General features: G+C 56.4%; 1 protein-coding gene across 1 annotated transcript; it reads right to left on the minus strand.

Moving 5' to 3' along the window:
• Positions 1 to 12,522: 12,522 nt before the first annotated feature.
• MINDY4 (MINDY lysine 48 deubiquitinase 4) lies at positions 12,523 to 117,089 on the minus strand. Its single transcript, XM_036247212.1, has 18 exons — positions 117,027 to 117,089; positions 112,737 to 112,856; positions 108,999 to 109,234; positions 105,400 to 105,646; positions 98,608 to 99,041; positions 69,000 to 69,058; positions 64,278 to 64,384; positions 61,784 to 61,900; positions 60,461 to 60,549; positions 50,906 to 51,007; positions 49,570 to 49,633; positions 48,567 to 48,632; positions 43,435 to 43,502; positions 32,308 to 32,371; positions 29,497 to 29,658; positions 23,107 to 23,287; positions 22,505 to 22,577; positions 12,523 to 12,693 (listed from the first exon to the last, which is right to left on the minus strand). The coding sequence occupies exons 1-18, from the start codon at positions 117,087 to 117,089 to the stop codon at positions 12,645 to 12,647; spliced, it is 2,301 nt and encodes a 766-aa protein (XP_036103105.1). The 3' UTR covers positions 12,523 to 12,644.
• Positions 117,090 to 138,422: the final 21,333 nt, after the last annotated feature.

The following is a 138,422-nucleotide window of genomic DNA, read 5'->3' on the forward strand; positions in this document are numbered from 1 at the left end:
TTTTACATCATCAGACCCAGGAATCTCCTCGACTCCGTTCCTTCCAGGGGGCTATGAGCCCCTGTGTGGGCCCCTCCCCCACTGGGGACCTCGTACCTTCGCACCAGGGGGCAGCTCAGATGGGCAGAAAGCTGCTCCCTACCTGCCACTTCCCTGTGATGCTGGACCTTTCCCAGCGCTGTCCTTGGGGCCGCAGAACAAGTGTATCCCCCCAACCCCAAGCGACAGCTTTTTAGAGCAGAGGCATGGACACAAGGACGCTTTTCCAGGACTGCCACCTCCTAGGTGGGCCACCTCCCAGGCCCCTGCGCCCCAGCCTCATCCTGCCGGCGGTGGGGGCCCGGGCTGGCCCCACCACCCAGGACAATCTCATCACTACAGGAGTGGCCAGCAGCAGCCAGCACCATGGGCCTGGGTCCTGAGAGAACGCACAGGGGCTCACGGAGGGCCCCCGTCCTGGGGCACATGCCTACCACCTGCCTCACCCCCACAGACAAGAACGCAAGAGCGCTCTCACGCCACATCCTCAGTGACTAGACCCTGCCAGAGATCCACGGGCCGAAAGCAAAGCCAGGGCTGGTTGGAAGGGGTGGGGTCAGGCTCGGGCAGGGCGGAAGCCGGTGGGAGGGGGAGAATTGTCGCAGGTCTTATTTCAGGTACCTTTCGATATGGAGGATTCCATCCGTGGACCCCCACCCGGGTCTTGTTAAAACGCAGAGAGTGATTACACAGGTCTGGGGTGGGACCTGAGATGCCTCATTTCTAACAGGCTCCCGGGTGATGCCGATGGTGCTGGTCTCAGGACTTTTAGCAGCAAGGGGCTGAATTACAAACAAAACAGAACAAACAAACAAAAAACCAATCACAACGTAATTAAAATGGAAACAGAGAAGGAGGAGTGTCTCATGACACCGGAGAAGACTGCGGCTGAGCCTCACTTTCCGGCTGAGCTTCCTGGAAGCCACGGTGAGAAGGAAAACTAGTGTTGACCATCACTTGCTCTATGATCGCAGAGACAGCTGCGTGTTACCGGGAGAGGTCTCTTGATTCTGGCCAGGGAATTGAGCAAGCAGATGCTACTTGCAGGAGATGTGAGAAGCAGGGTGTTTTAGGGGTACTGCAGGACTTTCTATGAAAATGACTGAGCCTCGGTGCCTCCGTGAGGTGTATCCCTAACGGAAAGTCACGGTTTATATAACACAGTGCCCTGTGGTCTAGCTTGGGCCAGCCCCGTGGTCAGTGCCCATCAGAGACCATTCTTCCACCACTTACTCGCTGACTAAAGTGCTCCTGGCGACAGAGGAAAGTCTGGAGCTCTGATGGCCACCACGTAGACCTGGGTGTCCAGGGGAGGGCAGCTGGGGCCCAGGCTTGAGCCTCAGGAAGGGGTGAGGTGGATCTGTGGGCAGCGGAAAAGCCCCACCTCTTCCTAGCAATCAGGAAAGGCCTCCTGGAGGAGGGTACGTGGCAGACAGATTTGTTTATGTAAAGGAAGGGAGGCAGTTTGGGGAGAGAACAGTCCAAGCAGGAGAGATGGGGTGGGGTGGACTTATGGCCATGGCAAGTGGGAGGGTTCCCTCAGAGAGGGGCTGGCGGAGAAGGGGTGCACAGTGCCCGCTGGCCAACCCCATGCCCAGCATGTCCTGTGTGACTATCTTCACAGCCTGAATCTCTGCATTCCCTCCAGGGCCCCGCCTGCCTCGGGGAGCACCCAGGCTGGGGGTGCAGAGGCTCTGCCCGCAGGGAGTTCGATGCCCGGACCAGTCCGGGTGGGCGCTGGGGCTGAAAGGGGAGTTCGGACAGTCAGGCCTCTGAATGTGACTGTGGGCACAGCCGTGGACAGGACACGGGAGTGGACCGACTTGGTCAGCCTCAGGCACAAGATCTGGGGACTCACAGCCGCAGCAGGAGGGTCTCCGCTCGCACGTACCTACGTCCCTGTCAAGGCCAACCCGTGTGGTCCTCTCAGCCTGGAGGGGTGCGGGTCAGGGGGCACGGCACGGGCTCACACAGATGCTGGGCTCCCAGCCTTCCTCACCTGCTCCTTCCCGGGGTCACCCAGGACATCCCCACTCTTCCCAGCCTCCTTTGTGACGAAAGGGGCATGCAGGACCCTGATGACTTTCGAGAAAAGGAAATGGAAAAATCATTAGACAAATAAAGCTGAGGTGTGTCTGCTTTTGTGGGGAAGAAGGAAAAAAGTGGTTGGCACCTTCTGCAATTGCAAAGCCACTGGGGCTGGGGGGCAACAGGAAGCGGGGTGTGCTGGAGCCCCAGGGATGGATGGACGGCTGCTCCCACCCTGGCCTATCGGGCTTCCTCCAGGGCCGGCCAGACAGGGGCTCCAACCATCCTTCTCTCTGGGCGCGGGGAGAAGTCTGAATTGAAGGAAACGCTGGCTCTCACACAATGGCTCGGGGTAGAACCCAGGACACTCACAGATATTCCCAGAGTCTCGAAGTCTCAGGCCTGGGCTGCTGACAGGGGAGGAAATATGGGGAGATAGGAGAGGAGGGGTTCCAGGAAGCCCCACCCTCTTGTAGCCCTGCCTGGGGCTTCCAGGAGGCAGGGGAGCAAGTAGGAAGCACTCGGCATCTGCCATCTCTTAGCCTGCAGGCCCTGGGCCAGCGCCTGGCTGTCTGAGACTCAGTTTCCCCATCTAGAAGTGGGAGGTTCGGTGACTGGCCTGTCCGGCGCGGCACATGGTACCAGCCACTGTGCCATGGTTCTCTGTCCCAGGGGTGGTCATCAGTGAGGATGTGGGCCCAGCTGATCCAATCACTTCATTTTACAAACGGGGACCAGAGCCCCAGTGGAGGGGGGAGCCTGAGGGGGACAACTGGGAGGAAGGCATTTCTCCAGCTAGCTCAGGGCGGCTCCGGGGCCCGGTGAGAGCTGAGGAAAGGAGAGGAGGCACGGCCACTGGGGGTGGGCTGCTCACAGGGGTCCGGCGACAGGGCTGAGGTCCAGCTGGCCGCACTGTGTCACTGCACTGCAGGTGGTCACACTTCTTGATTCTCGGGGAGTTAGGTCCACCCAATCCTGTCCGCTCCCATCCAGCTCCCAGCAGAACATCTGTCGCCCGGGCGCAGACTGGGTGCTAGCTCCTGCCCCGGCCCCGCACCCTCCTCTTCTGCCAAGCGCAGAGGTGCAGACAGGACCACTCTCATGTGCAGGCGGCACCCTGACGCTCACAGGTGTTTATTTGGTCCTAATTTAGGTTACACAGCTGAGAGGTTGGGGCTAAGACCTAAACCCAGGTAGCAAACACCTCATAATCCTTCCCAAGCTGCCCAGGCCCTTCAGAGTGCACAGCCATGCAGCAAGGATCCCCCAAACCAGAAAGAGCAGCCGACAGACAGACGGGTCTTCCACCCACAGGTCCAGGAGAGACTGGGAGGCCTCTGTCTGCTTTCCTGCCTGAGAGGGTCCTGGTCCTCAGGAAAGGAGCAGTTTCCATAATGCCCACTGACACCCCAAACGACCAGAGCTGGGGGTCCTAGACTCTGAGAACACAGCTGGGGCACAGGTCTTCCCCAAGGTCACCGAGGGACTGAGAACCATCCCGCCAGCCTGGCTGTCTTCCATGTGCACTTGGAGGTGGCCAGGCCAAAGGGAATCCATCAGTCTGTCCAGCTGGCCCAAGGTCACCAGCAGCTTCTAAAACAATGGGCAGTGGGTCCAGCCGTGGCCAGAGGCAGAACAAAGGCCTGGGCACTTCCTCGCATTGAGGCCCTCCTTCATGGCTTGCCAAGGCAGGGGCAGCGGAAGCCTTCAGAGGGAGGTAGGGGTGTTTTGCAAAGACCGTCCCGGGAGAGCTGTGGCTGCCAGCAGGGGAGCAGACTGGGGGCCACGCTCAAGGCTGAGCTCTGCCTGCCAGGAAGCAGAAGGGAGAGGGGCTCGCCCCAGCCCGTGGCCCCCACCTGCCTCCCCAGGAGGAATCCCTGCGACACAAGGTCTCTCCCACCTGCTCCCTCTCCATGGCCCCAGCTCAGACGCTGGTGCTCCCTCAGATCCCCCTCCACACTGTTGCTGGGTCTGAAGCCCCCTCCCCGGCTCCCCAGTGCTCACAGGAGGCAGAGCTCACGCCCTCCGCCTGGCATGCAAAGCCCTTCAGGATCCAGCTTTGATCCTCCTCCTCCAAGAAGCCTCCCTGACTGCCCTAGCTTATGTAGGTTCCCCTCCTCCAAGCCCTATGCTCCAACCCCAGGAAATTCTAAGAGGGATCTGAGCCCAGGAGTTTAGAGAATGCTGTCAGGAGTTCAATCAATACGAGAACAATCCTTCCTTAGACGAAGGTTCCCATGCACAGCATAGACTGTTTACACACTGTCCTGACATAATTATTAATAGCACCCCCTCAGTCCCTGTGCTGGGACAGGGGAGGGGCAAGGCAGAGGGGCAGGGCCCAGAGAGGATGCCCCCAGAATGCCTACCCTTGGCCACCAGCAGGGCATAGGGAGGTGGGTGCTTATCACCCAGGGCTCCACTCCTAAAACAGGCGGGACTTTGCCAACCTCTCAGATGTCAACAGGCTTTAAAACAGAAAATGCCAGATAAGAACCTAGGATTGCCTTTATCAGGGGCCACAGGAAACGCACCAGGTTTAATCTTAAAACCACACCTGGAATCAACGGTTTAGAGACCTCAGACAGCTGCTGCCTCCCCGCCCTACACCCAGTGCCCGGGCTTTATGCCTGGAGGGGGCAGGGAGGGCACAGGTGTGGGCTAGGGAGGGGCTTCTTCACAGAGGAGGCATGAGCCTCGGGCTTCGTCCCCCAGGCCCAGAGATAAGGAAACAGCATGAAGGGGCGTGTGTGTGCGTGTGTGTTGTGTGTGTGCGCACACGTGCACATGCATGCAGGTGTGTGCAGTAATGTGGAAACCTGTTGCTGGGTGACCAACACCCACAAATGGGATCTGGGGACTTGTGAGAGAGGAGCTCACAGAGGACACTCAGAGAGTAAGGCCCACACTTTTTTTTTCTTTTCTTTTTTTTTTTTATCTTCACCTGAGGACATTTTTCCATTTTTTGTTCAGATAGAGTGGGAGGGAGAGAGAGAGAGAGAAACATTGACATGAAAGGGACACATTGAGTGGCTGCCACCCCCACAACCCAACCAGGGCCGGGGACAAACTGCAACCGAGGTATGTGCCCTTAGCGGAAACCGAACCCAGGTCTCTCTGGACCGCAGGCCGACGCTCTAACCACTGAGCCAAACCAGCCAGGGCGAGGCCCACACTTTCCAGTGGATAATGCAGGAGGGCTTCCATCTAGCATTTGGCAGATGGACAGGGTGAGCCAAGGGGCAGGACCCAAGCGCAACAAGGCAAAGGCTCCGGGCAGCAAGGGCTCCTTGGGGAAGCAGCTGCTGCGGTATGGGGGGCAGAGCTGCAGGAGAGGTGGGTGATGAGCGGGAGGCTGGCATCACCCCACCCCATCAGTTGTCAGATGTATTCCCTCTCCCCTCAAGACTGTCTGTGGTCTGGTCTCCAAGAGACCCTTACGAAGGAGAAATTTCCCAGGGGTGTTCCTAACTAAGGGTTGCTATCAGGGCCCCCGGCCCCCCACCTATAAAGAGAAGGCCTTCAGTGGCTTCCCGAGGACACAGGGTGGGTACTTCATGGGAACCTGGGCACGACCGGGGATGAAGTACCCTGACCACACATGGCATGAAAGGCGGGAGGGAATGGCCAACCTCGGGCCTCCAGTCGCCCAGCGCCCAGCGCCCAGCGCCCAGCCGGGGGGCTCCGACCCCTCGCGCAGAGAGTCTGCTGGAGCGCATGTGGGCCCTGGCAGGGCGCCGCCCCGACCCGGCAGCCGCAGCCCACTCACCACCCGCCTGCCTGCCCACCCCTTGTCCAGCATTAAGCAATCCCCATATCGCAAATGCCTGGCATTTTTGCCTGGTAATTACAGCTCCCACGGCCCAGGAGGATTAGGACACGGTTAGGGAGTAGGGAGGACTTCGTGGGCGGGGAGAAATACCTGCAAATAGACCTGGTGGGGTGGCCTCCTGCAAGTTTCAGGATCCCAGAGGGGCTTGGTGGCGGGCGGCTTGTCCAGGGGGCCTCTGGGAGTGAAGGCCAGCCCTGTCTGTCACCCTCACCCCCACTTCTCACACTGCCTTCGCTGGGAGCACCACAGGAGCCCCCCAAGGTGCCCCTGCCTCCGCCCCACCCCCACCCCCACGGCGGGGGGCTCTGCAGAGCTCTGAGCCGTCCTCGTGTCCAAGGGACACGTCCCAGGCCCCGCCCACTGGCCAAGGTCATCACCTGTGGTCTGCCGTCTCTCCTGACCCTCCGGCGCCCACTCTCTGGTCACCCCCATGACACCAGCAGACAAGGACGTCCACAGTCTCTTGAGCCTCAGCATTCCTTCTGCCTGGAAAGACCTTCCATCCAGTTCTCCACTTGTCAAAACCCAGCCCATCCATCCAGGCCCAGGTGAGAGGCTGCCCCTCTGGGGAGCCTCCCAGAGCCCCCCTGGAAATATTACGAGCACTCACCCAGCCCCGTGAAGGGCCAGGCTCTACATGTTCACAACTTCCTGGCACACTGAATACCCATTCCGGCCCTGTGAGGCGGTGCTTCACAGATGAGGAGACTGAGCCCAGAGAGCTTACGTCAAGTGCTCAGGGCACAGGGAGGAAGCAGTGGGTCAGCCCTCTGGTCCTGAGGCAGCTCCTCCAGGGCGACACCACTCCTGCACGTCCCGGCTGTATTCTTCTTGATGGGGACCACGTCGCATGTACACACTTCACCCCACAGCATCACCCACGACATCACCCATGGCATCTCCCACAGCATCACCCATGGCATCGCCCACAGCATCACCCACGGCATCACCCATGGCATCACCCACAGCATCACCCCACAGCATCTCCCACGACATCACCCACGGCATCACCCCACGACATCACCCACAGCATCACCCACAGCATCACCCACGGCATCGCCCACGACATCACCCACGACATCGCCCACAGCATCGCCCACAGCATCACCCACAGCATCACCCACGACATCACCCCACAGCATCTCCCACGGCATCACCCACGGCATCGCCCACGGCATCACCCACGACATCGCCCACAGCATCGCCCACAGCATCACCCCACGGCATCTCCCACGACATCACCCACAGCATTGCCCACGGCATCTCCCACGGCATCACCCACGGCATCTCCCACGACATCACCCACGGCATCTCCCACGACATCACCCACGGCATCACCCACGGCATCACCCCCACAGCATCTCCCACGACATCACCCACAGCATCTCCCACGGCATCACCCACGGCATCTCCCACGATATCACCCACGGCATCACCCACGGCATCACCCCCACAGCATCTCCCACGACATCACCCACGGCATCACCCCCACAGCATCTCCCACGACATCACCCACAGCATCTCCCACGGCATCTCCCACGGCATCACCCACGGCATCTCCCACGACATCACCCACGGCATCACCCACGGCATCACCCCCACAGCATCTCCCACGACATCACCCACGGCATCACCCCCACAGCATCTCCCACGGCATCTCCCACGACATCACCCACGGCATCACCCACGGCATCTCCCACGACATCACCCACGGCATCACCCACGGCATCACCACCACAGCATCTCCCACGACATCACCCACAGCATCTCCCACGGCATCTCCCACGGCATCACCCACGGCATCTCCCACGACACCACCCACGGCATCTCCCACGGCATCACCCCCACAGCATCTCCCACGACATCACCCACGGCATCACCCCCACAGCATCTCCCACGGCATCTCCCACGACATCACCCACGGCATCACCCACGGCATCTCCCACGACATCACCCACGGCATCACCCACGGCATCACCACCACAGCATCTCCCACGACATCACCCACGGCATCTCCCACGGCATCACCCACGGCATCTCCCACGACATCACCCACGGCATCACCCACGGCATCACCTACGGCATCTCCCACGACATCACCCCACAGCATCTCCCACAGCATCTCCCACGACATCACCCACAGCATCTCCCACGGCATCTCCCACGGCATCACCCACGGCATCTCCCACGACATCACCCACTGCATCACCCACGGCATCACCCCCACAGCATCTCCCACGACATCACCCACGGCATCACCCACGGCATCACCCACGGCATCTCCCACGACATCACCCCACAGCATCACCCCACAGCATCTCCCACGACATCACTCCACAGCATCACCCCACAGCATCTCCCACGACATCACCCCACAGCATCACCCCACAGCATCTCCCACGACATCACCCCACAGCATCACCCCACAGCATCTCCCACAACATCACCCCACAGCATCACCCCACGACATCACCCCACAGCATCACCCCACAACATCACCCACAGCATCACCCACGGCATCACCCACGGCATCACCCACGGCATCGCCCACGGCATCACCCACGGCATCACCCACAGCATCACAAGCGCTGGAGCAGGGCTTCTCAAACTTGCATCTGATTCACCGAGGGTTTTGTCCAAATGCAGCTGCTGACTCAGTGGGTCTGGCTGGGCTGGAGCCCGAGCTTTCGCATGGCTAAGCTCCCAGGTGTGCGGGTGCTGCTGGTCTGAGGACCACACGTGGAGCTGGGAGGCTCGGTGTGAACGGGCGGGAAAGCCTTGTGCTCCGGCTGCTCGCTTAGCCCAGCCCAGGCCGCGGGAGCCTGGCAAGTCCCGCCTGTTCCTCGCTGCTCCTCCAGGAGGCTGGGCCACCGCGGCCCCTCTTCTCCAGCCCAACTTCCCTTCTGGCCCAGACACAGAGACTGTGGGACAGTCGGGTGGGGTCTGGACACACCCCTGCCTGAGCATATCCCCACAGCCCTCGGAGCCCAGGCCCAGCTCTGACTCCCCGGGAAGTCTTGCAGTTCTGGAAACTGCTCTTCTTACCTGTGCTGTCACCATGGAGACCCTACAGAGAGTGGGACAAATGGTTCTGCCGACCTTGGTCTGTCACATCCTCCGGCCGTGCAACCAGACGGGGAGAGCACTGGCTGGTCGAGGAAGAGGCCAATAGCTCGCAAGGACTTGGAGACAGGCGTCCCGCTGCTGCGGCCTCTCTCCTGCCCCCCCCCCATAAGAGCTTTCCACGGTGAGAACACGGAGGTGACTGTCACCAGCAGGCTGGTCTTACTGCTCACACTGCCCCAGGAGCAGTGGAATCGACCTGCTCCTTCCTCCAGACACCAAGAGACAACTAGCGGAGAGAGAGAGAGTCCAGTGGGAAGTTACAGTAAGAAGGAATCGAGCTGGTTCCTGCCCACACTCTGAGCTCTGCTTGTTCAGTGGACCAGACCCCAGAGATAAAGGCCACTCACCTCAGGACAGGGCCACTCACCCCTGGGACGGGGCCACTCACCCCTGGGACGGGGCCACTCACCCCTGGGACAGGGCCACTCACCCCGGGACAGGGCCACTCACCCCTGGGACAGGGCCACTCCACTCTGGGACAGGGCCACTCACCCCTGGGACAGGGCCACTCACACCCCGGGACAGGCCACTCACCTGGACAGGGCCACTCACCCCGGGACAGGGCCACTCACCCCGGGACAGGCCACTCACCCCGGGACAGGCCACTCACCCCTGGGACAGGCACTCACCTGGGACAGGGCCACTCACCCCTGGGACAGGGCCACTCACACCGGGTCTGGGACAGGGCCACTCACCCCTGGGACAGGGCCACTCACCCCGGGACAGGGCCACTCACCCCGGGACAGGGCCACTCACCCCGGGGACAGGGCCACTCCACTCTGGGACAGGGCCACTCACTCCCGGGACAGGGCCACTCACCCCGGGACAGGGCCACTCCACTCTGGGACAGGGCCACTCACCCCTGGGACAGGGCCACTCACCCCGGGACAGGGCCACTCACCCCTGGGACAGGGCCACTCCACTCTGGGACAGGGCCACTCACCCCGGGACAGGGCCACTCACCCCTGGGACAGGGCCACTCCACTCTAGGACAGGGCCACTCACTCTTGGGACAGGGCCACTCACTCCGGGACAGGGCCACTCACCCCTGGGACAGGGCCACTCCACTCTGGGACAGGGCCACTCACTCCCGGGACAGGGCCACTCACCCCGGGACAGGGCCACTCACCCCGGGGACAGGGCCACTCACCCCGGGACAGGGCCACTCCACTCTGGGACAGGGCCACTCACCCCGGGACAGGGCCACTGACCCCGGGGACAGGGCCACTCACCCCGAGACAGGGCCACTCCACTCTGGGACAGGGCCACTGACCCCTGGGACAGGACCACTCACCTCAGGACATGACCAATTCTTAACATTTTGAGAGAAAAGGGGAGTATATTATTCGAAGTGCAAGACCATAAGGAAGGCTAAGGATCCTTTCCCCAGAAAATTACACATATGTACATGTCCACAGAGATGTTAACACAAGTGGGGGGGGGGCTCTGAAGCTTACCTACAGACTCCCCAGAAACTGTGACCCCCAAGGAGAGCACCCACGAGCAAGGACAGCTAGGCCTGCACTGCGCTCCCGCAGGCCTGGCCCAGACCGGGGCTCATTCCCGCTTCTGGCCTGGGCGAGGGAGCTGCTAGGCCTCGCTCACCTTCCCCCCCGAGAACTCGGGCCAAGGCCATGGAACCGCAGGTTCCTGCACGTGGCTTCTGGTCTGGGGAGGGAGCTGCTAGGCCTCAGAGAACTTGGCCAAGGCCACGGAACCGCACGTCCCTGCGCGTGGCTTCCAGAAGAGAGCTTTCGTGCTTTGTTGGCACCGGTCTCCTCAAGCAACATTGGGAATATTTTCATGACTGCAGCCCTGCAGTGGGACCCTGGTCAGGAGGTTAAGTGAGTCTCACTGAAACAGTTTTCCTTCCAGGCTGATAAACAAGGCTTCCTCCGCAGGTCGCTCAGCAGGAGCAGCCTGTCCCGGCCAAGGAAAACAAATGCATAAACATTTCGGGGACATATAGGAAGCAGTTCTGTGGGACGCCTGCTGTGAACGGCCACTGGAGTTTACATAGCGATCCCCGCGGGCGGGCGGCACAGCCTGGACAAAGCCCTCCCTGCCCCCTCACTTCCCTCCGGGCTCCTCCCTGCCTGTCCCCACAGACTGACTGCGGCCACCACACACAGCCCAGGACAGCCAGGACAGCCTTGCTCGTTGGCACTGCCGAAGGCCGTGTTGCCCCCTGCATGCCTCCCACTTACAGAGAAGGGGGTCTCCTTCCAGCCAGCACGAGAGTGAACACAGCCCCTGAGCTGCTTGTCCTGAGCCCCAGAGGGCACTGTCCAGGGTCTAGAGCCCTCGGGGGCCCTCCCTGGGCCAGGGAGGATGGCGTGCCCCGGCCCCCTTGTGTCAACACCCACCTCTGCGGCCACCGCGCAGAGTCCCAGCCCAAGCGGTTGCTGGGCACAGCAGGGACGGCAGGGACGGCAGGGATGGCAGGGACGGCAGGGACGGCAGTGCCCGAGGGCTCCACATTAGGTGGCCCACCACCTTGCACATGGACAGCCACCGGACAGGGCGCCTTCCCTCAGTCCTGGGCTGGGAATCATGGCAAAGGGTTCCCAACTCCAGCCTCTGGCACCGCTGTCTCTGGTCCTTCCTACCAGCTCCTCATTGCATCTCTATACTTCCTCGTATTCTGTTCTGAAATCAGTGTATATACGTTAACGGAATGACGACTTCGGGAGCGACTGTCTGTCCCGAGCCCGCCTGCCCCAGCCTGGCTCTGGAACGCGAGGGTCTCCACAGGCTGCCCCCCACATTCTCAGCAGTTTCTGCGCACGCCCCACTGCAGACACTGGGCAGCCACACCAGGCCCTCTGCTCATCCCCATCGTATTGCCCTCTGTGGCCAGGAGGCCCCTCCCGAGAAGGTCCTTCCCCCATGTCCACTTGGCCACTGTCCAGGCCCACAGGACTATCCTCTTGGGGCCCCAGGACTCCAGGCCCGCCCTGAGATGGGCCCCCAGGGGCCTGAATTGCTCCTGGTCAGCATGGCTTATGGAACCTGGAGCCGGAGACCTGGGTCTGATCAGAAGTCAGGCTAGGCCCGGAGTCCAGCCAGGAGCCACTGGAGCAGAGGACAGCAGTTGCCTGCAGAGACACTGGTTAGGTGACATCTGGCCCACAGTCGCCAGGGCTCTGGGGCCGCTCCCCGCGGGACTGCTCCCACCCAGCCGTGAGCCGTGCAGACCAGGCGCTTCCTCCGGGGCAACGGAACAAACGAGTCTTGGCTCTTGCCATGGGTTTCACTCCGGTTTTATAGAAAGTCAACGACCAGAAACCACCAGTGCCCAGGGTCCCGGCTGACCCTCTCAGGGGCTGGGCCAGGGGGCGGGCCTGCAGGGTTCGAGGGAGAGGCAGGCAAAGGCCGCAGAGGCCCAGCAGCTGGCCTCCATCTGGTCCTCGGCAGTCACAGCTCAGCTGGAGGGGCCACAGGCAGCAGCCCGGGGGCCCTTGTCACAGGCCAGGGCGGGCCCTTCCGGAAGGGGCAGGGGGGCTCCAGATGGTTCTGCAGCAGTGCCGGCCCAGATGGGGGTGACACTCTTCTGAGAGACCCGTCCCTGCTGTCACCCAGCGATGAGTGGAGCCACAGGACTCACCCGCACTGAGGCTCACAGGATGGGGTCTGAGCCGTTCCAGTTCACGGATGCCCCCTTCCACCTAAGGGCAGGGGGACAGAAAAAGAGAGTCTGAGCCGCGGGGCCCACAAAGGAGCCCTCTGTGCCCTCACTCACCTGGAATTCTTGTCTTGGGGTTCTGGAGAAGGAGTCAGGTTCCACCCTCCCCACCTGGCCCCACCACTCACCCACAAGCCTGCACCCCGGCCCTTACAAAGCAGGAATGCACCCAGGACGCTGGAGAGTGAGGGAAGGCGGGTCCTTCCTTCCTTCCTTCCTTCCTTCCTCCCTCCCTCCCTCCCTCCCTCCCTCCCTCCCTTCTTCCTTCCTTCCTCCTCCTTCCTTCCTTCCTTCCTTCCTTCCTTCCTTCCTCCCTCCCTCCCTTCCTTCCTCCTTCCTTCCTCCTTCTTCCTTCCTTCCTTCTTCCTTCCTTCCTCCTTCCTTCCTCCCTTCCTCCTCCTTCCTTCCTTCCTTCTCCTTCCTTCCTTCCTTCCTTCCTTCCTTCCTCCTCCTTCCTTCCTTCCTTCCTCCTCCTTCCTTCCTTCCTTCCTCCTCTTTCCTTCCTTCCTTCCTCCTCCTTCCTTCCTTCCTTCCTTCCTTCCTTCCTTCCTTCCTTCCTTCCTTCCTTCCTTCCTTCCTTCCTTCCTCCTCTTTCCTTCCTTCCTTCCTCCTCCTTCCTTCCTTCCTTCCTTCCTTCCTTCCTCCTCCTTCCTTCCTTCCTTCCTTCCTTCCTCCTTCCTTCCTTCCTTCCTTCCTTCCTTCCTCCTCCTTCCTTCCTTCCTTCCTTCCTCCTCCTTCCTTCCTTCCTTCCTCCTCTTTCCTTCCTTCCTTCCTCCTCCTTCCTTCCTTCCTTCCTTCCTTCCTTCCTCCTTCCTTCCTTCCTTCCTTCCTTCCTCCTCTTTCCTTCCTTCCTTCCTCCTCCTTCCTTCCTTCCTTCCTTCCTTCCTTCCTCCTCCTCCTCCTCCTTCCTTCCTTCCTTCCTTCCTTCCTTCCTTCCTCCTCCTTCCTTCCTTCCTTCCTTCCTTCCTTCCTTCCTTCCTTCCTTCCTTCCTTCCTTCTTTCCTCCCTCCCCCACCACGGGTGCTCCCTGAGAACCTCCTCAATGCCTGGCAGTGCAGGGCCCTCACCCATGTGAGTGACCCATACATCTGAATTCAGCCACTTTCCAGGGGTGCCTGAGGGTGACCCTTCAAAGGCATGTGGGAAGACCTAGATACGGGACAATTCTGGCTCGTTCAAGATGCAGGAGGTCCAGCGGCTGGGCCCAGAAAGGCGTGGGGAGCGGTGGCGCAGGGGTGGGGAGCGGGCAGGGGCGGCGCGGGCAGCTTACGCAGGGCCGTGGGCCGTTCACTGGAACACAGACGTGCACTTTTCAAAATACTATACGACACCCTAAGAAGAGTTGAGCATCATCAAACTGCAGGCCAGGCATAGATGCAATTTAATCATAGCTCAGTTCCAAATAAAAGTTATTGTATGTGCGACCACATTTCCCAACATGGGACTTTACTACGTGGCACTATTTTTCTAAGAGACTTGGAGGATCAGTGGGGCCGATGGCATGTTCCTGCAGATCTGGCCCTGGTGTGTCACACGTGCACCCTGAGAGGACAGGGACTGGAAACAGGTGGTACATAGGAGGTGGGGGCTTAGAAATGCTCACACAGCACGGGGTCTGGGAGGGAGGGAGCAGACGCCTTCAAACCCTGAAGCTTTTCTTCAGGACACAAATCAAAATGGTAACGGCCACAGAGGAGGAAAAAAGAGACACTTTCTCACTAATTGCACATCTGCATCAGAACGTCCGCCAGCCCTGAAACTGGAGGCCGAGAGGGACAGCCTCGCCCCAAAAGGAGGCGGCTGCCTTCCCTAACCAAACGTGTGGCAGCACCGAGGGTTTCAACACAAACCAGCACCTCCATCTGCACGCCCGACCTGCATACGAGGCGCCCCACTGGGGGCCCCTCCCCCTTCCTCGGGCCCCTGCTCTGTGTCCGTCTTCAAGGCTGTGCTGGCTCCGGGTACACATCCTGTCCCCTCCAGAGGCCGCGGGGCTCGTGCACATTCTGTTCTCCCAACGCATGTCCTCTCGTTTACACACAACTTCGCCTCTGTCACGCCCGTCTGTTCCCCTGCTGGGTATTTTGCCTACTTTGCACCATTCCATTCCCCTTCAAATGAGCAAAGGTTTCTCGTCACGTGGAGGAAAACAATCTCGGCGCTACCTCTGTGCTCCCTGCCACCACGGAAAGGCTTGGTGCTGCAGATATTTGCACATGGCTCCTTCTGGAACAATTAGGAGTGCATTCCCCTAGCCCACCCAGGGCACTGCGAGTCTAGACGGCCCACAGCCACAGGGGAATGTGAGAATGTGATGTTCAACATGGTCTAGACACGAGCCACAGCCCTGTTCTGCGCTGTGCGCGCCAAGCAACATCTCGAGTCTGTCTGGCCCGTACATGATGCAGAGTTGCTTCTCCTGGTTAAGTCGCTCGGCATGAAAGGCTGAGATGATGGGTGGCTGATGGACGGGCTGCTCGGCCATGGACGTTTTAGGGGAAGGTCCTTGCCAATCTAGCTCTGTGTTCTCCGCTGTGTCCTTTGGCATGCCCCATGATGCTGAGAAATCCCACCCAAAGTGAGGCTGCATGGCTTTTTGACAACCGAGTCTTTCCTTCCTGCGAGATGGGCTGAGCGGTACCGGTCCACCTCCTGGGCCATCTGCTGCCTGGGATCCTTCTGGCCAGTGCTCAGAAGCAGGTCTGGATGAGCAAAATTGTTTGCATATATTTCCAGAAGAGGTCTTTTCTCAAGAGCACTTGTTGGAAGAACTACCTTGGTAAGATACATTCCAAATCTCACCCGGGGCAAGAGATGCGTACCCTGATTGTGCCCGTCCACGGCCCTGCCGCCCCTTCATCATCAGCCATGCGCGTAAGTTAAGGGTCAGCCTGGATGTGGAGGAATGGAGGGATTCTGCGGCATCTGGGCGCCTTGGACTCTGTCTGTCCTGAGCTGCTGTGTCAGCATGAGGTAGGTCCAGAGGAACCCATGAGGTGTCCACTTCAGTGGAACCCACTAGCACCATCACACTCGTCACTGCTCGAAGAAGAGAGAGTGGGACTGTACCTGGGGACAACCCGGCACGGCAGGGAGAAGTCGGACTGCCCCGGAGGGTCAGCGCCCCCTGCCTGCACCCTTTGGTGCCGGAGCCTGAGGACATCCCCGAGCAGCTAACACAGGCCCAGCCAGCTGGGAAGACGGGCGCGGTGCTGACCACGGGCGCCCAGGGGCGAGGCCGCCTAGCGCGTCTGCCGGGTGAACAGCGCCTTGGCAATCTGCAGTCACACGGCGCAGGGCGTGGTTAGTTCTACCATGCGACTTGAGATTTTTAATTTTTTTTCTGTTCATCATCTTTGCCGTTTTGTGGCATGTCATTAAAAAGCTTTTATTGTTCTATTAAGATTGGTAGGTAAGCATCAGCCTCTGTCAGCTACTTACCGCAATTTTGGACTCTAGGGACACAACCTAAATCCAGACCCAGAAAGGCAGCAGAAGGGAGGCAGGGAGGAGTGACATTCTGTCCACAGCCTGGCCCCAGAGACCAGATGTGCAAGGGGGAAATGACCGCCCGTGCCGGGGGGGGGGGGGGGTCCTTGCCCCAGGCATGGCAAGAACGGGGGAAGAGTCATAAAGAGACCAGACTTCCTGTCTTCCTTCATGATCCATCCTCAGCCTGGCCCTCAAGGCCCGCCCCATTCCTCCCCACCCTTCCCAGCCTTCATCCTCCCTGCTCCCGCTCTGAACAGGCAGGTGGGGTTCCCCCTCCAAGCTCTCAGATCCCGGCCAGACGGCGCCTGCTTTCGGTGCAGGGCGAGCCAGACTTGTCTGCCGCCTGATGTACATCACAACAGTCACCGAGTCTTACGACCAGGCTGCGGAGTTTTTACACTCAGTATCGAGGCTTTGCACAGAGGGAACTAACCTAGCCCGCGCCAGCCCACAGGTGCCAAAGCAGGGAGAGAGGTAAAAGCACTGGAGAGAAGCCGCTTGGCACTTCTAACAGAAAATCAGGGCGGAGGCATTTTAAAAGCCGAGAGGACTGACCGCGGACTCGCACGCTTGCACAACCACTTCTACGGGGCGTCAGTTCTGTGAGTGGATCACAGGACATAGGGGAGCCCTGCCCGTGCAGGTGGGCACAGGTGAGCGCAGGGATGGGGGAGCGCCCTGGGGTGGGGCCCGGCTGAGACAGGAGGCGAGAGTAAGCGTGGAGCGGGGCTTCTCCCACGACGCCCTGACGTTGCGGGTGACGTAGCTGCCGTGGGGCTGGCTTGTGCATTGCAGGGTGTCTAGTACCCTCTGCACCACCCAACCTGCGACAACAAAAAATGTCCCCAGACGTTGCCAAATAGCCCCTGGGGTGCAAGATCGCCCCAGCTGAGGACTGCTGGCCTCAGGCTGAGTGCAGGGAGGAAGCACGGCCCTGGAGCCGGGGCTCAGCAGCCCAGAGGCCCACCTCACAGCCACAAGTGAGCCCCCCCCCCCAGGCAGCAGAATGGCCATGGGCAACCGAACAGCAGTTACTGCCGATTCCACACTGACAGCACTGGTTCCGGGAAGGGTGCCCGCCGAGCCGGTGCGGGCAGCACAGCAGGGCAGGCCTGGCCTCAGCGCCCAGAGCTGAGTGCTGGCATGCTCCCCGGTGCTCCTCCTGCTCCCGGGCTGTCCAGGTCTCCGGTGCCAGTTCCCTCTCGGGCCCCCGGCTCTGGAATGGCCCCCGGGGGGTCTCACCTGTGGGCCCCGGCCTGCCTGGGCTGAGCTCTCCATCCCCATCCTTCAGGGGTCTCCCTCCCCATGATGGACTGTGAGCCCCTGGAAGGCAGAGCTAGTCCACTCTCCTCCATCCCCTCCTCGACCTCTAGCCTGGTACCTGAGCCAGGAGCCCAGGGTGCTGCTGAGTGAGCAGCCCACACACACCAGCTGTTCCTCCTGGAAGCCCAGGACCCAGGGGGAACCTTCATCCTTGTCCATGCTGCCCCGTCCTCCCTCTGCCCAGGCTGTCACAGAGCCCCGCCACGGCCCGGGCCATCCTCCCCTCCTCCTCTGCCTCCTCCCCTCACAGGTGTGAGCCTCGTACAGTCGGTCAGGGAGGACGTGGTTACACCCAACCAACAGGTAGGAAAACTCCGCGCAGAGCAGAACCAGACCTGGAGGTCACGCGACATGACAGCACAGAGCCCGCATGGCGGAGCTCAGGGTTCTGGGAGCCCCCCGGGCGAGGACTGCAGGGCAGGGGTCAGAGGGCGGCTGGAGCAGCGGGAGCAGCCAGGGAGCCCTCCCACACAGTGACCCTCGGGGTAGGGGCCGCCCGGGGAGGGGGCACTGGGCTCCAGCCTCTGGAAGCAGATTCCAGCTGGAACTACATTTGCAAGTTCTCGTCTGAGCCTCCAAACAGAAACATCTGTGGCCTAGCCCCGGGCCCGGCTGAGCTCTTTCCTCTTTTCTCTGGACTGTTGACAGCGGTTTCATTTCTCCCCCTCGAGCTAGGCTGCAAGGTTGAGAGCGGTCACTGCGTGTGTCTTGTTGGGAAATGACCATAAATGAGGCTGTTTTTGCTAAATGGTCAGAGAACAGTGGGAGGAGGGGGCGGGGGCCAGGCCCCACATTCCTGACACAAGCGAGTGAAGGTAACAGGAGCCTCTCGTGCGTCACCAGACAGTAGGGATGGCACAGGACCCAGGGACCGTTCAACTTCGGATGCTCTTCTCCGAAGGCAAAACCCGGAGTCTAGGCTTGTGCAATGTCGCCATGGTAACACAGCCAGGTGGCAGGAAGTCAAACTGCCCGCTCAGTGACCTTCCACAGCTCGAGCCGAAGCTCCAGGCCCCGTACTGCTTGGGACTCGGGGCGCGGCCTGCGGCACAGACCTCCACTCTGGAAAGCCCGCCTGTGAAAGGGCATCGTGTGGTGGTGAGCAAGGCCTTTCTGTGGATCCCAGCAAGATGCCAGATGGCCAGGTGTGTGGTGTGCTCCACGCTGAGTCAGGGCGAGCGTCAGAGGTCCTTCCGGAGCAATAGCTGGCTTGAGGGAGGATGGCCGCTCCTCCTGGACCAGAGCAGAGTTGATTCTGAACTTGATGCTATTTGACTGTGGACGCTGGGAGCAAGAACCAAGTCTTGTCCAGCTTTTTCTTCCATGGAGTCCAGCCCAGGGTTCCATGGGGCTGAGTGACGGGAGGGGAACCCGCCGGCCCATGGGTCCATCCTCAGCAGGTGCTTAGGATCTGAACGACCTTAGAAATGACCTGAGCTCGGGCCATGCGCCACACGTGCCCCCTTCCCGTCAAGGCAGGGACTTCTACAGGAGCAGGACTTATCCCTCACAAGGCAGGCCCGCCCAGCCGGTGTGGCTCAGTGGCTGAGCGTCGACCCAGGCACCAGGAGGTCGCCGGTTCGATTCCCGGTCAGGGCACATGCCCAGGTTGTGGGCCCGATCCCCAGTGGGGGGCGTGCAGGAGGCGGCCAATTGATGTTCTCTCTCATCGATGTTTCTCTCTCTCCCTCTCCCCTCCTCTCTCCCTAAAATCAATAAAGAAAAAACATTTTTCTTAAAGGCCGGCCCACGTCCAGTGGGTCCTTATTGACCTTAAAGGCCATTTCCCATGTTTATCCCTGTGAGCTGTTTGAGAATCTGGGAATCTGGGATGAAAACAGATGCAAAGCCTTTGAAATCCAACCCCTTGGAACAGGACGGCAGGAGGCCGGGCCCCGTTCCCGTCACAGCGGCCTGTTAACTGATGGGGACCGAGCGGGGAAACCCAGCGGCCCCGCTCCACCCCCTCCGCTTTTCCGGGAATATGCTGGGCTGTCTCACCGGGAATAACATGGCAAAGTCACCCGTGTTAACTGCCCAGGTGGACCCCCGTGTGGGTGAGTGATGGGGGAAGGGAGGAGGCCGACAGCTGGTTTCAGGGAAGTCCTGGCAGAGGGTGGAGCACTCACACCTGGTGGGCGGGGTGGGCAGCCAGTGGGGCCGGGTGGCAGTACCCCCGGCCCTGTGTGTTGCAGCGGGCCAGAGGCAGGTGGTCGGCACCTCGCCCTGGAAGTGTGGACCTCGAGGTGTGGGCCAGGACAGCAGCGCACCTGCCTAGGACACGCAAGTCCTCAGAGCCCTGGGGTGAGAGACCCACTGGTCTGCCTGCCACACCCTCCAGGCGATGCCGCTGAAGCCTAAAACCACACTCTGCAGCCCATCTTCCCAACGGGTGGGCACAGCTGGACACAGGCGTCCTGGGACATCGACCCTCGGCCCCTAGGGAGCTGGGAGGGGTCTGCGCCAACCAGGTGCCCCGAACCCTGGGTGCTGCACAAGCGTAATTTCCTGTCTGTGACAAGGACTGGGAAGCACGTTGGAGGGGATGCCAGGTCTCGGCCTTGCCCACGCCCCTCCCACGACAGTGAGCAGGCACAGTGAGGGCGCAGCGGACCCCCTGCCCCAGGCCGAGGACTCACTCCCTGAGGCCTGCGGCCTCCCCATCATCTCGCTGCTTCATTTCGTGGCACGTGGCCGTGGGTGGGGCGGGGGAGGGTCCTAGGAGACGAGGAAGAGGTGCTCCAGGCCCGTGTTCACCTTCAGACGTCTCTGAACTGAGACCCCTGACAGCAGAGACCCAAGTCATTTTCTTTCTTTCTTTTAATCCTCACCCGAGGACATTTTTGCATTTATCTTCAGATAGAACAGGAGGGAGAGAGGGAGGAAGAGAGAGAGAACTGTCAATGTGAGAGAGACACATCGACTGGTTGCCACCCACACAACCAAAACCGAGGTACGTGCCCTTAGCGGGAACCAAACCCGGGACCATCTGGTCCGCGGGCCGATGCTCTAACCACTGAGCCAAACTGGCCCGGGCGACCCAAGTCGTCTTCAAGCACTTGCTGGTTAGGACCGAGGCAGGACGCCCAGTCCCAGGCCGTGGCAGACACGCAGTGAGCCTGGCGCCAGAGGCTCTCTTAGGGAAAGGGGCATAGAAGCGCACTCCAGATGGGGGGCTGAAGGGGTGCAAAGTGGGGCCCCCCTGGCTGGGCTGCAGACACAAATGCCCTTTCAGTGAGGGCCCCAAGGGTGTAGGGTTAGGCAGAGCCCGAGCCCAGGTGTGGTCCAGAGCCCTGCTTGGCAAGCGCACCTGCAGGAAGCGGCCATGGCCTCCCGCTCTGCTCTGCAGAGGGGCTCCGGCCGGTGTCCCCTCCTTCTCCGGCAGCCTGCCCTTCTCTCATCACTCTGAGCGAGTGGCCCTTTGCACATGAAAGGAAGGCGACCCCCGCGTGCCGTTGGCCCTCCCAATGAAAGACACACCAGCATATGGCCCCACAGGGCTGCCGCGTCCCTGGCCCAGTGGGCGGGCAGTGGGCGGGTGAGCAGGTGGACAATGGATGGGGCCTAACGAGGCTGTCTCGACACGCCCGGGTCCCCTCCGGTGTACGTGACGTCTTCTTTCTCTGGGCAGCTCCATTCAAGGGCTTGCCGGCCCGAGCAGGCAGTGCCCTGGGCTCTGGGCCAGCCCCGTGGGTCTCCTCCCTGCCAGTCCTGATCCCTCCTCAAACAGAGAACCACCTGAGGTCACACAGCAGCTGAGACAACAATAGTGAGAGCCGCTCACAGAGCTCCTGTAACGTCCGGGCGCCCTGAGGAACCCTGTGACCAGGCACTGCCATTACCCCCGTTTTACAGATGACAAAGTGAGGTGCAGAGAGGTGCAGTCCAGTGACTTGTGGCCAGAAAGGGGCAAGGCCAGGATTCCCACCAGGCAGCCTGGCTCCAGAACCCACACTCAGCAGCCTGCAAGGTGCCGGCTTCCCCGAGGGGCACTGGAACCTGTCCCCTCCCTCCCGTCCTGCTCCTCCACTGCACAGGCCTCCAAGTCCCTGCCCAGTGGCTTGGCCCAGGGCCTGCCTGAGCCTGGGAGCCCCACCGCTCCAAGCCCACCACGCTCTGGGTAGCCGCCAGCCCTGCTTGAGAACTCCTGAGTGAGGGGAGCCCCAGCTCCCCCCGAGTCTGGGCAATCGCCTCCCCTGGCCTGAACCTCAGCTGCCCCTTAAATACTGAGGGGCTGACCCTGGCCTGTGTGGCTCAGCGGTTAGACTGTCAGCCCTTGGACCAAAGGGTCGAGAGTTCCATTCCCAGTCAAGGACACGTACCTGGGTTGCAGGTTCGATCCCTGGCCCTGGCCAGGGACATGAGGGAGGCAACCAATCAGTGTCCTTCTCCCTCCCTACCTCCCTTCCACTCTATCTGAAAAAACAATGGAAAAATATCCTCAGGTGAGGATTAACAAACAAACAAACAAAAATACTGAGGGGCTGGATTAGAGGATCCGAGGACCCCCATCCTCCGAGGCTGGAGGATCCGCGGCACCAGCAGAATGACCAAGGCTGCTTCTCCCATTCAGGGGCTGCTCCAGGAAGCCACCTCCCAGCGACACTCTGGGTGGCCAGCCCTGACCCCTTCCTGCCCTGCGCAAGACCTCCACCCTACCCCAGGTAGCCCTACCTGTCCTTCCTCCTCTGGACTGAGCAACACTCACCCATCGGGCGGCTGCTGTCGAGAGAGGAGAGGGCTCAGGAGGCACCCCCTGACCCCGGCCCTGCCACGGGGACATCTCCAGAAGTTCTCTGAAGACACGGCACCTCACACACCACGCACTTCTCCACTTGGGCCATGAGATCACAAAATGCTGCAGACAGACAAGCCCAGGCGCCGTCTTCCCAGTCTGTGGGGTCCCTCAGGCCGAGCACCCCCAACCACCACACCCCTGGCCTCGGGCCTGGCTCCCAGCAGAGGCGGGCCTGACTCACTTGGTCCTGATGCAGAGCTCGAGGGGCGGGACCAGGTCCTTGTCTGGGTCCTCAGGAGCAGTCTGGGTGGTGTCTGGGAGGTGAGAGACAGGCAGGGGCTCAGCCCAGGGCCCGAGCTCACCCTGAGGTCAGCGCTGACAACCCAACCCCTGGGACCCGGCTCTCCTGGCACCTGCCTCTCTCTCCCTACTGGACCACCCGCGTTCCTGCCATCAGTTCTCACCTGGACACCACAGCACCCTCCTCCCTGCCTCTCCCTCCAGTCTCCACCCCACCTCCTGCCCCCACTTCAGCTACCAGAATTCTTTTTAAAAATAGGTCTGATCCCATCACTCCCCTGCTCCAGAACCTCCCAGGGCTCCCTGCTGCCTGGAGGCATGGTAGTCCAGGCTCTCCCTGCAAGCGCTCCGCCCCACCTCAGGCCCTCAGCGCACCAGTGTCTCGGGCCCAGCCCTGGCTCCCTGCTGCGGGAGGGCCCCCGACACCCGCCCCCTGGTCCCCGGCCCTCACTGCTCTCTGGCTGCCCTGCGAGGCCGGGCTGAGGCGCGTTTCCCTGCCGGGCGGGGGCTCCCCAGGACGCCCGGGCAGGGTGGGGCCCGCACCGACGGTCAGCCGGATCTGCTCCTGCTGGTTGGCCAGCCCGTCGTAGTAGTACAGGTCGAACAGCCTCTCCGCCTTCCAGTCTCGCAGGAGCTCCGGCTGCAGGCTGAAGAGGACGCTGAAGTGGCTCTCACTGCACACTACCCAGACGGGGAACCGCGGGGTCTTCAGGAAGCAGCCGACCTGGGTGAGGGGAGGACAGGGCTGTCTGATGCCACTTGCCGTCCCAGGGAAAGGGGCCAGAGCACCTTCCGTCCACCCCCAGGGCCGGCTGACCTCAGAGAGGCCCAGGTGGGGATCACAATCTGTGTGTGATGCTGGGGTCCCCTCATGCCGCTCACAGACACAGCCTGTCTTCCAGAGCCGTCCCTGCTGGCCCAGCCCACTGCGTGCGGGGCCTGGCCTCAGAGACGGTCACGCAGATACCCAGTCTGAAACCTGGGCACACCTGCCCTTCCCTGCCACATCCAGCCAGTGCACAGTGCTGCCCGTCTGGCTTCCCAAAGCTCCTTCCCGCCCAGCCTGTCCTGCCCAATGCCCTCCCGAACAGGCCTCCCGCACCCTCCCGCCACTCCACAGACCCAAGGACCTCTCACCAGCCCTCTCGCGACTCCACTCCAGCGTGGCAAGCCCTGCACCTGTGCACCCACAGTCCACGGTCCAGGGGGCTGGTATACCTCTCCTTCCCTCGGGGCCCTGCATCACCCCAGTTACCCAACCCAGGAGCACGAATCACCGCTCCTGCTCCTGCTTGGGGTGCCGGGTTCTGGGTACAGTACCCGCCCTCCTCTCGCCCTGCATCACTCTGGGCTGTGCCCTTCGCGCCAGGAGCAGGAGGCACATTCAACATAAGCAACTGTTTGATGAACAAAGGATCAGGAACTAGACAGGACTTCACCTTAAAGACAGGTGGGTGGGACTTGGAGCCACGGGGCGAAGGGACGGAGGGCCCCTGGGTGAGCAGTTGGTGGTGATGCCAGGAACCAATGCCTGAGACGTTCGGGGAACAGCGAGGTGTTCGGGAAACAGAGCAGGGGGGGGGAGGCTGGGAGCTGGGACTTCCTCCTGGTGCGGGACCCCTCAGAGAGCCCCAGCAGAGGGGCTCATGGTAGAGGGGTGTTCGGGAAGCAGATCCATGGCACCAGGCCCTCGGCCTGCCCTCTCCGCCCTCTCGCCCTGTCACCTGTGACCCCGTGGGCAGCGCCTCTCCCCACCTGCATGCACCCTGGTTTATTCAGCCCTGTACGTGCCACGGGCTGGACAGGCTGACTCTGGCCTAAATCCCTAGCAGCCCCGGGAGACGTTTGCTTGCTCAGGTATTTACAGCCACAGCCTGTGGATTAAGGAAAGAATGGGAATTATTTTTCCAGTGGGGAGAAAGGCATACTTTCTCTGGGGCCCGTCACAGAAGAGTGGCCGGGCCGTCCTCCTCGGGCCCTTGGCGCCTGGGAGCTGCCTCTGGGCTGTGCTCAGGGGGCTTGAACCAGTCCCGAGTGAAAGACGTGCCTGTGAGCAGCCGTTTCCTCCCGAGGGAGGGAGGGTGACCCTTACAGCGTGTTCATTTTCTCTCTGTCCCAGCGCCCTGCCCCAACCTAGCCGGTCAGGCCCTCGCCCCAGCTCCAGGTGGCATCACAACGGACTCCAGAGCCTGCCCTCGGTGGGATGTGGGGGAATTCAGTGTCTTAAAGGACGTGGCTGGACGTGCCTAACCCCGCTGCGAACTTGGCTTGTGTTCCAGGCTCAGAAGAGGCTTTACTGGTGAGGGCGTCACCTCGAACCGGGAGCCTGGAAGCCTGGGGCCCCAGGGCTCATTCACGGGGAACAGGAGCCATCAGCCTCCAGGGAGCCGCCTCTGCATGACCAACTGCCCTGACTTTTCCAGCAGAAGGACAAAAGGGCAGCTGGCCATTTAGGCAGCAGTCAAAAGATTATGGCAAAGAAAAAAAAAAAGCTGCTCAGAGAGTTTAGAAATGGGTTTTCTCATTCAGGAGCCTTTTCCAAGTGGGTGACATTTTCCAAAAATGAAATTCACCTCCTTGGGATTGTGGGGCAGCTGACCCAAGGCCTGGGGCGAGGAGGGGATAGAGGGGTGTTTTCTCCAGCACAGGCTGTGCTTTCTCTTGGTGGGAGACCAAACAGTGTAACCAAGGACTGCTCTTTCATAAGGGTTCTTGCATCTTTGAGGGGCGGTGTCTGAGTGTCCCAAGCCCATCTGTGGACCGCCAGCCCAGAAGCCCTCGTGAAAAAGGACCAACGTCTGATTGGTGGCGGGTTACAGCCTGCCATCTCCGAGGGTGGCGTCCACTCGGCATGACCTGTACTCTGGCCCCAGGCGCCGTGCCAGACCGTGGACGTGGCAGCGAAGGGAATAGCAGCCTTTTCCTTATGGCGCTTACGGGAGTATCGGGGAGGACAGGTAGTGATCAAACGGCCCTGCAGATGCACTTCCTCCGCATGTCACTGAACCCAGATGCCGTCAGATTCACCGTTACGTCTCGTATCACCAAGACGGAGCGCAAGCTGCCGTCCACGCCTGACGCACGGACTCCAGCGAGGCATCGGAATCGCAGGACGTTCAGATATGGGGGAAATTTCATCCCCAAAGCAGTGAGCTGTGACACTTCAAACCAAGAATAGGCCTATAACAGACAGAGTTAAGATTCTACAGTAGGAGATGGTGGGCAGGCAGATACCGTTTAGAGTGACGAGGTCAGAAAAGGCCTCCCGTCGGCGGTGACATCTAAGCCAAAGTGTGAAGGGAGGGGAAGATGGACAGGTCTCCTGGGGCCTCGCAGGTCCTGAGAAGTTCTGCACCGACAGAACCAGGGCCGTTTGCTAGAGCTGCCGCAGCCAAGTTCCACAGACTGGGCAGCTTCAACGACATTCATTTTCTCACAATGCTGGAGGCTAGAAGTTCCAGATCAAGGCGTGTGCAGTGTTGGTTTCTCCTGAGGCCCCTCTCCTTGGCTTGCGGGTGGCGGCCACCCCCCGTGGTCACCTCTCTGTGTGTCTCTGAATCCCAGGCTCCTCTTCTGAGACAAGGACACCAGTCCGATGGGATGAGAGCTCACTCTAAGGCCTCATCATAACTGAATCACCTCTTCCATGGCCTTATCTCCAAATACAAGCACGTTCCGAGGTCCTGGGAGCTGGGACTTCAACATATGAATTTGGGGGACACATTTCATCCCACAACAGTCTCAGAGGACTGGACAGCCCTGAAGGGTGCAAGCAGAGGAATGGTGTGATCTGGTCCACTCTTTAAAGATCATACTGAAGAGAGGGTGAGCAGAGGCTGGGGACAGGTGCCCAAGCCCCACTGGGCTGTCACAGGTGTGCAGACCAGGGTGAAAGTGGACAGCCTTGGGAAACCATTTAGGGGAGGAGCCCCGGGACCTCTGATGGCCTGGACGTGCTCCCGGGCTGAGTGACTTGGGGAAGGTGTCCGTGGCAGAGCTGGGGAAGTGGAGGAGGGTGGAGCTCACAGGACCACCTGCCCAGCACGGCCTTTGCTCGGGCTCTTCCGTGAAGGCAGCAGACACTGTCCCATGCTGGCCTTCCCTGGCCAGTGGGTCCCCATCGCCGTGGCCACACGAGGGGCTGGCCTCCCCATGAACTCCAGGACGGTGGGAGTGAGGTGGAAGCCCACTGGGCAAGACCAGGCCGGTGAGATCACAGGCAGGCGAGGCGGCGCCCGCACCCACGGCCGCGGAGCAAGCACACCTTGCAGGGGTGCAGCTCCCGGGTTTCAGCCAAGCGCACGGCAGACAGGGGTCTTTGCAGATTCACGGACTCGCTCTTTAAAGGCCCTGAATTTTTTCTCTCCCTTTTTCATTGAATTTATTGGGGTGGTATTAGTTATTAATAACTTATATAAGTTTCAGGTATACAATTCTGTAACACATCATCTACATAGTGTACTGAGTGTTCACCATCCAAAGTCAAGTCTCCTTCCATCACCGTTTATCCCCCCTTCCCCCTCTCCTGCCTCCCCCACCCCCTTTCCCTTTGGTAATCACCACACTATCTGTCTCTATGGGTTTTGGTTTTGTTTTGTTTTGTTTTTGCTTAATCCCTTCACCTTTTTCACCCAGTCCCCCAACCCCCTCCCCTCTAATCGCTGTCAGTCTATTTTCTATCTATGAGTCTGTTTCTGTTTGTTTGTTAGTTTTTTTCTTTTTCATTAGATTCCATATATGAGTGAAATCACATGGTACTTGTCTTTCTCTGGCTGGCTTATTTCACTAAACATAATAGTCTCCAGGTCCATCCATGCTGTCACAAAGGGTAAGATTTCCTTCTTTTTTACAGCCAAGTAATATTCCATTGTGTAAATATACCACAGCTTTTTTAACTACTCATCTACTCATGGATACTTGGGGTGCTTTCAAATAATGCTGCGGTGAACATATATTCTTTCAAATCAGTCTTTCGGGTTTCTTTGAATATATTCCCAGAAGTGTAATCTCTGAGTCATAAGGCAGTTCCAAGAGCTTGAATTTCTTCAATCAGCATTTTATTCCAAGGGAAGGATGACCCCCCACCGATGTTCTTATCTATTGCCCTCAGCAGACCAAAGGAAAATAGCTTACTTTCGACCAACGCCCGCAACACAAGAGTGAGGCCAGGGCTCGGGTAAGCCTGGGGATTCTGCGAGTGCGCCAGGGCTGCCCTCTCCGCCCGTGGAATTCCGAGCTGCATGTTTGCAGAGCCCACCCAGGGTGTGATGCTCAGGGGCCCTGGTGTTTCTCACAGGCCACGTGGCCACATTCCTGGGCTCGTCCAAACACTAGCACATCCAGGTGACAGCCTCTATCATTCTTTTCTATGGAAGTCATTGGAACCCACAAGTCTGCTTCCTGTCCTTGGGGCAGGGGTCATCCAGAGAGGAGAGCTGGGGATGGGGCCAGGTCACGTGCTGGTGAGCAATGGGTAGCACACCTGCACGTGCAGTCACATGGGAGGGACACAGTGAATCTGAGCCCTACCCTAAAATGCTGGTCTATATCCACTCTGCAAATCCAACTGCCTAGCTGTCTGAGTGTCCCCTTGGCTCACTGTGGCCCTGGTTCTGGGAACACACAGTGAATTAGGCCTCGTCCAAACCCTCCAAGAACTCTGCAGGGCAGCCACACGGAAGGAGCTCCTCTGCCCTCTCGGGACAACTCTGTGTCCTCCACCAGAGGACAATGTCTTCTCTGAAAACATGGAGATGGAGGCTCAGCGAAGGACCAACAGCAGCCTGGGACAAGGAGGCAGGGCCCAGGGCCCCCCTGCCCATGCTGCCCAGACATGCAGTCACACCATACGCCACCTCCCCCCGGTCCACCTTCCCCAGAGACCGGCTAGTGAGAGAGGCGGTGGAGGGACCCTTATGCCAGCGAACAGACTGAGGTCCGGTATGGGGAGAATTATGTCTCCCAAAAAATATGTTAAAGTCCTAGCCCCCAGCATGTCAGAATGTGACCTGACTTGGAAACAGGGTTGTTGCAGACATCACAGTCAAGGTGAGGTTAGTGGAGGAGGGTGGGCTCTCAATCCACCATGACTGACATCCTTACAAGACAAAGCGAGAGGCACAGGGAGAAGACTGGCCACCTGACTGCAGAGGAAGACGATGACCAGTGACTGTGGAGGGGGAAGCCGGCCACATGGAGAAGCCAGCCATGTGGAGAAGCCAGCCACGTGGAGAAGCCAGCCACGTGGAGAAGACAGCCGGTGACTGTGGAGGGAGAAGGTGGCCACGTGGAGAAGGCTGCCACGTGGAGAAGGCGGCCACGTGGAGAAGACGGCCACGTGGAGAAGCCAGCCACGTGGAGAAGACAGCCGGTGACTGTGGAGGGAGAAGGCTGCCACGTGGAGAAGACGGCCACGTGGAGAAGGCGGCCACGTGGAGAAGACGGCCAGAGACTGTGGAGGGAGAAGGCAGCCAGGGACTGTGGAAGCAAAAACTGGGGACACGGCAGTACGCGGAGGAACCCAGGGCGGCTGGAAGACAGGAAAGCTAGGAGAGACAGGTGGGGTTCCCCCGTGGGTTTCAGAGGGAGCACAGCTTTGGCATCACCTTGACTCTGGACTTCAGCTCCGAGAGCCTGTGCTCCAGAATCACGAGGATGCATTTCTGTTGTTCAAGCACTGCTCACAGTGCTGTGTTCAGTGCTCTGGGACACTGACGCCAGACCCCGTCCCTGGGGAAGACGCCCCACCACACACACATGACAGTGGCAGCCACTCTGACCCACAATCACACTATGAAGCCCTCAAAGTCCCTCTCTAACCACCTTTCCCAGAACGTGGAGCAGCTGGGTACCCGATGGTGCCCGCCACTGCCCCCCCCATCCCCCGGCTGGCTGCAGAGGGCGGGCTGCGTCCCCAGAGGCCTGTCCTGGTACCTGGCACACGCCGTAGTGCTCAAAGAGAGACAGGAAGCCCACGTCGCTGCGGGTAGCAATGCCTTTGAGGAGCGTGATGTTCCCGTCCCCGGAGTCCAGCTCCATCACGTCGTTGAAAACATTGGACACAGCTTTCCCGGTCAGGAGCAGATTGACAAGTTCCTGTTGATGAGAGAAAGGGGAAAGGCTGGTCAAGGGGAGATTGGGGACCAGGCAGAAAGGGCAGAGAAGGAAGAAGTGAGAGGCCAGAGTCAGAGGGGCTTTGACGTTGCGATCCCACAAGCCGCCAGGGAAAGTGGCCAAGTCTTCACATCAAAGGCGCTGGCGGGGCCCGTCCACCTTCGCTCCCAGCGTTTATCAGCAGTTCCCGGCGCCAGCTGCGTGCCGGCCTGGGGGCAAGCGTGGCTCCCGGGTGCGCGGGGCTGCCGGTGTGCACGCACAGGGCGTGCATGGGCTCGAGCACTGTGCTCAGAGCACTCTGGGGCCCACATGACTGGCTGGTCACAGGACTGGTGGAAGGGTGACATCTGGGTGGGTCTTGAAGGAGGGTAATTTTTTAAATAAACCTTTTTATTTTGAAACAATTTTAGCCTCAAAAGCAGTTGTAAGAATAGTACAGAGAATTCCTGTGTACCCTTTGCCCAACTTCCCTCGGTGATAACAGCTTACATAACGGGAGCACATTTACATAACCGGAGCCATGAGTAAGGCCAGGAAGCGGACGATGGGGCCCGACGACGTCACTCCCCCAGGCCCATCAGCCTTCACGGGCGGTGGGGTCTGCACAAGGGCCGGAAGAGCAGGGCAGAGCGCAGCGGGGAGGTGGGGCTAGGACGCCCACCGAGCTCCGTCTCTGCCCAGGACTCAGGGGCCGTGTGACTCATGCCCCACACCCGACAGGCCAACAAGCCCCAGAACCGGGGGACGGTGCATCGGGGTGACTGGGAGGGCCCTTCCTTGTGCAGAGTATCTAGGGGCCAACCCCGTTAGGAATGGAGAAACTGAGGCTCGCAGGTGGAAAAGGATGTGCCCAAGCCACCCAGCTGGTTAGTGACAGAGCTGGTTAGTGACAGAGCTGGACCTCTGCCCATGTGTTCCGGTTCCACCAGCTGTCCCTTCCCTCTCCACTTACTCGCTACCCCCAAGGACCACCTGGCCGGCCGACGATTCGAGATGAAGGTGACTGCTACATGCCTGCTGACCACTGAGGTTCAAGGGGTCAAGCGAGCCCAGACTTGGCGCTGGGCAGCCAGGACCCTCTGTGTGACCACCTCCTGCCAGGGCTGGCGCTGCCCTTCCTCCGGAGACAGAGCTCACAGCTGTCCCCTGCGCCGTGGAGTGAAGCCTGGTTCACAACCCCGCTGTCAGCAGCAGGACCCTGCCCCAGTGGCAGTAACGAGGCGCCTCTGATGGCCGCAGAGGGAGGCGCTGGGGCCTCGCGGGCCTCGGAGAGGAAACAAGAGAGAATTCGGAGGAAGCGGCAGTCCTGAGAGCTGTACTCGGGCAGCAGCTGTGAGGAAGCCCGGGCCTCTTCCAGACAGATTCTGTTTTCCCAGCTCGTTTTCAAGGGGGAAAGGGCTCCTGCTGCCCGTCAGGAGTGTGTCTCAGACCTTCCTCAGTCCCTTCTTGAAATGGGGGAGAAGGGGCGCCAGGCTGCTCCCTGCCCCTGGATTCATGGCCACACAGTGGCAAAGCTCAGTGGTCAGCCAGCCCCGTTAATCCAATTGTGGTCAGCGGACCAGCGGACCAGCGGCCTCACCCTCCCTGCAGGGCCTGTTAGAAACCAGAATCTCAGGCCCCAGCCTCGATCTTGAAGCTGAGCCTGCTCGTTAATAACACCTGGACGGTTCATGTGTGCATCCGAGTTTACAGATGGTCCAGTCCACGCACCTCATTCTGCCAGTGAGGAACCTGAGTCTGGGGGAGGTAAAGAAAATCACCCCGGCTCATTCTGCAAATGAGATACCAACACAGCTCAGAACCCAGCCCAGACTCGGGTCCGGCACCCTCTGTACCCCAGTGAACTGCCCCACCAGGGGGCTGGACTGCTGTGTGCCTGATGAGCGGGGAGCTCACACAGGGAAGACAGGCACCAGAGAGGGAGCGCACACAGGGAAGACAGGCACCAGAGAGGGAGCGCACACAGGGAAGACAGGCACCAGAGAGGAGCTGGACCACCCGGCAGAGCCTGAGGCTTGCCTCTAGGACGGTGGGCAGCGGGCACCCCACATCCTTCCGGTGCCCTGGACAAACTGCAAGCCCAGATCTAGCCCCTGCATGGTGCCCAGGGACGTTTTCAGGGCTGGCACAGTGAGCAAGGACTCCAGGACAATGGGGTCATCAGCCAGGCCTGGCAGACTGAGCAGCACTGCCCAGCTCGTCCAAGCTCCACGTGGGTCAGATTTAACTGTGGCCCAGTGTCCACTCTGTGACAACATGCTGTGCAGAGAAAGACACAGACAGGCCGGACGTAGCGTTTGGCTCCCAGTCCCGACACTCGCTGACGGGATCTCGACCAGGTCCTTCCCTTGGTGTGGCCAGGACCAGGAGGATCCATGATGACCAGCCGTGCTGAGCGTCCCCCTCCCGCCCAAGAGGTTCCTTAAGGGCCCCTCTGTTAAAATGCAGAGGGAAGGACTGCTGTAGAGACAGTGCCCTGAGCAAAGGCAAAGGGAGCCAGGCCGTCTTCTCCCCGCGGGCCCAGGGCCCCGTCCGTGCATCAGCAGCTCTGGCAGAGGCGGGCAGGACACAGGAAAAGACAAGAGGAGGGGGAGACGCCCCGGCCGCCAGGGCCCCTCCTGCACCCCTAACCTGTGTACAGTAGCTGTGCGCTCCAATCAGGTGGCTGGTGGGGACGTCGAAGTCCTGGCGGACGCTGGAAAACATGGAAAAAGTAGTGTCAGCATGTGTCTGCCTGACCCGGGCCGCTGGGCAAACCGCGCTGGGTGGCCGGGGCTCCCTTGGCTTCCAGACTGAGGCCCAGAACTCCAACTGTGGTCCTCGCTCCATGCCCTCTCTGGGGGCCGGAGCCCGGGTCTCCCCAGGTCTCCCGCACTCTGTCTAACCAGCAGCCTCCACTCTGGCCTCACCAGGCCCTATGTCGACACAGCAGAAAGGCCCCTGGGTTTGGAATCCAACATCCTGCATTGGCATCCCAACTGTCACTGACGGTGGGGACTGGGACACCCTCTGCCATCTCTGGGCCTCAGTCTGTGAGTCTGTTAAATGGGAGGAGTGGTCTAAGTAATAGCTGCCACCACCTGGGCACAGACCATGCATGGGGCCCTGAGCACACGATGCTTCTAAACCCTGAGAGAGAACCATGGCTCAGAGAAGGACCATCTGGCAGCACAATGTGAAAAGCCCCATTGCCCAAAGAAATCCTTCAAACCAAAAGGAACGGGTTCCTGGGACTTGATTCCTTTTATCCGCCCAAAGTGACTCCCTGGAAAGACGGAGCATTATGGCTGAATAGAGCTGTGAACGGGTAAACAGCAGGAGCCACCAGCTATTAACCACACTCAGAGGACAGCAATGTCAGCCCCCCAGCCTCCCGGAAGAAGGAATCAGTCTATTTTATAGATGTGGGAAAACACACAGAGAGGTGACACCAGGGAGGCGATGTGAGGCCAGGGACCAGTCCTGACGCAGGTGCCACCAGCCCTGTGCCCGGGCCTGGCCTGCCTCCTCCACCCACAGCCCACGGAGAGTGCGAGAGGAGGCCCAGAGGCAGGAGGGTTTGGCAACCATGTTTGTTTTCCCTTTTAGTGGAAGAGAAGAGAAACCTGGTCTCAATTTTATATTAAATCTAAGATCAGCCCGCAAACCTGAAACACACACCCTGGACCCTGTGTCTTCCCCAGTCGGGTTCAGAAACTTGAGCTCCGTGACCTCTGCGAGAGAAATGCTTTCTTGTGGTTTTTAATAACTGCGGCCAAACAGGGCCGGTTTGTGGTCCACAGGAGAAGACGGGCTGGGGCTGGGGCCATGAGTCCAGGCTGGGAGCACGGAGGCCGGGGCCTCAGGAACAGCCTGGAGGCTGGCCCACCAGAGACAGCCCCGAGCCTGGGAAGGAGCCGGCTGGGGACAAAGGTGAGGGCCGCGCTCGGCTGGCCGGAGCTCAGGCAGGAGAATTGATGGAAACGTTCTCCGTGGTGTGCACAGGCATCTTCTGGAGAGAAATGACCCCAGAGGAGCCCGGGCTGGCTGATAAGCATCGCTGGCCCTGAGCCACAGCAGCTCAGAAGCGGCCGGTCTCTGTAATCTACAGCCTCGTGTTCGCCCGGCCGGCTGAGCGCCTGCGTCAGCTGTGAGCAGAGGGACAGGCAGAAGCACAATGGGAGGAAACGGTAATTGCATCCTTAGGTGCAAACACGATGGGAAATTCAGAAGTGGGCTCGGATCTTAAAAGGGAGGAACATCTGTACTTCACGTTAGGGCATTCGGAGGACGCCAAGGAGCAGCTTATGGCTTAAGAGATTTACAACTTTGGCAAATCTAGATGCCCAGGCCTCCCTCCAGGGGAATTCCCTGGAGAGCCGAGCGTGGAGGAGTACTTGAGAGAAGCCTCAGGTCTGCTGGAGAGAAGGCAGCTCACACGGCAGGGCCGCGTCGGGCCTGCGTTCTGGCCCCCGCTGGCTGTGTGGCCGAAGAGCCCTCCTCTCTGGGCCCTGGGTTCCCATTTTGAGGGGCTTGCACAAGACAAGTGGTGTTATGGGCTGAACTGTGTCCCCCGAAACCACAGGTTGAAACCCTAGCCCCCAGCACCTCAGAATGTGAGTGTGTTTGGAGACGGAGCTTTAAGTTACAGGAGCCATTAGGGTGGTGTCCTTTCGGGAAGAGGACGTGGACACGTCCTTCCCACGGCAGCTGTGACGCTGCCGTTTCAGACTCGGCCCTTTCTTCGGATGAAATCTTACGGGCTGAAGGCTCACACAGAACACAGCAGGCAGGGCAGTGAGGCTGGCGCCGGGCAGAGGTCGCCCCCCTTCCTCCCTCCTCACCAGCCCGGCCGCCCCTCGGGGAGCCCCCAGGCCTCCAACGTCCTGGGAGCAGGGTTGAATCACTGCAGGGCTGCCTGAGCTCTGAGGTTCCTACACTTTCCGGGTTTCTGAGCAACAGGCTGTGACAGGCCTTCCCCGGGACTGACGACTACTCCACTGTAACGGGAAGGTCATCCTTCCAGGGGCTGCAGGACGCCGGGGCCGAGTTCTGCAGGAGCTGAGTCCCCAGGCACCAGGCTGGGTGACAGGAGCCGGGAGGAGCCCGGCGCAGGAGCTTGCCGGCTGCAGGGAGCCTGAGTGGACTTGCCCAGGGTATGAAAATTTGCGAGGAGGGGGTTGGCCCTGGCTGCCCTGCTGTCAAGCTCCTCAGCATTCTGGGAACAAAGGGCCAGCCTTGGGGGTGTCCAGGTCACCCGCGGACAGAGGAGGGGAACAGAGAGCTCCGCCCAGGGGGCCAGCAAGGACTGCTTCTCCCATAGGAGGTCCCACCGACACTGCTGACCAAGAAACAAGGAAGAGGACGTCAGGGCGGGGGGGCCTCGGGGCTCTGACATTTAAACATCTTGCCTAAAGTAGGCGGTAATTACCTGGGAGGACCCGGCCCGCCACCTCCCCTCCCCCTGGGCTCTAGGGCACCAGGTCCCGGGGCACTGCCGTGTCCCTCAGGGCCAGCTCCTGCCCGTCCTCCCAAATGACCCCTCCCCCCCAAAACCGCACTGCCCACTGCACTCCCCACCTCCCCTGCAACAACCTCGGAGACAGCGCCCCTTCGCTTGGGCCCCCATTGACTTCTGAGGACAGCATCAGTGCAGAGAGCAGCTGCTCCCCAGTCGTCCTCTGAGCCTCAGCTTCCCCACTTGCGATGTGGGTATGATGCCGCCTCCTACTACAGGTTGCTGTGAGGACTGAGTGAGACCAACTGTATAAAGCACTTGGCATTTGTAAATATCGCTTCCTTTTTCCTACAATAACAGCAATAATAACAACACCCAGAAAAACAATGTGAGTTCATGACTCCCGCCACCTCCACCTTTCATACCATGGCCAAGAACCCAGAACAAACAGAGGCCTCGCGGTCAGGGTCGAAACGTAGCCATGAGCATCTGAGAAGGGATCTAGGCGGAGCGGATACTGACTGTTTTCCCAGGAAGGCTGAGAGGAAGTGGGCGATGAGTCAGAATACACCTGCGCTGTGTGACCTTCCCCGGATCGCTTTCCATCTCTGAGCCTTGGGGGTGTGAGCCCCGGTAGGGATCACAATATATAACCACCTCAGGGTGCTGTGACAACAGAAAAGCCTGGCTCACTGCACAGGAGCTGGGTGGGCTCCAGGAGACAGGGCAAGGTGCATGGAAGGAGGGAAGAGAAAGAGAGACGCCCAGACTTCCCAAGCAGCCTTCCTCCTCACACCCATCCGCCCACACATGCCGGCAGCTTCCTCCCCGGCCAGACCTCGTACAACTGTTCCCCGCACACCCCGCCACTGTCCCTGCCCACTCCGCTCCCCCTGCCTGCCAAAACCCTTCCCACATATCCCTCAGGGCCCTTCTAAATGTCATGCCTCCATAGAGAGACACCTCCCTCGCCCCAGGACAGATGTGCCCCATCTCTCCTTAGACACACCCTTCCCGGGAGCACCCACCCGCGGCTCTTCCTGTCTGCCTTGCCCTCCGGGAGCGGAGAATTTGAGGGAAGGCTTGTGATGTCTCCGTCGGCCCCTGGGTGCCCAGAACTGGGCTGTAAGCCCACAGGTGCACAGACGGCTCTACCTCGGCGAGCCTGCCCACACCCCCCGGGGAGAAGCTGCAAGGAAGGCCATGGTGGGACGCCCCCAGACGCTGGCTCCCGAAGACTGTGCAGAGGCAGGCGGAAGGAAGCGTCCCACCCACACAGTGGGGGCTGGTCTGGAACAGAAGGGTCTTCCAAAAGGTTCCTTCCCTCTCCCTCCTCCCGAGGCCTGTCCTCCCTGTCTGGCCACCCAAACCCTATGTGGAGCAAGAAGGGGTAGCCCTTGGGTGAGTGGGTAAGAATGTTGGATCACTGGGGATCAGGGGACCCTCAGCTCTGCGACTAACCCCGGTGTGTCCTGGGCCTGGTCGCCCTTTTTGCTGTGGGAGATGAGCCCCCATTCAGCCTCCAGCCTCAGTGTCCATGGGAGCCCCGCTGCATCAGCCACGCCAGCCGCTGCGCACTTGCCGTGACTCGTCACCTCAGCAGCCGGGGACCAGACGTGTTTTGGCCCAGATGGTGCTGGCTGAGAATAAGTGGAGAGTGAAGGGCGGGGGCAAGCATCTGTCCACATGGGCCTAATTAGGGTCCTGCCTGCCATCTCTTCTCGTTGGGTGGCAGGCACAGCCGAGCAGCACCTGTCACTCCTTCCCCAGCTCAGGAAGGGCAATTGCAGGCACAGGGTCTGGGACGCAACCTGCCCCCAACTCCTCGGATAAAAAGGGATAATGGCCCTAGGCTAGTGGGCCTGCCCCTGGGGTTGCCACAAGCCCCCAAAGCTCTGGGTAGCAATGAGGGGTCCTCCCTTTGCTGTCCATGGGGTGAGGGGCCTCACGGACACCCGCAGAGGGAGCCAGCCAGAGATCCACAGAACGGAGCTCTGGTCACTGACAAGAGCTGGGGAGTCAGGGAAGGGATGGGGGGAAGGAGGGCCAGTCGAGAAAAGCGGGATCTGGGATGGGGGGGCGGCGTCTATTATTTCCAATGGCATAGTTGGGGTCTATCTCCCACCCACCACCCTGGTTTCTTGAGACACATTTGCTGGAAGTGACCACGGCCTCAACCTAATCTGAGCCAAAGCTGAAGCGGACTTGGAGTTCATCGAGGAAGTCCCTCCCCTTCTGTCCCCCAGCCGTCAAAAGATCCCGGTATGTAGAACAGAAAGGACCCTCGACCATCCTGTCCTGTCTCTCACGTTACACGTGGAGACCAGGGCTGTGGTCAGGGCCACAAAGCAGTTGCTGTCTGTGGAGTCAGGCCAGGGGGTTCTGTGTGCACCTCATTATTCTGGGCGGGAAGAGTTCAGGTGGGATGACAGGGTCGAGGAGAAAGCAGAGCACATCCTATCTGCCCTCTGCCCCCAGCACAGACACATGGGACCGAGAACACGGGGTCCTCAGCTAGAACAGCCCCTGCTCATCTGCTCTCCTGTGACCCAGGCCCCCTCCAGGCCGCGGGCCCAGCTCTCCCAGCCAGAGCAGCGGCCTCTGGGGTCTTCCCGGCCTGTGCTCACAGCCCACGAGGCGCTGGGAACGCGGCACGGCTCCCCGCCATGCCAGAGGCCCCGAGAAGACAGCTGGACAGGAGGAGGAAGGCTGGAGGCCCAGACACGGGCCTTTGCTGTGAATCAGTCGCAGCAGTTTCCTGCTGACGCTGCGAGGGACCGACTGCGTTCCTGTCACTGCCCGTTGCACGAGCAGCTCGCGTGGCCGGCTTTCCGCTCAGGGCCGTTTCCACAGAGAAACGCATCGTGCGTGCTGCCGTTTCCACCCGGGCAGGGCCGAGCGCAGCAGCACCACAGCGCCTCCGCTGCCCTGCGCCCGCGCCCTCGCCCGTGCCCACACCCACGCTGTCCCGCGCTGGCGCTCTTACCCTCGCCCACGCTGCCCCGCGCCCGTGCCCTCGCCCGTGCCCACACCCACGCTGCCCCACGCCCGCGCCCTCGCTGCCCCACGCCTGCGCCCACACCCGCGCGCACACTGCGCCACGCCCGCGCCCTCGCCCGCGCCGCCCCACGCCCGCGCCCGCGCCCGCGCCGCCCCACGCCCGCGCCCGCGCCCGCGCCGCCCCACGCCCGCACCGCCCCGCCCGCGCCGCCCCACGCCCGCGCCGCCCCACGCCCACACCGCCCCACGCCCGCGCCCGCGCTGCCCCACGCCCGCGCCCTCGCCCATGCTGCCCCACGCCCGTGCCCTCGCTGCCCCACGCCTGCGCCCACACCCATGCGCACACTGCGCCCTCGCCCTCGCCACCCCACGCCCGCACCCACGCACGCACCGTCCCACGTCCGCGCTCACGCCAACTCTGCCCCACGCCCAAGCCCCCGCCGCCCCACGCCCAAGCCCGCGCCCGCGCCCACGCTGCCCCACGCCCGCGCCCTCGCCGCCTGGCTGAGCCGTCCGAGAGTTACTTCAGCGCGTGGAAACCACCTCCTGGTCGGGGCTTCCAGGGCAGCCTTGGGCAGCCCAGGTGCACGGTAATGAAGGCCAAGGGTCTTCGCAAGCTGTCTCCCCTGCCCCCAGGCCTGCACCCCCGTGCCAGGCCCGTCACCGCTGGCCTCCCAAAGGGCTGAGCACCCCGCTGCAAGGCCTGGCTCAGAGTGGCCCTGAGCATCCCTGGGGCCCAGGAGAGCGTGCTGGAGAAAGTTCTAGGCGTGCAGTTTGGAAAGCAGGGAGCCAGGGGAGCCCGTGCCCGTGAGATTTGCTGCAAGAACGCAAGGTCTGAGGGAAGAAAACAGGGCTTGAAATCAAGTGGGAAATATAAAACCTCCACAAGGCCTCACAGTCGGCCGGATCAACAATACAGAGGCCAGCTTTGCTCCTGCTCTTTAGCCTCTGAGGGTGAGGTGGCCACGCTGCACGCCTCACCCTGGCTCCACCCGGGGTGGGGACTGCGGGGCACAGGAGGTGCTGACCTTGGTGTGAGGGCTGCGCCTGGCCTCAGGCATGAGCCTCACAGCCTTGCTAGGAGGGAGGGACGGCCGTACCCTCAGTCCCACACCTCACACTCACACTCACACAGACATAGACACACACATATATACTCACACAATCACACATACTCAGACACACACACTCACATTCAGACACATACACACACATCCACTTAGATACACATACATACACATACACTTACTGTATACACACTTACACAGTCACACAGTCATACATATACCCTCATACACACATAGACACATATTCATTCACATGCACACACATGCACAGACACATACACACACACGCACACAATCAAGTCACCCTTCCCACAGTCTCAAACACAACCACCAACACACATCGCCTCACACCCAGCCACACCCATCTCTCACCCACACACACACCACTGCACACACACACTGTGTCTATACAGAACTGGGTGGGTTTCCCTGCCCCACTCTGCTTCCCTCCGGCTGAACAGCATGTGACCCGAGCTGCTCTGCTCTCTCCCTGAGATACCAGGAGACGTCGTCAACCACCCAGAGTGGTCACAGATCACCCTGAAACGGCCTCAAAGGCTTTGGCACAGCCAAATCTGAACCCAGACCAGGAAGGCCCTTGACGATCGTCTGGTCTGACAATTTTCAAGCTGTTCACAGAGTAGGGGCTTCTCCACGAAAGTCTCAGAGAGGTGCCTGGTGGAGAGACAGGCAGGGGCAGGCAAGGCTCTCTGCCCCCCCCCCCCCCACGGCTCCCCTCAAAGCAGTTTTGCCTCATCTGCTTTATACAGTGAGCTTCGGGGAACGGTCCTTTAGAAAAGAGCCGATTTCTTTTCGGGACACAAAGCGGTTAAGAGGCACTGGCTGGTCCACCCAGTCCTGTTACAGACAGAAGAGCTAGAATGCAGGCTGGCTCAGCCACACGGCCTGTGGGCACAGGACGAAGATGGGCACCCCGGAGCCCTGCAGCTACAGTGAGGGGGACACTTTCTTTTGTGTGACTTGTGACCCCCGGGCTGCCTGGACAAGCCCCTCAGCTCAGTCTGACACATGGTGCCTGTGCCGGGGACGGTCCCCTGGTGCCCACATGTCTATACAGAAAGGCCTCCACAAGTTGCTGACCCGAGGCGGGCAGGGCGAGGTGGGTTTCACGGTCCGGGCCGTTATCGCTGCCACGCGGATCACAACTGCCCTGGAGCCAGGCCTGGCTCCTCCCGAGACCAGAGGCTGGCGGCCCTGGGGAGCCAGCGTGAGCACCTGTGAGGGCGCGGACCCTCCCAGGAGCTCCCTCCCCGATGGCGAGGGCGAGAACAGCCTCTTCGGAGGACCCCTGGAAATGCCAGGAATGCGAAGTGTTATTTTAAGTAACCTCAGCGTGATCCTCTCCCAGGGTCTGGGCAGCGTCATGCCTGTTCAGACTACTTATCCGTGTGCTCCCCGCCAGTCCTGGCTTTCCTCTTCGTGCAGCCCCCCTTCAGCAAGCCCCCCGGAACACAGGGAGGACAGGTCAGCCCCACTCCCGGGGGGGCGGGGAGTGGGCAGGCAGCCATCCTGGGACCACCCAGGGGCGAAGAGAGCGTGGGTCTGGAGAGGCCCCCACAGGGGGTCCATGCAGCCCAAAGCCTGCCCATGCCCACCCGATGCCCTCACGTAGCCTAACTCAGTCACCTTGAACTTAACCACATGGGAGAGCTGAGTGTCTTCTCCAGCACACCTCCGGGCGGCACAGTCCTAGGGCGGGGACGGGTCCTCCCGCCCCTTCTCCTCCCCCACCTGTTCCCCAGCACAATGTGTCCAGGGAGCCCGGGCCACTCAGGCAGTGCCTGCCGAGGGTGAGCACAGCGCAGGGGACAGCCCTGTGGCCAAGTCTCCACCCCCAGGCACCACAGCAAGACTGGGGGCAGAATGACAGGTTGGGACACAGGCATGTGAGTATAGCAGCGGCCACCATCCAAGGCTTGCCAAGCACACATTTCTTTCTCCACTTACTCTGTGAGGCAGGAGTTATCACCCCCATTTACAGACAAACTCGAACTCAGAGGGTCACAGTCAGGCGTGAAGCCAAGTCTGGTTTATCCCCGAGTGCAGGTCCTTAAACAGCAAACCCAAGAGCCCGTCGGGGTCAGGCTGCCTGGCCGAGCTGTGTGACCTTGGCCGAGCCGCTCACCTCCCGAAGCCTCGCGTCTTCATGAGAAAGGGAGGGTGGCGGTAGCCACTGTGGTGCCCCCCAAAGGGATCCTGTGGAGATGAACGGGCTTCACGTGTGGGATGTCAGGGCAAAGCACCTGGTACGCAGGGCGCTGCCGAGACGTGGGCTGCTGTTCTTCCCAGCACCCACAAGGATGTCCTCTAAGCTGTCCTCTGAGAAAGGGGAAGGGGAGCCCAATGCTAAAGCGGGGCCCCACGCCAGTCCTCCTGGAAGGCGGGGCCAGGCTGGCCAGAGCTGCCTGGGAAGGCCTTGGGCCGCCAGGTTCCAGGAAGGTCCTCTGGGCCGTGGGGGAAGGGGACTGTCATTAACTCTTGTTCCCTGCCCTGGGGACGGGGGCGGAGATGACTGCAGCTGGGTCACGTGCATGTGTCTGCCTGTGTCTGTACATACACCTGAGTGTGTCCGTGCGTACACCTGTGGGTGTCCGTGCGTACACCTGAATGTGTCTGTGCGTACACCTGTGTGTGTCTGTGCGTACACCTGTGTGTGTCTGTGTGTACATCTGTGTGTGCGCCTGCAGTGGAAGGGCAGGGCTCTGGCAGGATTGTAACTGCAGGCCCATGAGCACGAGGCCCTACAGATCCAATGAGGCAGGCTTCCCCACACACAAGCCCCCCAGTGGATGGGGCAGGGAGGGACAGAGCAGCCCCAATCGTCCAGCCCTGGACAACGTGAAGAGCAGCCTGGACGTGGGGCCCCAAAGTCCCTACAGCTGGGCAGATGGCCAGAGCCGCGCTGTAGGAGGAGTAGGCACGGAAACAGGGTGCCAGCCCCCAGGCTGGGGAGCCAGGGCTTAGACCCCAGAGCGGCAGGAGCCGCTGTGCAGACAGGGAAGCTGCAGCTGAGAGGATCACACAGCCACGCGTCACAGGCTGGCTCTCCTGAAAGCTCAGCTTCCCTTCAGTGAGGTGGGGTCTCACCCACACCTGAGGACACCCTGAGCCCCCCCGCCCGCCCCCACAACCCGTCCGCCCAGGGATTAGCAAACCCAGGCCAGAGGAGGGGGCCGTGCAGCTTAAGGTCTCCATGCACGTGAGCCCGGGCCGAGAAGGAATCGCGTCATTATGGCAGGATTAGGAGAAAATGCCATTAGAAAGCGCTGTGGGCACACGTGGCTGGCCAGGTCGGCAGCAGCACGCAGCAGGCAGGCGGCGGCCCAGGTCCAGAGCCAGCTGCCCTCCCACGGGCACCGGAGGCCACGGGGAGCAGGGCAGCCGGCCCAGGCCGTCATGGGAGCAAGTGTCTCCTTCCTCCCAGGGCCCCCAGCCCGGGCACCGCACCGCATGGAGACGCTCTCCACCTCCCCACTTCCCGTGGCCTGCCTGCTTAGGGGTATCCCCAAATCTGCCCCCACACCAAGCACCTCAAAGTGGAAATGCATCCCCCAGGCCTCCACACCCTGGAGCCTGCTCTCTGCTTGCAAGTGAAGGCAGCAATCGATTGTGCTTCACAAAACTGTTACTGTGCCATTAACCTGAACTCTGCCTGGTGACACAATGCCAGGCGACGGGTATATACACGGATTCTAGAAAGCTCCTAGGGAATAAGCATGAGGGGGGAACTCCAGCTCTGAGGAGGCCGAGGCCACATTTCATAAGGATGCAGGAGCCAGGCTCAGCCCTGCACTCCCTTTGCCTCCAAGGCCCCAGGGCGCCCGCCGGTCATCTCTCAGGCTGGTCGTGCACACAAGCTCTGCACCTGCGCTCTGCCGTGGCCGAGGGTGAGTCGCCCTTTCCCTGGGCACACAGGCCCTCAGTCCCCTCCCAGGTCTCAGACTCAATTGCCCATCCCCACACATGTCCCAGGGGGGTCTCCGTGCGTGCTGCAGTGGGCCCAGTGAACTCCCAGCTCACCTCCCACGCTCCCAGCACATGTGGGAGAACAAAGAGAAGGCAGCACTGGACACGCGTGTGAGGCTGTAACTGCTCTCCCCCTCCACCAGCCTCCACTGCCTTCCACCAGGCTCACTAAGGGAGCGCCGCTGTGTGCCACGCACCGCCCTGGGCACGGGGAGGCGCAGTGAACAAGGAGACAAGCCCCGGGAGCTGCGGGAGGAAGACACTCACCGCTCGGTGGACCGGGACAGGATGGCCGACAGCGTGAGCAGGATGCATCCGAAGGGGCCCACTTCGAACTGGGAAAAGGAAAAATGGATAAGGAATGAGCACCGTCCAGTCCACACCTCCCGGCAGACCCCCTAAGGGAGGAATCGACCCCGTGCCCACCAAGGAGCACACCCTCGACCCCTACGTCCTGGAAGCTCTGGATGCAGCAGCGGCAGGAGCAGCCATCACCAATGCGAGTGTCTTACGCTCTCGTCACATCACGAGCCGCCACAGACCTGTCCAGGAAGGACCGTCGGCACAGCCCTCTCCACATCAGGAACTTGGCGCTCAGAAACTGGCCCAGGTCGTGCAGCTGGTAAGCAGCCCAGCGGGATCTGCCGGGTCCGAATCCCGTACTCCAGGGGGCTGCCAAGGGCGCAGCAGAGAGCGGCCTGCGGCAGTCGGGCCGGGGGGCGCCGAGGTGCGCTGGGCAGGTAAGGGCAGGTCTGGTCTTTGAAAAATGTTTTCTATTCTGTTCCTCATGGATTTTTTGGATTAACTTTGTTATATTTTAGATTCTGCATTACAATATTATTTATGTTGATTGCTGAGGTTTGGGGTACGCCCTTGAATTTGGCACCCAAGGTGAGCACCTTACTTGTCCCGCCCTGGTCCCAACCCAGGTTTGGAGCCCACGGCTGAAAGCCTGGGTCCCTGGGTCTACATCCCAACTCTGCCACTTGCAGCTGTGTGACCCCGGGGACGTGTCTTCACTTCTCCGCCCCCCTCTTCTCATCTGTAAATAAGGACAATGATGGGACCCGCCCTCATCGGGTCGCTGCGAACATCACAAGGTCAGCTTTGTAAAGCACTTGGGACAGGGCCCAGCACCAGTGTCAGCAGGACACTGGCTCCACGCTGCCCACCTGTCCAGTGAGCCCCGCAGGCTGGTCTGCTGGGCTGGACCACGTCACTTTGGTTCCCTAGAGGAATGCCGTCCCCCACCTACAAGTCAGTGTGAAGACCTTCTCATCCCACGTCAGTGATGATACCACTTCTACGAAATGTTGTCAAAGATGCTGCCTGTTAAAACAGTCAGTTCTTTACATGTGACTGGTTTGTTTTTGAATTCATATCCAGAAAAAAAAAAATCTTGTTTTCCTGGAACAGTAAGGATGATAGAATTTATCATATTTCCATTTTTGCCTTGGCTGCCAGGAAGCTCAGAGACAAATACGATGCTCAACTGTGTAACTATTTTAGTTCAAGTTTCTGATAAAATTATCTCTTACTTATTTTTCTCAAAATATAGTCTTTACTTTTATCTAGTAACTCACTTAATCATTAAAAAAAAAAAGGCACCACATGAAATTTCTGTGCCAAGAAGATGCTCCCTGCTAGGGGTTTACCTGTGAACAGGTAGACACGGATCTGCCCTCATGAGAAGCAACGCAGGGAAGAAGGGACAAGAGGTAGTTGCACAGGGTGAGGAAGGGGCTCCGCTCCGATGGGAAATGCAAGGACCCCTGGACACACGCGGGAGGGGCCCTCGGTGCAGAGCCCAGCTCAGGAAGGCGGGGACGCCATCTGAACGGAAACCCAGGGACAAGAGGTCCGCTGAGAAGGGAGCGCCGTTCCGGGCGAGAGGAAAAGCACAGGCAACGGCCTGGAAGCCAGAGAGCAGGTGCACCAGTCAGAACACAGACGAGCCCCGAGGGCGTCGTTTCCAACAAGCAACTTCCAATCGTTTTTTTGGAAATAGAAACGGAACGAATGAACCAACCGCAACCTTCAACCCGCCGCCTCTGAACTCCGTGCCGTCAGGCCCCTCACTGCCCTCCTGTCGTCCTCAGTGTCCCCAGCAGAGGATGGTGCACCCCTACTTGGCATATTTCCGCGCTGTGGGGCACACGCTAGAAGACCACGTCTGCGACGCACTGCGACCACCACAAAGGGCAGCACCGACATCCTGCAGCGGGAACACGGCCGGAGGACTCGGCCCCTGCGGCCGGTCCCAGCTCTGCCAGACTTGCAGGTGGCCTTAGGGAATGGCAAAGCTCCGCTCGCCTCAGTTTCCCCTTCTGAAATGCCTGTCTGCTTCTGCCGTGGACTTGCCCACTGTCTCGAGGGAGTCGTGACGCGCCCTCGGCCTGCTCCCCCTGCCGGCCGCAGTGCCCGTCCACCTGCAGGACAGGCCACGGCCAGCGATGGCTCTCCGCGAGCGTGAAGGACCGTGTGACTGCTCGGGCCAGCTCTCCGGTCATCGGGACACCCTCAGGGGACCTGAGCACGAGCCTGGCCACGGCTCCCTGCAGACCGGTGAGGCGAGACGACAGACAGCAGGAAGTGACCCCTGCCTGGGCTCCCGGCCCTGGCCAGAACATGACTGAATGGTACCAATATTCTATTTTGGTTTTAAAAAAAAAATTATTAAAATTGTCTCATCAAATTCAAGCTGCCAAGACATGGGAGCCCACAGGGCCAGGCGCCGACGCTGAAGGGCCGGAAACCATCGTTAGGGTTAGGAGACACGTCTGGTCCTCTCGGGAAGAGGGGCCACTCCCCCCGCTGCTCTGCCTGCAGAGACCCGAGCCCACCAAGCACCCCCGACAGGAGGAGGGGCGGAGGCATGCCCCAGCTCGCGGGGTGCCAGCCAGACATCTCGCCCAGAGGGTGAGCGGTAATGAAAACACAGCAAGGAGGCTATTTATTTTGGGCAGAGATGGCTCAGTGCTCATTTCCAGCCTGGCATGAGCAAGCCCTCTGAGGCCCAGGCCATGAAAAATGAATTTGGTGAGGTTTGTGCTGAGGCAGCTCAACGGCTTCCAGCAAAAACATAAACTAAACTGCAGGGAAAACACAGCCTTCAGAGAGCAGGGCCCGCTCTCAGCCGCTCGTACCCAGGGACCAGGCCGGCAAGGGGGGGCGCTGCTGAGCCCAGAGGCTGACAGAAGGGGCTCCCTCTCCTGGCACAGGCCCCACGCCCTGAACCTCGTTCACAGCCACTGTCTTACTTGGGCTTCATGGACACCTCGGGGTACAGGCCACAGGAGGAGGAAGGCCCCATCTTATACTCAAGGATGGAGGAGACTTTGATGCTGAGGGGTCACCCAGGGGCTATCAGTGGGTGGTGATGGGGCCTCAGATGCTTGGGTCATGCGGTCAGTCACCCCAGGGTCCCTCCTTTGCCCCCCAGAAGCCTCGCCAGGCGCCCCCCTCTCCTGGCCTCATTGGTGCCACAGCGGCTGCACCTACCAGCGTGAACACAGACGCCCGTGGCCCGGCCCCGGCCCCATCACACGCCGCTGGCCTCAGGCTCTGCCCTTCTCTCCGATGCACGGCTGCATCGTCTCGGCGCCTGAGGACCTAGTAACTGGTTTCTCTCTGTGTATGCAGTGTCTGGTACTGATCTGGGAGACATTCTTCCCCTGCATCTGTTCCTCCTTTAGGGACCATGGTTGGATAAAGAGCTGAAAGTTACCTACTAACTGTTCCACCTGCCATTTCCAAATGAGGCAACTGAGGCCCAGTGATTTTCCTGAAGGTCCCCAGGCCCCTGCTCCAGGCCACCATGGCCGCACGGGGCCGGGTGGGAACACACGGAGTTGGCAGATGGTCTACGGGGTTACGCCCTTGGACCCAGAGAGCCAGGGACAGGCGACAAGGCCCAGGCAGCCTGAGACTCCTGACACCTAGGCCAGGACCCTCCCACGTCAGAGCCCCTCCCACGCACCTCCCAGTGCAAAAAGGCAGCCCCTGGTCTGAGCACCTCCTCTGGGTACCAGTCTGGGCACCGGGCCTGGCTCTGGGTCTCTCCTGGGGCTGAGCTTCCCTGAGCCAACAGCTCTGGGGGTAAGGATTTCGGGTGGACCAATGCCCCAGTGACCACACACTGTCTCCCATGGTCTCCGCAGGCCCCACTTCCCTGCCCAGGCGTCTATGCTGTGAGGGCCAGGGCACTTCCCAGTCATCGGTGAATTGTGCCAGGAGAGCAGACTGTGACCACAGGAGTGTGCAGCCTGTTCCCACGTCCAGCAAGTCCTCCCACCCTCCAGGCTCACCCCCAAATCATCTAACGCCTTCTCTGGAGCCTAAGGCCCAGAGGCCGAAGGAAAGGCACGGAGGAGGCCCAAGAGTTTGCCTGCCCCCGGAGAGTGGGTTAGCTCTCTCCTGCAGCTGACACACAGACGGCAGGACTGTGAGGCCGCGCGGTCGGGATCTCAGAAGCCATCAGCCTCCTGGCCTTGGACCGAGCTGCAGCCTCCCTCTGTAAGGCCTCCCTCTCCTTCCCACGTGTCTATAACTAACCCTCTCAAATAGTTGTGGCACTGGTGATCATAACATCCACAGGGGACACTAACAATCACTGAGAATGCGGAGCTGGACGCTCTGCACAGTGCTCTGAGGCAGGCTCTGCTACTATCATCCCCATCGTACAGGTGAGGAAACTGAGGCCCAAGGTCACAGAGCTACTAAGGGGTGTATCCTAGATGCAAATCCAGGCCGACAGCTCCAGAGACATGTCCTTTACCCTCAGAGCATTCAACCCCGTCCGTCCTCCACACAGCCACGGGCTCTAGCCCCGCTCTGAGCCCCGGCCTTTGTGCAGCTGCGGGGCCCAGGCCACGCTCCGCCCCCTCACAGCCAAGAGTGGTGCACAGACCTCCTCCAGCAGGTGGTGCTCCTGATGCTCCGCCCTGCCCTGCCCCGCCTCCCAGGGCACCATGCGAGGGCCTGCACTGAGCAGGGTCTCCAGCAGTGCTCGGGCCTCCAACCCAGCCCAGAAATCCATGTTCTCATCACCTCCCCAGCTGGTGCCCCACTGACTTTGCTTCTGGAGGTGGCTGCTACCTCTCAGACAGACAGCAAGCTCTCATCATCACCATCTGTCAGCTGCTTCCCTTCACTGGGACCCACTCCGTCCCCGCGGCCGTCCCTGCTGTGGCAGCATCCGGTGCCGGGTGGCCATGGCCAGCCTAAACCACCCACTTACCTCAGCCACGGGGCCCAGGGCCAGCACCAGCTCCTTCCCAGCCTCTACCCCTGAACCCGCAGGCTGAGGGTAAGGGGGGACAACTCCAGTTCACCAGCATCCCACCTACAAAGGAGAAGGCTTAACCACACGCACCCACAAACTCAACCAGCGTGCATACCTGGTGGATGTTTTGTTGGAGAAAAGTCACCAGCTCCTCATAGCAGGTCAGACTGTGGAGTGTGAGCTGAGAAGACACAAGCACACAGGTGTGCACAAGCCCGGGCACCTGAGGAGCACCTAGGGGCAGGGGACTGTGGGGCGGCGACTATGGGGCGGGCGTCCTATCCAAATCGCCACCCAGCAGGCAGTGTCCTGACTATGGGGCGGGCGTCCTATCCAAATCGCCACCCAGCAGGCAGTGTCCTGACTATGGGGCGGGCGTCCTATCCAAATCGCCACCCAGTGAGTCAAGTGGACAGCAGCAGGTAACGAGTTTGCTTTGCTTTCTCAGGCAAGTCAGGAAAAATCACTTTTCGAGAAAACATCCAACAAAGTGAGGCCCTTCCTTAGGCCCCCAGGGCCACGCACGCCCAAACCCAGGCTAAACGAAACACACCAGGTAAGGCCAACGCCCTGGTGAAGAGGAGAGGAACTCGTCCTCGGTCTCCATCCTCGGCGAGGAGGAGAAGGGGTCAGGGCTCCACACTGTCACACGTGTCCCTTCTCTTTCCCCTCCTCTGTCTTCCTTGGGTCTGGTTTTGCGGCTGACGCTTCACCCTACCAATGCTCTTCTGCACCTTCTGACTCCCCCCACCCCGCACACCGCCTCCCACTGCCCCTCGAAACAACCCCGGAGGGGCCACCGAGGACATGAAGGGAGGCACGGGGAGGCTGGGCTGGACAACGGCATCGCGTCAGACTGCTGGGGAAGCTTCAGGCTTGGTACCGCCTCGAGGTCCCCGGCCGCCCAGCAGCGTTTGTTGGGCCGTAAAGCCAGTTCTGTAAGAACCCGTCCCCAAAACCCCCACCTCTGCCCGCCCCAGCCCCAGGAGAAGGGTTCTGCTGGCCAGGGCCACGGGGAGGGCTGGCCCCTCCCCAGCGGAGGAAGGATTTACTTATACGAAAGGAGACCGTGCCCAAACCCAGCCCAAGTTCCATGACAATTTTCCAGAGAGCCGTACTGTTTCTAGGACTCCATCTGCTTTGTATTTCCCCAGTGGAATGAACTGCTGTGTTCCCGAAGCCCTAAAAAGGAAATGGAGAGGCATGAGTCCTGCGCGTGGCACGCAGACGTGACCTGAGCCGGGAGAAACCATCAGATGAGGGCGGACGAGAAGGTGGTTCGGCGGGAGGAGGAGCCAGAGGCTCTCGTTCCCCCCACGGGCTGGGTCCAGAGAGTGCCGCCAACAGACGGGAGGGGGAAGAATGGAAGAGACAGCAGGAGGAGAGCTTGGGGTGGCCAAAGAAGGTGGCCTGTGACCCACGACTGACAGACCCAGGGAGGCTGGTGCCCTCGTGCTCAGGGGCATCAGGGACCCTAGCCTCCGGTTCCCACCGGCCCATCAGCAGGTTTCCACAACAGCCTGCGGGTGCGCCCAGCAAGCCGTGGACTAGGGTCTGGACTTGGGGGCCCCCTGTGCCACGGGCTGCGGTGCAGCCTTGGGCCGGCACCGCCCCCTCTGGCTTCTCTCCCCGTCTGCAAAGCGGGAAGAGATGGGATGTTTGCCCATCAGCGCTCCAGGCTGCCGGCAGATCCGAAGGCCCAGGCCTGATAAGTTACCGAGAGCATGGGCACCAAGGACGGGCACTCCGCAGGGTCGAGAAGAGCAATGTTGACACTGCCTACACTGACATGGCACCTAGGAATGTCCCAGGCATTGTCCTGAACACTCCACACTCACTTCTTAGTATTTATCATGTATTTATATGGACTTGTGATTTTAAATTGATAGATATTATCTTTTATTATACATCATTTTGTTTATATTGACTCATTTAATTCCCTCATAATCACCCGATTTTTAGTCATCACCCCCATTTTCCAGATGAGCAGAGAGATGAGGCACAGAGAAGCTGAGTCAATTGCCAATGTCACAGCCAATAAGCGACAGCATTGGGAAGAGGCGCCCCCTTACTAAGCTGGGCCACATGGCTGGGGCAGTGACGCGTCCATTCTGCAGGGTCAGGCGGAGAAGCCAGCCAGCCCGCCACGTGGATCACGAGGACGCCATCCTCCGTCTGGGGTTGGAAGGAGACAGCAGGGAAAAGGCTGTTGGCTACACCACCGACCGCTCACCTGAGTCCCCTCCTCAAAGGAACAGGGACCCAAGTGACAGAGCAAACAAAGTGTGCTTTGGGGGTGGGAGAGGGACAAATCGGAAGGTGACTGGGTCAACTAAGGGGCTGTTCCCTGAGGCTTCCAGACCAGACGATTCTTGGGTCCTTATCCCGGACGACACACAGCCAGCTGTGCCACCCGAGGTTGAGTGGTAGCAACATAGCCCTGGACGCACTTACAGTGTGACCACGGCTCTCTTGTGGTCCCCAGCCCGCCACAAAATGTCCGCGATGGCCAGGGCCAGGCAGTGGGTCCTGTGGGCATTCGAAGGGTGCAGCTGCCTGAGGACAAAAAAGGGAATGCGTTTATGTCTGTGGGGACAGAAACCAGGGACAGTGCACCCCGCGGCAGATGACCTGTCTATGCCCCCAGAGAGGCTCCCTGCAGAGCCTGGGAGGTACCCCTCAGATGAGGACCACAGGAGGAGTCTATAGGGAGGGGCCCCGGGCGGGGCTGGAGGAGGAGCAAAGGGGACTGGAGCCCGACTGGCCCTGGGGTGTAAGAAAGGGCAGTGAGTTCTGAGAGCCCAGGCGGCCAAGCAGAGTGGCCCAGACCTGCTGCCATCCAAGGAAAGAAAGCCCTCTCGGGCACCAGCAAGGCACTGCCCTGCCCCCGCCACGCCCAGCCCGACACCCGGGCGGCTGGGGACCACAGCTGAGCGAGCGGGGTCTTCACCCCCCACCAGCACAGGAAATAAGACCACAGGGGTGGGTGCAGTGGGGGGTGGGCAGCCTGACCTCCTGTGACTTAGAAGTCACGGTGCGGGGATGCGAGAGGAAGGATCGGAGATGGAGAATGCAGGGTCGGGGTCTGGGCTGCGGGACACAGTTGGAGGTGCCCATGTGACGTCCAGGTGACGCTGCCGAACACATCTAAAGCCCAGGAGGGCGGCCAGGCTGGGTGCACGTTTACGACACGAGCACCCGAGGGCCCTTGGCTAAGGGTGCCCAGAAAGGCTGAGGAAGGGCAGGGCAGTGGCCAAGGAGGGGACCCTGGGGAACTCTACGAATGGGGGAGGGTCCGTCCGGGAGGGTCCGTCCCCCAGCTAAGAGCGAGAGGACTTCAAGAAGAACGGGCAGAGCTCCGGGTCACTCAGGCCCGGTGAGTGAATGAGAGGGAGGAGGGGTAACGGCCCTTCCCATTCCCAGGGCTGCACTTTCCTTCGCCATAACCCCACCCCATGAAGGAGGAGGAGCTACAGCCTCCCTTTCAAAATGGGAAAGTGGGCACAGAGACTAAAGGGTTCACCCTAAACCACACAGTAAAAATGAGAACTCAGAACAGCATTGAGGGAGGGAGGAGGACTGGGGAACGGAGCCGACGTCGGGTGCACGTGGCTCTGAGAAGGAGCCTCCCTGTGCCTTTGAGCCGTCTTCCCACACTGCTCCCCGGATGCTGACCCTTAGAGCCTCCCTCCATGCTTCTGCACAGAAGTCCTCCTCCTTCTCCCGGTCTCCACAGTCACCTTCCCGGTGTCATCCTTCCCAGAGCCTCGTCCAGACAGCACAGTGGGGTTGGGGCAAGGACAGGGGTCCCGGGCCTTGGGAGGCCCCTGGCCTTGCTGACTTCCCCCTCCCCACCTACAACAGGGGCCCTGGGCCAGATGCCCCTAAGCCTCATTCCAGTCTTGCCATGGAGCCACTGAGTGAACCCCGGGCAGACAGGGTGCGCGTGTGTCCAGACGCACACCAAGAGGACGGAGCTGATGAGCTCAATCGCCCAGACCACTGTCCCCGATAACGGTCTGCCTCCACTGGCCACCCTCGGTGACAAGGATGGCCCTGCGTGGCCTGATCAGGCATTCAGACACACTGGCCAACCTCCCACACGCATTTCACACCTGGCTGGGCTCTGAAACCAAGGAGTTTCTCTAAGAGTCTAGTTCCCACAGGAGTTCGGGACGAAGGCACCTGTCCGGGAGGGCTGAGTGGGGAGACAGTCCCTTCTGCCTTTGCCTAAATCACCCCAGTCTTCCAGAGATGCTTCTACCCCAATTCTTTTAAAGCAACCAGACCTATCTAGTCTGAGATTGTAGAAATTTCAGAGGAAAGCTGGCCAGTGGATGGAGGTTGATGAACCCATCTGCTCTCTCACGGTCAAAAGCTGCTGGCGGAGTGGAAGGAGGGCTGGCTGGGGGCCAAGGGACCTGGGTTCCAAACCTGCCCTTGACGCCTGGTGGGGTCTCAGGCAAGTGCCTCTCCCTTTTTGGGCCTCAAACTCCCTGATTTTAGGAGGGAAGGTGAGTGACGCCGTCCTTGTCTGTGGCTCTGTCCAGGCTGCGGGGCTGTGAGGGCTCATCGTCTCTTCCCACCCGCTCAGCAGGCTGGCACAACCCTCCTCGAGTGGAAAAACACCGAGTCCTGCCAGCCGCCCTGCCCTCTCCGAGTGAGAGGCCAGCTGCCAGCCTGAGTGAGCCTCAGTGAAACCAGACAGCCCCGCAGAAAAATCACCACCCTGCCAAGAAACCTTTACTTCGGCATGACTTCCCTGGACGGCGCAGTCACATCCTCCGTGTGGCTTTCACGGAACCACATCCCCAAGGGGCGGGGGGGTCCTGCACCCCCAGGCCTGCAGACCCGGCACAGGACGGCAAGTGCAGAGCCCCTCCGGGTCCGAGAGCGCCCCCTGCAGAGCTCACCAGCTGCCGACGCGGCGAGGTGAGCTGTGCCAGGTGTTCCTGGAGAGAAGGAGTGTGCCCGCGTTTCTTTTTTTTTTTTTTTAAGCTGGGTCATTCCTGACATCCTGGAATTTCAGAGTCAGCAGGGAGCACTGACGCCCCACCCAAGCCAGCACACAGGCCCGTGCAAGAACGCCAGTGACCCAGTCAATCAAGATCAAAATTGAAAGCAAATCAATGAAACCAGAGGAGCTGGGAACTGAGAGCGGTCCCCACAGAGATAGCAGGCGTCACCCTTTGCTCATGTGAGGCAGCGGGTCCCCAGGTATTTGCTGTGCTAGTCTCTGTGCTCTTCTGTACTGATTTGTTCCAAATTAGGGGAAAGGAGGTTCTGTCGAGAAGCCCTCCATGAAACACAGAGCCACCCGCTGGCTGCTGCGAGGCAGCCGGGCCCAGGCACTGGCTGTGTCGGTCTCCGCACTCTTCGGTACTGGGTGTCCAGCACTCGGTCTCTGCACTCTTCGGTACTGGGTGTCCAGCACTCGGTCTCCGCACTCTTCGGTACTGGGTGTCCAGCACTCGGTCTCCTCGGCCCTTCGGTCTGGGTGTCCCAGCCTCGGTCTCCGCACCTTCGGTACTGGGTGTCCAGCACTCGGTCTCCGCACTCTTCGGTACTGGGTGTCCAGCACTCGTCTCCGCACTCTTCGGTACTGGGTGTCCCAGCACTCGTCTCCGCACTCTTCGGTACTGGGTGTCCGCACCTCGGTCTCCGCACTCTTCGGTACTGGGTGTCCAGCACTCGGTCTCCGCACTCTCGGTACTGGTGTCCAGCACTCGGTCTCCGCACTCTTCGGTACTGGGTGTCCAGCACTCGGTCTCCGCACTCTTCGTACTGGGTGTCCACACTCGGTCCTCCGCACTCTTCGTACTGGGTGTCCAGCACTCGTCTCCGCACTCTTCGGTACTGGTGTCCAGCACTCGGTTCTCCGGCACTCTTCGGTACTGGTGTCCAGCACTCGTCTCCGCACTCTTCGGTACTGGGTGTCCAGCACTCGGTCTCCGCACTCTTCGTACTGGTGTCCAGCACTCGGTCCTCCGCACTCTTCGTACTGGGTGTCCAGCCATCGGTCTCCGCACTCTTCGTACTGGGTGTCCAGCACTCGGTCTCCGCACTCTTCGGTACTGGGTGTCCGACACTCGTCTCCGCACTCTTCGGTACTGGTGTCCAGCACTCGTCTCCGCACTCTTCGGTACTGGTGTCCAGCACTCGGTCTCCGCACTCTTCGGTACTGGGTGTCCAGCCTCAGGTCCTCCGCACTCTTCGGTACTGGGTGTCCCAGCACTCGGTCTCCCGCACTCTTCGGTACTGGGTGTCAGCACTCGGTCCAGCACTCTTCGGTACTGGTGTCCATTCCAGCACTCTTCGGTACGGGTTGTCCAGCACTCGGTCTCCGCACTCTTCGGTACTGGGTGTCCAGCACTCGGTCTCCGCACTCTTCGGTACTGGGTGTCCAGCACTCGGTCTCCGCACTCTTCGGTACTGGGTGTCCAGCACTCGGTCTCCGCACTCTTCGGTACTGGGTGTCCAGCACTCGGTCTCCGCACTCTTCGGTACTGGGTGTCCAGCACTCGGTCTCCGCACTCTTCGGTACTGGGTGTCCAGCATCGTCCTCCGCACTCTTCGGTACTGGGTGTCCAGCACTCGGTCCTCCGCACTCTTCGGTACTGGGTGTCCAGCACTCGGTCTCCGCACTCTTCGGTACTGGGTGTCCCAGCACTCGGTCTCCGCACTCTTCGGTACTGGTGTCCAGCACTCGGTCTCCCACTCTTCGGTACTGGGTGTCCAGCACTCGGTCTCCGCACTCTTCGTACTGGGTGTCCAGCACTCGGTCTCCGCACTCTTCGGTACTGGGTGTCCAGCACTCGGTCTCCGCTCTCTTCGGTACTGGGTGTCCAGCACTCGGTCTCCGCACTCTTCGGTACTGGGTGTCCAGCACTCGGTCTCCGCACTCTTCGGTACTGGGTGTCCAGCACTCGGTCTCCGCACTCTTCGGTACTGGGTGTCCAGCACTCGGTCTCCGCACTCTTCGGTACTGGGTGTCCAGCACTCGGTCTCCGCACTCTTCGGTACTGGGTGTCCAGCACTCGGTCTCCGCACTCTTCGGTACTGGGTGTCCAGCACTCGGTCTCCGCACTCTTCGGTACTGGGTGTCCAGCACTCGGTCTCCGCACTCTTCGGTACTGGGTGTCCAGCACTCGGTCTCCGCACTCTTCGGTACTGGGTGTCCAGCACTCGGTCTCCGCACTCTTCGGTACTGGGTGTCCAGCACTCGGTCTCCGCACTCTTCGGTACTGGGTGTCCAGCACTCGGTCTCCGCACTCTTCGGTACTGGGTGTCCAGCACTCGGTCTCCGCACTCTTCGGTACTGGGTGTCCAGCACTCGGTCTCCGCACTCTTCGGTAATGGTGTCCAGCACTCGGTCTCCGCACTCTTCGGTACTGGGTGTCCAGCACTCGGTCTCCGCACTCTTCGGTACTGGGTGTCCAGCACTCGGTCTCCGCACTCTTCGGTACTGGGTGTCCAGCACTCGGTCTCCGCACTCTTCGGTACTGGGTGTCCAGCACTCGGTCTCCGCACTCTTCGGTACTGGGTGTCCAGCACTCGGTCTCCGCACTCTTCGGTACTGGGTGTCCAGCACTCGGTCTCCGCACTCTTCGGTACTGGGTGTCCAGCACTCGGTCTCCGCACTCTTCGGTACTGGGTGTCCAGCACTCGGTCTCCGCACTCTTCGGTACTGGGTGTCCAGCACTCGGTCTCCGCACTCTTCGGTACTGGGTGTCCAGCACTCGTCTCCGCACTCTTCGGTACTGGGTGTCCAGCACTCGGTCTCCGCACTCTTCGGTACTGGGTGTCCAGCACTCGGTCTCCGCACTCTTCGGTACTGGGTGTCCAGCACTCGGTCTCCGCACTCTTCGGTACTGGGTGTCCAGCACTCGGTCTCCGCACTACTTCGGTACTGGGTGTCCAGCACTCGGTCTCCGCACTCTTCGGTACTGGGTGTCCAGCACTCGGTCTCCGCACTCTTCGGTACTGGGTGTCCAGCACTCGGTCTCCGCACTCTTCGGTACTGGGTGTCCAGCACTCGGTCTCCGCACTCTTCGGTACTGGGTGTCCAGCACTCGGTCTCCGCACTCTTCGGTACTGGGTGTCCAGCACTCGGTCTCCGCACTCTTCGGTACTGGGTGTCCAGCACTCGGTCTCCGCACTCTTCGGTACTGGGTGTCCAGCACTCGGTCTCCGCACTCTTCGGTACTGGGTGTCCAGCACTCGGTCTCCGCACTCTTCGGTACTGGGTGTCCAGCACTCGGTCTCCGCACTCTTCGGTACTGGGTGTCCAGCACTCGGTCTCCGCACTCTTCGGTACTGGGTGTCCAGCACTCGGTCTCCGCACTCTTCGGTACTGGGTGTCCAGCACTCGGTCTCCGCACTCTTCGGTACTGGGTGTCCAGCACTCGGTCTCCGCACTCTTCGGTACTGGGTGTCCAGCACTCGGTCTCCGCACTCTTCGGCTGGGTGTCCAGCACTCGGTCTCCGCACTCTTCGGTACTGGGTGTCCAGCACTCGGTCTCCGCACTCTTCGGTACTGGGTGTCCAGCACTCGGTCTCCGCACCTCTTCGGTACTGGGTGTCCAGCACTCGGTCCTCCAGCACTCTTCGGTACTGGGTGTCCAGCACTCGGTCTCCGCACTCTTCGGTACTGGGTGTCCAGCACTCGGTCTCCGCACCTTCGGTACTGGGTGTTCAGCACTCGGTCTACGCACTCTTCGGTACTGGGTGTCCAGCACTCGGTCTCCGCACTCTTCGGTACTGGGTGTCCAGCACTCGGTCTTCCGCACTCTTCGGTACTGGGTGTCCAGCACTCGGTCTCCGCACTCTTCGGTACTGGGTGTCCAGCACTCGGTCTCCGCACTCTTCGGTACTGGGTGTCCAGCACTCGGTCTCCGCACTTCTTCGGTATGGGTGTCCAGCACTCGGTCTCCGCACTCTTCGGTACTGGGTGTCCAGCACTCGGTCTCCGCACTCTTCGGTACTGGGTGTCCAGCACTCGGTCTCCGCACTCTTCGGTACTGGGTGTCCAGCACTCGGTCTCCGCACTCTTCGGTACTGGGGCATCGGTCTCCAGCACTTGGGCCTCGGTCTCCGCACTCTTCGGTACTGGGTGTCCAGCACTCGGTCTCCGCACTCTTCGGTACTGGGTGTCCAGCACTCGGTCTCCGCACTCTTCGGTACTGGGTGTCCAGCACTCGGTCTCCGCACTCTTCGGCTGGGTGTCCAGCACTCGGTCTCCGCACTCTTCGGCTGGGTGTCCAGCACTCGGGCGCTTTAGATTCACGACGCCCAAGCCCCCGGCACCAGCCCCTCCCGGCCTCTCTGGCTCTCCCACGGCTGTCTCTTCTCGGGCCCAGCAGTGCCGTGGCAGACAGGGCGCCCAATGCCAGGCTCGGCTCTGCCACGGACCTGGACAAGTATCTCTGCCTCTCCGGGCCTCAGTTTCCCCATATGCATCGTGGCAAGGGACACCCATGGTCCTAGTCACTCGCACAGCCCTTGGAGATGTACAAAGGACGTGGCTGGCAGAGTCAGCCTTGGGCAGGACAGAGCTTCGCAGAGAGGGGAGATCCCTCCCCTGCACCTCTTCTTACATACTCCCTCGAGGAGGGGGCCTGGCCAGCAGGCACCTTCCCCCAGAGTGGGACGCTTTCCCACCAGGTACACTCCCGCACAGAGCCCCCCGCAGCCAGCAGCGCCCTCCTCTCTCTCCCTGTGCCCACCACAGGGTCCCTGTGACCCAGCTCAGCCCCCCCAGGCAGGCTTCTGAGGGCCTCCAGTTCCGGCTACCCCACCCCTCTCGGGCCCCAGCGGGCACGTCCCCCCCTAGCAGAGCCCTGGAAGAGCTGTCTGTCTAACTGCTGCTGAAAGACACACCTGTCAGCATGAGTGGGGCCTGAGCCCGCACTTGGCCAGTGGCTGACCACAGCGGGCACGGTTTTCTTTTGACCCACGGCTCACCTTGGGCCCCCAACCTGGATGGCCTTCTGCCTCCCGAGCCCCGCTATTCTCTGGTGTGGAGAGCAGGGCTCAGCCCCACGGACAAGCCTGGGGATCCCGGGGCTCTTACGTCCCCTTAGTGGGCATGTAGGGTGGGCAACAAGGAACCAAGCCCGCCTGGTGCCCTGGGCCGGATGCCAGGAAGGGGCTGTGAACCAGGCAGCCCAGGAAGGCCTGTGTTCTCCGGGGGCCTGTCGGGGGTGGGGCCCGTGGGCAGACAATGACAGGCAGCAAGGTGCATGAACAGGCACTGACCAGGGGCGGAGGGGCGGATGCATGGAGGCCGGCCGGGTTTATCTCAAACGGGGAGGTCTGGGAAGGCCCCCTGAGGTCACGGCCTCTGTGCGGCGAGAAGCCCGCATGCAGAGCCCAGCGGCCGGGAAGGAGCGAGAGGGGTTCGCTGGGACGGGACCTGAGGGAGGATCGAGCACGTGCAGGGACGTGTGTGAAGGGGACTCAGCAGTGCTGCTCGTCCCCGATCTCGGCAGCACGGGGCGTCGCCCAGCTGGCCTGCCCAGCCCTGTCCGTGTCCAGGTGAGCCCTTAGCACCCTGCACGGACGGAAACACGATGAATGGACCTGGGAGGACGGGGCGGCAGTGGGGGTGTCTAAGGACAAGTGAGTTTCTGGTTGGGGTGAAGCTGTGCGTATGGTTGGCATCTCTGACTTGAAAAAACGCCTCAATTATTACTTTGTAAAGCAATTAGACAAATTATAAAATGCCAAGCATGACAAGCTGCCTTCACTCGGACCCTGTGTAAGGCAAAATCACCGGAGCTGGTAAAGTGCTCCGAGCTTGGCGGGTCATCCGGGGAACGGGGTCTTCCGGAATCTGAGCAGATGGGGAATGAAGGGGTTCTGTCGCCTTTGTGACACCTAAGCTTTAAAACAAGGCGATGAAATGCCTGGTTCAAAAACCAGGTGCTTTTAATTCCAGTTCAGGAACTGGCAGGACTGAACTGTGATTTTAGAGTCTGTTTAATTACAAGTTTGGGGAGGAGCAGGAGGATCTCCCAGGTGCTGGATGATGTGATCCTGGGGGTGTGGTCTGACATGATTCCCTAAGCAGAACACGTATGAACCATGCAGCTTGGGCTGTGCACTTGTCTGGATGTATGTTATATTTCAACTAAAAAACAAGCTAGTCACTGCCCCGCAGGGAGGAGCCGGGAAGAAGGCGGCCCCGCCCCGGCCAGACCTTCCCCCGGTCTCTGCACCAGCCACCGCGCAGGGCGAGGGTGGTCCCTCCGCCCATCCACCTGACAGCGCTTCTGGAGAGGAGACTCCCTGTCTTGTCCTGCACAGAAACGTCCCAGAGAAGCCTGCTGCATGGGTGCGAGAGCACGCGGAGCCCGTGTGCAAGCACCTACTGTGTGAGCCGGAGAAGAGATGGCCGTGGGTGCAGGAGCACGCGGAGCCCGTGTGCAAGCACCCACTGTGTGAGCCCGAGAAGAGATGGCCGTGGGTGCAGGAGCACGCGGAGCCCGTGTGCAAGCACCTACTGTGTGAGCCGGAGAAGAGATGGTCGTGGGTGCAGGAGCACGCGGAGCCCGTGTGCAAGCACCTACTGTGTGAGCCGGAGAAGAGATGGCAGGAGGCGGAGGGAGCGTGCGCTGTGGGGCTGGCTGGGATGTGCGGTAACGGCTGTTGGCAGAGGTGAGGCGATATGGAAAGGAAGGCGAGACCTGGGCTCAGTCGAGGGGTCAGCAGCTTGGACTGGGGGGGATGGCAGTTGTCGGCCGCAGCACTGGACTTCAGAGGGGGAGGCTGAGTTCTGATGCCGTCCCGGCAGCCAACTACCATGTGGACAGCACTTAGCAAGCCTCCTCCTTCAGACAAATGCATGCAGCTCATCTCACGGGTCGGTACAGGCCCATTAGCCAGCCGCTGTTTTCCTCTCCAGAAGACAGGAAATATCAGGGAACACGTGAGCTCCCTCGCCTGCCTTTCCTGGACACTTCGGGGAAGCCTCGGGAGGAGGTTACTACAGGGTGAGCGCCAACTTACCGAGCACAGTCCGCCGGGCTGTCTCCTTCAAACAGGAGCTTCTGCAGGACACAGCTTTGCACAGCGGCCAGAACCCCACAGGGACCACCCTGCAAAGAGGGACACGCGTTAGTGCCAGTGAGAAGCGCCCCGGGCAGGGCCTCTGTTCCTGCAGAGCCAGCAGGTGACAGGACCCGGGGGCCCTCCGAGCCACTGCCTTGGAAACGGGGGTCTCTGACGTGATAACTCCCACAAAGTTCACAGGCTGGGATGATCGAGGCCCGGGCACCCATCACTGGAGGGAGGAGCAGGCCTGCAATGCCTGATGGGAGGAAAGTGACTTCACAACCAGTCAGCCGTGGAGCCGGGACGTCACCATAGGGTTCCAGTCATCCAGGGAAAAGTTTCCGTGTCCGCGGGCTGAGGGTGTCCACTGTCTTGGAGCCTTCACGGCCCATCCTGACGGCCTCCTCCTCCAGGAAGCCTTTCCCAAGCATCTCGGCTAGAAGCCAGCCCCTCGGGCACCCTCCGCTGACAGGCGCTCACTTCCGTCCAGCCTGTGGCCTGCCTCGGCACCCGCTGGCGTGTCCTTGTCCCCTCCCAGGTCAGCTTGAAGAGGCTCCTTGAAGAGCTCGTCCTTATAGGTATCGACAAGTACCAAGGCTGTCACAGCGGCAGGCTGTGGGGGCCTTGACTTGGGGGCGCTGGAAGACGTGCTGAGCTTGGCCATGTTGGGACAGAAGCTGATGTCCTGGGGTTCTCCCTGGGCAGTGTGGGGCAGGGGAGGCACCGGGGCTCGAGAGATGGAGCCCGGTTAAACTGCAGGGTTCAGAGGATCTTTTGGCCCTTAAAGTGCACATCTGGGGAAACATGTATGAGCCATGTTCAAATCCTGCCCCATCGACCCGCATCTCCGTCTCATCGCACCACCTCCTCACGGGCTTCTGCTTCTCACACTTGATGCCTCTGCCATTTCTGCAGCCACGGGGACTTTCCCGTGGCCTCCCCCGCCCCAACCCCTGGACCCTAACCCCGCTAGGTCCATGCTCCGCCTGCCTCCAGTACCCTTTCTCCTGCAAATCATCTCTCAGTACTCAGCCTAAGGACGCTCCCTGGTACCCCGCCAGGGCAGGGCCTCCTCCGCCACCTTTCGGAGGGGACTCCGGCGTCACACAGCGCTCCCAGTGAGGCAGCCACAGGTAAAGTCCCCGCACTGGGCGACCACCGGAAAACGTAGGGCTGGCTGGCCCTGGATAGCTCAGGTAATGTTCGTGGGGTGTGCCAACCCGGGGCACGTGCCACCCCTATCCATGAGGGACCCGGGGAAACATGAAAGCAACCTGCCTTGTTCTGCACGATGCCGTACTTCAACGAGGCTGTGTCTTGAAACGAAAAACTCTGCAGTTTCCATTCCTCGTTGAAACAGCAAAAGCTGGACCCGAACAGAAGGGTCTTCAAGTCCTGGCAAAAGGAGAGAGCCTTCTATCGGCTGTTCCCACAGGAACCGGTACCCTGCTCGGGGAAGGTGCCCCCGGAGCTGGTGCTGGATTCCAGAGGCCTCCGTTCTCCAGAAGGGCTATCTACTTTCCTCTTATTTTGCAAGCCCACTCTTCTCAGATTGGAAGAAATAAAATCAACCCTGAGGGTCTTACCTCTAGAACATCTGTAAACCCAGCCAGCCTGTGCTGACCCGGGCCAGAACCTTTTTAGGTTCCTTAGAAGAAACATGAAACACAAAATTGTAGTTTTACGAAGGAACTTGGAAGCTCTTGACTGCACGTTACAGTCACCTACTGAGCTCTTCACGGTCTTGCTGCTCAGACCGTACACTAGGCCAGCTAAGTCAGAAACCCTGGGTTCAGACTCCAGTATCTGTATTTTTAAAAGCTCCCAGCGGATTCCAATGTGCTGTCAAGTGAGAACTGGTGCTCTAGGACAGGCCTAGCAAACCCACAGGCCAAATACGGCCCCCCGCTTGCTTTATAAATAAAGTTTTATTGAAACACAGCAATCAGTGCCCGTTTGTTCACAAACTGTCTAAGTTTTCTTTTAGATTGTAAAGGCAGAGTTGAGTGGTTACAACAGAGAGCCAAAAAACACTATCTGGCCCTGTAGAGAAAGTCTCAATCTCTGCTCTAGCATAACTTACCACATGTAAGAACCTCCTCTATAACATCACCTAAAAGTGGTCTCCCAAGATCTTGGCTGGAACACCCCAAACACCCAGTGAGGGTTCCCACCACCTCCCAAGGCTCTGTCTTCTCTAAACGTCTGGCTGACATCAAGCTTACAGTTCATCTCCCATCAGCCCAAGCCCCACGCTCCAGAGCCCCAGAAAGTGCCAACCCCTCCCTACTGACGGGTCCTCGGACAGGAAGGCAGCACCTCCCTCTGGGTTCCCACTCCCCATGCTGGCTGCCTCCTCTCTCTCTGCCATGATTTTACATCCAGGGATCTCTGAAGATGCTGGCATGTGGGTTATGATGCCACCTCTCCAGACCCTCTCTCTGGGTGAGATCTTTCTTCAAACTCAGATTATTTCCCTCTAAAATGGCTTTTTCTTTTCATTCAGTGCAAGGAATCTCTCTGTGGCACAGCATTTGTCCACACCCCATCAGAGCGGGGGCTGGTGGCACAGGAGAGGGTTGGGTGAGGTAATCTGTTGGGGCGTGGTTCCTTGAACCAACTACTATCATTCATGTACTAGAACTGAGTTTCCCAAGAGCCTAGAACCTAGAGGGACTTGACTTCTCTGGCTGAAGCCCATGTCTGCTCTCAGTCACAGAATGGCAGCTCTTAGTGCAGCCCAGAGTAGGCACCAGGTCACAGGGCTGGACAGGAGCCCTGGGTCCTCCTTTTCCCTGTGTGGGTCTCGGGTTTTCCAGCTGCTTCTGGAGATGCTACTGCTGGGAAGTCTCTCTGGGCCTCCAAGGACCCTCCCCAAAATGCGAGTCTCCACTGCAGAGAGCCACAGTCCTGTGGCTACCGATAGCCAGCGCACTTCCTCCCAGGTTCGGGGCCACTAACACGCATCTCACCCTTTGTGGTTTCAAAAGGAAGGAAGGAAAAGGGAGGGGAGAAAAAACCTCTAGAAAAATCTTTGACGTTTGATCTGTGTGCTGAGTAAATACTTGGTACGTACAATGAGGAGGGGGGTCAGCTGTGTCCCCAGGAATTTTCATTTTTCCTCCTGGATCCTGGCTGGAAAGCCAGTGATGGGCAGCAGAGCAGAGTTCATCCCACTGGCCAAGGGGAGGTGAGGCCATCCGGGCAGCTGAAATGGGGAGGAATCCTGGACCCCCTGCAGAGGAGGCTGCTAAGGCCAGGAGCCTGCTCCCTAGGTCCCGGACGGGGCGTCCTTCTGGGGTACCATCGGTGTGAACCCAGAGGGAGCTGCAGAACTGTCAGCACCTCCTGCCCTCCTCACTGCAGCCCAGCCTGAGCCCAGAGGCTAGCGCAGGAGCAGAGCCCGCTGACGGGGCAGGAATCTCGCACCGTCCCCTCTGGGCCACTGCAGGTGCACTGAGGCTGCCCAGGCACAGCGATCAGGATCCTAGAACGTGTGAGTGGCAGGAGGCTGAGACCTTTAGGAGAGGGTGGGGAGCCGCCAGGACGAGGCCCCCATTTTCCCGACGCTTCGTTCAGGTTTTCCTCCACAGCTCACCCGAATTTCCATTTTAACAATGACGGACTGGCTGTGCTCGGATGGATGGGGCCAGAAGAATCAAAATCACCTTGTTCACACCAACGCAAATCAAAACGTCCTCAGTTCGCACCTCAGCAGTTCACACCCATTCACATCCAGGTGTAGCGATCTCACTTTAACGTTGACACCCACCTTTGCCACTGAGAGGTCGATTGGCTTGGACACTATGTGCAGCTTGGGCGCTGATGGGACTGAAGGGAGGGTAACTTCCTCCCCTATCGATTCGTCCTCCACATCCTCTGAAAGAGAACAGCGGCCACGTGAGCTCCTTGGTACAGAAGACAGACGATGAAGTCACCTAGCACCCAGGCACTGCTGAGTTCTGACATGCTGTGGATGAAAGGCGGGGTCCTCCACCAACTCCACCCCCCTGGGCTCCCAGGCCCTCATCAGACACAGCCCTGCTCCTTGTCCAGACCCCACGCCTGTCCAGCCACAAGGGACAAGTGGGAATGGGTGGGGCTCAGCTATGGCCCCCGGGAAAGTTCTGCTCGTGGGCACGCAGTGAGGGAGGTGCCCGGGTCTGAGCAGCGAGTTGGGCCCAGAAAGCCTCGCTCAGCACATTGCTTACGAAGGGCGGGCAGGATGCTCAAGTCTGTCCCCTCAGGACGAACATGAAGAAGGCAGAATTAGTACAAGAAACGCCACTGTTCCTGATAAAATAATAATAGACTATAGCTATTGTGGCTTTCATTTATTGACCACTCGTGTTTTATCACTTAAGCCCCATAATAACCTCGAGAGAGTAATTATCACTCCCCCTACTTTACAGATGAGGACACTGAGGCTTAGAGGAAGTAAGCACCTGGCCCAGCGTCCCGCAGATGGGAAGCGGCAGAGACGGGACTCCTCATCGGTCCGCCTCCCTGCCAGTCAGATGTCCCTGGACCACCAACCAGAAGGGCCACTGGGCCACATTCCGAATACGTCTCCTTATGGCCAGGGCGACTGGGGCCCAGACAGGGCCCCGCGTGAGTCCTGGCAGCAGCAGCCTGTGCCTTCCCAGCGGCCGAAGCTCCCTCTCGCCACCCGCCTACTGCCGCAGCATTTACCAGAACGCTCAGACGAAGGACCCAAGTGAGAACCACCCAAGGCAATTAAGCTGGCAAAGCTGAGCAGACCGGTCTCCAGAGCGCCTCAGGAGCCTCCTGTTTTTCTTTCCATTTTCCCAAGCCTAAATGGTCATTTAAAAAGCGCACCACACTGTATCGCTATCAGCATTCTCTGAATAATTCTGTGCGTCTGGGACTACACACATGTCACTGTCCCTGCCCCACATCCTCTGGAGATGGTACCCAAAGGCCAAGAGCTCCAGGACACATGTCTTATATCTCATTGTCCAGCCTCCTTTAATGCTGGAGGACCAGGCACAGCATGAGGCCAATGCCTCGGGGCTCAGTCCACCAAAAAGGAGACAGATTCCACCTTTGGACTAAAAAAAAATGCTTTAGTAAGTCTGGGATTTAAATGAGAACCTCTCATAGTCAGGGTCTCTGAAAAAGCCACCGTGACCTTACAAAAAATGCCCTGAAATAAAGCCCAGATGTTCACCCAGCAACATGCAAGGGGTTTGAAAACATGGTTCGGGCCGAGAAAGCAGGAAAGCAGATGAGATCTGCATCCATTGCAAACTCATGCACACAAGACAACACTGCACGTTTTGCAAGGCCATGCACAAGCAAAGGTACCGACTGAACACATGAGAAGGTTGCTATGGAGGAGAGGGTCATGGGAGTCTGGGCTGGGGGTGGGCAAAGGAAGATGAGGAAGGAAAGGCAAGAGGGAGGGAGGGGGAGGGGGAAGAGAGGGATGGAGGGAGGGAAGGTAGGCTTTGCAAAAATCAATACTGAGAATTTTGGGTCGAGGAATAGAAATAAGTCAACCACAGACCCCAGAGGCCCAGACCAGAGGGAGAGAGTAACCTGAGTGATTCCACCAGGCCCTGAAGGGCTGGCTCCTTGCAATGCTTCAGGCCAGACTGCTTCCTGAGGAATAGAAGGGGCCATAGGTAAGCCTATCTGGAGGCCTCTCTCTAGTCTGAGGTTGTCCAGGATGAAGCCAGGGCTGAAATGTGCTCTGCTTGGGCCCCAGGAGGTACGTCTGAGGATGGAGGCTGGGACCCAGGGGAAGCGGAGCGGGTGGAGGCCCCAGGGGAAGCAGCCTGCCTTGGCTTCCGCCAGGACGTTGGCCCCTGTCTAGGGAGTTGGTTCAGGACCACATAGCAGGCCTGGGGCCCAGATGTGGTGGGACCGCCAAGCAAGGGAAAAACAAAGCGCTGTCCAATGGCGTGCTGGCCAAGCAGACGAAACCGGCTGCTGATGCTGCGGTTTGAGAATGCTATTTTTAAGGCGCTGGCATAAATATCTGGTTGAAAAGAAGCAGGAGAACTTGTTTCTCAGCCCATGCACCCCTTGGAGGAAAACATATGCAGATGGTAATATGTAACAGAGGCCCCAATCGATCTTTTCCCAGCCGCCTACTCGGTATTTCGCACTGATCACACAGTATCTTCTCCTGAAGGACCCAGCACCCCCGGCACGGGACTCTCCACAGCACTCGTCCAGGCCCTGACAACGGACTCCAGGCCCCAGCCCTGCACCAGGGACCCTCTCCCACACACCGCGCCACACCAGCACCCGATCCTCCTGCCTCCAGACGGCTCATCTCCGCCCCCACCCCCACCCCCGCTACGGAACATTTCACTGTGCTTCCACCTGTTCATCGAGCACTGGACTCACGACGTGCCAGGGCTTCCGTGGGACAGAGAAGGGTGATGACTGAAACAGCACCCCTGCCTTCAGGGAGATCCCCGCCTGGAGGGGAGACAGAGCCCCAGAGAATATAGCGTAAGTGCTGAACCAGAGACGCATGCACAGGTTTTAAGAGCAGAGGAAAGAGGCAAACAGGTCTTCCTGCAAAGGTCAGAGAAAGGCCCCACAGAGGTCAACGTTTGAGCAGGGTCTTGAAGTACCCATAGCATTTCCCCATATAGAACAGGGGAGCAGTCGCCTCTTTTCTGGACTATTCCACGAGCCCCTCACCGGCCTTCCAACGTCCCGGCTCTTACCCCTAAAATCCACCTCGCAGGCACATCCAGAGGCAGCCCGGAACGCACAGCCCTGGGCGCATTACTCGCCAGCACAGTCTTCCTTACTGCACTGGAGAGCACCCTGTCCTGCCAGGGCCTTCCTTCCCGGCCTCCTCTCCCCTGGGCCCGCGACCTCCCCTCCAGGCCACCGCACGCCGAGCTCCCACACTCCAGGCCTCGGCCCACGGGGCTCGTTTCACACCTCTGCTTGGCAAGACTGTGCCCATCCTTCAGGGCCCAGCCTCAACCCCACCTGGATGGACACTTCCAGCACCCACCAGGACTTGGTCCAGACGTCCCTCCCAGCGGGGAGCCCGCGGGGCTCATGCTTTCTGTGCTGCCGCCCAGGCCGGCCCTCCAAGGAGGAGGGCACTTCGGTGCCCCGCGATCCCACTCAGCGGCCCTGCGTGTGCCCGGGCATGGCAGCGCCAACCCAGGGCTGCTGAGCTGAACCAGGGGACGCGAACGGGGGCTGGGAAGGGCCTGCCATCTCTCTGACCAAACTTTTGTCCTTGTTCCTGGCCCCACGCCAAAACCTCTCTCCCTTTCCCTTGGTGACTAGGTTCCATCGACTCTTTTATCTCCTTTTCAAAGCCCTTAGCGGACCCACGAGTCAGGAAGGGAGGCCTCCCCCTGGAACACACACACATGCTTCAAAGGGCCAGTCTCCGCGAGGTTTGCTGAGAGCCTTCCTTCCACTAGAAGCCCGCGGGGCTCGGAGGGTGGGGACGGCTCCGCTTCATGTCCGGACGGGAGTGGCTCTCAGAGCAGAATCTCCAGTGAGTCTCTATCGAAGGCTCCCGATATCAGCACTGCCTGGCTCCGTGCCCACTCCTGCCAGCCGAGAGCCAGAGCAGCCTTCCCGGGCACCAGACGACCCCACTAGCCATTCCTGACGATTCAGACGCCCAGGAACTGTCACCTCGGAGTAGCCGAGCAGGAGAAGCCAAGCTCTGCCTCCTGCACTCGAGGCCTGGCTGCCTGTCACCTGCATCGAAGCCGGCGGCCGCCGCACGTCCAGGGCGCGTCGAGGGGCCCGGCGCGTCCTGCCCTCGGTGTAAAGGGGGTGCTTAAAAGGAGAGGAGGCGCGTGTGAACAGCTCTCCTGTGCAGAGATGGCAGCAGGTCAATTGCTGGCTTCCGGAAGGAGAGCAGACCCTCTCCTCCCTGGTTGAAGGTCGCCCTCCTGTCTACCGCTGCTTGCCAAGCCCTGCAAACACTCCGGTCTTTGGGGAGCAGAGACTTACGGAGAGGGGGGAAGTCCACTTCGGAACGAACGAGTGCGCGCGGCGCGGGGCACGTGCCCCACTGCGGAGCGCACTGTGCCCAGCACTGGCGGTGTGCGCGCTGGCACTTCGCTGTCCCCGTCTGACACCCCCTCACCCCTGGTGAACGGTTCAGAACGGGCTTTCCCGCACACCGCCGGATGGGCATTTTGACTGAGAATGGTCTTCTGCAGGCCTCTGTAGGCCCTAGATGGCCCTACGGGAACCTCCGAATGCAGAGAAGTCTCCTCTGGCCCCCAGTGTGGCTACGGAACTGCGCAGACTCCTCGTGAGATTTCTCCAGAAGGAAAAGTTGGGCGGTACAAGATGGCAACCAAAAGAGACGCCTGCTCTGCTGGCCGGCCAGCCCCCCTTCCCGAGGGGGAGGGAAGAAAGGCGCCCCCGCCCCGCCAGCGGACCCCTGCTCCCACCGCCTCCCACACGGGCAAGCGCAGGCGCCTGGGCCCCGGCAGGCACGGCCCAGAGGAGCAGGCACACCTACCGAGCTGCAGGGCGCCCAGCTCACCACCGACCTTGCTGGACACTGGCAACTGAGTTTTCCTAGAAAAGAAGAAAATGTCAATGTACCAGAGCAGAGGGACAGACAGATGCAAACCGCAGAGGAGGCTGGGGGAGCTCTGGAGGCTGGTGGGGTTCCAAGGACGGTTCCCTCGGGCCTGGCCCTGCACTCTGTGTGGCTCACACCGGTCACGCTCCCTCTCGGGCCACAGGTTCCACGTTGGATGGGACCAAATCATCTCCAAGGTGCTTCCAATGCTGTGAATGTTCTTACACACACACACACACACACACACACACCCCACAATGTAATTTGACACTTGCCAAGAACCTAATGTAAGTTAATTTGCTAACATCACCACAATACTGCTGGGAAACACACACACACACACACACACATCTCTATGTTTCTTTCCCTTCTCCCAGCTTTCCTGTAAAGCTATCAGAAGCCATTTAAAATGCACCAAAGAACCTGCCCTGTATCCTTCTCTTACCTGAAAAACGCCCTGTGCTTCTGATGTGTACATTCAGGTGTATGCATGAGGAACCTTTTTAAAACGATCTACCTGTATTTAAGTCTCTTTAGGTGTTTTTTTTTTTTTTCCCCTCCAGCAGGCATCTATCTGAACTAAAGTAAAATCATTTTCTAAAAAAAAAGTGTATTTAAAACAACAATATGACGTAACTCTCTGAAAACCCATTTACTATGTTAAAAAATGACAGCTCTTTTGATGGGGGCATTGAAATATATTTTCCTCCAACATCCCTGCAGGGTAAGATATGATTAAAGTAACGATTGTAATCTTGCCACAGTAGGCTCCATTGAATCGGCTTCCTCCTGAGGACGTATGAAGGGGAGTGAGTGGGAGACCGCCGAGGACGTGCGGTACCGAACCCCAGCACCTGCTGCCCCGGGCTCCGGTGTCCTGCCCTGCTGCTGGAACACGGGGCTCTGCCACACGCCCCCCCCCCCACGGCAGCCCCTCCTGCCCTGCCTCCCCCACTCAGCAAGCCATTTTCCTCCATTCAAACCTTCCTGTGCCCCCGCTACCAGGATTCCGCACACGCCTGTGGGAATGGGGAAGGGAGCAGGAAAGAGGCGGGCGGCACAGGCGGGCGGCAGAGCATGTGAAAGGTGGCAGGCGGGTGACACAGGCTGTCAGAGGCACCCGTCCCGACCCCAGCCTGAAGCCTCGACCTGCCCTCCCCCCACCAGCTCCACCACTAAAGGCTCAGGACCCTCTGTCACTGTTTCAGCAGGAGACCGAGACAAGGTGTCCTTCCCTTGCTGCACATCAGTGTCCCTGTTGAAAAGCAATGATGGAGACACAGGTGTGTGATGGGCTCTAAAATCACCTTGAATCACAGGGAGCAGGAGCCGTTTCAGATGTGTCTGGAATACCCCGAGGGCGGTAACACCTCTCTTGTACCCATCTCTCCTCTCTGCCTCTTCATCTCTTACCCAGACCACTGCAGTAGCCTCCGGACTGGTTTCTGGCCACCCCCTCCCCACTGTGGAATACCCTTCTCTGTGCTGGTCGCCCACATCTTCCCATGAGTGTCAAAGGCATCTTTTGTAAAAAAAAAAAAAAGGACCATACTGCTGCCTGGCTGACCGTCAAAGGTTCCCCATCATCATCATCAAGAATCATATTCATAAAAATGACCGCAATATAACAGCAAATACTGTTATCTGACTCCTTTGACTGTTCCCGGCACTGTGCTGAATGTTTTGCAGGTTTCAAACGTCCTCTGCTTCTCAGAACAGCTTTATAAAGTAGCTACTGCACTGAGTGTCGGAGTGGTCCAGTAATTTCCCTGGAGTTACACAGCAAGTACGTAGCAGCACAGGAGCCTGAACCCAAGCGGTGACTCCAAAGACCCCCACATACACTGTTTCCTTATAAAGCAATAGCCAGGCCCATTAGGGTGCCCCGTGGGCTATGGTCTGGCCACCCACCACCCCAGCTCACCCCCCTGCACCCTCACCCTCCACCTGCATTTCCTTCAAGCCGAACTTCCCAGCTCTACACCTGTCTATAAGATGTTCGCTCCACCTGGAATTTCCTCGGGCAAGCCACACTGACCCTCTACAGGCCAGCTGGGCTGTCACCTCCTCCGCCTCTCCAAAGCATACATTCATCCATTTCTTCACCCACTCACCCAGCCAACAGGTGGCAGTTGTCTGGCAGGCCTGCCCCCCTGCCCAGGGAGACCTGCCCTGTAAAATGAACAGACATCAACTGCAATGTGAGGTGGTGTGATAGGCTGAATAATGGCCCCAATGAAACCCACACCCTAGAACCTGTGAATGGTACCTTCTATGGTATAAAGAACTTAGCAGATAGGATTAGGTTAAGGATCTTGAGATGAAGAAGGGTAACCTGGGTTACCCCGCTGGACCAAGGTAACTACAAGTGTCCTTCTAAGAGGGAAGCGGACTGGCCGAGAAGAGAGCTGATGTGACGACGAGAGCAGAGGCCGGAGTGATACACCACGAAGCTGGAGGAAGGGGCCACCAGCCAAGGGATGCGGTGACCCCTGGAAGCTGAAAAGGCCAAGGAGACAGAGTCTCCCCTAGAACCTCGGGGAAGAACCCGTCCTGGCACTGGTCTCAGGCTTCCGTCCCCCAGAGCAGTGAGGTAATAGGTCCATGTTGTCTTAAGCCAAAAAGTTTGTCATAAGCCACGACAGCAGCCACAGGAAACCAATACACGTGGTGAGAGAAACCCCCAGGGAGGAACAAAGGGCTGCAGGACCCTCCTGGTTGCCTCTGCCGCCCGTGTGCCCAGCTCCAGGGCAGTGCTCTCGAATGGATGCTGAGGATCAAGTGGCCCTCGTAGACGCTGGGTGACTCACATCAAGTCTCACAACTTAGATGTGCTTAGAGCCAGAATTCAAACCCAGGCCTCTGGCTCCAATTACTCTGGTTTGCTTTCTTCTATTTTATGCTTCCTTCCCTGCCCAGAACCCTCCATGGCTCCCTGTAGACCATGGGACAAAGTCCAAACCTCCCAAGAGGGCCCCTGGCTCCTGAGGGCAAAGCCAAGAGGCACAAGGGTGGCCACGAGTTGTGGTGAGAGGGTGGGGGTGATGTTCCCGCTGCGAAGGGCGCAGCTGGGCCACTCCCGGTCATGGGACTTCCCTCCGGAGCACCATCCATCAGCTGCAGGGGCCCAGCTCAGAGGCTTCGTGCCGTTTCCCATAGCTCTCATCACCGGAGGGGACTTCAAGTGTGCCCGCGCTCGGGAATGTGCCTTTTGTTCCTTTCATGGGTCCCTTTGTGGCAGGAGCACTACAGAGTTTAAAAGGTCAGTTTAAAAGCATGTTCTTGCCTTTGAATGAAAACAATGACAAAAAAATAAATCAAGGATTCAAAACACTTTTTCAAAATTTGATTGTGCAGATAACCCAGAGGCATGTGTCAAAGTGTGCATCTCCTAAGTCCACGGGAGGCAGGCCACAGACAGCCAGCTCGCCTGCTGTGTCTGGGCCTCCACTTCCCACCCAATCTCCGCTCTGTGCCCTGGAGGGGGCAGGGGCCAGAGCACCGTGGGGGCTCAGAGCCACCTGGGGCCAGGACTCACTCCCTGGTAACTGAAAGCTGGCTGAGTGGGAAGAGCCTCTCAGAAGCCTGAGTTCTCGCCCCTGCTCCCACCTCTCCGTGTGACCTTGGGCAAGTCCCTCGCCCTCTGTGGACATCGTTGCCTCATCTGTACCTTGGGGGAAGCCCAAGCATGTCCACTCACTGTGGGGCATGACCAGGGTCCGGGGCTCTGAGAGGACGTGCCCAGGCCGTGCTCTTCCTGAAGATGTTCTACTGCAGGTATCCCAACAGTCAGAATATTTCACCAGTTCGTAACATAAAAACAGAGACAAGGAGATGCTCTTTCTTGTACATTTGGTACTGGGTACTTGGCTAAATTAGTTACAGATTCTGAAAGAAAGTTGTCCCATGAGAATAAAGGTACTGATCACTGACTGTAACTTCTGTTTGATGGAAACAGAACCCAGCGTGAATGGAGTCTAAATTGACCCCGCTTGTGGAGCACAAGAATCCCCAAAATAAGAAATTAACGTTAAGACTTCCCCAACCGGTGATACCCTGGCACACTTAACCGAAGCAATGTGAAATTACCCGAGGCACTTCCGCAGAGAGGGTCATGCAAGATTCCCAGGTCGGGAAGGCGAGAGAGACGTTTTAAAAGTCCCACTGAAAATATGCTCAACCCGAACACCTACTGCACGTATTGGAAACGGACGCGCCGTAAGCGAGAGACAGCTGAGACAGGCAGGACCCCCAAGGACTTGCGATAACAGCAACAACCTAAAAGACTTGTCATTGGAGATATCAGGGAAAGTTTTTTTTTTAAATAAATGAAAGTTATAAGAAAAGAAAAAGACAGAGAAAAAAAAAGGCAGCTGTGAAAAATAAATGCAGTCGTAAAAAATTTTAAAGCGTAGAGGCATCCAATGATGGTGATAGATAATGACATATTTAATATATCTTTTAAATCTATGAGTCTGCTTCTAGAGGAAAAGGGAGGGATTGGTCATGGAAAGCTCTTCTCAGGACCTTTATAATTTTTTTTTTTTTTTTAATCCTCACCCGAGGACATTTTTCCATTTTTCAGGTAGAGTGGGAGAGAGAGAGAGAGAGAAACATCGATGTGAAAGGAACACATCGAGTGGCTGCCACCTGCACAACCGACCAGGGCCGGGGACAAACTGCAACCGAGGTACGCGCCCTTAGCGGGAACCGAACCCGGGTCTCTCAGGACCGCAGGCCGACGCTCTAACCGCTGAGCCAAACCGGCCAGGGCAGAAAGCTCTTCTCTATAGAACACCGTCAACTAATAAATTAAAAAGAATGATAACAATTAGAAAATCACCATTGTATAAACTCCTAATATGGGGAAGGGTCATTGGTGGATGCTAAAAGCACTGGGTGAAAGGTTTTTGAGCAATAGGATAGTCATACAGTCTGAAAGTTACAGATTCCTTATTAATCACAAAAGGGAAACTTTCCTTTATAATGATGGAGAAATCACCTTGATGAAGGGATCCAACTCAGCATCACCGGAAACCAAACAAAATGACCTCTCAATGTGATGTAATGGGAAACACACAGCATCATGTAGGTACTGTCCTTGTCAAAAATGTTTAATGTAAACCTAATGACCAGAAGGACATATCTGGAATGTGGTCCTTCTGTAGGACAAGAAGACCACACTCATCGTGAGAAACTAAAAACCAAGGGGAAACTGTATGCGGTGAAGAGACTAGAGAGACATGACTAGACTAAACTGACACCGACGAGGCTCTTCGGACCCATTCGGGAGAATTTGATCATGAGTTCACATTAGCTGATGTTATGAAATCAGCGTGAAATTCCTTGGGTGTGATAACAAAACTGGAGTTATGCAGGAAAATGTTTTTGTCCTTAGCTGAAATATTTAGGGGTACAATGCCAAGATATCTGAATTTTACTTTCAGATACATGTGTGTGTTACAAATACAAATAATTTATACATTTGTATATAATACAGGAAAGAAGAGAGAGAGAGAAACAAATGAGACAAAATCTTAGAATTGCTGAATGTAGGGGAAGGGAATATAAGTGTTCATTGAACTAGTTTTTTTCTTCTCAACTTTTCTGCAGGTTAGAACTCTTTAAAAGTTGGGAGTAAACTTTTGGTAAGCTTCAACAGCAGAGCAGACACAGTGAAAGATCTTAAATGACTGGGAGCTGTCAGATGACTTTACTCCGAATGCAACTCAATCAGAAGAGAGAGTCTGTGAAAGAGCAAAGAAGAAACGTGGAGGGAAAAAACTTAAGTCCAATCTAAAAGGAGTTCCAGAAGGAAAGAATATAGAGAAGGCAAGAAAGGAAATTACGGCCCTGGCCGGTTTGGCTTAGTGGCCGGAGCATTGGGCCTCGGATCAAAGGGTCGTGGGTTCGATTCCTGGTCAAGGGCATGTTCCTGGGTTGCAAGTTTGATCCCCGGACCTGGTTGGGGTCATGCAGGAGGCAGCCAATCAATGTGTCTGTCACTCTCACATCAATGTTTCCCTCTCTCTCCCTCTCTCCCTTCCACTCTATCTAAATATCAATGAAAAAGTATCCTCAGGTGAGGAATAACCAAAAAAACAAAGGAAGTACTGAAAAGATAACTGCTAAGAACTCACAAGACAGGACTCCTCACAGAAGACGACGAGAATCTTCCTGACCCATTCGGGAGAATTTGATTATGAGTTCACATTAGCTGATGTTATGAAATCAGCGTGAAATTCCTTGGGTATGATAACAAAACTGTAGTTACGCAGGAAAATGTTCTTGTGCTTAGCTGAAATATTTAGGGGTACAATGCCAAGATATCTGAATTTTACTTTCAGATACATGTGTGTGTTACAAATACATATCATTTATATGGGAGAGGAAAGAAGAGAGAGAGAAACAAATGAGACAAAATCTTAGACTTGCCAAATGTAGGTGAAGGGAATGTTAAGTGTTCGAATGGAAAATAGGCCTCAAATGGTTCTTGCGACGACAGAAACTGCCAGAACACCAAAGACAATGAGGAAAACCTCAGAGAAAAGGTACATGATCCGCAACCAGCACTTACTTAAACAAGAGACATCTTTAATATCCAGAATATTAAAGGTAAGGACAAAACAAAGCCATTTTCAGACACAGACTAAAACAGTTCAACATCACAGACCTTCACCGAATGAATTACTTCAGGATTGACTCCCAAAAGAAGGAAATGAAACCCGCAATGCTATGAATGTACTAAATGCCACAGAACTGTTCACTTTCAAACAGTCAACTTAAAAAAAGAAAAGAAGAAAAAAGAAATGAATAAAAAGTGTGACAAAATTAAAGTATAAAACAGAACAGGACAAATAGTGTCAAGTATATCCGTCATTATAATACAGCGAACAAATTAATCTTGTCGGTGAAAAGTGACAGGTTTATTCTTTAAATTAGCGATATGCTGTTTCACAAGGTGCAGGACAAAGGTGAGGAGGAGAGCATGGGGAAAACGCGTCCCTTGTGGGCCAAACAATAAAGCTCCTATAGCTAAAAACTATCAGACAAAAATAGACTTCGGGACAAAAAAGCATTATTTGTAATAAACCTATTTGTTACAGAATAACAAAAAGAACAATTCAACAGGAAACTTGAGCCATCATGAACCTCCATAAAATGAAGTTAATAATAGTCCTACCTCTAAAAATGATGGTATTAAACAAGTTAACATATCAAGTACTAAGAATAGCTCCTGACACACGATAATTACCACCTAAATAAGTTGAAATGATGATGATGGTGAAGGTTAATGAGGTTAGTATAACCTTGATTCCAAAACCTAACATTCAAAAACATAAGTGCAGGGGGGAGGTGGGGGAGGGATGAACCACAGAACTTATATGCATGTGTGCATGAACAGTGGACATGGACAACAATCTGGGGGAAGGGCAGGGAGAGAGGGGGAGGGGGGAATCAGTGGGGGGAAAAGGAGAAACATCTGTAACAAAAATTAATCAATAAAAAAAAAAGAAAATAAAAAAAAACATAAGTGCAAAAATATGAAATAATAGATAATTGCATCAGCCATGAGTTTGAAGAAAATTATGACCAAGTGGGGATACAAGAATATTATAACATTAAAAAATTGAATAATCCACTTCACATCAACAGGTTAGAGGAGGAAAATATAAAATAATCTCAAGAGATGCAGAAAAAGCATTTACAAAAAAATAAATACTCATATATACTTTACAAATAAGAACTTAGCAAGCTTATGGGAAGAAAGAGTTTTTGCTTTTACTGGACACGTGCTCGGACCCTGCGGAAGGTCCTACGCTGCGGGCAGGGCCAGGCCAGGGAGCCCGTATCCCCCCAGGTTGGAAGTTACTCCAGGGACACATCAGAGGCGGCAGGGCCGGCGAAGCTGACGCGCGCAGGGTGGAGCCAGGTTTCCTGACACAGGGTCGGCTCTTGCCACTGTCCGTCCGCCTTCCGACAGGGCGTCCTTCCGGAATGAACCGGAGGGTGAGACGGTAACGAAGCAGAGCTGTTCGATTCTCTGTGGGCATCCAGGAACTGCCCCGCCCTGCCGCAGGACCAGCTCGCGCCACAGAAGACTGGCTTCACGAGCAGTAAACGAACTGCCTTCCGCCTCAGCCTCCATTTGACCAGAATCGTCTTTGGGAGGCTGCAAGGACCTCAACACCTGGGATTCTGGCGTCATCCCTGCAGACCCCCCCTCCCAGCCGCAGCCCCTCTTGGCCGTGTGTCCACGGCAGGCCCTGAGGAGAGGCTGCTGGCTGCTCTCCGCTGTCCCCACAGGGGCTCTGCACGGCCCTCGCGCTGCTGACAGGCTCTCGTTCAAGCCTGGACGTCGGCGAAGTGAGGCTTAGAGAGGCGGATCCCTGAGGGCGAGCTGGTTTCAAAAGAACTTTTTGTTTCACTGAAGAGCAGATATTTTTCTTTTCACTTTGCCTGCTCTCCGTTTCTCTTTGGCTTCCTCCAGAAGCTCGGCCAAGCTCCCCCAGAAAAGACGAGGTACGAAATCGTGGTTGAGTTAGGCTTGGGAAGTGGCTGGGGTCACCTGGCAGAGCCCTGGTTTTCACAGATGAGGACGCCGAGCCCTGCAGAGAGGAAGGAGCACCTCCCTCCCGTGGGGTCGCGTCCCAGAGGTCAGCATCGGGAAGGGCCCCACCCCACCCACCCCGAGCCTCCGAATCCGCAGGCGTTTTTAAAATCAAGCCCTAAATAACGGGAGGTCGCATTAAGGGTTGGGTTATCGCCAAGTCATCGTGTGCGCTGACCACCACAATGTGGAGCGACGTTAACAGACTTCTTTCATGCCCCCCAGTTCCCAGTTCTGCTGACCTTCAACATTTAAAAAAAACAAAAAACTCTTTTTTCCTCTCTCTTTTCTTTGCTCTTAAGGATGTGGAAAAGCTGACTAGAATTGCCTGGTCTGACATTTCCTGTGAGAAAGCACTGTTTGGAATACTGTGAAAGCAATCTGCCTGAACAATTCAACCCAAATAAATTATCTTCCTGAAACGAGCGAAAAACCTTCATTGGGAATTGGGCTGCACACCCAAGTCTCTCTCATCCGGGTCCATGATGACGGAGGTTGGACAAAAATAGGGATTGCCCGGTGAGGACAGATTGGGGGGGTGGACACTGTGACCCTGCATCCTCCTGGAAAAGCCATCGGCTCCCATCCAGCGGGAGAGAAGACACGTTGTACTCTTGCCTCCTGGACCATTGTTCTTCAGGGGTGATGATTTCTCAGCTTAACTATCTTTCCGTATGGCCCCTCCCCGCCGGCTCTGGCACACACCCCCGATGAGAAGTCTGCAGAGCCAGAGCGAGATCCAAAACCAAGTCCGCCCGTCTCTTTCCTTGAGTCAGGCCAGGCTCTGGCACATTCCAGGAACAGAGAAGTCGTCTACCCCAGTCACCAAAAATCAGACTGGGAGGGTTCCGTCAAGGGCGCACACCTGGCAAGACAAAACTGAACCAGATGTGAACGCCCCTCATATTCACCCATTCTCCCAATCGGGCACAAGGCCTTGGCACACAACTGGTGTTTAACGGATGCTCCCTCGTGCGCTGAGTCCTCAGAGTCTCCTGGATATGGCCGTCCATCTGAAAGGGCTGGAAAGGCTAACCCAGACCCCCTAGTTCAATCCCGTGGCCCCGGTAGGAGTGGGTGTGGGGGTTGGAGCCTTTGCCAAGGCCCCCCTGGGTAGTGGGTAAGGCCAGAAATAGAAGTCTAGGCTCCAGATCCATCTCGGTTAACTTTCATCTGTCCCGTGCCGGATGTCAGTGGCACTGACTGCTTTTTCTTAAGATGCAAAATGCATTGGAACAGGTTGGCAACTCTTCCCTTAAGGGACATAAGCTTCGTGGCTCTCACACTCCCCACCTCCCCACCCTGCACTCGGGCCAAGATCAGTGCCACGAGGAGACTGCGAGGCGGAGGGAAGAAAACTGTCCTCTGGAGGGAAAGTGGTCTCGGTGGGGGACACCCCCGGAACGCGGCCAGTCCACTGAGCAGCCACTGCTGCCTGCGACGTGCAGCTCACAGAGCAGAAAGTGGCCAGCCCCTAAGCTCCTTTCTCGGTCTGATCCTGCTCTCTCTCCACCAGCACACGGCTGCCTGGCTCGGCCTCACCCAACCGTCGTGAGCTGCTGGGTGAGCCCAGTGACCAGGGCCAGAACTCGGGATGTGGTGTGGTGCCTGGCCCAGGCCACAGGGGCCCCCACCCTTGTGGGAACCCCAGACCGCACAGCCGACAGGCAGGATCACTGAGGCTGCCTTTGGTGAGGGCTCCTGGCCGCACGGTGAGGGCCCAGCGGGATGCTCTCCCAGAGACAAAGACTCCCCCTGCCCTGCTCTGCCCACGGCTGGCCCGAGAACCCAGGGCGGAAGGGTTGCCTCCACACCCTGGCCCTGTCCCAGGGTGTCTAAAGTCCCGCTCGGAGTTATAAAACGGAAGGTCTAACGCACTGCCTAGAAGACATTACATAAGAGTTGCAGCCAGTTTCCATAGTGGCCTGGACAGCTGTGGGGATGTTGACTTAGCTGCTAGGAGAAGCTGCTTCCTGGCACCTTCGCTGCCCCCATGGAGCCAGCACATCCAGGGAAGGAGCTGCCCCGTGGGAGCGGCCGACTCTCTCCCCGTCCCATTAAACACTGAATCCACGTCGGTTCTATTTGGTTAAATATGCCAAGGGCGGCTTGAAACAACTTCTGGGATGGAATATGTTCAGTTTGAACTCATAAAACATTCCCTTGCATAATTATTAATAGAAGAGCCATGAGCGGTGAGTTTGAAATGACACTGTCTGGGTCCCAGGTTAACTCCCGACCAATTTGACATTAAAGACAATTGGGTTCATTTGCCTTTAGAAAAAGTGAGGAGGCTTCCTGTCCTTCCCCAAGGGGCCCCGGGTGCGTCTCCTTCCCTGGGCTTCCCTTTTCCTTTCTGTGACATTCCATGGGTTCTAAAGGTTCTACAGTTTGGTCCCTACGAGTAATAACTGTTTATCTGGGGGTTATTTCTACTTCGCCCAGCGCCTGCAAAGCACAGCTTTTGTGGGAGGAAGCACAGAGACACTAGCCCTGTGTTCACAGGTGAGGACGCTGGGGACCAGGGACCTGGAACACAAGCCCGGCTGTGACACAGTGGTCGGCGAAGAAAGGAGGGAAACCAGCAACAAGACAGCAACTCCTTCACAAGGTTTCTTTTTAAAGGCTGGACTTTCCGTTCAAGATTACATTTCTATTTAAATTTTACAAAATTGTTTCCACAAGCCCTGGCCAGTTTGGCTCAGCGGTTAGAGGGTTGGCCCACGGACCGGAGAGTCTTGGGTTCGGGTCCCTCTAGGGGCACGTACCTCAGTTGCAGTTTGTCCTCGGCCCCGGTTGGGGTCGTGTGGGTGGCAGCGAGTCGGTGTGTCTCTCTCACGTCAATGTTTCTCTCTCCCTCCCCCCCACTCTATCTGAAGATAAATGCAAAAATGTCCTCGGGTGAGGATTTAAAAAAAAAAAATGTTTCCACAGTCTTACTTAGCCAGCCAGGAAAATCAACAACAGCAGCAACGTGAGCGGCATCTGGTTCTCCACGAGGGTGAAGGGCTTGTTCCAGGGACCCTCACCGGCACCGGCTCCTTCCAACATGCTCCCACAGCCTTCTCTTTTCATAAAATTGGCAGAAATTAGACACTTTTACATCCTTTGTCTTAGAGCAGCCTCCCAAACTGTGTTGGTTTCAGGCCTGTAAGGTCTGAATCCGCACCTGAAGTTGGTCCCCCAGGTTCTGGTTTCGGTTTGTGTTGTTGTTTCGCATACCCGTGAATTCCCAGGGAGACCCACTGCGCCCCACGGCTGACCTGCGCTCTCCTCCGACCCAAAGCCCCTAGCGAGCATTGCCTTCCTCCGGTTTGAATCGAGAAAGGCCCGGCCAAGGCGGGTTCCTAGAGCTCCCCTTTCTTCCACCCCACACCGCCCCATCGCGAGGAAGGGATCTCCAGGAAAGTCTGACCTACTCCAAAAGCACAGAGGGCTGATTGTTTTCTGGGTATTTCTCAGAAGGAGAGAGAAACACGCTGCTTGAAACTCCAGTAAGCTCGGCAGACTTGGAGCATTTCACCACTCAGACACCAGAACCAGAGGGCTGTGGAATCTCCACGGGGGAGCCAGCCCGGCCAGGGCAGCGTACCCCGGGCTAAAATTAGACGCGTCCCTGAGCCAGCTAGGCGGCTGCCCGGGGCCTCTCTTGGCAGCCGTTCTCACTTGAAATGGGGCGTGAGTGTCCTTGGGTACCACCCAGAGTGTGGGTCTCCTCCCTCCGCACCCCTCTGGGGTTACCATTTCGGCCTCTAATTAGGGTTCCCAGCTACTCAGCACAGGTGCCTCATGGGTGAGGGACCCCACAGGTGGGGGTGTTCAGTAGGGAGCTGGGACATGGCTGAGAACAGCCCTTCAAAGATGGGATATCTATGCTGGAACTTCCTGTGATCCCCAAATCAGAAGAGCACAGGGCCCCCCTCACAGGGAACTCAGGAAGTGGGAACGCAGAACTTTAGCACAGGGCAAGTGTTCGCTCCTGAAGAGGCCACAGTATTCTATGTGAGTTTATGGGGGGGCTCAAAGCAGCGTAACCTCGCTTCTCTGTAACAGAAACCTCTGCAGGTGGGAGGAAGCCCTCTGGCGAGGCCCTGGCTCCCCTGGCTTCTAAGGCTCTGAATCCGAGCAACGCCCTGCAGAACCCCGGCGTCCTGGCTTCCCCCGCGGGCCTGCACGCCACCGTCACCTGTCCCGTGGGCAGAGGGGCCAGGGCCTACAGACTGTAGCCCCTTCGGGGATCGCGTGGGCAGAAAATGGCCCCGGCAACATGCCAACAGGAAGCGCGTTGACCAAAGGTATCTGGAGCTTCATCCAGAACAAATATAATAAAAAGCATGTGGAGCAGCGGGACCCACATCGGCGTCTCCTGCGGGAAATGTCACATTGAGCCTCGCAATGTGCGTGCCATCAAAGGAGTGGGGTTTCGAGAAAACATCCCGAGGGCCAGGGGAGGGAGGACGGGCCAGCCAGCACTGCCAGACTGCGGGTGTGCGGACTCCAGGCCGCAGCGTGGGGGCGGGGGGGGGTCTGCAAGGGAGGGTAGGGACCAGCTTCCTAATGCCCGTCAGGATGACATTGAAAGGGGCTGCTTTCTGTGCATCTGGAAAATGCGCATCAGCTCCTGTTTCAGGAACAGCCGCTGGCTCCTTGGCGGTCATGGGCTTCCGTGTCGTACCTCACAGGCAGCAGCAAGGGGCCGCCACGCCCCACTCGCTGGCCGGCTCTGCTGGGCTCTTCCCTGGGTGCTTCTTGGGCTACCTTGCGTTTATATCATCACCGCACCCAGATTCCAACATTTATAGACACACCTTGTTCCACTTCTTTACGATGCAGACTGAGACACAGGACATGGGTCCTATTGACTATGCCTTTTTCCCATTTATTCCACGTGGTTTTTATGTTCCCTTCTTATTCTGAAAAATGTTAAGCCTACGGGAAGAGTAAAATCCTGGCACAGTAAGTACCAGTATACCCTTCACTTACTGGGACAAACAGCTAACATTTTGCCACATCGGCCCCCTCTCTCTCCAGACACCACACACACACACACACTCTTTGTTTTCTCTGAACCATCTGAGCCTCTACCTCCTACAAAATCCATGTGGAGTTTACCTGTATGACAACTCTTTCTAAAACCAGGATCCCTGTTTAAGCTTTCCCAGATCCCTGCATCCGGTTAAGTGTAACCTTTTGGGGTTATTTTCTTTAAAAAGTACCCAAAAATCTGTCCTAATGCCTTTATTAAATACTAAATGGGCCAGAATCGCTTCTGGTTTTCTCTAAAATGAATCCTTTCAACGTCTCTTTTCTTCCTCCAGTGCCCTCCTAGGACACACTGGGTTTGAGGGGACTGACCGCCCTCATCGAGGCGGGACGGGACTGGGGATCTAAGAAGCCGAGAGGGGCCGGGCGGGGGTCTGGGTTGTAGGGGTCTGTGTGGACGTGCTTCCGTGGCAGTTCCTGGCGTCGGCTCCTAGACAGGCCAGAGGGCCCTTGAGGTTCGTCTGCCCTCTGTCCAGTAGCTGCTGGAACACGGGTGCCCGACGTGCCGCAGCTCCGTGAGGAGGTGAACACGGGATCACGGAGGTCGGTCTAACCCCGCGTTGCAGAAGAGCCCCCCGTCCTCAGATGGGGCAGAGAACTTGGTCTTAGCTCCTCGGTGACTTTTTAGTTTGCTTGAGTTTTTTATTTTTTTTCATTCAGAAGAAACTTCATAGGAAGGGCGATCTAAAAGGTACTTCGGAAACTTGCGGTGCCCGGGCCCCTCACTGTGGACATCGGCGGCCGTTGTGGAGCACGGCAGAGAATGAATCTGGCCACCGGCCCTCCCGGACCACACCCAAGCACACGCTTCCTGCTTCCCAGCGGTCTCCGTGAAAGAGCCCTTCTTCCTCCACGCTGCGGGCGCCCAGCCCTGGGCTTACAACTCGCTCAAGTCTCTCCCGTCCTGGTCCCTGACTCTCTACCCTCCTGAGCTGCCGTCCTGCCCCTGGGCTTCCTTTCACCGCAAACGTCCTTAAAAGGCTCCCCATTCTTCGTGCATGTCCTTACCCTGACTCTTCGTCCCCATGCAGTTGACCGGCTGTCCCCAGGACTCTACTGAAAGTGCTCTCTCCAAAGCCACACCCCTCACCAGACCTGGTGACCTTCCCCCAGGGGTTGAAAGGTGCCAAGCTCCTGCTCTCTGGAGACCTCTCTCTTCCCTCACCTCCTAGTCCTCGTCCTGCTCCGACCCTCCTTTTCCCGATCACACGATCCCACTGCAGGGTTCTGACCTTGGTGCCTTTGTCATGCGTCCTTGGCCATGTCCACCCTGAGGACCCTGGCTCTCGGCCTCATGCCAGCACCACCCAAATGCCCCTCTTCCAACCTCTCACCCAACATTTCCCGGGATGTGCGCTTCTGCCCCACTCCTGACTGTGGAGACAGCACCCACTGGACCTGTCCAGAAACAGTCCTCATCCGATTCCGGATCCAGCCAGCACCTCCAGCTTCGGACCTGTCTCTGCACTGCAGGCCCAGCCTCCGGGCCTCCAGGCCCTTGGCCTCCCTGTACACTATGTCCCGTGGACTCTCCTCCTCAGGTCCCCTGCTCTCCACCTGGGGTACCGTCAGGCCCCTGCTGCTGGCCCCCGCTTGGCCCTGCAGCGCCCCTGCACTAATCTTCCTGACGCACCGCTCCAACTGGTTGAAAAAACAACCATTACATAACCAAAAACCCGAGCGACCTTTCTGTTCCTCCCCATGGCTCTCTGGCCCGAGCCTCACAGCGCCGTCCGGTCCTCCAGCCCCCTCCCCCGCCGGCCCCACAGGCCCTGTGTTCCAGCGACGCCAGCTTGCCCGTCTCTCACTGTCCCCTCGGCCTGGGCGCCTCCCACTCCCCGAATTACCAGCCCAGCCCTCTAAGTCCCTGCCGGAGCCAGCTCCCCCACAGTCCTTCCTCCCCAGACAGGGGCCTCGGGCCCCTTGGCCAGACTGCCGGCATGAATCCAGAATCACTGGCCACTCTGCCTCGGCTTCCCCACCTCTGAAGTGGGGGCCAACACCCCCCTAGCGGTGCTGTCAGGACGAGACAAGACAGTAAGTCTACAGCTCCTGCTACAGCTCCTGCCAAACAGCAAGTGCTCAGTGAACACCAGCGACGCCACTGCCCCGGGACCGACCCAGACTCCAGCCTTGGCGCCCGGCCCTTGTCCCCTTACCACTCTTGTCCCCTACAGGACGGTTATTTGCATGGCTGGCTGCCTCGGCCTCTTTGGGGTAGGAACCTCGTCCTCTGCATCTCTCCCCCCAGCGCTGTCCGAACAAACAGGGGGCATTCCATAAACGCCCTGAGCTGAATCGAACAAAACTGAGTAACATGTATTTAGAGTGAGATCAAAAACTGTTTACTCCATCAGGAAAAGGCCCCACTTCTGAGCGGCCCACGGCCATGAACTTGGCCCCAACAGGATATGGAAGGAATCCCGCGGCTTCAGTAACAGCTCGTGGAATGAGCAGAGAAAACAAAGTGGAATTTTCTGGAACGAGGCGCACACACGGAATCCAGGGGGCAGGATACCGCCCTGGCAGGTCGTCTTTGCGATCTGGAGAGCTCCCCCACGAGGCCCAGCAGCACTCAGCATCCAAGGCCGTCTCTCCAAGGCGGAGGCACTGGCCTGCCGAGTCACAGCAGCCCTCCGCCCACAGCCGCCACCCGGGGACACCCGCTGGGAATCACGAGGGAAGGGCCACTCCGGCAGGGCGGTCGGGACTGGGCAGGGGAAGGACGTCGGCTCTTGCTGCCCAACCCGAAGGTAGCCATGGCGCCTTTCACAGTTACGCTCAGGGTGGGAACGAGGATGCCCATCATTTCCAATCCCTAGGGGAAGCTATGGGCTCAGGCTCCTTTTCCACGAGCCACTGTAAGTGCTCGTTGTCCAAGCACGTCTGCGCGTGCAGGAGCACCCGAGGCAGGCCCCAGGAGAAAGGACTCAGGAACAGTGAGAGAGTTGCCTTGGTCCTCGGGAACGAGACCGCGGGGACACCTGCAAAGCCATTCCCAAGGCTCGGTGGAAGGTGGAGAGTGATGAGTACCAGGCACAGCCATGGGACACCCCAACTCTGCGCGTTCTCCAAGGCCCAGCCAGGAACAGCCCCTCCTCTAAGACCCTACAGCACCTCAGTGAGCACCGTCCCGCTGGCTCTGGGGCGGACGCTATTTGTAGGTGACTTTCCCCATTTGCTAAATCACTAACCCAGGCTTCTATGTGCTCCTTGAGTGAAGGGAAGACTTCACACTTCACTCCCCCTCCCTCGAGGCAAAGCCAATAATTCAGCTCCATCCAGTACGTCTGAACCACAGACAAGTCACCCCCACACTCAGCGGACAGCCCAGCAGGAGAAACAAGGTAACCTGTCATCTCTCTCCAGTGTGACATGGGCTCTGAGAGGTATGAGAAGGGGACCGTGACCAGGGAGAGGAGTAGAGAAGAGACTGGGAAAAGCTTCCTAAAAAAGGAACATGCAAGATGACTAAACATGGAACATCACAGTTGTGATGGGTTGGGTTAGTTGGTTGGTTGGTGGGTTGGTGAGTTAGTGGGTTGGTTGGTTGGATAAATGGTTGGTTGGATGATTAATTGACCCAATGAATGAATGAATGAATGCCGACAAGTGGACCTGAGGATGAAGTTTGGATTGTTCCGGTTCTGTTAAAGATGATCAGTTTCATTTTCATAATACTCTTCCAAACATAAATTTCCCTTCCAGTCTCCTTACTATGTACATTCTGTTGATTTGCTCAATATTTATTGGAAGTTACAAGGATATAGCTGGGGGGCGGGGAGGGGACCCACTCCAGTCCTCGAGAAGTTCATGGGAGTAATGACTTATCAGATCATTATGCTGTATTGAGGGTTAGCCGTGATAGTGTGGGAAACAGAAGAGACGCCACCAGACTGTGAACTAAACCAGGACTAGGTGAGACATACATGGTACCCAGGGTGCAAAATTTAAGGAGGCGGTTGCCTGCACTGCAGCTGAACCACCTTGACAGTGAGTGCCTCCTTAAATTTTGCACCCGGATGTCTTGCTTGCTTCATCTCGCCCTGGCCCTGTTACCGACCTCTCCACGGCCTCTGGGGTTCTGGTGCCCAAGGCTTGCTGGGAGCTGCCCGGCAGAGCAGCAGATGAGCATCCTGGAGAGAGGAGAACAGCACCCAGGAACGAAGAATCTCCACACACCTCGCCTGCTCTCTGACACGCATCTCCCAAAACCACCCTTCGGTCTTGACAGCCTTCTTCCGTCCGGCAGCAGCAGCTGCCCGGGACAGGCTGCCCTGGCCGCGTGCCGTGGACTCGCACCGGGCAGAGGACGGTCTCGGAGCTGCCACTCTGAGGTCCCAAGGTGGACAAAAGGAGATCACTCAGGCTTCCAAGGTAAGGTGTGGACACTGTCACCTCTTTAGCAACTTTCCTAATCTCAAAGGAAATCTGAGTCACGGGAAGTCTCTCTGTCCTGGGAGGTGCCTTGGCTCAAGGCCTCGGAGCCCCTGGAACTGAATGCACCCAGTGGCTGTAAGTGCAGCACAGGGCAGGGGCATCGACCCCGTTCCTGGAGGGCTCTGGGTGGCGTCTCCCGTGCCTTATCCCCTGCGTGTGCCAGGGAACGGCCAGCCTGCGGGAGCAGAGAGAACCGCTGTTCCTCTGGGCATGGGCACATGCAGGGGACAGGGGTATGAGGGGGAAGGAGGCCAGCTGAGCACGGGGCACCAGTGGTGAACGGGGAGCGGGGTGCCCACCACAGAAGAGAGGTCCCTGGAGTCGGTTATGGAGATGAGGCTGGAGCAGCCCGGGGGCCCCGGCAGACCACCTTCCACAGGGGGCTCCTGGCACACAGGAAAGAACCGTGGCTGTGTGTATTTCAGAGGCAGCTCAGTCAAACCTCTGCGGTCTGACATAAAGTCCAATAATGTGCAGAGACAAATTAAAATGGAAACTACCCATCACTGGTCCCATGCAGTACAGATGTGAGCAGACTGGAGATGCCCAGCTATGGGCATCAGTCAATAAACCGCAAAGGCCACACGGTCTGCTGGGCCCCGGGCAAGCCCCAGACGGCAGGGCTCAGAGTCCCTCAGGGTGCAGACAGGCGCGTGTGAGCCTGCTGGTCTCCGCTCCCAGCCAGAGCCCAGGGGGGCTGGGGACGCAGGGGGGTGGGATGCACTGATCGCTCTCCCAGCACAGTGTCCTCCTTGGCAGGGGCCTAGTGAGCGGCTGCTGAGCGAAATCAGGCAGCAAGGCCAACCGAAGTCTCTGGGGTCCTAACGACGGGTGACAATCTGCTGCCACCTGCTGTCCACTTCTTGCAAAACCCGAAAATCTGCCAATGTCAGGGTCACTAAACCCCTGGGACGGACCACTGGCTCCACCAGAGGCAGGGGCACGGACGCTTTGGGGCCCTGGCTGTGTCCAAGCTGCAGAGACCCACGCGGAACAACACAGGTTATCGCAGCCATTCCTCACCGGACGTCTGGTTCACCATGAAGCCTCTGCACGAAACACCACCTTGGCCAGCCCAAGGCCCTCCTGCCTGGTCACCAGCGCCCCCTCAACTGCTCCCCAATCTTCACACCTCTGTGAAGGCCACCATTTAGCACCCAGCTACAGGGAGCCTCATGGGGGCCCTGGGCTGCCGAGGCAGGGAGCTGTCTCATCCATCCCCAGTGCCGGATCTGGGCACCAAGCAGGGTGTCAAGAGACACCTCCTGTGTAACTGACACGACAAGACATGACCCTGCCGTGAAGCCAACGACAAGTTAACCTGGTGCTCTCGCAGTGAGGGCTGTGGGGTCGTGATGGGAGGGGCTGTCGGTGGGCCCCCTCACCTGTCACCTCCGTGTGTGGCCTGCTTCACCAGGGCCTCCCATGCACCAGAGTGATGTCATAAACAGGCTCCGCAGCCTGTCTATCTATATGATGACTCCAGGACTGGGTAAGTAGAAGCAGCCGGAACTGATGTGGAAGACACGGTGCCCCAACCAGATGCCCCTGGCTGGGCACAGCCATCCCAGCTGCTAGCCTGCTGGCTGCTAACAGCGCACAGATGCACCCTTCTCCGGAGAACTGCCCTCACCCGTCTCGCCCTGCCGGACTCCACCCCCAAAGTCCCCACCAGGCTACACAGCGTGTTTCTCACAAGCTCCCGGGTGACGCGGATACTGCTGGTCCAGGGATCGCAGTCTAAGAACCGCCAGTCTTGGGAACGTTCCCTAGGACAGAGTCACTCAACAAGCAACAGGCAAAGGGGTCAGAGGTGACAGATTGGACCACGCAGCAGTCAGCCTGCCTCCCAGCTCCAAACCCTGCCGCCTGCACAGCGGGTCACCGGCCTCCAGCGACAGACCACGTGCCCGGGGTGACTCCGAGCTGCCGAGCCCCGGATCATTTTACTACACCCCTGTGGGAACTCAGACGAGTCCACAGTCCAGAAGGGATTCCAAAGGCACGAGGCCGTGGTTGACATGCTCATCCTTCGCACAAGACGAACCTCAGAGGGTAGCACAGAAGGCTGCGATCCTTGGATCACAGAGGAGGTGGAGGTTTGGTCTGCGCACGCCCAAGGCCACGTGTAGAATGTAGGGTGGGATGTCAGAGATGGAGGAGCCCCTTCCCTCACGATAGGAGCACCGAGGCCCCGAGAGGCCTGGAGATCTGACCAAGGCAGAACTCACCGACAAACACAGGAAAAACAAGTGCCCGACTTGCAGGCCAGCCAGGGAGTCGCTTTTATTGCCATCAGAGGACAGCTGGGAGCAATACGATTAACCTGGGCCCCAGTAATAGTGCTGGCGTGAGGGACAATCTCTGAACAGCGTCAATAAGGCCCCAAGGCCAGAAGAGAATGTCCTGTCACAGCTGAGCAGCAGGGCCTGGAACAAGAACCACAGCTCACTGCTCACATGTGGCTCCAGGCACGTGGCTCCTGACCCACAGGCCACAGGGAGGCCAGGGAACAAAAAAACGCTGCCGGCCTGACAGAAAGTACCGAGGCCGGCGAGGGATACGGACTACAGCCCAGTGGCCAGAGCCTTAACCTGCTTCTCCCACAGCCTCCTCTTTCAGGAAACTGCAAACCCTGGCCAGCCTTGCTCCTCGCGCTCGAGCTCACGGGAATCCTGGCCAGCCTTGCTCCTCCACGCTCTCAATACAGCACCTCGAGCTCCCGGGAACCCTGGTCAGCCTTGCTCCTCGCGCGCTCTCAATACAGCACCTCGAGCTCCCGGGAACCCTGGCCAGCCTTGCTCCTCCACGCTCTCAATACAGCACCTCGAGCTCCCGGGAATCCTGGCCAGCCTTGCTCCTCCACGCTCTCAATACAGCACCTCGAGCTCACGGGAATCCTGGTCAGCCTTGCTCCTCGCACGCTCTCAATACAGCACCTCGAGCTCCCGGGAACCCTGGCCAGCCTTGCTCCTCGCACGCTCTCAATACAGCACCTCGAGCTCACGGGAACCCTGGTCATCCTTGCTCCTCGCGCGCTCTCAATACAGCACCTCGAGCTCACGGGAACCCTGGCCAGCCTCGCTCCTCGCACGCTCTCAATACAGCACCTCGAGCTCACGGGAATCCTGGCCAGCCTTGCTCCTCGCACGCTCTCAATACAGCACCTCGAGCTCACGGGGATCCTGGTCAGCCTTGCTCCTCGCACGCTCTCAATACAGCACCTCGAGCTCCCGGGAATCCTGGTCATCCTCGCTCCTCGCACGCTCTCAATACAGCACCTCGAGCTCCCGGGAATCCTGGTCATCCTCGCTCCTCGCACGCTCTCAATACAGCACCTCGAGCTCACGGGGATCCTGGTCAGCCTCGCTCCTCGCACGCTCTCAATACAGCACCTCGAGCTCACGGGGATCCTGGTCAGCCTTGCTCCTCGCACGCTCTCAATACAGCACCTCGAGCTCCCGGGAATCCTGGTCATCCTCGCTCCTCGCACGCTCTCAATACAGCACCTCGAGCTCACGGGAACCCTGGTCATCCTCGCTCCGCGCGCTCTCAATACAGCACCTCGAGCTCACGGGAACCCTGGTCATCCTCGCTCCTCGCACGCTCTCAATACAGCACCTCGAGCTCACGGGAATCCTGGTCATCCTTGCTCCTCGCACGCTCTCAATACAGCACCTCGAGCTCACGGGGATCCTGGCCAGCCTCGCTCCGCGCGCGCTCTCAATACAGCACCTCGAGCTCACGGGAATCCTGGTCATCCTTGCTCCTCGCACGCTCTCAATACAGCACCTCGAGCTCACAGGGATCCTGGTCATCCTTGCTCCTCGCACGCTCTCAATACAGCACCTCGAGCTCACGGGAATCCTGGCCAGCCTCGCTCCTCGCACGCTCTCAATACAGCACCTCGAGCTCACGGGAACCCTGGTCATCCTTGCTCCTCGCACGCTCTCAATACAGCACCTCGAGCTCACGGGAACCCTGGTCAGCCTCGCTCCGCGCACGCTCTCAATACAGCACCTCGAGCTCACGGGAACCCTGGTCAGCCTTGCTCCTCGCACGCTCTCAATACAGCACCTCGAGCTCCCGGGAATCCTGGCCAGCCTCGCTCCTCGCACGCTCTCAATACAGCACCTCGAGCTCCCGGGAATCCTGGTCATCCTTGCTCCTCGCACGCTCTCAATACAGCACCTCGAGCTCCCGGGAATCCTGGTCATCCTTGCTCCTCGCACGCTCTCAATACAGCACCTCGAGCTCACGGGAACCCTGGCCAGCCTCGCTCCTCGCACGCTCTCAATACAGCACCTCGAGCTCACGGGAACCCTGGCCAGCCTCGCTCCTCGCACGCTCTCAATACAGCACCTCGAGCTCCCGGGAATCCTGGTCATCCTCGCTCCTCGCACGCTCTCAATACAGCACCTCGAGCTCACGGGAACCCTGGTCATCCTTGCTCCTCGCACGCTCTCAATACAGCACCTCGAGCTCACGGGGATCCTGGCCAGCCTCGCTCCGCGCGCGCTCTCAATACAGCACCTCGAGCTCCCGGGAATCCTGGTCATCCTTGCTCCTCGCACGCTCTCAATACAGCACCTCGAGCTCCCGGGAATCCTGGTCATCCTTGCTCCTCGCACGCTCTCAATACAGCACCTCGAGCTCCCGGGAATCCTGGTCATCCTTGCTCCTCGCACGCTCTCAATACAGCACCTCGAGCTCACGGGAACCCTGGCCAGCCTCGCTCCTCGCACGCTCTCAATACAGCACCTCGAGCTCACGGGAACCCTGGCCAGCCTCGCTCCTCGCACGCTCTCAATACAGCACCTCGAGCTCCCGGGAATCCTGGTCATCCTCGCTCCTCGCACGCTCTCAATACAGCACCTCGAGCTCACGGGAACCCTGGTCATCCTCGCTCCGCGCGCTCTCAATACAGCACCTCGAGCTCACGGGAACCCTGGTCATCCTCGCTCCTCGCACGCTCTCAATACAGCACCTCGAGCTCCCGGGAATCCTGGTCATCCTCGCTCCTCGCACGCTCTCAATACAGCACCTCGAGCTCACGGGAACCCTGGTCATCCTCGCTCCGCGCGCTCTCAATACAGCACCTCGAGCTCACGGGAACCCTGGTCATCCTCGCTCCTCGCACGCTCTCAATACAGCACCTCGAGCTCACGGGAACCCTGGTCATCCTCGCTCCTCGCACGCTCTCAATACAGCACCTCGAGCTCACGGGAACCCTGGCCAGCCTCGCTCCTCGCACGCTCTCAATACAGCACCTCGAGCTCACGGGAATCCTGGTCAGCCTCGCTCCTCGCACGCTCTCAATACAGCACCTCGAGCTCACGGGAACCCTGGTCATCCTCGCTCCTCGCACGCTCTCAATACAGCACCTCGAGCTCACGGGAACCCTGGTCATCCTCGCTCCTCGCACGCTCTCAATACAGCACCTCGAGCTCACGGGAACCCTGGCCAGCCTCGCTCCTCGCACGCTCTCAATACAGCACCTCGAGCTCACGGGGATCCTGGCCAGCCTCGCTCCGCGCGCGCTCTCAATACAGCACCTCGAGCTCACGGGAATCCTGGTCATCCTTGCTCCTCGCACGCTCTCAATACAGCACCTCGAGCTCACGGGAATCCTGGTCATCCTCGCTCCTCGCACGCTCTCAATACAGCACCTCGAGCTCACGGGAATCCTGGTCATCCTTGCTCCTCGCACGCTCTCAATACAGCACCTCGAGCTCACGGGAATCCTGGTCATCCTCGCTCCTCGCACGCTCTCAATACAGCACCTCGAGCTCACGGGAATCCTGGTCATCCTCGCTCCTCGCACGCTCTCAATACAGCACCTCGAGCTCCCGGGAATCCTGGTGACTGTACTGTGTCCGTGTCTGTGTGTGTGTGTCTGTGTCTGTTTGTGTGTCTGTGTCTCTGTGTGTGTGCGTCTGTGTGTGCGTGTCTGTGTCTGTGTGTCTATGTCTGTGTGTCTGTGTCTCTGTGTCTGTGTGCATCTGTGTGTCTGTGTGTGTGTCTGTGTACATATATGTGTGTGTATTTGTGTGTGCGTCTGTGTACATCTATGTGTCTGTATGTGTCTGTTTTGGTATATCTGTGTATGTATCTGTCTGTGTACATGTATCTGTGTGTCTCTGTTTGTCTGTATATGTCTGTGTGCATGTATCTATGTATGTGTATGTCTGTGTGTGTATGTCTATGTGTGTCTGTATGTCTGTATGTATCTATGTGTGTCTATGTTTGTGTGCATCTGTGTGTGGGTGTCAGTGCCTATGTGTCTGTGTCTGTGTCTGTGTGTGTGCGTGGGTGTCTGTGTCTGTGTGTCTGTGGGTGTGGGTGTCTGTGTCTGTGTCTGTGTCTGTGTGTCTGTGTGTGGCTGTGTCTGTGTGTTATATACAATCCAGCCCATGTCTCACCACCTTCACTGCCACAACCCTGATTCAGGCCACTATCAACTCTCCTCTAAACTATTGCAACCACCTCCTGACTGTCTCCCTGCCTCCACCCTTGTGGCCTTGAGTCCCTTCTCAATCCAGCAGTCAAGGGGTCCTACGGAAACATGAGTTGAACCATGCATGCTTCTGCTCGGCCTCCAGGGGACCCCACACATCTCAGAGTAAACTCCAGGGCTTTCAGAGTCCCCAGACCCTCACCTCCCTCCCCCTCCTCCGCTCCCCCATCCACTCCAGCCTGGAAGAAGCACGTGCTCCCGCTGCTCGGCCTGTGCATGGCTACTCTCTCTTTGCATTTGCTCCCAGCGGTCAAAAGGCTGATTCCCTGTTTGCCTTCTGGTCTCCTCTCAAGTGTCACCTTCTCAGAAAGGTTTCCCTGACTACCCTCTGCACAGCAGCAGCCCCACAGCCAGGGCCCCTATCATTCTTCCTTGATTTGTCCCCCCTCGTAGCACTCTGCTGTCATACATTTCCGTGTGTGGTGGTGTTCTGGGCTCTCTCCCTGTGCAATGCAAGCTCCCAGAGGGCCGGGACTTGGTCTGCTCCGTTCACATGGAATCCCCAGTGGCTAGGGCTGGGGCGTGCACACCGTAGGCATCACAGATGGGGCACTGGTGGACATGAACACTGGCTCTCCAGGGAGGGAGATGCTGACTGGCAGCATTTGCCAATTTCCATGGTGTAAACATTCCTACCATGACCAGTCTCAAGCTAGCACCTTGATAACACCGAACACAGAGTTGGGAAGAGACACTAACAATCAGCTTTCATTAAAGAGTTGTTGAATAAATGGTTATTTCTGTGAATTGACAGGGCCTTTTTGAGGACATAACTCTAGGAACCCGGGGTCTGAAATCAAGTTTCTCCAAAACCAAGGGAGTTACTGCTGAAAAACAGGACATCAAATGTTGATTGGTGACAACTGTGCTGGAGGCTGATATTGAGTAGAGAAAGAATATATGTATTTAAAGCGCACATTCTAAACATTACTTAGGCAGTGAAAGCAGAGCTTACAAAGGACTTTACAACACCTGCTAGAGCTCAGGTGAGTCACTTGCCCTGCCCCCAACTGGAGCGCTCGACCTCTAAGGACCTCTCCAGCCCTGACCGTCTGCGGGGTTAAGGATGAGATGGGAGCATCCAGTCTGCTCTGCTTTCAGAAACACCCAATTTAAAGAATCTCTTTAAAAACCCCCCAAATTAAACTTCAAGTCCGTGGACTCTATCATACTTCAAGCTTGTAGTCTTGGAAGACACCCACTTTCCCCAGGGTGAAATCCACTGATGTTCACGAAATTAACAACCACCTGAGCTCACTGGAGCCCCCACGGCAGATCCCACAGCCCGGCATCCTCAACGCGCCTCACTCTGCTGATCAACCTTCATGAAGGCCACTCGGGGAGCCACCAGGCTCAGAACCCCTAGCTTTGGGGACTTGCAAACAAAGAAGCACCTCTTCCCTGCCCTTAGTCCTGCACCTAAGGTTTCTTGAGGGCCTACTCTGGACCAGGTGTGTGGGGGAGTGGTCGCAAGGTATGCAAATGTGTGCAAGAAAGCCCTGCCTTCTGGGAGTTTGGAGGCAGCTATTCTGGTCTCTGCCACACACACACACACACACACACACCCTACCCTCCACCTCCCCCCATATAGACCTTTAATCTTCTCCCCTTTATTCTCTCCATCCTAAGGACTTGTCTGACTGGCTAACCGGAGAAAGACAGAAAAGGGGAAAGTTAGGCTCAGCTGTTCTTCTAGGAGCTGACCCCTCCCACCATGTGACCCTGTGAGGTGACCTGCCCTGGGCCTGAGATGAGGTCTAGCTCCTGTCTAGCTCCAGGTCTCATGACTTGCTATGACCTCTGCCTTCCCATTATCAGTCACAGAGATGACATTCATTTCACGCAATCTAACTGATACCGTTTTATTTGTCAGTGTGTTCAGAACTCCGGAGTAGGAGGACAATACTATTTAATGAAAACAGAAAACAACAACATCCACTGCAATGGATTATTATAACGAGCTAATGAGATAATATACACAAGTGCTTAGCATGGTGCCCAACACATAGGGAATCGTGTTAAGTAAAAACCAAGGCCCCCAGAATGTTTGTTGATCGACCACTATGAAGGTCAACACTATTAAACACCCTGGTTGTACTTCATCTGGCATTGGCGGGGGGGCTGTGGAAGCTTCCACCTGTTACCCACTTCCTCTAAGACACAGAAGTCCATCCCACCTTTCAAGGATGTAATAACTGTCCAGGGCACAGCGGTCATAAAGAACAGTTGGTCTGCTAGACTCCCGAGCTCATGTGCCACATCTCCTACGTGCCCTGTAAACAGTAGCTACTCCGTAAATATTTGATGTGTTAGAGTAACTCTGGAAGCAAGAAACAATCCTAGGCCAGCAAAATGCATGAGCTGGAAGGACACTTGGAATCATCTACCCAGTGGCCATATTTTACAGTCAAGGACACTGAAGTCCAGAGACAAAATGACCGATCCAGGTCAGCTGGGATAAAGCGAGGACTGGCACCCAGGCCTCCTGACACGCCATCCACTCTTCTTTCTGCTCCACCCACCATCTCTTGAAAACCAGTAGGTTTGAAACACTGTTTCCTTTTCCAGGGTACACGTGTTCTGGAACGGAGGGCAAAACAAGGCCCCCTGGGAAAAACCACAGGCAAGCAGGATTTAAGGCAGTGTGAAGAATTTCCTGATAGTCAGAATTAGTCAGAAGTGCCGTGGGGGGCAGGGCGCTCCCCATCACTGAGGCATTCCAGCTGAAGCAGTCCCCCTCTGGGGCTGTGGAAAGATCACCACTCAGGACAGAAGTGACCATTCATTCGCGTCTCACTAGGCTCTGGAGCTAGCGTCCTGGGTTCTAGCCCTGCTCTGCCTCCTAAGTGTATAAGCTTGGGCAGGGAAAGCAACTTCTCTGAGTGTCTTCATCGTTCAAGTGGGGATAATAATAGTATTTCTTTTAGGGTTGACTTTATTTCTGTTCACCCATATGTCTAATTATTCCTACATGGCAGTCCCAGGAGAGAAAAGAGAAGATGGGACAAAAAGCAACTTTGAAAAAAAGAGTAGACAATAATTTCAAAACTAATGTCAAGCGCTAGTCCACAACTTCAGGAAGCTCTATGTACACCAAGCAGAATCATTAAAGAAAACCATAGCTAGGCACATCATAGTAACACTGTTGAAAATCAAAGGAGAGAATCTTAAAGAAGCCAGGAGGAAAAAAGCACCCAGGGGTTTATAAAAAAATACACATTACTTTCAAAGGAATAACAATAAAAATGTCAACTGAGTTATCAAAAGAGATGACAAAAGCCTAAGGCAAGGGAATGACATACTTAAAGTACTAAAAAAAAAATAAAGCACCAATCTAGACTTCTATACCCATTGAAAACAGCCTTCAAAAATAAAGGCAAAATAAAGATATTTCCAAACAAAATCTGAAAAAAATGTATTATAACACACCTGCTAGAGAAATACTAAAGAGCGTTCTTCGAGCAAAAGGGAAATGTAAATGTAATATTTATTCCAATTAAAATTTAAAATGATCATATGGAATTAAAATTCCAAATGTATGCTGTTTATAGGCGATAAACTTTACACATGTACTGGACTATAAAGAAATCTCAACAAATATCAAAGGATTGAAATCATACAGAGTAGATATAACCAAAGAGGAAATGATAGCAATAAAAAACAAAGAGATAACCAGAAAAGTACTCCAAATGCTTTGAATTAATCAATACATGTCTAAATAACCCATGGGTCAAAAGAAAAAAATCACAATGGAAATTAGAAAATATTCTAACTGTATTATATGAACATATAACCTATTAACACATGGGATACAGAAAAAGCATTGTTTAGAGGGAAATGTGTACCCTTAAAAGATTACAAAAGAAGAAGGCTGATAATCAAGTATTTAAGATCCATATCGATAAAATAGAAAATAGCAAGTTAAACTCAAAGAAAGTAGAAAGAAACAATAACAATAAGAGTGGAAATCAATGAAATAGAAAACAAACACAAAAAAACAAGTGTTAGCTCTTTAAAATAGTACACAACTGATAAACCCCTTGTAAAACTAGTCAAACAGGGAAAACTCAAATTACCAGTATCAGGGATGAAAACAGAGACAGTCCTGCAGATTGCACAGACTTTAAGTGATAATAAGAGGATATTATATTTACAGTTTTATACCAGTAAATTTAAAACACAGGTAAAAGTCCTTGGAAAAATACAACTTGCAAAATGGATAAACAAAGAAATTGAAAGTCTGAATTAAAAAAGTTTTTTTCAATTGAATCCATAATTTAAACTCAGTGCTCAGAAGGCTTCACTGGTAAATTCTCCTAAATATTTGAGGAAGAACTAACACCAATTTTAGTGTCACTAACCCTTCAACAGAACAGGAAAAAGAGGGATCGCTTCCGCTTATCCTAGACACCAGACTCTGATGAAGGAACTACCAGAAAGGAAAATTACCAAATGCTCCTTCACAAAAGCCTGCACAAAATAGTAATAAATTGAACGCAACGATACATAAAAGGATCATATGTCATAACCAAGTGGGTTTGTCCCAGGAATGTAGGATAGTTTAATATTCAAAATCAATGACTGTAGGAAACATCCAGGTCTACAGTGTATAAAAACTGGCCCAGCAGGAGCCTGGGGGCTGATCCATCACCTGCCTCTGCCTCCCACAGGAGCGTCTCCAAGGCCACATCAGCCTGGCCGTGCTGCTGCAGGTTTGCGTGGGACCATCTGCTGAAGCCCACTGACTTCGACAAGAAGGGCCAAGGACCCCTCCCTCCGGGTTCCTGCGTGTGCGCTCTCTGGGCTGTTTTGTCCCCAACAGAATGGCCACAATCTCCTTCCCTACTTCACAGCCATGCTTGTTGAGCCCAAAGAGCCACGGGGGACCCGACGGTTCTCTAGCAAGCACCACCTGGGCACCGTATGCTCACCTGAGGGGCACGGGCTGGTTCCCCTGCCTTTTGAACGCTCTCTCCAGCCTCTCCTGGGTCGTCCTGGCATGCCCACCTGGCAAGAACTTCACGGGCGTCCTGGCGGCCTCTGGGCCGCCGTCCACGGCCGGGCTGTCCTCTGCGCCTCTCCACCTGCCGTTCCCACCCTGGAGCAGCCCTTGGCTGGGCAAGCGAGGCGGGCTGCCGGGTGTGGGCCTGTGCTTCTCTGTGGGGAGCTCACTGAGCTGGCCCGGGGGGCTCCTGGAGCTGGGGCCGGTGCTAGGAGCCAGGCCCTCCTGGGGGACAGCACAGGCCGGGGTGCAGGCGGGCAGCTCGGGGGCTCTCGGGCCCTCCTCCTCCTCCTCCTCGCAGGGCGGGGCCACGCTGCTCAAGGCCAGGGGCCGCCTCAGGGAGCAGCGCTTGCGGAGGGGATCCTGAAGGGACAAGGACAGCCGCAGTGAGGACCCCTTCGGGAGGCTGGGAAAATACTTTACCCGCTTCCAGCATTTGCCCAGGATGTTCCCTCCCCCAGGAAGGCCTTTCCCCACCCCAAGTCCTCCTCTTAAAGCCCCACCTACTGCTTCATGAGACCCTCAGAGGCCACGGCGTCCGTGATAGTTCACCGCACCCCTCCGAACCCCAGAGGCTGCAGCCCTCCCACGCCCCTCACGGGAGCAGGTTCCGATTCCATGTCACCTCCCACTAGCTCTGTCCCCTGCAAGTAACTGAACTTCTCTGTCCCTCACTTCCCACCCCTGAAATATAACCTGTCCACATCCACTAACTATAATTTCTAAATCCCAAAACAAAAATTCCTTGGAATCCTGTAACAGATTATCTTTAACTGCTTTGAGATTGCTTATCCTTTTTGAAGTGTGACTATGCATGTTTAGTTGCAGATATGTTCGTTTTTTGTTCCGCAAAACCATATTTAAACTGCAGGCATTACACACTATGTGGTCGATGCACTGCATTTCTTTTCTGGGAAAAAATTCTCAATTGCAAAACGCACCTGGTGCAAAGGTTGTGAAGGAGGGACTGGGGACCTGCACACTCATCTCCACAGGGTCGTGGGGAGGACTCAGGGGACCTGCACACTCATCTCCACAGGGTCGTGGGGAGGACTCAGGGGACCTGCACACTCATCTCCACAGGGTCGTGGGGAGGACTCAGGGGACCTGCACACTCATCTCCACAGGGTCGTGGGGAGGACTCAAGGGACCTGCACACTCATCTCCACAGGGTCGTGGGGAGGACTCAAGGGACCTGCACACTCATCTCCACAGGGTCGTGGGGAGGACTCAGGGGACCTGCACACTCATCTCCACAGGGTCGTGGGGAGGACTCAAGGGACCTGCACACTCATCTCCACAGGGTCGTGGGGAGGACTCAGGGGACCTGCACACTCATCTCCACAGGGTCGTGGGGAGGACTCAAGGGACCTGCACATTCATCTCCACAGGGTCGTGGGGAGGACTCAGGGGACCTGCACACTCATCTCCACAGGGTCGTGGGGAGGACTCAAGGGACCTGCACACTCATCTCCACAGGGTCGTGGGGAGGACTCAGGGGACCTGCAGCATCATCTCCACAGGGTCGTGGGGAGGACTCAAGGGACCTGCACACTCATCTCCACAGGGTCGTGGGGAGGACTCAGGGGACCTGCAGCATCATCTCCACAGGGTCGTGGGGAGGACTCAAGGGACCTGCACACTCATCTCCACAGGGTCGTGGGGAGGACTCAGGGGACCTGCACACTCATCTCCACAGGGTCGTGGGGAGGACTCAAGGGACCTGCAGCATCATCTCCACAGGGTCGTGGGGAGGACTCAGGGGACCTGCACACTCATCTCCACAGGGTCGTGGGGAGGACTCAAGGGACCTGCACACTCATCTCCACAGGGTCGTGGGGAGGACTCAGGGGACCTGCACACTCATCTCCACAGAGTCGTGGGGAGGACTCCGGGGACCTGCACACTCATCTCCACAGGGTCGTGGGGAGGACTCAAGGGACCTGCAGCATCATCTCCACAGGGTCGTGGGGAGGACTCAAGGGACCTGCACACTCATCTCCACAGGGTCGTGGGGAGGACTCAGGGGACCTGCACACTCATCTCCACAGGGTCGTGGGGAGGACTCAGGGGACCTGCAGCATCATCTCCACAGGGTCGTGGGGAGGACTCAGGGGACCTGCACACTCATCTCCACAGGGTCGTGGGGAGGACTCAAGGGACCTGCACACTCATCTCCACAGGGTCGTGGGGAGGACTCAGGGGACCTGCACACTCATCTCCACAGAGTCGTGGGGAGGACTCAGGGGACCTGCACACTCATCTCCACAGGGTCGTGGGGAGGACTCAGGGGACCTGCAGCATCATCTCCACAGGGTCGTGGGGAGGACTCCGGGGACCTGCACACTCATCTCCACAGGGTCGTGGGGAGGACTCAGGGGACCTGCACACTCATCTCCACAGGGTCGTGGGGAGGACTCAGGGGACCTGCAGCATCATCTCCACAGGATCGTGGGGAGGACTCAACGAGAGCCCCATGGAAGGCACCAGCGCAGAGCCAGACCCATCACAGCGGTTCACGATTAGCTACTGCTGTGCAGCTTTTACTTAACAGCCTTACCCCTCCTGCCAGACCAGGGGTGGCAGAGGCCATTTTCATTCATCTCTGGTGTCCACAGAGCTCCTGACCCAGTGACCTATACCTAGTGAGCACCAAGATTTGCTTAGTCTTTTAAATGTAGGGTTCCAAAGGAGTCAACTGATATGTCCTTTCTTACTCTCCATGATTAACTGATGAAATGGTTAAGTCACCTTGTTGCCCGTCTAGGATCGGGGAGTAGGAAAAAGCGACAAAAATACACCTGCCAGGCTTTTCCTGGACCTCTTGGCATTTCCAGAAATAATCCTGGGCCAAATGGTAAAGGCGGTACTGGAATAAGAACAGCTAATTCTGTGGTGTTCTCGCCTAGCGGAAATGACTGGGCACCATAAACCTCCTCCCAATGCCACCCAGGGCATCCCCTGCCACAGGGCAAGGGCATTAGTCACCATTCCCAAGGAGACCCAAACTCTGGCCGAGGGAGGGTAGCCCAACCTCTTACTCATCCATCATAAGTGCAGAGCTGATTCAGTAACTGTGAAAACTGATGAAACACCTAGCAAAGGTTGCTCTTTTCTCGTGGGCCGCCGGTAAGTATGGCCAAGGGACTCAAAGGCCCACGAAGCACCTTCCAGAAAACCTGGAGACATTCTACAACAACCCATCCTTCAGTGTCCTTCAGGGATGCGGAGCCCCTGGGGGAAAGCACATACAATGACCACTGAAAGGAGAGGTGTGGGGCATCTCTTGGCGGTCAAGCAGATCCAAGTTGCCCCCCTCACCCGTGAGGAAGGGGTCTGACTGCACAGACTTGATGATTAGACCGCCATGGTGAGACAGGGCCCCGGTGTAAAACTGTTCCAGGTGTGGTCCTGATCCTTTTGGGAGCTCAGAACCATTTTCCTAACAATAACAGGAATGATCTGACATTTTTGCTGTGCTGACATTGCAGTGATGATGTGAACACTGCTGGTCCTTTGCAGTGACCCAGACAGGAGCAGCACACTGTGCCGGCACCCTGGGCATTGGCCACACGTGCGATACAGATAGCTACGTAAAGTGCGATACAGATAGCTACGTAAAGTGCGATACAGATAGCTACGTAAAGTGCGATACAGATAGCTACGTAAAGTGCGATACAGATAGCTACGTAAAGTGCGATACAGATAGCTACGTAAAGTGCGATACAGATAGCTACGTAAAGTGCGATACAGATAGCTACGTAAAGTGCGATACAGATAGCTACGTAAAGTGCGATACAGATAGCTACGTAAAGTGCGATACAGATAGCTACGTAAAGTGCGATACAGATAGCTACGTAAAGTGCGATACAGATAGCTACGTAAAGTGCGATACAGATAGCTACGTAAAGTGCGATACAGATAGCTACGTAAAGTGCGATACAGATAGCTACGTAAAGTGCGAATGTCAGTAGTGTCCCAGCCGAAGCATAAGCATCATTAATATTCCTCCATCTTGACCCTGTGGTACACATCTCTTTAATATTCTACGTGACGAAACTGGAGGCGTAGAAGCATTCTGCTAGACACCCAGAATGACAACTGTCTCAAGGAACAGCACTTGGCAAACGTCTCAGCTGTGAGCTGAACCTGCTATTTTTTTTTTTTTTTTTTATGGAACAATGGAACCAAGCAACTTTGGTTATTCAGACTTGGGTATCTGGCCGGTACTTTCTCGAAAATAAATTGAGCCTGTCACTTCAAGGGAAACAAATGATGTGTTGTCAGTGATAAAAATACAAGTTTTCAGTTAAAAATTACAATTTGGGGAAACTTGTACCTGCTACTGTGAACTTGAGTGCTTCTCAATAGTTAAAACTGTTCTGACGGGTCGGACGGTAACACCAAGAGGTGTGATTATTTTTAATGAGGTGTGTGTGTGTGTGTGTGTGTGTTTTGTTTGGTTGGTTGGTTTCTGTATAAGGAAATGTGTCAATATTCGGAAGAAAACTCAGTAAAACAATATTTTCCAAATGACCAATGACTCATGTCACTGCACCACCCAGTGGTAAAATTTTCATTCACAGTGCAAGTCAGACCTACAGAAACGGATGCAAGCTCACTGGTACGGTTTCAGATTCCACACTGAGGAACTACATCCAGTCCAGTTTGGGCACAGTATCAAAGAATACCCTAGCTTTCTGAAGAGACTGTTAAAATACTTTCCTCTTCCAGTTGCCTGTCCAACTGCCTGAGGTCAGATCTCCAGCGGAGCCCCGGCCAGCAGACTGAACTCAGACGCAAGGCTGAAGCTCACGCAGCCCTCTGCTGGGCCAGGCGCCGAAGGGATTCGCAAAAGTGTAAAATGACGCTACTCATCTCACTATTTTTTGTTTGGGAAAATATTGGGTTTTTTTAAATATGTTGTTTGTGTTCAGTGTAATGGGTTTGCTATTGTTATTTTTAATGATTTAACAAGTATCTTTTTAATTTCTCAGTTTTAATTACTAATACACTAAAGGTCAACAGACATAACACACATAAAAAGGCTTTTGGGCTTCTCAGTCATTTTAGGAGTAAAGAGACCTTAAGACTACAAAGTTGAAGACTTGTTGCTATAGTCTAAACTCCCAACCAGACAAGAAGCCCTTCTACTGTGTCCCCAGCAGAAGGGACACATGGCTTTGCCTTAGCACAACAAGTCCAGTTCCTTGGAAAAAGGCCCGGCCATTGCGAGGGGGCTCTGGCTGACTGACAGCTCCTCGGACCAGCCTCCCCCTGCTGGTCCTAGCCATGCTCTGGAGCCACCAAGCAAGTCTGCACCGCTCAGTCCAACAAAGGGCCGCACGCCATGATCTATGCTCAAACGTGGGAGAGTCCCTGCTCTCCGGGGACTCACAGCCTAAACTCAGAATGGCCCACAAGGTTCATCTCACTCACCACTGCAGTCCATCCCCTGGGGTAACGGCCCACAATGCCCAGGAGGCCCTGAGATCACACTCAGGCTTCATAGGAAACAGGGCACTGAGACCAGCAGCGTCCGCCACAGGCTTGGCATCAGGAGTTACGTGAGAGCCACGTTATTTGCCATCCTGGGACTAGGCTGTTCCTACCAGCAACAGCGTCCGCCACAGGCTTGGCACCAAGAGTTGCATGAGAGCCACATTATTTGCCATCCTGGGACGAGGCTGTTCCTACCTCCACACGTGAAGAAATCTTTAACGTTCTGTCCCACCTCCCACAAGCCTTCTCCTTCTAAGATTAAACATTCTCAAATCTTTCAATTTCCTCCAAACTCTTCACCTTCCTAGCTCCTTTCCTCCAGACATGGTCCAGCTTATGAGTGGCCTTCTTCAAGTACAAAATACCCAGGAGGGGACACAATGTCAAGGTGAGATCTGAACCATGCAGAAGGGAGCAGACCAACACCCCCCTCAATCTGAACACCTGGTCTAACAAATGAGACCACGGCCAAGAGAAACAGACGTTGTCCGAAATCTCCCGATATCGCAGAGGCAGAGGGTCTGCTCCTCCGTGAGTAGGGTTTCCTGCAGTACCACCGCCTGCGGCCACAGCCCACACCTAACCACGCAGCACCTGAGAGCCGAGGCGGCGCACACCAACTGAGGACACACAGCACCTGCTTTTGGTTCACTCAGGCTCCTGATTCGTCTGATACCACACTTTGACTTTGGTGTTTCATTTTACTTTGTTGTTTCGCAAACTCCTTTTATATTCATTCTCTGATCTGGTTTAGTCTCCCCACCTAATGGAACCCTCCTTGATGATAAATATTCTGAATGATTTTTTCAATCAAAGCAAATGAAATTATAAAGACTGGAGTTTCTTTTTCCCTTTTAACTATGTTTTTAAAAATAAAAAGGAAGTTCCCTAGACTTGTATGAGTCTTCCCACCCCCGAACTGTAAAGACAAAGCTGGATAGATGTGTTCCCACTTGGAAAAGCAATAGAAAACCACAACATCCCCCTCACTGCATAATGGGTAAACTGAGGGCCCACAAGGAGATGAGGCCTGTCCGTGCTCCCATAGGAGCTGACAGCAGAGCCAGCGAGAAAACAGAGGAGGTGTTCTTCCATTCCCACTACTCAAATCCCCTCTTCTTGGGTTGTCTTGTGGAGTACCCCCAAACAAACCCAGGTAGTCCCTTACGCCCTGGCAGGTTCACACTCTCCACCCTCATAAAACATAAGGAACAACAACCTGTGGGGAGCTGGCGGTGGGCCCGGCCATCATGCCTCGGACAATCAGGCCAGACTTGGGCCTGATCTTCTCTCCCACCCTCTTCGTGTCCAAGGAAGGCTCTGACAACTGGAGCTTGTCCATCTTCTCCCACACAGGGACCACAGAGGGGCTTTCAGTGGGGATCGGCTGCACTGGCTTACTTTTCTGGGGAGGCCTTTTGGATGATACAAAATTACCAAGTACATCGCCATCAAGAGGGTCATGTCTGCGAAAAAAGGAATATTTCCATTAAAACAGATTCCTCAAAAGGAATCACTAGCCACGATAATAAATTCCACATTCAACAGGCACTCACAGCAAAGCCCATTCCCAAATCCGTGGTGATTTCCAGCCACCCAGTGCTTTGTCATGAAAGGTAAGGACTAGAAAACACTTCCGTATCAGGGCAAGTCCGGCCTACAAAATGAGACCAGGAAACAAGAAGCAAAAGCAGAGTTGATTATCCATGACAGGATTCCTCCGTATATTAAATCCTCTACCATAAAGGGTATCCCTATTCCACACTCAAGCGATCAAGGAAAACTGCCCCCTTCCATGTGGTCATGGGACATGTGGGGGCCAGTGTCACTGCACGCCACAGGAGCGGTGGAGAGACTGTGGCAAAGTGGGCCTTCCCCAAAGGTGCAGCTAAGGTTCAGTAAGGTCAGGCACGCCAATGGTTTCATTTTCTGGGTTGCTTGGCAGAGGGAGAGGGAGAGGGAGAGAGAGAGAACGAGAACCAGAGGGTGAGAGACAGTGAGAAAGAGCAAGAATGAGGAGACAGGGACCCGGGTAGGAGGAATCTGGCCTGTGACCACGCAGAGCCAGCGGTCCTGACGAGGGGCTGGGCTGTTTTCTACCACTGGACTCTGGCAGAAAGGGGCACTGATGCCTGCTGCTTCCCAAGCACTGGGTCACGCCTGAGAGGTGTCACGTGGGCTACGATGGGGCTGTCAGGCAGAGGAAGGATCTGGGACCAGCCCGGGGAAATCCATGGCTTCCAGAGCAGGCAGTGGCAGAAGGGCGGCAGCAGCACGTGCCCTGGTGAGCAGTGGGCACTGGCCACAGAACGGAGTGTGCAAGTAGCCCGAGGAGCTTGGATTTTATCCTAAAAGCTTCAGCAGCAGAAGAGCAGGGCAGACTGGTCCTGTGGAAAGCGTACACTGCCTTAGATCAGGGTGGATTGAGGAGACCACTAGAGCCCTGGAGACCAGGGAGGAGCCCTGGAGACCGGGGAGGAGCCCTGGAGACCGGGGAGGAGCCCTGGAGACCGAGGAGGAGGCCTGGAGACCGGGGAGGAGGCCTGGAGACCGGGGAGGAGGCCTGGAGACCGGGGAGGAGCCCTGGAGACCGGAGAGGAGCCCTGGAGACCGGGGAGGAGGCCTGGAGACCGGAGAGGAGCCCTGGAGACCGGGGAGGAGGCCTGGAGACCAGAGAGGAGCCCTGGAGACGGAGGAGGAGCCCGGGAGACCAGGGAGGAGCCCTGGAGACCAGGGAGGAGCCCAGGAGACCAGGGAGGAGCCAGTCTTCCAAAGAAAGCAGGAAAGCGTTTACTCTCATTAAGGACTCGAAGACGCAAAACTGATAGGCAAGGAGGAGACAAGGAAAACACCCAAGTCTGAGCTTGGACAACTGGGTGGAACTCAGGAGCTTCAACTACTGCATTGCAGTTATTTCATCATTTCAGAAATATTTCATTTCCCAGCCAGGCGGAGTCTGTGAAGGAGGAAACATCTTCATACCACCCTCATTAACCTTCACCTCTTAAGCCTTGAGTTCACTGTTTAATGGTCCTCACCTTTCGGCAGCTTGACGCCCACACCTTCAGCTTCGGCTCCCCTCGGGAAAGGAAGTGTGTTCCACAGCCCGTTCCCAGAAGGGAGACTCACTCTCAGATATCACACCCAGCGTGCAAAGGTTGCAATGTAACCTCAGGACAGTCTTCCAAATAACAGAGGTTCAATCAAGAATGCCATTCACCCCAGCTGGGGGGCCATTCACCCCGGCCGGGGGGCTCTGTTGGTTGGGGCGTCATCCCGGCACCCAAAGTGTTGCAGGTTTGATCCCTGGTCAGGTCACACGTAGGAGGCAACATATCGATGTTTCGCTCTCTCTCTCAAATCAATAAAAATAAATACGATTTTAAAAGAATGCCAATTCAACTTCTTCCTAAGAGTTCCTAAAGGCCTTATTTTTCAGATTTTTCCATTTCTCCAGTGTTTTGCTGCCTTTTAAAAAATGTTAACAAAACAAGCCCAACCCTTATGACTTTCAAATTTAAATCATAAGCATCCTCCATCACAGAGTGGTCCATCCCCACGGCCTCTGGAGGAAAGCACCTGTGCTCCGCGACAGGGATTCTGGAAGCACAGGGTGTGGAAGGCTGCACAATGGCCCCCCTAAAGATGTCCGCATCCTGACCCCTGGAATCGGTGAATACATTACCTGACATGGAAAAGGGACTTTGCAAATGTGGTTAAGTTAAAGATCTCAAGGTAGGAAGATTACCTAGATTATCTGGGCGGGCGCAGTGGAACCACAAGCATCCTTGTAGGGAGACAGGAGGGTCAGAGTCGGTAGCGGGAGAGGTGATGACAGAGCAGAGGTTGGAGCGATGGAGAGGTGATGACAGAGCAGAGGTTGGAGCGATGGAGACGTGATGACAGAGCAGAGGTTGGAGCGATGGAGACGTGATGACAGAGCAGAGGTTGGAGCGATGGAGACGTGATGAAGAAGCAGAGGTTGGAGCGATGGAGAGGTGATGACAGAGCAGAGGTTGGAGCGATGGAGATGTGATGACAGAGCAGAGGTTGGAGCGATGGAGACGTGATGACAGAGCAGAGGTTGGAGTGATGGAGACGTGAAGAGAGAAGCAGAGGTTGGAGTGATACGCCAAAAGACAGAGGAAGCGGCCACAAGCCGAGGAATGTAGGTGGCCACTAGAAGCTAAAAAAGGGAGAGGAAACAGATTCTCCCCCTAAGCCTCAGAGGGAACAAGTCCTACTGACACCTTGCCATTAACCCAGTGAGACCAATTCTGGACTTCTGCCCTCCAGGACTACAAGATAACAAAATCTGTGTTGATTTAAGAGACCACAATGGTCAAATTTTATATGTCAACTTGGCTAGGCTACAGTGCCCAGTTGTTTGGTCAAATACTAGCATACATATTGCCATGAAGGTATTTTTTACCTTCATGTAGATGTGATTAACATCTATAGTCAGTTGATATAAAGGAGACTGTCCTAGATAATATGGGTGGGCTTCATTTAATCACTTGAAGACCTTAAGAGTGAAAGCTAAGGTTCCCCAGAGAAGAAGTAATCTACCTTAAGACTGTGACACAGAAATCCTGCCTGAGTTGCCAGCATGCCAGTCTACAGATTTCAGACTTGCCAGCCCCACAATCCATGAGCTAATGAATGTCTTTATACACACACACACACACACACACACGTGCATCCTCTTGGTTCCTATTGATTCTGCTTCTCTGGAGAACTTTGTTACAGCCACTGAGTTTACAGTAATTCGTTACAGCAGCAAAGAAAACTAATCCATAGTATAAATAGAAGAGATACCTGGCTTTGCTCATTTCTGACAGTGATGTTCTCCATGCCGCATCTTCATCTGCAAGATCATATATATTTACCAGTGTGGTCTCCGAGCATCTCACTGGTAATTTGTTACTTTTCTTTTGAAGTGAGAGTGCAGGCATTGGTGTCTCTTGAGTAAAACTGTTAGCAGTATTTTCAAAGTGATCCAGAAAGTATCTGGTAATGAGCTCAAGGTTTGTTTTTAGAGGATTTTCCTTTGCCTATCAGTGGAAGAAAAAATATCATTAATCACATGTACAGCTTCAGAGGAATGGTCAAAAAGATGTATATTCTAATTCTTTCACATAAGTTTATCAACTTCTCAGTCATACATTCTTTCACAACTGCCTGTTTTTGTATCTGAAGAACTGGATTATGACAAAGATGAAGACAAAAATCTCTACCCTAAAAGAACTAACATCCATTGCATAAGCCAGGCAATTCAGTTTCATTTCAAATTTCCTCTTGTTTTTTTCTCCTAACAATAACTATAAAATATATAGCCTTTCATTTAAAAAAGTTAAGCCTTTAGGGATTGCTAACTGCACAACTAGTAAACATTTAGGGCCGGAATATTCTCTGTACACTCTGCATCTGACCTTGGACTCTGGGGACTATCGGACAATACAGCAGCAGGTTCATGCAAAGAGCATAGAGAGGCAGTCAGGGTTGACTCAGTTTACATCCCAATGTTAAAAAAATAAAAAGATACATTGAGACCCTTCAGTAGTTGGGTTTAGCAATAAATAAAATCAGTATTTCCTAACCCTGACTGCACCAAATATTTTTAAAAATACATATTCCCAGGCCCCACTGAGTCTTACTAAGTCAAAATCACAAAGATTGGAGCCCTGATTTCTTTTTAAATTCCCCTAAGTAATGTGGACAGACAGTTATCCAAGCAGTGGTCCACAGCTGGCCTCAGGAACCGGGCCACGTCACTGTGTCGGTCCCCACACCACGTGCCCGGAACACCAGGCCCTTGGGAAGTGCAGCCAGACATGGGGCATTCTGTGGGGCATTTTGCATTCAGAGCAATAAAGCCCCTGATGGAGAGCCTGGCACGGGGGAACCCTTGGGCACATCCAGTCCGTGCCCCTTCCGATTACGCAGAACTCTGGGACCAAGACCCACAGCCAAACGGGTTAGGGCTGAATTCAACAGATTTATCAGGCAGTCAAAATCAGGGGACAATTTTATTTTTTTATGGGACCCCCCAAAAATATTTGTCTAAGTCTAAATAAAACTTACAATAAAGCGAGTCAGGGGAAAGAAATATACTTTATTTCAGCCTCTCGCTTTTTCTTTCAATACAAGAGATTTAGGGCCCTGGATTAACTGATTTATACTTTATGGCTTTTCATATCACTTTGCTCATAATAGACACAGCTGTTATATGAATCTAGACACTACTTTTCAAAACCTCAGTTTTATACAGGCATTTTTATGTATTGTATACTTAATAGGGAAAGACAAGTTACTGGAATTAACATTAAACGGCTGGGCGTCCCTAGAATCATGCTAGCTGTGTGAATGTCAACGTCATTATACAATAGATAGATTAATAAGCATATTTCTGTAAAATATAAGCTCCAATTCATTGTATAACAGGTAATAATTACTGTATAAATCAAATAATCAGGGTACTTACCAAGATCTACTGAAAATATCTTAAGTATCTTAAAACAATAGTTACCTTAGGGAGACTATACTATAGTGAAGAAATAAAAATAACTTGAATGGCAAAGATACTACTAAAAAATTGGGTAAAGGGGCATTTACTTTAATTTTTTTTTCTTTATTGATTTTTAGAGAGAGGGAGAGAGAGATAGAAATGTCGATGAAAGAGAATATCGATTGGCTGCCTCCTGCATGCCCCACTGGGGACTGGACCCACAACCTGGGCACGCGCCCTGACCGGGAAACAACCTGGCGACCACGTGGTGCAGGGCCGATGCTCAGCCACTGAGCCACACCAGCCAGGCCAGGGGCATTTACTTAAACCCCACGGCCCTGGAATGGCTCACTGAATTTCCTGGTTAACTTCTCACTCCCTGTGGAAAAATCTTTCTAAAATGTATAGTCCACTCTCCTGCCTTAAAATGCAGCAGATGGAGGGTTTCTGGTATCTGCTGCCTGAGTCAGTATCTTCTTTCTGCAGGACTTCAGCCGCATGCATACAGGAGACGGGGGCCCGAGCGTCACCCAGGACCCAGAGGACAAGGGGCATCCATCTGATGTCTTTACAGAGCCTCTCACGGGACCTCTCCTGGCTGCCCCGCCCTCTCTCCTCCGCGTGGAGCAAGGACCTTCCGGCCTCCTGAGTGTTCCTGTGGGGTGACACCAGCTGGCTGTGGTTTACAGGTCTGCTTGACATTCTTCACTTCATGGCGGGACCCCTGGCCCAAGCTCCTCCCTGAGCTATGCGGTACGAGCACAAGGGAGGTTTCCAAGCTTTTCCGAGGTTACTTCGGGTATCTCAGAAACAGCTTCGGAGGGTGCCCCAGCCCCACAGCATCCCAGTGTAAGATTTCATTTGCAAAAGGGTTCCAGGTAAAGGAAGCCTGACGGCCATTACTAGATGGGCTGGAACCAGAAGACCTGGTGACTGACTCGCGCCGGGTGACTGACTGTGAGCCTCGACAAGGGGCGTTTCCCCAGCGCACGGCTTGGGGTGGGGTCCCCACTCTATCAGCGGTTTAAAAGCTCCGCTCAGCCCTCAAGGCCGCCCCAGAAGGCCAGGAAGGCAGGATCTCGTCACGTCCCCTTCAGTCAGGACTGCTTCCAGTTTTTTTTGTTTTCCACACTGCACTTCTGCAGGAGATACCATTTTACTGCCTTTTTTAAAAAAGTGTGACAAACGCTAAACTACATGATCATCAGACTCTTTCCAACTCTGGTACCGTGCCCCACCACAAGGCAACATCTGCTGGAGAGCCCGTTCTGAAGTCCAATGAGAAGACCCTGTCTTCATAACAGAAGAGCAATTGCATCAGAATGGTAGCTTCGCTCATCCGTACATTCATTCATTTAGTCAGTCACATAATCCAGAAATACATATTGACTGTTTACTACATCATCAGGCAACTCGGTAAGCATGGAGAAGCAATAGTGAACAAGACAGATGTCACCTCTGTCCTCCAGCCTTGTTCAAGGTGGTAGGGGAGGCAGATACTAATCCGCCACACGCGAACTCTGTTATAACCTCGACAAGCACAACCACGGACAACAGGGTGCCGTGTAAGCCGGTCAAGGAGGCCGAGGCCAGGGGATCAGGGAAACCCCACCCGCTCCCACCCATTCTCAACTCCAACGCCTGAATTAGAGAGTAAGGTATTACTCAGAACTGAAGAAGGACAATCTTAGGCAGGGCATGGAAATTTCTGGTATAACTGCATACTATACTCTTGAGTAAAGTCTGACTAAAAATAGCCTCATGGGGGAGGCGGGAGCACAGGGAATAACTGTTACAGATTCGGGTCAACATGAGCCTCAGAGCTGGGCATGTGCAGTATGTTCATGGGGCGGCCCAGGGGCCTGATGGAGGCTGGAAACCTGGCTCGCACTTGGGACTTGTCAGCACTCAGTTGGGTCTCTTTCTCCTGGACCGCAGGTGTGGTCACCTCCTGCTTCCCAGCTCTGATGGCCTGGCAGGGCCCATGCATGCTTTGACACTGCCAAGCTCAGTTCCAGAACATCACGCCACATGTTAAAAGCATATACCTTGTTCTCCTTGTAGAGAAATTCAAGATGCAAAACCTTGCGGAGATTGTTCCTGCTGTTGATGCTGAGATCGGAGCGTGGGCGCTCCTGGTCCATGGTCACACATGTCTTCTTCAAGCCCTGGGGGGAGAAATCTGAATCATCATTTTCCATTTTCAATCAAAACCCTCCGTTCTCGCTGTGGCGTGTAAACAGCAGACTGCTCGTGTTTGTTATGATCATTCTTATCCTGCCTTCCTCACCAGGATACTGCAAAGACCAAACACTGACAGTTTTCATATAAGTTTTCATTGAATTTTTAGAGAGAGAGGAAGGGAGAGAGAGATAGAAACATTGATGTGAGAGAGAAACATCAATCAGCTGCCTCCTGCACGCCCCCTACTGGGGATGGAGCCTGCAACCCAGGCATGTGCCCTGACTAGGAATCGAACTGGGACCTCTCAGTCCATGGGACGACGCTCAATCCACTGAGCCACGCCAATTGAGCAAGAAGGTGTTTTTAATATAACCTTTACACTCGACTTCATCTTCACAGTTACTATTCTGAATCTCACAACGGGCTGAGCAAAGTAAGGCTGGTGTGGTCGGACCGTTTTGTAGAAAAGGAAGGAGAAACTCAGGTAACTGATTCACCCAAAGCTGGCTCAGGAGCCCTGGGTTTGGCCCTCATTTGGAAGCTGCAGAATATGAAACTTTAAAAGCAAACAAAAGGACAAACATAAACAAAAGGCCAATATTCATTCCCTTCTTTTCTCAGCGGGGGAGCCAGGGTCGACTCACCCCAGGTAACACAGTGGAGCCACCGAGCAGGGCTTGTGATGAGCACAGCCTGTGAGTCAGCGATGCTGGGACCCAGGTCCACAGGAAGCCACTTCCACCATCCAGACTTGAACTCCCCGAGGCCCAGTAAGACACACTCTGACAACGGGAAGTACTGTTCCCCCAGGGCCTGGCTTCTTCATTTTAAAGACAACCACAGCAGTTTTGGCTGCCCACCTCACCAGGCCACGCTGACGCCCGAATGCTGGAGGACGAGGCAAGGATGCCTCGCAAACAGCTCAGCCTGGCATAAAGGGAGCCCTCTGCTCTGAAGGATCCAGACCTCAGTACTAAACAGGCCTCAACTTCTCCCCTAGCCTTTGTGTTCAGAATTTTGCAGAGGCTCTTGCTGCTGGGACAACAAGACAAACCTGTTGTCAGCCATGAATAGAGGCAAGAAGAATTTGTGAAACAAGAAGAATACAACCTTGAACCAAAGAGAACAAAAAGAAAGGCTTAGGGAGGGGGGAACAGAAAGAAAGGGGTGTATGTGTTGGGAAAAGGTAGGGACATGCCTGAGAGCAGTAGAGAGAGTCAACTAGAAAAGGTGAGACCCGAGAGCAAGCACCAGCATCTCATCTGGGCTTAACCATGGCTTTGCCACCCATTAAAGTGATGAGGAAACCTCTGTAGTGAGCGCCCTGCTCTGCTGGATAAGAGCTGGTCAACGGTGCGGATCAGCGAGTCTCGGCACATTTACCAAACTCTCCAGGAGTGCGGTGCACACTGGCACTTGGAAATCACTGGGGTGGTGGACAAGGGCACCCTCAGGAATCAGCCAGCCCTCAGTCCCGTCCAGCTCACTTAATCTCCATTCACTCAACCAACATTTGTCATGCGCCTACTATGTGCCAGGCTGTTCTAGATGCAGGAAGTACAGAAGGAAAATGACCGGGTTCCCCACCCTCCATGGAGCTGACATTCTGATGAGGAAGCAGGCCATAAACAAGGGTACATTTACAGTGTGGCAGCTACAAATACGTGCTACTATGGAGACAAAACAGGGAGAGTGGAGACAAAGATGAAGGACACAATTTTAGGTAGTCAGCTACTTACTGAGCAGCATCCACGTGCTCACTCCTGTCTTCTGATTTCCCATCTATGCAATAAAGGGAATGACCCACTCACTAGCCTACTAGTGCAGCTGCTGGAGGCGAGGGAACAGATCAGAGTCCTGGCCCTCATGGGGCTCACATTCGATAGGACTGAGGGGCTGTGACAAGGCGGCAGGAACAGAAACAGAGAGGTGAGTGAGGATGGAGAGTTTATGTTGGACCACTGGGTGGGGGGTGAGCTGGCAGTAAGGATGATGAGGTACTTGGAACTGAGATTATGGAAAGGGGCAGTACTGGCAATGACCAACCTAGGGCAGGGCCTCGGGACAGGGTGGCAGAGGTAGGATGGGGCTGGTCACTGCAGGAGAGGGGCCATGGATCTGGGAGGGTGGGGCCACCAGGAGAATCACCTCCATGGATCCTGACATCGCCAGGAGACTCATGACTCTCCCTGAGGAGGTCACGCTTGGTGAGTTCAAGGCCCATGTAGCTGGGTACCATGCAGGGTCAAGGATAAGGTCTGAGGGACAGTGGGGAGCCAGATCGTAGACAGCCTGTAGGCCCTGGTGAGACCTTCACTTGGATTTCATTCTACTTATAACAGGAAGCTGGGTTTTGAGCAGAGGAGTAACATAATCTGACCTGCTCGCTCTGGGCAAGTTTCCTCACCTCCCACTTTCATGATAGTCTTACAGGAAAGGGAGTACTTATACCTGTCTTTCAGGACTGTTGTAAAGATTTGAGAAAACAAACAGGCACCTAGAAGGTACCTCGAACCACGATGGGAATTCTCTTGGTTATAACTGCTGTGCCTGCCGTGTGCCAAGCCCTGTGGGGGTACGTGGTCTCTGCCCCAGAGCAGAAGAGGACAAGAGCAACAGTCAACCTGGGCCGCTCCCAGCTCCCACAGACTTTCCGAGTGACTCTGGGCAACTTCTTTCTCCTCTCAGGACCTTAGGTGCCCAGATTTTAAAAAAAAAAAAAAATGGGAGGGTGAAGAGGCCAGGTGAATCAGATGACTGTCAAGCTTCCCCCCAGTTCAGGTGTTGGCTCTGTGGCTGTATCTGGCAAGGGAGAAAGGCAAAGGTACAAACTATAACATGAGCGTCAGTGAGCGACCCAGACAAAATGAGCCAGTCATTCCAACTGGACCTGCCTGAGAAGACCTCTTGCAGGAAATGGGACTTGGGTGGAACAGGGAAAAAGCATGTGGAAGAAGATGGAAATGAGATTGGGGTGGTAGGCTGAGGTCAAGAGGAGCCTTGGATACCAGGTGCGGACTCTGGAATTCATTTGTACCGAAGAAAGAAAAGGCGTGACGAAAACTGCGAGTTTTGCTTGGTGGCCAGATTTCTTTCAAATGACGGCCGTGGTCAGCCTCACAGGGTTTGTCACTGATATCCAAAGTCTGGCCAGAACTTGGTGATGGAAAATCAATTGGCCATAAAAACAGAGCAGATACAATGAAGCCACATGCCTTTAAAAAAAATTTTTAAATAAAAATACATGTTTAAAAAGAAAACGAAGACTTTCAAAACAAGTGCACATCAGAGATGGGGAGGAGACCATATTGAATACCTACTATGTGCCCCGGACAATGCTTGGGAGCTGCCCCTGTATTATCATTCATCCTCATTACAAGCCTGGCAAGGGTACGTCTTCTGACTCCTGTTTCACAGGTAAGAAAACCGAGGCAGTGAGCAGCACCCAAGCTCACAGCTAGCTCGTAGTAGTGGGTACCGGACCTTCTCCGACTCCAGGCTCTTCCCCTTTCCTCCACTCAAAACACGGTTTGGTGTGTGTGTGTGGGGGGGGGGGTAATCCCAGACAAGCGCCCACGCCCCGCCTGACACCAGGAGGACCCAAAACGCATGGCAGGTGGCCAGCCTTCCCTCACTTTGTGCGGCCCCTGCGCTCCCATTCGCCCGGACCCCCAGCACCTCTCGCCCGGGGTGCCCGGGCCTCCGCGGACAGGGCAGAGGAGAGCTAAGGACCTCCCCGACCTTCCAGGGCTCCGAAAACTCTTCTGGGACCAGACAACAGAACTTAAAACCAAACCCGCTGCGACGACTCAACTCGTGATGACCGTGAACTGGAGGGTCTGAATGCCAAGAACTTTTGCAGCCTTTGGGGCTCCCTTTGGGGGCAGTTCCTCCGGGCGGGATGGAAGCCGGGGGTGGGTTGTCATGGAGACCAGCGCCAGGGCGGAGGGGACCAGGCTGCGGGACGTGCGGGGACAGGGGCTCCTGGGAAGTGTAGTCCCCCACCCCGGCCTGGAGAGTGGCGCCTCTGCCGGGCGTCCCGGGGCAGGCCACGGGCAGCGGAAGGCCGCCTCCCCGAAGGTGCAGAGGTGGCAGGGAGGCCCCCGTGCGCCCCTAACTCAGCACGACGGCCCGGGCTGCGGCGGGGCACGTACCTTCCTGCTGAGGAACTCGCGGACCAGCGAGGCGGCCACCTCCTCCACGAACAGGCTGTCCATGCCGCGGCGCTGCCCGCGAGGCCCGGCCCGAAGCCCCAGGCCCGGGTCGCTCCGCCAGTAAGGCCGCGTTGCCGTGGCGACGTGCCCGCCGCGCCGGAGGCTCCGCCCCTTCCCGGGAGCCCGGCGGGAAGGGGCGGGGCGTCCTTAAACTCGGGCTGCGAGTGGGAGGCGCCGCCCCCGGGACCGGAGCCCAGGGCAAGCCCGGGGCCGGGCCCCGTCACCCGAGAGGCCTAGAGCCAGTCGTTGCTCCAGTCTGCGGCTCCATTTCCCAAGGCGAGAAATGGGGAGGATGCCTGCCTCCTTGATCCTGGGGGTGGTCAACCTCCAGCCAGGTGGCCCGCAGAGGTCCGCCGGGGTCACTGAGGCCGACCGACCTTGTCTGGGCTGGACTGCAGGGCACAGAAGCCCAGGGCTCTGCCTGCTCAGCGCTGAAATGCAAGGACAAATCCTCCCCCGTTTGGTGCCGGTTTTCCCAAAAAGAGGCCGATAGTCATTGAGCACCAAGCAGTTTGCACACATTATCCCATCTTGATCCTGCAACTTCTAGGTGAGGCGGTTGCTGTTGGCTCCCCTCTTCAAAATGAGACGCTGAGATTCAAAAAGGTTTCCATTTTGCCCTGGCCGGTTTGGCTCAGCGGTTAGAGCGTCCGCCTTTGGTCCGGAGAGACCCGGGTTCGGTTTCCGCTAAGGGCATGTATCTCGGTTGCAGTTTGTCCCCGGCCCTGGTTGGTCGTGGGGGTGGCAGCCACTCGATGTGTCCCTTTCACATCGATGTTTCTCTCTCTCTCTCTCTCTCTTCCTCTCTCTCCCTCCCACTCTATCTGTACAAAAAATGGAAAAATGTCCTCAGGTGAGGATGAAAAAAAAAAAAAAGGTTTCCATTTTGCTGAAGGTCACACAGCTGGGAACTGGCAAAGCTGGATTCCAGCCAAACCCATGCCTTTGCCCGGTACCAGCTCCTTCAAACTCAGTGACCTGGAGACCGCCTTCACAATCTGGGCCCGTCTGCACACCACCTAGTGTGTCAGTGTGCGCGTGCCGCTGTGCAGCATGAGTGGTTTCAGCAACAGAAATATATTTCTTCCCAATTCTGGAGGTTATGGGTCCCAAATCAAGGTGTTGGCAAGTCTGGAATCTTCTGAGGCTTCTCCCCTTGGCTCGTAGATGGTGGCCATCTCCCTGTGTCCTCACATGGTCTCCCCTCTGTGCAGGTGGAGGTCCTGATCGCCTCTTCTTCAACGGACACCAGACATACTGGATTAGGACCCACCCTAATGGTCTCATTTTAATTTATATGCCACTTTAAAGGCTCTATCTCCAAATAGAGCCACATTCGGAGGTAGGAGTTTAGGACTTCAACATATGGGTTTGGGGGGGACTCAATTCAGCTCATAACACCTATACTGTTACTTATGAATTATTAAAAAAATAAATAAGCATATATATATATTTTTTTACATTTATTTTAAAAGGAAAATGCTTCCAGGCAGTAACATTCACAAAATCACATGTTGGGTGTGCTTGTTAAATCTCTAATACACATGAAAACACATACATAACCGGAAAGGTGTGCATTCGTCTAGAATCCTCTTGCAATCGTATTTGGGAAGCAAGGGTACCACACTACTCAGGCTCCTGAGGAAATCACTGTATCGCCACAGGTCACTTTATAATCTCTCGGCGTCTGCCCCCCTCCCTTGCGATGGCTCTTTGAGAAGCCTCCTCGGGACACTGAGCGCTGGGACACATGACGTAGGGAGAGGAAGGCAGAGCTGCAGAACAGTCCTCCGACCTGAGCATCTGGTGTTCCAGCTACACGTACTCTCTATGGATGTGTAATAATGACACCCAGTTAAAGCTGAATTTCAGATAAACAACTAATACTTGTTTAGGATAAGTCTTTCCTATGCAATTTTGGGGACACGCTTATGTTTTTAAAAAATTATTTTATCTGAAATCTAATTTTATCTAAAAATTTATTTTAACTGGAAACGCTGTATTTTTATTTGCTAATTCTGTCAACCCCAGTCTGGAGGTAATGGTATGCTCGGCCAATTGTTAAATTTTTCGGAATTTTGTGGGCCAGTTGTTAAACCACTGAGAATTTGAAATCCTCAAATACCTTATGTATTTCCTTTGAAATCCTCAAATGCCATAAATCATATATCCATCTACTTATTTTATATTTTCACCTTTTTCTTTTTAGAGCTGGTTGTGAAAATTTACCAATACTCCACTGTCTAGAAAGTTCTCAACCTTCCTAATGCCGTGACCCTTTAATACAGTTCCTCATGTTGCGGTGACCCCCAACCATAAAATTATTGTCGTTGCTACTTCATAACTGTGATTTTGTTACTGTTATGTCTTAGGCAATCCCTGTGAAAGGGTCGTTTGACTCCCAAAGGGGTCGCGACCCACAGGTTGAGAACCGCTGCTCTAGAGTCTACCCAGTTCTCAACCTGTGGGTCGCGACCCCTTTGGGGGTTGAACGACCCTTTCACAGGGGTCTCCTAAGACATAACAGTAGCAAAATCACAGTTATGAAGTAGCAATGGAAATAATTTTGTGGTTGGGGTTCACCGCAACATGAGGAACTGTATTAAAGGGCCTTGGCATTAGGAAGGTTGAGAACCACTGTTCTAGAGGCTTCCTTGTCTTAAACATACTGGGTAAAGGCTGAAACCATGCCGCTGGGTGCTCAGCGGTCGCGTGGGCGTCAGGTAGCATCTGCAGATAGCGGTCAGGCTTAGTGTAGTAGAAAATGGAGTATTCTGCTCCTGCGACCCCCGAGCTAGGTATGTTGGAAACTTAGAATTCTAAAACAAGTATGCTTAAATCTCAGAATTTCAGATGATGGAATGTTAGTGTTGAAAGCAGGAACTGTTAGACATCACCCACTCCTAACTCCTCTCTAGCAGAGAGATGGGCCAAGGCCTCCATGCCTGGCCAGAACTCTGACTGGCCCTCCTGACTCAGGGCCCAGGCCTCTTGTGGGCAACAGTGAAGCAGACCCCTATGTTGGCAGCACTGGTAATAAAGTAGGCATGGGGGTCGTTGCTTGACGCCAACGCCAGCATCCAGGACAGCCTGCTCCACCTCTTTCCGCTCCAGGGCCGCGCAGGAGAACTCACACTTCCCCACCACGTAGGACTAGAACTGAGGCATGACTGGCCATCAGGCAGCCACCTGTCTTGAGCAGTGAGGCAGGATCGCACAGCACTGCATGGCAGGCACCCAGGCTACAGCAGGCACCACCATAGTCAACAGGGTGAGCACAGTCAGTGAAAGGGCCGCACATTGCCCAGCTTGGCATGAATCCCCACTCGACCACAGCCCACACCAACTGCTACAGAGAGAGAGCAGGGCTCAAGGAAGGCATGTCAAGGTCCCAAAGGGGACTCCCACTATAACCAGCAGATGGTAATGACCTCTGGACCGCAGATGAGTGCTGTCCGCTTTTCCAGCAGGAAAAGGGTCCGGGAGACTGGCCAGATCAATTGTAGGAAGCTTCCTCTCTCTACTTCCACGTGGGGCCCTCCCCTGAAGCCCCAGGAGGAACAGAAGCCCCAAACATGGCTGTGCGTTCAATAAATGCGATTGGATACATAGATGAACTGATGAATTAACCAGATAATGTGGCTATCTTATAATATTGAGTGATGAAAAGCAAATCCTACGAGATGACACAGAGAAAATTACTCTATTATAAAATCCTTAAGTGACTAAAAGTAAACAATAGACTGTTTAGACATACATAGATATGTGATAAAAATATTCTTAAAAATAAGGGAATAGTAAATGCAAAATTCATATTAGTGGTTACATCAAGAGGCAGAGGGCAAGGGATAGGGGAGAAGCACACATACGTCTCTCTCTACTGTAGCTGAGTACCCAGGTGGGGTGGTGGGTTCATGCCACTACATGTAATGTGGACACAACAGACATAGACAATAGAGGAAAGAAGGAAAGATGGACGATGGAGGATGCATGGGCGGATGGATAATGTAGTCACAAGTGTAGACAATACAGGGGGAAAAGGAAATATGATAGATTGATAGATAGATAGATAGATAGATAGATAGATAGATAGATAGATAACAGATAGAGACGACCGGCAGGTAGGCAGACAGGCGGGAAGAAGGGATGGAGGGAGGGAGGGAGGGAGGGAGGGAGGGAGGAGGGAGGGAGGGAGGTTGGTTCTACTGTCTGGTCTTCAGTGGGGAAGAACCAGAGGTTCTGAGGCAGTTCCCCCAGGGCACCGTGAGTCCCTGTTACTGTGGACCTTGCTAACCATGGAGCCTCAGGGAGTGATCGGCTAAACCAGGTCAGCAGGGCAGGTAGTCAGGCTGCTTCAACCAATATGGCCAAGAACACGGGCTCTCAGACCTTTAAGAAGGCCCAGGGTCATGTCCCTAGAAGAACCTTCATGAGGTTCTATGTCTCGAGACCCTCCTTGCCCACACAGCCAGTCAGCTCACACTCCAGTCGGCTCCTGACAACTAGGCTGATAAGCCCTCTCTCGGATGTGGGAGGGTGGTCAGCCTTTTCCCACCACGCCTGGCCCACAGGAAGCCCCTAATGCTCTCTGCACGCAGCCTGGGCCCCTCACTGGACTTTCAGCTCCCAGTGCCCCAACCCAAGTTCATCCTGCACCAAGCAGCCTCCCAGACAAACGCAGCTACGCCTCTACCCTGTTGAAATCTGGGCTCTCAGGGTGAGGCCCCCACACAGCGAGAGGCCCTCCACAACCTGGATGTTGCCTTATGTCCTGCAGCCACCCCCTGGGGACCCCTCAACCAGTCCAGAGACCTCCTACGTACATGTCCCTGCTACACTCTGGACTCCTTCTCTCTTCCAGCCCATGTTCCAGCTCGGAATGCTTCCAACAAGGTGTGCAGGAAAAGGCAGTGATGGGGGGTTGGAGCCAGGACCCCTCAACCGGGGAAAAGAGCAGCCTCCGTTTGCAATTCTTCTGCTAAAGCCCAGTGTTTCCAAACTGTCTCCACTGTGCTCTTGGGGGTGCCGTGTCTTATGTCAGAGGTCAGCAACAGGCAAGTCCTCCGCCTGCCACCGTCAGCTGGGTCTCCTGGTCCTGGCTGCAGAGATGGGCTGTGTGAGATGGCAGTGTCTCCACATGTCACCAGAGGGCAGTGCAGTGCAGAAAGCTGCCGCCAGAGGTGCAGAGAGAGCCCAAGTCTGAGGCCTCCTTAGGAAAGAATCTCCGCTCCCGCCACCTGTTGGCCGGTTGAGTTTCTGCCCGGCCTCACCCAGCAGAGAAGCTGTGAGCTGGTGCATCCAGAGAAGCCTGGAAACCCTTGGACAGGCAGGGCCTCTGTGAAGCCAGAACCCTGCTTGAGAAGCAGGATGGGTCTCAATAAACCAGGCATCATGTGCCAGGCCCCCGATGCCTCTCTCTTGGGAAGGGGAGGACCAGGCGGAAAGGTGAGCGGACTGAGCTGCTTCTCCGTGGAGGAGGAAGGGGCACATTTGGAAAACAGCCTGGAAATACTTCCTGTTCGGACAGGTGCTGCTGCTGCAGAGAGACCAGCCCAGCTGAGACCACCAGCCCATGTGGGGACAGAACCTGTAATTAAGTGAGAAATCCATTTCCCGCTGTTGTTAAGACAACCCGATAGTGGAAAGGAAGTGAGGCGTCTTCTTTGGAACGATAACTTCTGGATCTGAGAAAGATGTTAGCTCTCAGTTCATCTGGACAGCAAAATTCCGGTTCCACCTCTCCCCTGGAGTTTCGGCGCTCAATTTAGACCTCGAAAGGCATAACAGCTTGTTTCTCCTGCAACACCGCGGAGGAGGGAAGTCTCTACAGCGGCAGCAAAGGCAGAAAGCTTCTGGGCCCTGGCCGGTTTGGCTCAGCAGTTAGAACGTCGGCCTGTGGTCCTGAGAGACCCGGGTTCGGTTCCCGCTAAGGGCGCGTACCTTGGTTGCAGTTTGTCCCCGGCCCTGGTCAGTTGTGCGGGTGGCAGCCACTCGATGTGTTCCTATCACGTCGATGTTTCTCTCTCTCTCTCTCTCTGTTCCTCTCTCTCCCTCCCACTCTACCTGAACAAAAAATAGAAAAATGTCCTCGGGTGAAGATAAAAAAAAAAAAAAAGAAAAGAAAGCTTCTGGAAATCCATTAAGAGAGCCCGACACTGGCTTTCAGGCAGCCAAACACCCGCCTCGCAACTGCATTGCCACATGGTGGGGAGCGACAAGGTGTGACGGAACCCCAGAGTCCTTGGGAGACAGGTGCCATGGCTGGGACCCGCCCATCGTCTGCCCTTCCTCAAAGTTGCCGGAAAGGGGATCCCAGGGCAGGTAGGGCCCTTGGAGACCATGGAGTCAACCACCCAGTTCACAGATGGGAAAACTAAGACTCCCAGAGAGGGAGCTGCCCAGGGCTAGAAGCTGGATGGTGACCATGTGCGGTGGAGTCTCAGCCAGCAGCTAGGAGTTCTGGGTTCTAGGCTCCGCTGGACCTCTCATCAGCCATGTGGCCTTGGATGGGTCACACCCTCCCCGATACGCAGGTGGTAAAAGGAGGAGTCCGATGCCTTCTGCTCTTCATCTCGGCATTTCTCCCACACGGAGCGAGTCTTCATTCTAGGCCGGACAGGTGGGTAAGTAAGTGCAAAGAATGGCAGGAGGGCCAGGGACTGAGGGCTGGAGCAATGTGGACACCAGGTCCCGGGTTTTTGCCTCAGTTTCCCCATCCACACCAAGGCAGCAAAGATGGGCACAAAACTATGACACAAGGAGTCTGGGCTTGGTCAGAGACGAGGTGCTGAGCTGGAGGCAGACTGTCCAGTCTCGGGTTGGGCTGGAGCAAGTTCCCCAGGGGTCCCTCCCGTCCCTGATGTTTTCTTCTCCCGGGTCTCTGTTCTGGGGCTGGATCTCTGCCCCTTCTTTCACCCACCTCTGAGCTTCACTTCGTTTCGGGGGGAAAGTTTAAGGGAGAAGGCACTTAACTCACACTGGGGTCCCCATGCGGAGGTGAGCTCACATCTCCCCTGAGCCAGAAATGCTGTGAGGTGCTCTGTTTTACACTCTGGTAATTGCTTAATTATTCGGAAATGTTTGCTCTACGTCAGATTTTCCCACTGAACCCCTCACTCCAGGAGGGCAAGACTGTGTGCATCCCCCACACCTAGCACAGTGCCTGGCACGTTCTGGGTGCTCAATAATTGCCAGGTGATTCAAAGTGTCCCCATTTTACAGAGGTGGGAGTTGAGGCCCAGAGAGGTTAAGGAACCTGCCTAGGGCCACACAGTAAGTAGGTGACAGTGTGGGATTCCATCCTAGCTGTGCCATCACACCTACAAAGTAAGATGGGGTGGCGGCGAGTGCAGGTGACTCACATGCTTGGTGCCCAGTTGATGCTCTTACACCAAGGTGGAGGGGCCAGAAAGGCAACTTATGGATCTGCATAACGCCATAGGCAGACAGTCAGACAGACAGACAAACCTGTCTTCAGTGGCTGCAGACCGCCCCAGCAGAGGAAAGGGAGAGGCAGGGGAATGGTCCACACCAGGAAGCTCTCCGCAAGGGCAAAGTCTGCAGGAGGGGGTGCGGGGGCCTGGGCGGGGGCACGATAGTGTCCACTGCAGTGTAACCAGGGAGGGCCTATGTGAAGTGACATTTAAGGCCAGAGTTAAGAGAGTGAGCCAAGCAGGTGTCTGGGCAAGTGCCTTATAGGCAGAGGGAACAGCCAGAGTAAAGACCCTGAGATGGGAGCACGCCTGGCAAGTTCCAGGGACAGTGCGTGTGTGTGTGTGTGTGTGTGTGTGTGTGAGAGAGAGAGAGAGAGAGAGAGAGAATGAGAGAGAGAGAGAGAGAGAGCGCGCTGTTCATGCAGGCACCTGTATGTATGTGTGCATGCAGGATGTACGTGCCTGCACACATCTGTATGTGTGTTGTTCATGTGAGAGTCTGTGTGCGCACAGGGGATATGTGTGCCTGCAGGCAAGTGTGTTGTTCGTGTAAGCCTGTGTATGTGCACAAGGGCACGCATGCCCATGTGCATGGAGAACCTTGAGGGCCACTGTAAGGCCCAGCTCTTCCTCTGAGTGAGGTGGGAGTCATTGCAGGCACTGGAGGGGGGGAGAGACAGGATCAGACTTCCCTCAAAGCCCACCAAAGGGGGGTGAGAGTGGAAGAGGCTTCTGGGGGACCTGATGCCTCTGCATGGGCATGTGGCTGCCACCCTGGTGCCACCCCTACCTGTTCCTAGGAGCTCAGCGGTGCTCACCAAAGCTCTGTCCACCAGGTGAGGCAGAGGCATGCAAAGAAAGGGGAGAGAGCTGCAGCACAGGGGGTGGGAGGCAGGTGGCTCAGCCTGGGCCCTGGACCATCTCTTGTGCATGTAATTTGGAAGAGCAGCAGAGAAGGAAAAGGGACACATTGGAGATCAGAATCACCCTTAGACCTGGCACAGCTCAGAGGGCTCGGTAAATAATGCCCCAAATAATTAAAAAGAGATTGTGCCCTCCCCCTCCTCTTGCCTCTGGGGAGGGATATTCATCTGCAAATAAATTAAAACTGAATTCAGCAATTTGCATGACTCCAGCCCTCAGGCTGGTGTAAGCTGCCAGCTCCCGTTGAGATGCCAAGATGCCCGTGGACCTCGGCGGTTATGCTAATGAGCCGCCCCAGGAGCATCCCTGCTGGGGCATCTCCTCTCTGCACTGTCCATACAGATGAGGGGATTTGGGCAACTGTGAGGGTTAGGAAGCCCCCACATCTTGGAGTCATCTTTCAGTTGGAGGTGGGGCTGTCTATGTGGACTGCTCCCTGGTGGGTCTCAGAGTGGCCCCCAGTTACATCTGGGTAACAAGATGAAGGCTTTGTCGGATACATGCGCGGGACGAGGTGCTGGCATCGAATGGGTTGATGACATAGGACTTCAAAAAGAGAAGGAGGCTATGCAAATGCAAGGTGGAATTACATTATGCAACCTAAAAATATCAACAGATACCAGTCTGAGTCGTGCTTCTGCAGAGCGGAGATACCATCTGAAGTCCCAAATTGATGGCCCCTGGCAGCCAGGTCTCTCCAGGAGAAGGGGCCACCTTGGCAAGTACTAGCAGGAGACCTGACTCCTGGGGTTCAGGCCCCCACCACTGACAGGACCCAGTGGCCTCTGCCCCAGGCTAGCCAGGAGCAGTGGCTCTGGCCCAATTGCTAGCTACCCCAGGCCAGGACACCTCATACATGAAAGAAGCTGGCGGGACTCTTGTGGCCTAGAAGGCCAAGGTCTCCCTGCCATGAGGACGTGTCCCACCCATCTGCAGGCTCTCTGGGTGGTGGCCACACCGTGCTGAGAACCAGGACACCCCGTATTATCCTGGCAAAGGCTCAGGGCTCTGGCCAGCTTGCCACGTGTGTCCTACACACAGAGCACTCCATCCCCAGAGGCTGCGACCTGGCCAGCCCAGCAGCCAAAACCAATTACTGGTACCCAGTTACCACCCTCCTAGACGATGGACTCACAGGCAGAGCAGCAGGAGCCCGGAGACCTGCCTGGCAAGGGAGTTGCTGCAGGTGTTCTGAGCTGGGCACCACAGAGGCAGGTTTATCCCCTTCTCTTTTGTTTAAAGGGACAGAACCCTCTAGAACTCTGTGCCCCACGAAGGAGCAGAATCTGATCAGATGGAGTTGCTCCCCACTACCTGCCCAGGGAGGATTCTGGCAAACGGTGCTCTCAAGCTCTTGTTGGCAGGTAACAGAGGCCGAAATAGTGAAGTGGTCAGTTGCGAACACCTACTATGTGCCAGGTACTGAATTTCCATTCTGCGCGTGTCACTTCAGCTGGGGCCAGTATCTGATTTTACAGACAAGGCAACTAAAAGGGGTGAAATCAGGGAATTTGCTGAGACTCACACAGCGTCCAGGGACTTGCCCACATCAGAGTATAACCCTTCCGCTCCCGCTTATCATTACTGCAATGGGACTTCCAGGCCTTCATCCCCTGGGGCTACTGTGACAAAGTGCCACAGACTTGGTAGCTGAAAACAATAGAAATGTATCCCCTACCCGTTGAGGAGGGCAGAATCCAAAATTCAGGTGTCCACAGAGCCAGGCCCCCTCCAAAGCACCCCCTGCCTCACACGGGTTCCCATGGCTTGTGGCGGTGCGATGCAGCCCCTGCCTCTGTGTGTCTTTGTCTTCTTGTCTGTACCTTACAGGATGCTCATCATTGGACTCAGGGCCCCTCCTGGTAATCCAGGATGACCTCATCTTGAGGTCTGTGCCTTAATTCCATCTACAAATGCCCTGTTTTCGAATCAGGTCGCATTCCAAGGTTCCAGGGGACACTACTCAACGCATTACACTCTGCAAGGGCAAGGATTTTGTCTTTTGTTCACGAATCTGTTCCAGGAGATAGAAGAGTGCCCGGTGCATAACAGCTGCTCGACAAACACTCCTTGGGTGAACGAAGGGGTGTATGAATGAATGAAGTGTCAAGGCTGAGCACGAAACCGGGACTGCTGGACTCTAAAATATCTTACCTGAGACTTCTTCGATTTCCTGGACTCCTAGGCGTCAGTGCCTCACCATTTTTACTTTTAAAATTGACCTATTTCTGAATCAAATCATGCGGAAACAGCAGGCAGTTCCAACTGAGAGCACATCCCACCCGGGCTCTGCAAAGACGCCAAGGTCACGCAGGTCTAGGGAAGCTGAGCATAAAGACATGACTGGTAAATGCAGCACGTGACCCTAGATGGGATCCCAGACAGAAAAAAAAAGCAGCTATAAAGGACATTCTTGGGACAATTGGCAGAATTTGAATATAGAACACAGATTAACTAATGGTACTATTTCGTTTTCTAGTTATGTTTCCTGGTTTTAATCGCCATCCTATGGTTATGGAAAAGGATGGCTTTGTTTTTAGGAAATGTGCCCTGAGTATTTGGGGCATAATGTACATCAATATGTATGTGTACATGTAATATGCCATATGCACATGTGTATGTGTGGGTGTACACACACCGAGGGGATGAATGATGATATAAACATGCCAAACGGTGACAACTGATGACTCTGAGGAAAGGGTACGTGGAAGTTCTGTGCACTTTTCATGGAACTCTTCTGTGACTTGAAATGATCTCTTTAAATGACATTCAATTTCAATAGGTCACATGAATATGTCACGAAACTCAGAAGGTAGGAAGGATGCCCAGGCGCCCAGGTCATCACTGTGGCTGCCCCTCGGGGTACTTGCATTCTCTGCTCTGCTGTGTGCCTCTTGCTCTCTGACACCAGGGTCAGCAGTAGTGCGGGGGGGGGGGGCTCCCAGAGGGAAGAGGCCTGTGCCCAGCCCTGGGGAGGCTGCTAAGCTGCTGCTTCATTCTGGGAGTCAGAGGAGCACATGAGCAGGACACGGGGTGCAGGCATAGCTCCTTCCTGGCCCCCAGGCCTTGGCCCCCCCGCCCCTCCAGGCATGCAGCCCCATCACAGCACCCGGGGGGGGTGCTCCTGGTGTTCAGTGGTCAGGGCAGGAGATCCAGAAAGTCCCAAATGACTTGGGAACATTTGTTCCCCCGTCTTCACTTAGTACCTACAGTCGCCACACCAGGTCCCCGGCCACGCTTTTGCACATGCTGTGCCCTCTGCCAAGGGGGGCTTTCCTCCCTGCCAGCCTGACACCCCTGCATGGACAGAGGAGGAGTTTGGACTTAGTCTCCCAGCGGTTGGGAGCCACTGACAATCCTGCACCTGGGCGAGGGAAGGGGAGCCCCGGGTTGACCGTGGCCCAGGGCGTCTGCCGCTGGCTCTCCGGCCCGGCCCTGTCTCGTGGAAGTGGAGCCCCGAGCAGAGGAGCTTGCGTGGCCTCTCCCAGGTGACTTTTGCTGATGGCCATGGTGTGGGCTCCAAGTCAGCAGATGGCACCAGGCAAGCCTTTCCAGGGAAAAGCTCCATGAATCACTGAAGGTTGCCAGCTGGAGAAGAAACAGTAACTTCACTGAGCGCTCCCGGGTATTCCTTGCAGGCTACGTGTGTCTCATTTAAGCATCACAGTGCTGGGCGTAGACACGAGCAGACGCATAGAACCAAATCCCATGACGAGGGCTTCCTCTTCGTGACCTCATGCAAATCTAAGCACCTCCCAAAGGCCCCATCTCCTAACGCGTCACATTGGGGATTGGGCTTTGGCATGGGAATTGGGGGGTGGACACAAACATTCAGTTCACAGTGTGTGTGCTGTGCTTCTTACCCCCTGGCTGTCTCCCTGGACTTCTCCAAGGAGCTGAAATGTGAGCAGGGCGACGAGCTGGGCATGAGGTCAGGGTGACAGCTCTTCCCCTCTACAGATCCACAATTGTTTTCCCAGGAGTCGGGACCCCGACTTTGGCTCGAGGCAACCCCTAGTTGCTCCCAGGTCCCCTCTCTGCCTGTGTGGACAGCCTCGTGTCCACATGGGGCCCTGGGCGGGGCTGAGCCATGCTGTTAGAAGCCTGTGCTGAGCCACCTGGAGGGGCTCCAGAGAGATATTCCCCCCAGGCCCAGCCCAGGCTCCAAGCATGTGAATGCAGAAGCCTTCTGGAATGTTCCAGCCTCTCAGACGACTCATGGATCTGGCCATTGAGCCTTCGCCAAATCACAGAGACATGAGCAAGTAAATGACTGTTGCCTTGACCTTTACGTGTGGGGTAGTCAGTCGTCCAACAACAGAGAACTAAACAGACTGCAGCCAGAAGGCTGTCATCCTCACCACACACATTCCTGAGTTCAGATGGTGACAGTTCCGATAGTGAGGGACACCCAGTTAGGGTGAGACCCCGTGAGCTGAGGCCTTGGGCTCAGGTCCCAGCCTTGCCTCTGGTGGGCTGTGTGACTACTGTTCTGTGTCAGAGGCTCCTGCTTCATCCGCACCCAGCCAGGTCCGAGCATCGCTCCTGACCGGTCCGTCTTCCCTGAGCCTCTTCAGCTCCTTCTCCAGCAGGGTCCATGGAAAAACGCTCCGCCTCCTGAGTCATCAGGGAAATGCAACTCAAAACCAGGGTGTGAGTCACCGTCCAGTTTATTGAATGGGCAAAATGGAGCGCGACCCTAACAGCCGTAGACAGGGGAAGGACATCCCGGGGGTCTCCGGTGCTGGGATAAGCAATCTGGAGGTCAGTTTAGCAGCATCTATTAAAATGCAACCTGTCTGTTTGCTCCGATTCAGCAGTCCCGCTTCTGCATCCGTACCCAGCGAAGTACTTGTGCACAGAAATGCTGCACAGAGGCACTGCCGGTAACTGATCTCTGGAAACACACCTCGTCTCCGTGTGCAAGAACAGCATACCCTGCTCTGCACACAGGCTGCTGTCACCACACATGGTGTTCCATGTCACGTTTACACTGCAGCTCAGATGACACGCACAGACGGCATACGTAATGACACGGAGCACAGGGATGCTGGCGCCGAGGGGTCTCTAAGACGTTGTTAAGCAAAAGAGCATCTGTGCAGTATGATATTTGTGCAAACAATCTCACGAAAAACAGAAGGACAAAAATTCGATGTCAATGCAAAATTCAAGGTGTGGAAAAGGACTCAGGAAACATAAAACGTGTTCTCCGGGGAGGCTGATGGTATTGGGAGGACCTAGAAAGATGGTTGTCTCTCTTTTTTTTTTTTAATGTTTTTATTGATTTTTTTTAGAGAGAGAAGGGAGAAAGAGCTAGAAACATCGATATGAGAGAGAAACACCGATAGGCTGCCTCAATGCCTACTGGGGATCAACATGCATCCCGGGCCCTGACCAGGAATCAAACTGGGACCTCCCAGTCCATGAAATGATGCTCAATCCACTGAGCCCCACCAGCCGGGCTCTTATTTTTATTTGTTAATGATGATGTTTGTGTGTGTTTCCTGTCATTGCAAATACATTTTTAAAGTCTTTATAAATGCCCATGGTACTTCTGAGTTGTTGGAAGCAGCTGGGAAGAGTCCAGGCTGGGGAGGGAAGAAGGGCTAGAGTAGGAGGCTCAGATGTGGGGGCTGGGGGAACACAGCAGTGGGGAGATCACTGGGCCTGGAATGGTCCGGGCAGGAGCCTGAAGTGCCAACGGCTGGTGAGAAAAGGAGGAACTGTCCAAGCAGAAATTGGGTACCGAGCTGGCAGGGAGCTATAGAGAGAACTTCCAGCCCAGACAGGAAGTGGGGTTGGGTGACTTTGGAGCTCTGGGTAACAGAACTCTCCTGGGCCCTGGTTTCTTGGGCTGCTAAGAAGTCTTGGTTCCTCTGCCTGTGAAGTTAGGGGATCAGGGCATAGGCAGCAGGGATGCAGGACTTGATATGCCCTCATTGCTCAGGCCTTAGCAACACACACACACACACACACACACACACACACACACACACACCACCTATCCTCATGTCCCTGCATTGGTTCATCCGTCCTTTCTCACATTCTTTATTAGATCTTCCACCCGTTCCCCACTCATCCGATAATGATTACGAACTCACTCGGTGCCTCTGGCCCCTGCCTCAGCCACCTGCTCGCCTTGAGAAGCCAAAGTCACCAGAACTGCAAGAGCCTACAGAGCTCATCTAGTCCCAACTTCACCCATTTTATGGATAAGAGCAGTAGTGTGACTTTCCCAGAGTCACAGAGACCACAACCAGAAGGGGGAACCCACGCCCAGCCCCCGTCCACCTGCACCTTCCCACCAACCCTGGGTCCCAGCACCTCTCTGCATCTGCACACAGAGATCAAAATGCTTTTGGTTCAACAAATGATGGAACAAATGAATGAATAGTGACAATAGTAAAAAATGGGCAATGTTGAATTTCTCATCGGAGAGGAAGAAGAGAGAAGTCCTCTTCTCTACAAGAGGAGGTTTCTGCCCTCCTCCTCAGCCTGAAGCCAGGTGGTGTGCCTTTATGAGTGGGGTGCAGTGGGGAAAGGGTCCGGGCAGTGGGAGCGTAGTTTGGGCTTCTGGTCTTGATGTTCACCAGATTGGTCTGGACACATCTGGGCCCGTCCAAGCCCTGAGCAATGCTGGGAGGCGAACAGACCCCGACCTTAAGGAACTTAGTTGAAGGTAATGGTTCCCAAACTTGAGTGTGCATCAGAATAATATTTCAACAACACAGACTGCTTCACCCAATCCTCAGATTTTCTGAAGTGTGCATTTCTACCAAGCACAGAGGTCATGCTGCTGCTGCTGGTCTGGGACAGACAGGTTCTCAATCCTGGCTGCCCCTGGAGAATCCCCTGGGAAGCCTGGAAACCGCCCAGGGCACAGGCTGCTTCCGCGATCGATTACGTCGGCGTCGCTGGAGAGGAGACGCAGAGAGCAGAGCTTCTCATCTAAGGCGAAGGACCAGTAGTTCTTCCTTATCACTGTCAATCAATTGTAGACCAACACTTTGGAGAAATACAATAGAAATCGATTTCTAGGAAAATATTATAAAGATACACAAACTACAAAGTCACATTTTTATTATTAAAACTGTTCTCTCATTTGCCATAAAATTTTCCATATGGTTATTCTCAATTTCTGTATTTATTAAAGACCAGTAGCCCAAAGTGCACAGACCGACAGCACCCATGGACACCTACTTCGAGTGGTCCTAAGCTAGACCCTCTAACTTTCAAGGTCAGTCACAGCCACAGATGACCATCAACCTAGCTCTGCCTTCCCCTGGAGAGTCTGCTCTTTCCCTCTCTCTGAGCCTACGGTCCTCAGGTCTGGATGGGCATCAGTCCCTTTCCCATGTCTACAGGGCCCATCTTTGCAAGGGGGACTTTCTAAAACATTTCTAAAACATTTCTAAAACATTGCTACTGGGAAAATTACCAAGAGGAGGCTTGCAGAGAGTTCTGTTTCCTTGCTCTCGGATTCCTGTTTGGGAAGGCAGCAGTTCTGGGTTCTGGTGTTAATCTATCACCAACTAGCTAAGAGGCCAATACCGTTTCTCTGGGTATTGCTTTCCCTCCCTCTGAACTGGGCAGAAGGGCATCTCTTGGCCCTGCAATGGCACCACTGTGGGTCCAGCGAGCTGGATCATGCATGCTGCCCATAGCTTCAGCGGTCCAGGGCCTGAGAGAACTCCAGGTTAGCTAGTCACACGGCTAAGAGGTCTGATTATTAAACTGCTGGCTGCCATCCTTCCCTAGGTGAATCCTGGCCCCACCTCAGTGCCAAACTTGCTAACCTGGGTTGTGTTTGCCTGTTCCCAAAGGCAATCTGTTGATTCTTTGACCTTAAAACCTATGATCAGGTCACAGTCCTGGAGAGAGATCAAATCCAGAGAAGTAATGCAGCCTCCAGTCTAGAGGGACTTAAGTCCCGGCTGTGACCAAGCCTCACTGTGGGGGCCTGAGCAAACCTTTCTCTTCTCTAGGCCTCAGTTTCCACATCTACGAAGAGGAACATTAAACCAGTTGTTCGCTAAGGTCACTTGCAAAGCTCACTCTATTTTGTATATTAACTTGCCAATTCTTGCTAGACTTTCATCACAATGTGAACATCTGTGAAAGATCAATGTCACTTCTGGTCCAGACTATCAGGGGCAGCGTGGCCAGGGTGATCTGCTCCATCCTGGCCACATTGTCCACTCATGTTTCCATATCAAACCTGTCCCAGAAGCTGGAGTAGTCCAGAGTGTGTGATGGGCCGGGCCCTGACCCATCAACTCTGCCTTGATGGAGCCATGTCAACTCAAGAAGCAACCTGAGAAGGTAGGGACTGTAACAGGTGCTATTCTGAGCTCCACTTTACAGAGGGAATTGTGACCCAGGGAGCTGAAGTCACTGCACAGGGTCACGCAGCTAGAACACAGCAGACGCAATGCTTACTAGGCCTCAAGTTCAGTCCCTACTACGTGCATGTAACAGGACCCTGCACACACCAATATTTCAGGGCACCTGTGGTGGTATTTACACTCTGCTCAGAAACCAATTTCCTCTTTTCCCACGCAGCCAGGAAAAATAAATGCAGGGCTATTTGAATTTCCTTTGTTAACATTCTATACACCTGCCAAAGGGAGCATTAGCAGAGTGTGCAAAGCGATGCGTTTCTCTGCACAAATACCTCCTGTTATCACTGAATCGGTGGCCCCAGAGCTCAGTTTGAGAGCAGTCTTTCTAAGGAAAGAATGCTTCCGTGTGAAATTCTAGCTCTCCCTCCACAAACAGCCTCCCGGAAAACCGGCCACAGGGATGGATGGTGGATGCCCAGGTGGGCTCTGAAATTCGGTGGGAGGGCCGAGTGGGAGAGAGTTAATATTCTCATTTCCCAGCAAACCCTGGAAAACAAGAGGGGTGTCTCTGAGGACCTGCAGACCTTCGGTGGCCCATCCTGCAAGACACTCTAGCATGATGGTTAAACTCAGACTGCTTGGGTTCAACTCCTGGATGTCTCCGGGCTTCAGTTCCTTCATCCCTCAGACAGACAGCAGTAAGGGTTATGAGGAGTGTGTAAGTCGTATGGTACCTGCAGGGGGATTGGAAGCCTGTGTAGCAGAGAACAAGGCTATGTACCCATCAGCTGTTATCACAACGTCAGGTACTCTCACAAAGCCCACTATTTGGAAACGCAGAGGTTAAGGGTTTCGGTGTACGTTTCCCATCCTCACTAAATAGGTTTCCTTCTAAGAATAGTGTGATGACCTTCCCTGAACACACAGCAACAAGCACGATTTCCCTTCTTCCCTCCATCATCCCGTCGTCCCATCCTGGGCTCCCTCTCTGGTGGCCCGCGGGCATCCTTGGGTGGTCGGAACTGTCCCCGTAGTGCCCAGCTGTGGGGCCCCTGGCAGGGGAAAGGGGGAGGGGGACTGTTCTCGCCCCCTATTTCCCAGCCGACTGCGGGCACTTCTGTGGCCGGCACAGTGGGCAGTGCTGGCGCCCGCAGGGCCTCTGTCCCGGGTGAGGGCCAGTGGGGCGGGGCCTGGCAGGGGTGAGGGAGAGGCAGCTCGCTCGGGAGCAGCGGGGTCTCGGCTCACCAGGTGCTGGAGCGGCTGCCCTGGCTCCGTGGGTTTGTACCAGCCCCAGAGCAGACACAGGGCAGGTTCCAGAGGCGACCATGAGAACGGGAGCTCCGAGCACCGTGTGACCCGGGGTCACTGACCCTCCCCGGGGATGCAGGCTAGCGTGCTTCCACCTACTTGAGCGAAGTCTCAGAGGACAGCGGACGGATGGGAGGCCGGGGAGAAAGCGGCCCTCGCACATCTGGGCCGCGACTTGTGTCCTCTCGGCGGGCGGGGCTTGCTGGCCCCAAGGCCCCGCGTCCCCTCGCTGGCCTTGCTCTGAGCCTGGAATCGTCCAGTCTCCCTGCTCCGGGCTTCTTTCCAGCCGTCAGTGCTGTTGACGACTTTTCTTTCGTGGGAAAGTGGGGGTTGGGGGAGGCGTAGTCTGGAGCTGCCATCGCCGCCGTGTCCCCTCACGAGTGCACTCCAGGCCTCATCCTGCTGTGGGAACAGCGAGGCCGCGGACAAGCGCACGGAAGGAGGAGGGTCCGCCCCAGGTCGCTACAGGCTGCCGGGCCCCGCAGAGCGGCCGCTGGCCATCGGGCCTGGAAGGCTGTCACAGTGTCGGCCGAGGGCCCCAGGGAACCGGCATCCCATGACCCAGGGGTACCGCGAGGCAGCCCGGGCACAGAGACCATCCTTCCCCCCACTTGACCAGAAGGTGAAGCTTTGCTCGGAGGGCGGACACCGGTGAGCCATGCAGCCCAGGCTCGGGCACTCGCAGGCTGCTGGCCTGGGGCCCTCTCCTCCACACATGCTGCCGGCCCCAGGAGGCAAGCCCGAGTGGATCTGGCGTCTGACCCCGGCTTCCTCTGGCTCTCCCCCTTGTCCTCCGTGGCCTAGGGGGACAGAAAAGGTCACCTCCCTGCCTTGCCAGTCTGATGCCGGTGGCCGTGGCTGAGGCCCCGCATGTGCTCACATTGCCAGGTTCAGCAGAGACTCCAAGTTGCCAGCCACTGGGCCTGACCTTCCCAGCAAAGGGCTGAATGCAGGTCCTGCCAGCCTCACAGACCACGCGGGGTCCTGTCCGCTGGAGCCACACAGGTCACCCTGAAGCAGAGGCAGCCTCGTCTGGAAGAGGAGGAGGGGACAGAGGTCCTTGGCCCGTCTCACTCTGCAGGCAGAGTGGGGTCAGGAGTGGGCAGCAAGCACTGAGGCGTGGCCCCTGCCCTGGAACCGGGCCTGCCTGGGCCTTGACTTCTTGCCTGTAAGTGGGAATGTGAGCTGAGTGGGTGTTAGGGTGTCTTCTATCCCCAGTGTTCTCTGGGGAGCAGCATCAGGACCAGAACTCAGGCCGCCGCTGTTTATTGGCATAGCCTCCCGACTGGTCACTTGTCTCTGGGCAAGTCCCAGCCAAGCCGTTCTCCACTGTTCCTTCCACAAGGCCGAAGTGACCGTGTCACCCTCAAGACTGGTCCCACCCATGGCTGCCTGACCCAGACCACATGCCCCCTGGCTGGGCTCTGCCCACTGCTCAGCCTCACCTCCTAGTACTCCTTGCTCATCCGAGATCAACCCACCCCCACAAACCCGCTGGGGTCCCCGAGCCTGTGGCTCTCACTCACCTCTCCACACGTTCCCCTTCACCCAGCCAAGCTCTCTCATCCTCCCTGGCCTGATGGTGGGGCGGTACTGGTGACCCCACGCCCACTGGTCGTCCTGGCCCCTGCCTGTTCGCTGGTGTGTCTCCCCCACCCCCCGCGCTGGGACAGCCACTGTGTCTTCTCTCCCTGCCCCCGCCCCTAATCGGTGCTCAGTCAGTGGATGTTTAGTTCATGCTGAGGACTGTCTTCCCCCTTCCAGCTCCTTGGTGGGGTTCAGAAAGGCAGAGGTGGGGGAAACATCAGCTTCTGCCCTGTGTGCCAGGGCTTCCCAAACTCCTCTGTGCCGGGCCGCCCCGAGCCTCTGGCCTGGAGGCTCCCAAAGGCACCCCATTCATTCAGTCGCTCGACCACCTTTTCTTAGGCACCCAGGGTCAGGCCTCGTGCAGGGTCCTCTGTTTCAGGCACCCAGGGTCAGGCCTCGTGCAGGGTCCTCTGTTTCAGGCACCCAGGGTCAGGCCTCGTGCAGGGTCCTGAACATAGTGGGTCCTTAATGTGTGTTGACTTTGAACCAGAAGAAACAAGACAACATTTCTGGGAAGTGTGTACACCTGTTCTCACTTTATCCTCACCATGCTCCTCCGTGGGAGGTGTGATCATTTCATTTTACAGCTCAGGGAACTGGGGAAAAGGTGAAGGGGGTGAGACACGCAGCCCAGGGGCCTCAGCAGATCTGGCGCGAAGCTGGAGGCCCAGCGAAGGGACACTTTCCCGGGAGAGGAGCCGAGGCCCGATTCCCGCCAGCCCAACCCACAGCGGCTGCCCAGGGGACAGGAGGACAGCTGTGAAACCACAGACGCCAGACCCGGAGCCAGGCCCAGGGCCGCTCAGCCCTTGGAGCCCGAACCTTCCAGAAGACAGGCCCACAACCTTCTCCAACACAAACTGCACGAGCAGGGAAACTGCCAGGGCTGACTTAGTCCCTGTCAATCAAACGCGGTGACGTGGTTTTCTTTAGAATCGAGTGACCACAGAGATGATAGGTGATCGTAACTCATGCTTGAACCTGGCCTCCCTGAACCAGGATTTTGGAGGAGAAAAAGGGGGGGGGGGGCGGGGAGAGAGATCAAAGTAACATCCCACAGGAAAAAAAAATAAAAATAAACAATGAGTAAAAGCAATGGCTGTTCTTTCAGCGATGCTAGAAAACTGTGTTCTGAAATGGCATTGCAAAAGCACACTCTGTCATCTGAGACTAAATTGGTGTGACCACAGCTAAAATAAGGAGATAGCCTGGGGGACACCTGGGGGACAAGATGTCACCTGGCCTCCAGCTCAGGGGAGGGGAGCCCAGGCAACCTCATCTGCTACAGCAGCTGGTAGCAGCAGTCTCAGCCCCAGACGAGAGACGGGTCAGTGTGGTGGCCCTGCGGGGCAGGACAGACCCCACTCCAGACTTGCATCCAAACCTAGGCCCCCTGCTGTTGGAGCAAGACTTCTAGAACACAGAGCCAGCCCCATCCCTCTCTTGCTCAGAGACACATACAGCCCAAGTGTCTCTAAGAACCCCAGTCCCCCAAAGTCACCCTTTCCTTTTATAGTCACCTACAAAGACCCAACTGCCCCAGCCCACTAAGCTGTACAGAAAGTCTGGGCTCTCCTTAACAGCTCTGGTTCCCAGACATGGGGCTGGGTGTCTTCCATGTCCCCGGTCACTTATTACTCTGAATTCTACTCCTGCTCAATTCCTGATCCCTTCTCAGAATCCTAGGGTAGTGAGCAACAGAAACACACTTGGAACCGGCTGGAAGATCGGGGAAGATTACT

This window comes from Molossus molossus, unplaced genomic scaffold, assembly GCF_014108415.1.
Source record: "Molossus molossus isolate mMolMol1 unplaced genomic scaffold, mMolMol1.p scaffold_m16_p_7, whole genome shotgun sequence".
NCBI classification, from domain to species: domain Eukaryota; kingdom Metazoa; phylum Chordata; class Mammalia; order Chiroptera; family Molossidae; genus Molossus; species Molossus molossus.

What these genes read in the sequence shown, in the direction of transcription:
- MINDY4 (XM_036247212.1), bottom strand. Translation starts at nt 117,089, where the DNA reads ATGGACAGCCTGTTCGTGGAGGAGGTGGCCGCCTCGCTGGTCCGCGAG. An exon ending in GCGAGTTCCTCAGCAGGAAG is followed by an intron (nt 112,857 to 117,026) that starts GTACGTGCCCCG and finishes TTCTCCCCCCAG; the next exon opens with GGCTTGAAGAAGACATGTGT. An exon ending in GAGCTCTGCATCAGGACCAA is followed by an intron (nt 12,694 to 22,504) that starts GTGAGTCAGGCC and finishes CCCTGCCCTTAG; the next exon opens with GTGGAAGGGGGCATCCGTGA.